Here is a 144,179-nt window from a genome sequence, read left to right as displayed (position 1 = left end):
TTATACCTCGTTATGGTCTCTATTACATGAAGAGTACACATATGGAATTTCTAGCAGAGGTTTCACTTATATACTTACAAATTCAGATTATGGTTTACAAATCTTACTGTTAGTTGTACAGCCACAGGCTGTACCAGTGTCAGCTTACGATTCAAATGGTAACAACTTGCTGTTTCTATCATTTGAATTTAATTTGTGTTTGCAAAATGTCCTGAAGTCTCTCTGATACATGCTATTTTGTATCTTCTTAGTGTTTAGAAAGAGTTTAGGGGAATTAGGAAACCTAAACAGAAATTATGATGTTACAATTATTGAAAGTTTTAAGATAAATGAAATTAAGACAAATAAATAAAAGGCAGGTATATGTTCTAGAATTCTACATGGCTTTGGTCACTTGCATTTGGGCTTTATTTAAAGAATGAGTAGTTTTATGTATATTCCCAGAAATATTTAAATACTAAAAATGTGCCAGCTTGTCATGCTACGCAATTCTTACCATTTATGACAACGCTGCAGCCCATCTTTTGTGTATAGGGATTCTTTCCTGCAGTGGTGGCCCACTCCAGTGTTCTTGCCTGGAGAATCCAGGGATGGAGGAGCCTGGTAGGCTGCCATCTATGGGGTCAGACACGAGCCATCTATGGGGTTGGACATGACTGAGGAGACTTAGCAGCAGCAGCAGCAGCATTCTTTCTTGCACTGTGTTTTCCTTCTTTGCTGGACTAGATTGTTGTAGCTCATCTCAATAATCTTTGTCTCCTGTATTTACACTCTAGTATAGTTCGCTCTCATGTTAAATAGAGATTATTTGTGTAAACTCTAGAATATTGTGGGAATGTTGGAATAATAACTGCTGAAGTTAGGTGATAAAAGACAGGGCTTCCTTTTGCTTTCTTATATGACTTGCTTTGGAGAAAGTCAGCTGCCATGTCATAAGTCCTATGGAAAAACCCTTTTGCCAAAAACTGGAGGCTTCCTGCCAAGAATCAGTGAGAAACTGAGGCCTCTTGCCAGTAAGCATAAGAGTGAGCCATCTTGGAAGCTGATCCTTCAGTCCCAGGTGAGTGTTCAGGTGACCATGGTCCTGGCTGACTTATTAAACTGCAAATTAATGAGAGAACCTGAGCCAAAACCACTCAGTGAAGCCACCCTAATTTCTAACCCACAGAAAGTATAAGAAAATAAATGTCTGTTGTTTTAAGTGCAGCCTAATGGTGACTGCAGCCATGAAATTAAAAGACACTTGCTCCTTGGAAGAAAAGCTATGAAAAACCTAGACAGCATATTAAAAAGCAGAGACATTACCTTGCCAACAAAGGTCTGCCTAGTCAATGCCATGATTTTTCCAGTAGTCATATATGGATGTGAGCATTGGACTATTAAGAAAGCTGAGTGCCAAGAGTTGATGCTTTTGAACTGTGGTGTTGGAGAAGACTCTTGAGAGTTCCTTGGACTGCAAGGAGATCAAACCAGTCAATCCTAAAGGAGATCAGTCCTGAATATTCATTGAAAGGACTGATGCTGAAGCAGAAACTCTAATACTTTGGTCACCTGATGTGAAGAATTGACTCATTGGAAAAGACTCTGATGCTGGGAAAGATTGAAGGTGAGAAGAGAAGGGGCGACAGAGGATGAGATGGTTGGTTGGCGTCACTGATGGACATGAGTTTGAGTAAGCTCTGGGAGTTGGTGATGGACAGGGAAGCCTGGCGTGCTGCAGTCTCTGGGGCTGCAAAGAGTCAGACTTGTCTGAGCGACTGAACTGAATTGAACTGAACTTTAAAGTAATTTGGTAGATTATATTAATAATATATGACTAATGTGTGAATGCTCTGTCATCAATGGAAAGATCACTGATTTGAATATTAAACAAATATAATGCCCAAATCAACTATGCTAAATACATTAGGATTGCTCATGTCTAGTTTATTTATATTTTTATGCATCTCAAACAAATTTTCCATCATTTTATTTTTGAAGATAATGTAAGTTAAAAATAGAGTGACAATATTACAACATTGAATAGAGGAGTAATGTTTAAATCATAAATACAGAGATTTATTTGAAGACTTTAAGTAACAATAGAAGTAGTAATTCTATCTCTAAACTATTAGAAATTAATAATCTGTTTGGATTGGAAATTTTTGAGATATATATAAAGAAACTAGAGTAACATAATTAAATGCCACTTGCCAATATTTTCCAGTTCTGTGTAAAGTTAACTGAACATATAAAACATATTTTCTCCTGCTGCTGACTTTTTATTGTCCTGAGTCTGTAGTAAATGTAAGTCTGCTATGCTTAAGGGTATAATTTTGTGCAGGAAACCACAATAAGGTCTGGGAATAATTGCCACAAAGACTAAGATTAAAAGATAAAGTTAGCAAAAATCTTTTGACATTTCTATCAAAGTCTGTTCTCTAGAAGAAAAATCCTTGTTATTTTTTAAGTGATGAGGTCAATATTAGAGGAAATGCTATAGATTTCATTTTGTTGTGTTGTCAAGCAAACATCTATAGATAGAAAAAGTTTAGAGTATTAAATCTTTTTCTGCTGAACTATTTAATTTTAAAGTGAAGTAGCCATATCTATGAGAGAAAACATTTAAACATTTTAGTTTTCTTAAGTTTTAAATAAGTCTACATGTCCACCAGACCTCCTATAAAATCAATCTCCCTTAATAACCTCATTTCATTCTTAATGATGACATTATAGGAAGTAACAAAAATTTGGATCAAATGGTTTGTTGTTGTTATGGGAAGACTGATAGTTCTTTGGGATGCCACATAGTGGCTATAAGAGCAGCCTTGGGATGGTTTTCATGATCCTAGATCTCTCTATATTGAGGCCTATGGGGGTCAAGAGATGGCATATAAAGTCCAAGAGTTCCTGAATCCTTTTGGATTTTATTTTGAAGTGCTGAAGTTGATGTGAGGATTTTTGTAATGTACCTGTAAAGGGCATGCGGTCATCATTTTTAACTCAACTGTGCTGGATATCTTTGAAGAATTACGCCATGATCTTTCTTCCATCTGCATCTTTAGTCCAGTGTTACCCCCTCGGTCAAAGGTTAGAAAGCTGAAGAACCTGCACCTCTCATCCTACAAAGCCTGTCCTGGGACAGTTCACAAAAACACCACCGTCAGTTTCCTGTGGAGGCCTTACTAGAGAGGCCCCAAGGAAGCAAGGACCAAGGACAAGCTTCTGTGGCCAGTTCCTTATAAGAAAACCGGTCCCCAATATGGCAAACCATGTCGATGTGAGAGAAATAAGAGTGCAGAGAAACTGACTTCACAATAAAAACAAGGCCTCATTCTTTCCCCCTAAGTGCTTATTGGTCAAGTGCAGCTCACGCCACATGCAGAGAAGACATTTTAAGACTTATTTGAAGGAGACGTTTCAACTCCTTGAGCTAATACAGACATTAATGGTAAATAAGAATAAAGACTATGAAGGCAATTTTTTGGGGGTTTACTTTTCCAGAGGAGCCCTCAGCTTTTACTGTGAAATTATTACTAGATAGATGTTATGCTGTTCACATGCAAAGTCAATGAGAAAGCTCCAGATCATTGGGAGGTTTTGATCTCTGCGGTTTTTATTCTAATTTATGAATTTGTAGCTTTTGGAATACGACTGAAATTAAATGATGTCTTGATCAACATCTTGAAAACTCACTTTTGTTTTTCTGAATTTGTACATAAAAATGCTAATTTTGAATAGGATAACAGCAAACAATAACTTCAGCTGGTTGAAATTCAAAGCTCTGTTTTCCACAGACACATAAAATTAGTTGAGAGTAGCCAACATTCTGGCCGGTACTGCAGTCTGGATGTGCTCTGCCGGCTTGTTACTACATCCCGTCTGCAAACCAGGTGCACAAAACATCACAAAGAAGTCTGGTTGCTGGTAATTAATGGAGTTATTTGGTGAATGAAAGTCAAAGCAGTAGCAGTATACTTTGCTAGAGAGTGTTAGAAAAGTTTTCCTGAGCTAGCAGAATGATGGCAAATGGCAGCTTCTAATCTCAGTGAACTAGGATATTCTGACACTCATTAAAATTCAATGTTTAATCATGAACTCTTGCTTAAAGAAGAGAGGAGGGAAAAAAGATTTTTTATGGAGTGGATAAAATGTTCCCTATAAAGCAAATAAGGCAAAGCTACCCATTGTGATGAACTGTGAAAATAATGGCTCACTAAATATTGTACTGTGCTTAAGGGCTAAATTTAAGGCTATTTCACATTTCCCCTCTCAAAAATGTGTGCCCTCTGGATCAGCTTAACTCACTTTTCTATATGGGTACAGTCATGACTTGCAAGATGTTTAATGATGGAAATGTGACTATTTACTCAGAAAAAATGGAAAGAAGTATTGAGAGTCATAGATTATAGATAATTTTATGGTTTATGATGAGTAATCATGAATATATTATTTTTCTTTCATAAAAAGGGAAAAGTGCTCTAAGTTAATGAGAATTTTGGAGGATTTATAGACCATGTGTTTATATAGTTTTTCTATGCCTTTTAATGCGAAGAGTTGACTCATTGGAAAAGACTCTGATGCTGGGAGGGATTGGGGGCAGGAGGAGAAGGGGACGAGAGAGGATGAGATGGCTGGATGGCATCACTGACTCGATGGACGTGAGTCTGAGTGAACTCCAGGAGTTGGTGATGGAAGGGAGGCCTGGCGTGCTGCAATTCATGGGGTCGCAAAGAGTTGGACACGACTGAGCAACTGAACTGAACTGAACTGATGCCTTTTAAAATAATGAATGTCAAAGAAAATTGAGAGATAATAATTCTATTAATGAAATAAAGTTATCCTGTGTATTAGTCGCTCAGTCATGTTCGACTCTTTGTAACCCCATGGACTATATCCCCCTAGACTCCTCTGTCTGTGGAATTCTCCAGGCAAGAATACTGGAGTGGGTTGCCATTGCCTTCTCCTATTTGCATCCAAATTACTGAATAGGAAATAAAAGCCAAAGCAAAATAATAAGAACATTGTCTTCTTTATTAGAAAACTCTAATCCTTTTCTATGTGTTATAGCTGTTTGGAGAAGAATCATTTAATAAATAAGTGCCAATCAGGAACTACTAGGTCTTCAACACTGAACCAGACTAAGCTACTATGCTTTGTAACAGAATCATCTGGGCAGTTTGTAAATGCAGATGGTTCTAAGTCACCATAATCTTTTTGCTAATCCAGTTTGATGTTCATTGTTCTCAGGGAGTTATTCTAGAGAAGACACTCAAGTCTTTCTGCAGAGGTGAAGGAGATCACTATAATATATAGTGTAGGAGACTGGGTATTTGTAAAAAAAAGAAAAACAAGTAATTGGAAATAACTAAGTTATCCTCTAACTATGCATGTTATCTTTTATATTTTTTGCATTGGAGCAGTAAATAGTTAATTAAAATTCAGTCAGTCAGTAAAAAGTGATACATCACTTGCCTAGACAGTGATATTTAGTCTTTTCTTGGTGGCAGGCTCCTTTTGAATCTGATGGTTATTTTAAACTTGTGCAAAAATAACATATTTTAACTTACTGTATAATTAAATAAGAAAGAATCAAGCTATGTATCTTCAAATCATGACACATATAATCAGAATAGTAGAAAAACCTACTAATATATATGTCTTCTTAGAGAAAGTGGAGGAATAGTTCTTTGGTTTCACTGATGGATGATAACTGAAGCCAAAAATATGGATGAAATCATCCATGGGAAGTATAGAGAACACAAAAAGGAACTGAACAAAAGGAATAATGAAATATACAAACAATTAATAAGAAGCAATAGACAAGAGGAATGAGAAATGCCAAGAGAGTATTTTGACAGCAATGGAAGGATATATTGTCAAGGACAGACTGAACAATAAGTATTGTCGGGATCAGGTAAGACAAAGGAGGCAACCCTATATTTTAAAAGGAACAGAAGTAAAGTCCATAGGACTTGAGGTAATGGATCTATGAGAATAGAGCTTGATGTTTTCTTATATGGATGTAGAAGTTCTCTTCGATAGTAACAGAGCTCAGTATGGAAAAGGTGACTGATCCAGAAGCTCTTTATCCCACAGGAATGAGGTTCTGTATGGTATAGATTGGTTTTGATATGCAGGTTCAAGAGTAGGTGTGCCACAACCATGGTCTCAGATTTAAGAATGCTCATTATTTAAAATGTCTACTAAAAGAATGTGTTATGTAAAGTTTGTCATAAAGAAAATTATTAATATTTAGAATCATGTTGTAAGTTATCAGGTGATCTTGAGTAACGACATAATTTAGAAATGTTTCAAGGTCTAAAAATCTAAGTAAGTGGCTGTTAATCCTGGCTGCATATTACAATAACTTCAGGGCAGTAAAAAACAATTCCAGGCAACAACCTAGTCCAGTTGAATTTTTAAAACCCTTTAAAACTTTCAGCCCTGACATGTAAAACATCTTGGAAGTCATAGTTCCTGACATTACAACAAGAGAAAATCTGGACAGGCTAAAAATCAATGATTTTGCTGAACCTATTAGAAGGCTGAATAATTCCAGCTGAGTTATTTCAAATCCTCAAAGATGATGCTGTTAAAGTGCTGAACTCAATATGCCTACAAACTTGGAAAACTCAGCAGTGGCTGGGACTGGAATGGTCAGTTTTCATTCTAATCTCAAAAAAGGTCAATGTCAAAGAACATTCAAACTACTGCACAATTGCACTAATTTCACATATTAGCAAAGTAATGCTCAAAATTTCCAAGTCAGGGTTCAATAGTATATGAACTGAGAACTTTCAGGTATTCAAACTGGATTTAGAAAAAGCAGAGGAACCAGAGATCAAATTGCCAACATCTGTTGGATCATCAAAAAAGCAAGAGAATTCCAGAAAAACATCTGCTTCATTGACTACACTAAAGCCTTTGACTGTGTGGATCACAGCAGACAGTGGAAAATTCTTCAAGAGATGGGAATACCAGCCCACCTTACCTGCCTCCTGAGAAATCTGTATGCAGGTTAAGAAGTAACAGTTAGAACCAGACATGGAACAAGGACTGGTTCCAAATTGAGAAAGGAATACGTCAAGGATGTATATTGTCACCCTGCTTATTTAACTTATATGCAGAGGACATCATGTGAAATGCCAGGCTGGATGAGGCATAAGCTGGAATCAAGATTGCCAGGAGAGATATGAATAACCTCAGATATGCAGATGACACCACCCTTATGACAGAAAGTGAAGAACTAAAGAGCCTCTTGATGAAAGTGAAAGAGGAGAGTGAAAAAGCTGGCTTAAAGCTCAACATTCACAAAACGAAGATCATGGCCTCTGGTCTCATCACTTCATAGCAAATAGATGGGGAAACAATGGAAACAGTGAGACACTTTAATATTTTGGGCTCCAAAATCACAGAGGATGGTGACTGCAGCCACAAAATTAAAAGATGCTTGGTTCTTGGAATAAAAGCTATGACAAACTCAGCAGACATTAAAAAGCAGAGACATTATTTTGCCAACAAAGGTCCATCTTGTCAAAGCTATGGTTTTTTATAGTAGACATGTATGAATGTGAGAGATGGACTATAATGAAAGCTGAGCATCAAAGAACTGATGCTTTTAAACTGTGGTGTTGGAAAAGACTCTTGAGAGTCCCTTGGACTGCAAGGAGATCAAACCAGTCAACCCTAAAGGAAATCAATCCTGAATATTGATTGGATGGACTGATACTGAAGCTGAAGCTCCAATACTTTGGCCACCTGATGTGAAGAACTGACTCATTTGAAAAGACCCTAATGTTGGGAAAAATTGAAGCCAGGAGAAGAAGGGGACGACAGAGGATGAGATTGTTGGATGAGATCACTGACTCAAAGGATATGAGTTTGAGCAAGCTTTAGGAGATGGTGAAGGACAGGGAAGCCTGGCGTGCTGTAGTCTATGGGATCACAAAGAGTCAGACACAGCTGAGCAACTGAACAAAAATTAGAAGATTGGAATTACAGGGAAATTCACTTTCCCTGTATCTGGGGAGAGAAATGGATCCAGAGATTTACAGTCAAACAGAATAACCCAAAAAATATACATGTAGGTGTATGCTATTCAAAATGCAAAACCCCAGAAGCAAAGAGAACATCCTGAGAGATGTCAGAAGTAATAAACCACCTTAAATATAGAGAAGCAGGATAAAAATTATAGAAGACCTCTTATCACAAGCCATGCAAGCAAGAAGAAAGTGGAATAAATATTTAAAATGTTAAAAACTCATCAACCTAGAATTATACAATCAGTAAAATTATCCTTCAGCCATGAAGGAAACATGAAAGCCCTTTCAGTGTCTCAAGTTCACAGCCAAGTTTGAGAGGAATTGATTTAGGTAAATTTGTTTAGATGGCAAGAATATATGTAAGTATTCTTATAAAATATTTTAGTAAAAAATGTTTAACTTAAATTTGTCCGCAGGTTCCCTCTACTACTGGCCTTGTGAACTCAGTTTTTTTTCCATTCCCCTCCCTTTTAGGAGCAACCTATCTAGCAGAAAGAGAGAGAAAGAGGAGGTAGAAAACCAGGCTGATCAAGACTGAAAGAATTTCTCTTTATTTTTTTTACTTTCTCTCACATTTCCTCCCTTCCTTTCTTTTTCCTTTTCTTCCTTCCTTCCTTTCTTAGAAACTAGCATGAAAGTAGTAGCTATATATAAGGAATGCTTATGGGCAGGAAAAGGAGTTTCTAAATCAGTGTCGCTGTAAAGTACTTTGAGTCTCCTACATGCAAACTTTCAAGTTGCAAACTTTCAAAGATGCAAATGTTCATTCACAAGTCCAATCAAGTACGTTAGTTCTATTTGAGGAGTCACTTAACTTTTGAGGCACGGGACCTGAACGTAGAATGGTACACAAAGATTGTAGCAGCCGTTTGGAATGCAATTCAGTGGTACCACGTTATTTATGATGAGAAAAAACGATACCCAGTGATACCCAGGCATCACTGGACTGTCTTTTCAAGGTTAGACAGAATCGAATCCAGCAGGGAACCAGAATCTCTGCCACTAAGATCCGGCATAAGTGAAACTGCAGCTTGCCCCACATCTCATATTGTGTAGTATCCTTCAGCTCCACCATCTCCCACTGCCTCTCTCTCCTCAGGTCAGTAACTCCTCCTGCCAGTTCACTTAATGCCAGCCCTTATATGCCAGCTTTATGTAGTACTGTACTACTGTACTTTCCAAGATAATGTACTGTAAGATTAAAAATGTTTTCTTTATTTTTTATTTTTCATGTATTTGTGAATAGTACTGTAAATCTCTTACAGTAAAGCACTATATAGCTGATTATATTTGTTGGGTACCTAGGCTAACTTTTCTGGACTTACAAATGCACACTCAGAATGGAACTCATTTGTGCTCACTTTGGCAGCAAATGTAATAAAATTGTAATGATGTAGAAAAGATTAGCATGGCCTTTATTCAAGGATGACATGCAAATTTATGAAGCATTCTATATTTTTAAAAAGTTTTACACAGCAAAAAAACTATAAACAATGTGAAAAGACAATCCTCAGAATGGGAGAAAATAATAGCAAATGAAACAATTGACAAAGGATTAATCTCCAAAATATACAAGCAGCTGAATACCAGAAAAATAAACAACCCAATCAAAAAGTGGGCAGAAGATCTAAACAGACATTTCTCCAAAGAAGATATACAGATGGCTAATAAACACATGAAAAATGCTCATCATCGGTCATTATTACAGAAATGCAAATTAAAACTACAATGAGGTATCACCTCACACCAGTCAGTATGGCCATCATCAAAAAATCTACAAACAAATATTGGAGAGGGTGTGGAGAAAAAGGGACCCTCTTGTACTCTTGGTGGGAATGTAAGTTGATACAGCCACTATGGAAGACAGTATGGAGATTCCTTTAAAAACTGTGAATAAAACTACTATATGATGGAAACCATAATTGAAAAAGAGGCGTATACCCGAGTTTTCATTGCAGCACTATTTACAATAGTGAGGACATAGAAGTAATGACATCCATTGACTGATGAATGGATAAAAAAGTTGAGGTACCTATATACAATGGAGTATTATTCAGCTATAAAAAGAAATGTATTTGAGTCAGGTCTAAGGAATAGATGAACCTAGCGCCTATTACACAGAGTGAAGTAAGTCAGAAAGAGAAAAACAAATATTGTATATTAATGCATATATATGGAATCTAGAAAGATAGTACTGATGAGCCTAATTGCAGGGCAACAGAGGAGATTCAGACACAAAGAAGAGACTTGTAGACACAGAGCGGGAGGGAGAGGGTGGAATGAATTGAGAAAATAGCACTGAAGCATATGCTTTACCGTATGTAAAATAGACAGCCAGTGGGAATTTGCTGTATGATGCAGGGAGCTCAAACTCAGCGCTCTGTGACAACCTAGAGAGGTGGAATGTGGTGGGAGGTGGGAGGGAGGTTTAAAACAGATGGACCATATGCATACCTATGATTGATTCATGCTGATGTATGACAGAAACCAACACAATATTGTAAATTAATTATCCTCTAATTAAGAATAAATAAATTTCAAAAAATGGAACTCATTCATATTTAGAGCACTTACTCTATATCCACTTAATGGTATTCAAATAATTTTAGACATAAGTTGAGGTGTTGTTGTTATTTAGTTGTTAAGTCATGTCTGGCTCTTCTGCAACCCCTTGGACTGTAGTCTGCCAGGCTCCTCTGTCCATGGGATTTCCCAGGCAAGAATACTGGAGTGGGTTGCTATTTTCTTCTCCAGGAGATCTTCCTGACCCAGGGATTGAATGTGTATTTCCTGTTTGGCAGGCAGATTCTTTACCACTGAGCCACCCAGGAAGCCCATTAAATTGAGTTACCTTTTACTTACTGCTCTGTGTTCTATTTCTGTTTTAACACTGGACCAGCAGGTTATGGCTCAATAATCTTTTAGTCAAGATATATCCCACAGTAATTCTCACAAGATTTTCTCCTAGTTTGTTGAAACCATCACATGCTTATTAAGATTGCTATAATTGTACAGTTGATATGGATGAACATTTTGAGTGTAGATTGTGATAGGTTCAGGGATGTCTCTACTTATTTTTACAAGGACATGGCCAAAACATTTCTTGGAAGTAGCTGCTTCACATAACTTAATATATCATTTGCACCATGTTTATTGCCATAATTGTTTGACCACAGGAATGTCAACAGATTACTCAAAATGTTTCTAGAAAAATCAGACAGTTTTGAAAAAATTATTTATCTCACAAGATGGATTATACTATCATTTTATCTTTATCCAGTTGTACAAATTTATCAGAAAGCTAAAAATACGCCTTGAACTTCAAAGGACCAAAAAATAGACGAATTTCAGCAACTAGTCAAGCACAGTTTCTTTTTCTCTTTATTCTTTATGATTTAACTTTTTTTCCAGTGGATAGCTTGTAGGATTATAGAATACACTGGGCTTGTTTACCTTCAGAGTTTTAAACTTACATGATGTTCTATTTGCTTCTCTTTTAGTGGGAGGGATTGGAGAAACAAAAAGACTGAGCTCCTTCCTGGTGATAAAGCTTTCTGTTTGGCTTTTTCTTTATCTTAACCATAGAAAACAGAAGCCCTAACCAAGATACCGAGCTAGAGCAGGCTGAAGAACTGGATCTCTTAGCAGGAGTGGTGCAGTGCTAGAATGTCATATTGTCGTCATTGAGCCTTAATCCAGATGGAACTTTTTTCCTCATCACTCAGTATTATCTCAGTACATGATTTATTGAGATAAATTAAGTTGGAGGAATCTGGGAAGTCTGGCCGTATGCTCACTCCCTCTGCATATGTGTGTGCTTAGTTGCTCAGATGGGTCCGACTCTGCAACCCTTTTGGACTGTAGCCCACCAGGCTCTTCTGTCCATGGGATTTTTCAGGAAAGAATACTGGAGCGGTTGCTATTTTCTTTGCCAGGGGATCTTCCTGACTCAGAGATTGAACCTATATCTCCTGTGTCTCCTGCATTGCAGGTGGGTCTTTACCCGTTGAGCCATCTAGGATTAAACCATGTATTAAGAGAACAACTAAATCTTCTAAAGTGCACAGACACACATACACTCATAATCTTATTTAATCTTTAAAAACTGTTAAATTATATCATTAATATAAACTGAAGCGACTTAGCAGCAGCAGCAGCAGCAAAGAATATATGTGTGAAATAGATGAATTACACAGCTTAATAATAAAGTGCCTAAGTATGAAATGAGTCAATGAAGGCTTCTGTATTCTCCTATCACAAAATCTTGCTCCTCCTACAATCACTATCCTGAATATTATCATTACCTTGCCACTAAAAATAGTTTTTCTACTATGTATGAGCTTTATAAAAGCTTTATAAAAGCTCATACACTTGAGCTTTATAAAAAACAATGTTATCATATATTGTCTTCTAGGATTTGTTTATTCTGTCAGGACTGTATTTCTACAATTTTTGTGGCTTTGTGTGTAGCTGTAAATTCATTCTATAGTGTTCTACCGACTGAGTATGGCATAATGTACTCATTCAACTGTTGATGCTGAGGGGCACTTCAGTTTCTGCTGTTTTGCAATTATAATTAATATTGTTTCTCTGGAGATTCTTGTATATATTTTCTGGAATATATATATAAATATATGCATTCTGGTACTTAGGTGCAAACATTTTTTTTCTGGGAGATCACTGTTTTGAGACTAAAAAGTTCCACTTTAGAAGGTAGTGCCTATTATTTTTCAAAAATGTCATAACAGTTTGCTTTCCCATAGGTAATATACATGAGTTCCCATTGATACATCCTCATTACACTCTAATACTTAATAATATTTGACTTCTTAAGTTTTGCCAATTTAGTGGATATAAAAAGATGTCTCACTGTAGTCTTATTTTAAATGTATGTGATTATTACTGAGGATGTGTACTTTCTTTTTTAATATGTATTTATATTCACTATTTTGGGGAATGTCTTATTTTTGATGATTTTTTATTGTCCATTTTATCAATTTATAGTCTTTTGTATATTATGACTATACTATTTCTTTGTTAGTTTTATGCTGCAAGTAACTTGTCTCAGTTTTACTCAGTATTTTTTTTACTGTATTTCTTTTGATTAACAGAAATTATTAATCTTAGTGTGATCTTATTAATCAACCTACTTTCTTTGTTAGAATTTTTTTCCTTGTATCTAATTTAATAAATATTTTCCTACATCAAGGTCATGGGTATTCTACTATGAAAGTGAAGGGAAAGCCACTCAGTCAAGTCCGATTCCTTGCGGCCCTATGGACTATACAGTTTATGGAATTCTCCAGGCCAGAATACTGGAGTGGGTAGCCTTTCCCTTTTCCAGGAGATCTTCCCTACCCAAGAATCGAACCCAGGTCTCCTGCATTGCAGGAGGATTCTTTACCAGCTGAGCCACAAAGGAAGCCCATTCTACTACGGTTTATTTAAATTTTAAAGTTCCTTTCACATTAGTCTTTAACCCGTTAGAAATTAACTTTTATAAAGAGCACAAAGTAAGAATTAAAGTTTGCTTTCTCATATTTTCTCATCTTCAGTGGTCCTAGTTATTAAGTTTTAAGGGCTCAACCTTTTCTCGTGGAGTTATAATCCACTTCTGTCATTTGTCTCATATTTTCATATCCTTATATCTAGGTGTCTGTTTCTGTCCTCTCAATTTATTTATGCTAGTCATTTTGTTTATTTTATGCCAATACCACACTGGCTTAATTATATACAGTTTTGAAATAAACATTGATATTTCAAATACTATATTCTTATTCTTCTTTAGCAATACTTTGATTAGTTTTTGTTCACGTAAACTTTGAATCAGCTTGTCAAATTACTTGTAAAATTCTATTACAAAACAGACAAATCAAAAGTCAATTTAAGAAGTAAAATCTTTAAGTCATTGAGAATTCTTATCCAAAAAAAAAAAAAAAAGGTTGTCACAGCATTTCTGATCCAAAATGTTTGTATTGTTGCTTTACATGAAATTGTTGACTTTAAATTGTGTTTAGTGCAGTGGAATTGATTCAGATATTAAAAGCCTATACTAAAAATACAAGGAAGAAATAATGTCAATTTTACACAAACTCTTCTAGAATACAGAAGAGGTGTGAGAGCACTTCTTGATTCATCTTATGAAGTCAGAATTACTTTTTGAACAAAACAAAGGCATTACAAGGAAAGAAAACTGTAGACTGGTATTTCTCATGAATATAGATGCAAAAATCCTCCACAATGTTTCAAATTAAATTCAATAACTTAAAAATATTACAACACCAAAACTGAGCAGGATTTATCCTGGGAATGCAAGGCTGGTTCAACATTCAAAATCAATGTTATCAATAAATACATTAACAAACTAAAGAAAATCCATATGATTGTATTTATACAGAAAAAGTATTTTACAAAAGTCAACATCTGTTTGTGTTGAAACTCTTAATAAACTGGGAATAATTTATTGTTTTAAACCCAATAGAGAAAGAATCAACCCAGAAAATATGACTAGCATAATACTTAATTGTGAAAGACCGAATTAGTTCCAAGATTGGGAAACAGGAAAGTATGCTTACTCTCACCATAACTCTTATTTAACATCATATTGGAGGTCCTAATTAGTGCAACAAGGCAAATAAAGCAGAAAGTAAATAAAAAATAATTACCATACAAAATGGAGAGAAAGGAATAGAGCAGTTAGCTATTCACAGATGACATTATTGTGTTTGAAGAAGCTACAAAGAATCAACAGTAGGTTGTTAGAAGTAAAATGTGAATTTAGCAAGGCATCAGATACAAAGTCAAAATACAAAAATCAATTGTACCAATACATACTAATAATGAACAATTTGAAATTGAACTGAAAACTTATTTTTCTTTGTAAATGATATTATTAAGAAGTTTGATTGGAATTTGGTGTGAATTTTCATAGACCACCCCCCAAAGAAAATCACTTATTTATCGAGCATGTTTCAATATACCCTTAGTCCTATTTCAAATCTCTGATGATATAGTGACAACTCAACAATTGAGTAACACAGAGTGACAAGAACTATTATTTTCAGCAATAGGTCAGAAACTACTCTGGTTGAATTCAAATAAATTGTGGATAGAAAAAGCTTGCGACCTGTGTTATGGCATCTCAGCACCCCCAAAGCATATGCTTAATAAGTTGTGAGGAAGGGACAGAACACGGAGTATTTCCTGAATGGACTGTTGCTGGTGGCATTGGAGAGGCCTTTATATCTCTTGGAGCCCAACCTGCCACTATGCACTTCACGAAAATGCTCTTTCTGATTTGCTTATAAGGTGAACCTATCATGCAAGGAACACATAGATACGATCTGGATATGGTTCAGTTTTTCATTACTTTTAACTTAACTGTTAAATTTCCTTCAAATCACTGACTTGAAGCATGGTGAGTTCCTGTCTCCATAATATAGATTTTTCAGGCTGTGTTCTGCAAGGTGCATCATACAATATGGCATTGCCATGTTTGTCGCCTGCTAAGCTGGTGTTTCTCTTAAGTTACATTGTTGACACATGTACCATTAAATGTGTTTCCAATAGTCATATGAGGGACTGAAGTTTTCTTCTTGGCCACAGGTCTTCAAGGCCCTCAACAGAAGAAATTTATTATTTTCAGGCCACCACAGTGACCTAAATAAAAAACATCTGGTACTTCTGCATCCACTATTAAAACAGAGAGGTAACAACAGTAAGACCTACCTATTTGCTGATTAAATAGTTATTTTCAAATGCCATTACATATTCTATATTAATATGGTTATGATTTTTCTTAAATATTTCCCTATATACATTTTTTCATTTGTTCATTCATTCTTCACATATGTGAGTAATGAATCAAGATACAGAAATAATTGTGTAGAAAGTACTGTAAAGCAAAACAAAATTTTATGGAATTGTTTATAAGAACTAGTCAATCCAGAGGCAATGAGGTCTTCAAACCCAGAAACAATGAAAACTCAATTAGTTCTTTATAGCTATAAGCAAGGTTACCTTTCCCTTCTGTTGTCTATCTGGGAGAGAATCTATATAAAAGGCTTTTGTCACATAGTCTAAAACCATAACTATTCCAAGATTTTGAATTGGCTAACTTTACTCCCCAGTTCTTGGTTTCAAAGAATAAAAAATTAAATATATAAACCGCTTAAAATATAAAATTTTGCCATAAAGGTAAAAGAATATGTAGCCTCCTGCTGCTCTGTCAAAATAACCTAAAAATGTATTTGAGCTGGAAGAAAGTGACCTTGAAGGTTTGTATCAGATTATTACTTATCCGCTGGAGTGGTAGCATTAGCTCAGAAACAGAAAGAAAGGATTCAGAAAGTAAAGTCTAAGAACTTTATGTCAGCAATAGTTTGTATCCATGTCCTTGAATTCTGTTTACTCAAATGAAAACAAGGTCAAAAAGCCCAGCAAGTTTTTGTGGGCAGCTTTTATAGTTCAAAGCGTTTATTTGCTTTGGTGGCTAACTCTTTGTGAGCAAATTCTCATGTTTTTCTAGCCACAGTAGCCACTGCATTGTTTGGAGAAGTATACTTTCTGTATTGTAATATTAATAACTAAAAGTAAATTGTTACCACAAATGTGGAAAGGAGAAGATGAAAAAAGTTTCATGATTCTTTTATATGAATGATGCCATTGGAAAAAGGATTTTATAAAATCAGAGGCAAGACTTAGTACACATAAATGGCATCTATTAGTTTTTACAAGGTTGTTTTGAACTCACACTTTAAGTTTGGAGGTCTTGTTAGAGGAGTGCATTATTAACAAGCTACAATCCGGTTCTTTTGATTCAGATAAAAATCAATAAAAATATATGTAAATTCTAACAGAATTTTACTGTTTAAGTATTTGAACCATCTTAGCAGATATGAAGGAAAAAGACATCACTTTGACATTATTTCTTCAGACTAAGGGCTCTTACGTGGCCTAATGTACTAAATTTCCAGAAATCTTGTAATGGCTAAGGGAACATATTCTTATTATTAATTTTAGCTTCAATGAAACAGAATTTGAATCAGCTTAAGTTGTGCCTTTAGATCTCCTGTAACACAATGATTCTTAATTCCTCAAAACACAAAATATGAGGTTAATCATATCAAATTATAATGTTTCATTAACCATGAAGCTTCCCAGTTAGCATTAATGATAAAAAACCCACCTGCCAGTATAGGAGACATAAGAGCCACGTGTTCAGTCCCTGAGTTGGGAAGATTCCCTGATGGAGGAAATGGCAATCCACTCCAGTATTCTTGCCTGGAGAATCCCATGAACAAAGGAGCCTGGCAGACTACAGTCCATAGCATCTCAAAGATTTGGACACAACTGAAGTGACTTAGCACTCACACATACATTGATCATGAGAAGAAATTTTAGTAAGTTAAGAACATCAAAGAATATCTAAGCTCAGGTAGTTCTTTTACATTATGCCAGAGGATATGCCAGGAGATAAGAGGAGGAGGGACAGCAAAGAGACTGATGGAAGAGGCAGTACAATATGGGATAATCAGCATGATGGTATTTGGGTTCCATAATTATATGCTGTAGTGTTGGGTTGGCCAAAACGTTGGTTCGAGTTTCTCCATAGTATCTTATGGAAAAATTCCAATGAACATTTTGACAAACCCAAAATAAGTGTTGACCATGAAGTGTGGGTCCCAGGAATACCAGTTCTCGCTTTGGGAAGATATTCTGCCTCTGTAAATACAGAATTGTGTACAGCAAGACCAAGAAGGGAACTGATTCAACCATATTCATTGGAAGGACTGATGCTGAAGCTGAAACTCCAACACTTTGGCCACCTAATATGAATAACCTACTCATTGGAAAAGATCCTGATGCTGGGAAAGATTGAAGGCATGAGGAGAAGGGGACGACAGAGAATGAGATGGTTGGATGGCATCACCGATGCGATGGACATGAGTTTGAGCAAGCTCTGGAAGTTGGTGATGGACAGGGAAGCTTGGCATGCTGCAGTCCGTGGGGTTGCAAAGAGTCAGACATGACTGAGTGAGTGAACTGAACTGAAAGCTGGGTAATGTGAATGCAGCAGGAAGACTATTTTGCCTTTTTTGTTACCTCAGGAGTTGGCTATGGACAGGGAGACCTGGTGTGTTACAGTCCATGGGGTCATGAAGAATAGGACATGACTGAGCAACTGAACTGAACTGAACTGAAGAATCAAAGATGTGCTTAACTGCTTGGATCCTTGCTTCAAAAAACCTTTGTAAGCACTGTATGTCAAACTGACTTTCCTTCTTTCCCATGCTGCCGCATTTGCAAACAAGGTCATCACCAGTGACTCTCCAGAACACAGAGTTTGCTTCCATTATGTACCAGGCAGTCCTAGCCCCCAAGCAGAGAGATGAATAAGACAGCTAAGGCCCCTGTTGCCATGTCACTTACATTTCAATTGGGGTCCTAACATCAGGTGGAGACCTGATTCACCTTTTGATCTCTGTTTGACTTGTGTAAATCTTGTCTCCATTCTTTCTCTTCCCAACAAGACTAACAGTTCCACAAAAATAGAAAATTGTCATATACTTCTTCCATAACTTCTTCCATTAACACGTGCTAGGAACATGACTTGTTGACTGAACAATAGGAACACGTGTAAAAGCAGAAGAAAAACTAGTAGTTGGGTAAAACAGTCTGTTTTAAATTCACTGTTCTCTGTCCCATCACTCTTGTGTCACCTGCATAGATCAATTGCAAGAAATAGAAATGAGTTATTTAGGCATATTCTTAAACAGGGATGGTTGGAGAAATTCTTAAGAGAGAAATCATTAAAAATCAGACAGAATTACTTAGTGCCAAGTACACAGTAGGTGTTCAATTGATACTTCTACCAAAATAATGGGTTGTCTTAATTATTGGTGGACTGTACTGTATTCACCTCATAACACAATGTGAGAGAAGTTACAAGAAAAATGGTATTTTTGAGTTCTAACTAGTGAATGAATTGATCCAGTGAAATTCCAAGATCTAAAGTGGTCCTAACTATTCTACAAGCTATTGAGATACAGCTAAACTCAAATTATGATGGAACGACTCATGGTCTAGAGATTTTTAATTTTATAGGTTACTCATTTATAGTAAGGATGTTATACAATGTGAAAACAAAACCAAAAATGCAAAATTATTTGATAATCACCAAAGTTACTTGGTAATTTTAAATCCTAAAATTCATAAGATTCCTAACAGACTTAAAACACAGAAGCAAGGAGTTCCCTGGTGGTCCCGTGGTTAGGACTCCATGCTTCCACTGCAAGGGGAACAGGTTCTATCCCTGGTGGGGGCACTAAGGTCCCACCTGCCATTGTGCCTATAAATAAGTAAATACCGTTCAGTTTGAAGGATGATTTGGGAGAACGGCATTGAAACATGTATAGTATCATATAAGAAACGAATCGCCAGTCCAGGTTTGATGCAGGATACAGGATGCTTGGGGCTGGTGCACTGGGATGACCCAGAGGGATGGTACGGGGAGGGAGGAGGGAGGGGGGTTCGGGATGGAGAACATCCCATGGGGAACATCCCCTCCTCCTTCTGTCATGGAGGAGGAGCTTTATTTTATCAAATGATTGATTTTTTCATTTTAAAGGAACACTGTAATGTAAGAACTCCTGTGGTCACCACTTCAGAATGGAAACATCTCTTGCCCCTCACCCTCACACTCCAGATCGAGTCCCCCATCGCCCCCCAGCAACAAGAGCACAGGGGTTTCTGCCTGGTGCTCCCCACTCACCTCATGTGGGACAGTAGAGAAAGGCCCCAGCTCAGCCAATGACATTAAAAGGTTGCTTTGGTGTACACCCGTGGTGGATTCATGTTGATGTATGGTAAAACCAATACAAAATTGTAAGGTAATTAGTCTCCAATTAAAATAAATAAATTTATATAAAAAAAATAAGTAATCTTAGAATCATAAAAAAAAACAAAAAGAAAAAAAAACAGAAGTGTAATGTAATCTTAAAAATCCAAGAAATATTTAAGAGTACTTATATTACTTCAGTGGAAATTACACCACCACCATAGATTAGGTTTTGCTCAGCCAATAAGATTTGCTTCCTTGTGGTTTATGTGTGTTTGTGTTTAAATTGCTATAATTCACACAGACAAAAGAATAGCAAATGAAATAATGAAACACTTTCTATAATAATATGATATAATATGTAAAAGTACAAAAGATATTATTACTTCTTTAATATATATGCTCGTATCATCAACTATGAAAGAAAATCAATAACTAATTCCATATCTAGTTTTAACTGGTAATGTTCAATAATTTGGGTTGAAATACAAAATACCAAAATTTTGAAAAAATGACTTCTCTTACAGGATGCTAGAAACAGACTAAAAAGACTGCTTTACTAAATTAAACATAAGACAGATATCAGATGGGTTAGTATTTTGAAAAGAGGTTATGAGGATGGTCAATTTGAAGAAACACATCAGGACCTCACATTAATTACTCAGGGCAAGAGAGAGCTATAGATTTTTTTATTCTGTTTGCTTTCATTGCCCCTTTAATCATGGGATAATACACTGTTTTCAAAATAAATTATTCACCATGGAAGAAACTCTAGAGGTTGAAGCTGAACATTGGAATTCCTGGAACAAAATTGAAACTCTAGTTTTGACTCCTTGTATAAAAGCCTAGCATCTGTGAAGGCAACCAAAATAATTACTAAGTTACAGGAAATGTCATCTGCAAGAGTAGACAGGAGATGAAGTACTAAGAGGTTTTCCAGCTTTTCTTATGGTTTAGGGGAAATTTTGAATTTGAGGAGTAGGAGAATTGAGGTGAAACATATTTCCACTTCCAGTGTACGGAAATGATCCTTCATGTCGAGAAAAATGTGTAGAGGATGAAATTGAAACGATGTATACAAATAACACTTTCAAATTGCATATTTTTAATATTAAATTATATTAATGCAGGTGTATAATAATGCCTCACACTATTTTAAAGGGGAAGCAAGTGAAAACCAAAACAAATGGTAAGCTTTAAGAAGCACTCTTACACTCTGGCTTATGGAAGGGAATGGCTCACCAAATAAATTGCCTTGACTTAATGAGGGCAGCTTTATTTGTACATAAGGAATGATGTGATTATACCTGAAAAATATTTAAATTGGTGGCAGCATTTCTACTGACTCAATTATTTCTTTTCCCCTAGGAATTACTATTTATTTTCACTACTTTCATTGAAATGGTGAGTTAAACACATTTCCTTCTTTATTTAAATCATGTATATTAAATATAATAAAAAAATACAAGTGGGATTTATTCAAATAGTGAATATATAATATCTATTGGCTTCTCGGAATTTGTAGATCTTAAAACATCTGAAGATTATCTTCAAAATGTAAACTTAAAATATCAGCTTTCTACACAATTTTTATGTAATCAAACAATAGTGAGGAAAGGTAATAATAGTATAATATGATTACATGAAAAAGGGAAGGAAGATGTGATTGCAAGGATCTACCACAGGATTTAATGTAAATATTTTAAAAATAATTTTTTGGTATGTAGAGTTTAAATGGACCCAGAACATGAAAAATGGATTGCAGTGGAGGAATTGATAATAGAAAGTACTGCATATTTGAATATTCATAGCTCCTTCAGATTGTTGTTCAGTTGCTCAGATGTATCCAGCTGTTTGCCACTCCACAGACTGCAGGATGCCAGGCTTCCCTGTCCTTCACCATCTCCCAGAGTTTGCTCAAACTCATATCCATTGAGTCGGTGATGCCATCGAATCATCTCATCCTCTGCCATCCTCTTCTCCTCCTGCCTTTAATCTTTCCCAGCACCAGGGTCTTTTCCAATGAGTTAACTATTCATTGGAATAGTTAAGGCATTTGAGCTTCAGCATCAGTCCTTCCAGTGAATATTCAGGACTGATTTCCTTTAGGGTTGACTGGGTTGATTTCCTTGCAGTCCAAGGGACTCTCAAAAGTCTTCTCCAACACCACAGTTTGAAAGCATCAATTCTTTGGTGCTCAGCCTTCTTTATGTTCCAACACTCACATTAATACATGGTGACTGGAAAAACTATAGCTTTGACTAGATGGACGTTTGTCGGCCAAGTAACGTCTCTGGTTTTAATGTGCTGTCTAGGTTTGTCATTGGTTTTTTCTTCCAATTAAAAGAGCAAGCGTCTTTTAATTTCATAGCTGCAGTTACTGTCCACATTGATTTTGGAGGCCAAGAAAATAAAATCTATCACTATTTCCATTGTGTCCCCATCTATTTGCCATGAAGTGATGTAACAAGACACCATGATTTTAGTTTTTTGGATGTTGAGTTTTTTTTTTTTTTGATGTTGAGTTTTAAGCCAGCTTTTTCACTCTTTCACCTCCATCAAGAGGATCTTTAGTTCCTCTTCGCTTTCTGCCATTAAGTGAGTTGCTCAGTCGTGTCCGACTCTTTGAGACCCCATGAATGGTAGCCTACCAGGCTCTTCCGTCCATGGAATTTTCCAGCCAAGAGTACTGGAGTGGGTTGCTCTTTCCTTCTCCATGAGATCTTCCCAACCCAGGGATCAAACCCGGGTCTCCTACATTGCAGGCAGACACTTTACCATCTGAGCCACGAGGGAAGCCCTTCTGCCATCAGGGTAGTGTCATTTGCATATCTGAGATTATTGACATTTCTCCCAGCAATCTTGGCTCCAGCTTGTGCTTCATCCAGCCTGACATTTCACATGATGTACTCTGTGTATAAGTTAAATAAGCAGGGTGACGATATACAGCCCTGACATACTCTTTTCCCAATTTTGAACCTGGTGTAACAGGCAAGTTTGGCCTGCTTCATTTTGTACACCAAGGGGCAGCTTCAGAAACCTGAATAAGTTCATTATGGCTAGGACCTACATTTTATTTAACAGGATATTAAGGATGATTCCATGTGGATAAAGAGCAGAATATTATGACTGATTTATATTATGATTTATAAATATTTGTGTGATTACAAACTACAAATTTCTTAAATAACAATTAATAAATTAATCTTATATTGCTTATCAAAGTTTAAGAAGTTTAAGGGTAAGCTCATGTTACCTGGGCATTTTTCTAGTTAGAAACAAATATTTTTATAGATCCAGTATAAATGATAAGGAAAACTGAAATTAAATAAGAAACATATTCTACTTTGTTTCTACTGAATCATTTATTAATACAACCTTAAAAGAGTCATAGCAACATTTTCCAAGTAACATTAGTTTGGCTTTCAAAATTCTTAGTTCCCTAAGATTTTTTTTTTTTTTAAGAATCTATTTTTCCCTAAGAAAAATAGATTTTGCTCTAACACTATTAACTGTTTGATAGAATTCACATAATGCTGTTTGACTCTTCATTTATTCACTAGCTTAAGAAATAGTTGTTGAGGACAGACCTTATGTCAAGAATGACCTATATACATAGGAAGTGCTGATCTGTATTAATAATTGTGGAAATAATTTAATAAATAATTTTCCATGATTATTAATGGTAGCAATGAGTTACCAAGACATAGATGGGTTGTTAAAGATATTTTTTTAACGTTCTGCAAATACGAAGTATTGGTGAGGGTATGTTGTGATGAGAACACTATGGAAATGTAATTATTACCATAGTGTGAAAACCAATTAAGTAGCAAATGTTCATTTCCCAGCAATTCTGCTCCTAGGTGTGTGTATACTAGAAGATACGTTTACAGGAGCCAAAGACCGAAATAAGTAAACTAATAAAACCAAGTCCTTTACTACTAGAATAAATAAATAAATAGTGATATCTTCATAAAGCTATACAACAATGGATATGAATTAATTGTGGCCAATTTATTAACATGGATGAATCTCAAACTGAAATTTGGGGGAAAAAGTAAAAAAATACATACAATTTGGTTCCTTTCATAGATCAAAAGTAAGCTTAACTACACAATAAGTTGCTTGGAGATACATTTATATGTGGTGAAACTATTGGGAAAAATGGGGCCCTGATTATCCCAACATTCCTTTCTCTTAGTTTTTTTCTCTTCCTTCCTTTGGTGGTACTGTTATTCTTCTTGTGTTTCCTCTTTCTTTTCCTCTAATAATAGCCTGTTCAAATCTTACTTGTTTTTAATATCCTTTCACCATATTCCAGAATCTATCCAGACTTTTCTGTAATAAGTCTTTATACAATTATTTATCACATTATACCTTTTGCAAGATTATCTTGTTGCCTATGGTTTATTTATTTTTATTGCTACTGCCTCAAAGACAGAGATCATAAGGCCTTAATTTTGATTGCCTCAGAGCCTTTAGCAAAGGATAGAGAATATATACAAATGCTGATGCATTTTTATTGAAGTATATTTTGACTGAAAGTCACATATAAAATTATAAAACCCTTAAAGAAAGTCTCATAATGAAATTACAAGTGGGAAGAATTCTTCACTGTGTGTCTTCAAAATTTAAAATATAAAGAGAATTATGTCAGAGGTAAAGGTATGAAAGTTAAAATAGTGAAGATGGAATTAAGAAAAAGCATTCAGAGTGTGTCTATTCATGTGGGCATGACTTGTTAGAACTAAGTACAGAAATTTGACATTTGTTATCTTTATTCTGAAATATTTATAAAAATCATTTAAAACCATGTATCCATCTTAGAGTTAAATTAAAACTAGATAATATAACATGTAATTCTACTTAATTGGCCGCTTGTAAATTCTACAAAATGCTAATATTTTAAAAGCAAATACATTTTCAAGGTTTCACTATCCGTCTTCTTTCTCTGAGGGCTCCTCCCCTTGTAAATGCTCATGCCCAGTGGACAAAATGCCCTGGGGAAGGTTGACAGGGTCTGTTAGATATTAGGAAAGCTTAGTTTCTGTTTTACTTTTTCATTTAAAAGATATACCACACAGATAATTTTGTGGCTTGTATGCCCACTTTTGAGAGCCTTTGAATTAATCTACTGATTGTCAATGGAGGATGGGGAGAGGAGGAATTACCCAAGAAAAATGTTCACAATTGACATGCACATACCCCACCACTACCTTTGGTGAGAATTATGGTAGTAGATTGTAATGGTCTTTTACTCATATACAGAGAAAAAGAAAGCTCCATAAATGTAAAGACAATTATCTATCTAGAACTGAAGATTATAAAATACAATAATTCCCCAAAAGAATATACTTTTTCTGTATTCCTTCAATTCCATTTCTTCTTCTCTCACTTATTAAATTACAGACTTTTGAAAAAATCTTGCAAAATTATATGAAGTCTATAATTCCAATACATAAGAAGAAATATCCATGTGAAAAGACTTGGGAAAAGTAATATCAAAAAATGAAAGTGCTATGTCATAGAATTATGGATTTTGTCTATTATGAACTTTTCATTATAACTGTAAAGCCAGGCTGCCAACATCTGATCCCCTCCATTAATTAATTTCTCAGAGCCTCTGTTTAATTCTGTCTAAAACAAATGAGTTGAACTAGTTGATGTTTAAGTTATTCAAGTGTTAGCATTACAGTAAGTTGTATGTGTCTGAAAAATTTAGGGGCCCAATTTTTCATTTGAAACAAACAGTGGTCAAAAAACCCCACAAAACTTGTAGGTGTTCTCAGAATTCTTTCGATTTTGTATTTATTGAGCTAGGAGTTTGCATGTATTATTTCCAATCTTTATAACAATATTCAAGAACAGAATTACAACCTCTCTTTTATTATAAGTCAATTGATATTCAGTTCAGTTCAGTTCAGTTCAATAACTCAGTCATGTCCAACTCTCTGTGAACCCAAGGACTGCAGCACACCAGGCTTCCCTGTCCATCACCAACTCCTGGAGCTTACTTAAACTCATGTCCATTGATCAATGATGCCATACAACCATCTCATCCTCTGTTGTCTCCTTCTCTTCACACCCTCAATCTTTCCCAGCATCAGGTCTTTTCAAATGAGTCAGTTCTTCACATTATGTGGCCAAAGTATTGGAGTTTCAACTGCAGCATCAGTCCTTCCAATGAATATTCAGGACTGATTTCCTTTAGGATGCACTGGTTGCATTTCCTTGCTGTCCACGGGACTTTAAAGAGTCTTCTCCAACACCACAGTTCAAAAGTATCAATTCTTTGGTGCTCAGTTTTCTTTATAGTCAAACCCTCACATCCATACATGAAAAACCATAGCCTTGACTAGACGAACCTTTGTTGGCAAAGTAATGTCTCTGCTTTTGAATATGCTGTCTAGGTTGGTCATAACTTTCCTTCCAAGGAGTAAGCGTCTTTTAATTTCATGGCTGCAGTCACTATCTACAGTGATTTTGGAGGCCCCTGCCCTTCACAAAGAAGTCTGTTACTGTTTCCATTGTTTCCCAATCTATTTGCCATGAAGTGATGGGACCAGATGCCATTATCTTAGTTTTCTGAATGTTGAGCTTCAAGCCAAATTTTCACTCTCCTCTTTCACTTTCATCAAGAGGCTCTTTAGTTCTTCTTCGCTTTCTGTCATAAAGGTGGTGTCATCTACATATCTGAGGTTATTGACATTTCTCCCAGCAATCTTGATTCCAGCTTGTGCTTCATCCAGCCCAGCGTTTCTCATGATATACTCTGCATATAAGTTAAATAAGCAGGATGACAATATGCAGTCTTGACGTACTCCTTTCCCAATTTGGAACCAGTTTGATGTTTCATGTCCGGCTCTCAGTGTTGCTTCTTGACCTGCATACAGATTTCTCAGGAGGCAGGTAAAGTGATCTGGTATTCCCATCACTTGAAGAATTTTCCACAATTTGTTATGATCCATACAGTCAAAGGCTTTGGCATAGTCAGTAAAGCAGAAGTAGATGTTTTTCATCTTGATATTGAATTCAGCTAATAAATGACTGAGCAGGGATTTGACTATAGGTATGGCAGACTCTAATCTTTATATTCTCTCTACTACTTTGAGATTGTTGAGGCTAGTTCTTTAATTATGTGTATGTGGTCAGTTGTGTCTGACTCTTTGCAACTGCATGGATTATAGCCTACCAGGCTCCTCTATCCATGGAAGTTCCCAGGCAAGAATACTGGAGTGGATTGCCAGTATTCCAAGGGATCTTCCCAATCCATGGATTAAGCCTGAGTCTCACTCATCTCCTGCATTGGTAAGTGGGTTCTTTACCATTGCACCACCTGAAAAGTTCTTTAACAGGACTGTAAAATAGATAATGAAAAACTGTATTCTACTTTATTTTGGATGTGTGTGTTGTTGGGGGAGGGGGATAATGAGAAGATACAAAAAATGGTAATGATTTTCATCACTATGCAGTATACAATTATATTACTGAAAGGAATGAAAGATAGTTCTTTCTCAAATGTGGCTACTAAGTTTGGTTTTAGGCTGACCTGCATAACAAGTAACATGAAAAATATTTCCTACAGGTGTTTTTCTTTTCCTGTATCTTTATAAACTATTGTATATGTGTGTATACTCTCATATGTACTTATTTTTGAATCTGTAATTCTACATAGGTGGCAACAAATCTGTTGCATATTTCATGCTCAATTAAAAAGAAATCTTACATGATTTCCATGTATTATGGAAAGATAGGCATCTGTCCCCTATTTAATTATGTCCATCCTGATTATGTTAAATGTGTTCTGGCCCCTGTTAAGAAAATCTTCTAAATATACATGAAGAAAAACTTTGTTAAAAATGAATTCTGAGCAAGAAACAGAAGGGACTTAAACAAAGGAATTCTAAGGAAAGCTTAACAGAGAAATACCTCAAATCTGAATTCTTAGGCTGAATAAAATAATAACCCTTCCCCTTCACCTCTCATGACTAATCCATACCAAAATGCAAATGTAACTTGAAACCAATTGTTTTGGAGGCTTCAGAAGTTTTGGTTAATTTTTCCTTCCTGTTACTTTTCACTTTGCAACACCTTTTGGCTTCTGGAATCTGACTGGAGCTAGGAGGGGAAATGCCAAAATTCTATGGGGAAGGCTTGTTCTTGGGGTAATTTAGACCTGACTTGAGGAAGTCAACTTTTGTTATAAACTCTATGTTTAAAAAAAACTCTGAAATTTCCCAGGGATTGAAAAAATGCAGAAATTGCAGATAATAAAACAAAATTTCGGTAATAATGCAAAAGTAGGAAATTGTCAGAAGCTCCATGAGGGTGAAGAGTGCCGTTTAAGCTTTAGATCTTAAAGCTTGCGTTCTCCGCTTTGTTTACCATTAATTCTGCTGTTGTTTTCAAACTTTTCCTCTGAATTTCCCCAACTTAAAAATACAAAGCAGTAAGATCTCTTCATGCTCAATCATTAAGGATATACAAGAATTTTAAGGGTGTACAAATACTTTTTTAATTCCATCAGCAAATATTTGCTTGCCATCTACATGTCAGGAGCTAGTCTAAGTTCTGGGTATATAATAGTGAAAAAAAGAAAAGAATCTGTGTTCATGTACCTTAAATTCCAGTGGAGATCAAAGAACTAAATATATGATATGTTAGATTGTATTTAGTGCCATGTAGAAAAATAAATCTACGTACAGAAATATTTTATACAGAGTGGTTAAGATAGACCTTTTTGAAAAGTGACCTTTAAGCAGAAACTTGATGGAAATAAGTGAGTGAGCCACACATATACCCTAGGGATCACATAGGGTCACAACATAGAATCAGAAAGTCCAAAATTCCACCTTGCTAATGGGTTTAATTCAAAACCCAAAATTCAAAAACTCAAAATTCTCCAAGCCAGGCTTCAGCAATATGTGAACCGTGAACTTCCAGACGTTCAAGCTGGTTTTAGGAAAGGCAGAGGAACCAGAGATCAAATTGCCAACATCTGCTGGATCATGGAAAGAGCAAGAGAGTTCCAGAAAAACATCTATTTCTGCTTTATTGACTATGCCAAAGCCTTTGACTGTGTGGATCACAATCAACTGTGGAAAATTCGGAAAGAGATGGGAATACCAGAGCACTTGACCTGCCTCTTGAGAAACCTATATGCAGGTCAGGAAGCAACAGTTAGAACTGGACATGGAACAACAGACTGGTTCCAGATAGGAAAAGGAGTACATCAAGGCTGTATATTGTACCCTGCTTATTTAACTTATATGCAGAGTACGTCATGAGAAACTCTGGGCTGGAAGAAACACAAGCTGGAATCAAGATTGCCGGGAGAAATATCAATAACCTCAGATATGCAGATGACACCACCCTTATGGCAGAAAGTGAAGAGGAACTAAAGAGCCTCTTGATGAAAGTGAAAGAGGAGAGTGAAAAAGTTGGCTTAAAGCTCAATACTCAGAAAACGAAGATCATGGCATCTGGTCCCATCACTTCATGGGAAATAGATGGGAAAACAGTGGAAACAATGTCAGAGTTTATTTTTGGGGGCTCCAAAATCACTGCAGATGGTGATTGCAGCCATGAAATTAAAAGACACTTACTCCTTGGAAGGAAAGTTATGACCATCCTAGGTAGCATATTCAAAAGCAGAGATATTACTTTGCCAACAAAGGTCTGTCTAGTCAAGGCTATGGTTTTTCCAGTGGTCATGTATGGATGTGAGAGTTGGACTGTGAAGAAAGCCGAGCGCTCAAAAACTGATGCTTTTGAACTGTGGTGTTGGAGAAGACTCTTGCAAGTCCCTTGGACTGCAAGGAGATCCAACCAGTCCATCCTAAAGGAGATCAGTCCTGGGTGTTCTTTGGAAGGACTGATGCTGAGGTGGAAACTCCAATACTTTGGCCACGTAATGCAAAGAACTGACTCATTGGAAAAGACTCTGATGCTGGGAGGGATTGAGGGCAGGGGAAGTAGGGGATGACAGAGGATGAGATGGCTGGCTGGCATCACTGACTCGATGTACATGAGTTTGGTGAACTGTGGGAGTTGGTGATGGACATGGAAGCCTGGTGTGCTGCGATTCATGGGGTTCAAAGAGTCAGACATGACTGAGTGACTGAACTGAACTGAATAGGTTTAAGAAGCTGTGAGAACTATGTGCTGGGTAGGAGTGAGCATAAAGCAGAGAGATAAAAGATATGATCAGGGTATGAGCAAGAAAAAGATACTTAGTTTTGAGTCTAGAGTACATATATATACAGGAAAGTAGTAACCAGCACATTCACTGAAATTTTTGGTATTCTACTGTGATTTAGGAGCACAGTTGAAAGGGATCTGCTACTTGAGTTTAGAACTTCAGTCTTCTCTTCATCAAATTTTTCAGGACAATTGGCAGGAATGTAGTTTAAAAGGGAATGGAAACACACAGAAATATGCAGACAACTTGTTTAAACAAGAGGAGAAGACAATTGGGAAAAATTATTTCCACCTTAATTAAGCTATGAATTTTGAACAGTTCGATCAAAATTCCAAAATGATGCTTCTATTCCTCTTCTCTTTCTCTTTCCTTCCCTAACATCCCCTTCCTCTTTACTTCTTCTCACTTTCCATTTCTTCCCCTTCCAAAAGGTACATGCTATATGATTTCATTATACAGCATCCTTGAAATGACAGAATTATAGAAAAGGAAAGGATGTAGATGAGAAAAAGTGAGTGTGGTTCTAAAAGGGCAAGAGGAGGGATGCATGTGGCAATGAGATGTTCTCTCATAGTGACTCTTAATTCCAATATCATAGTTGTTATATTTTGTACTACAGTTTTGCAAGACACCCCATTCAGGAAAATTCAGTTAAGAGATACAGGTTATGTCTGTATTATGTTTTCTACAACATCCAAGTGAATCTACATGAATCTGATAATAAAGTTTAAAAATTTAAAATAATGAGCATTATGATGCTAGGGTGTTTGTTATGACCAGTGCATTTTCTTGGCAAAACTCTATTAGTCTTTGCCCTGCTTCATTCCATATTCCAAGGCTAAATTTGCCTGTTACTCCAGGTGTTTCTTGACTTCCCACTTTTGCATTCCAGTCCCCTATAATGAAAGGACATCTTTTTGGGGTGTTAGTTCTAAAAGGTCTTGTAGGTCGTCATAGAACTGTTCAACTTCAGCTTCTTCAGCATTACTGGTTGGGGCATAGACTTGGATTACTTTGATATTGAATGGTTTGCCTTGGAAACAGAGATCATTCTGTCGTTTTTGAGATTGCATCCAAACACTGCATTTCGGACTCTTTTGTTGACCATGATGGCTACTCCATTTCTTCTGAGGGATTCCTGCCTGCAGTAGTAGATATAATGGTCATCTGAGTTAAATTCACCCATTCCAGTCCATTTGAGTTCGCTGATTCCTAGAATGTCGACATTCACTCTTGCCATCTCTTGTTTGACCACTTCCAATTTGCCTTGATTCATGGACCTAACATTCCAGGTTCCTATGCAATATTGCTCTTTACAGCATCGGACCTTGCTATGCAATATTGCTCTTTACAGCATCGGACCTTGCTTCTGTTACCAGTCACATCCACAGCTGTGTATTGTTTTTGCTTTGGCTCCATCCCTTCATTCTTTCTGGAGTTATTTCTCTACTGATCTCCAGTAGCATATTGGGCACCTACTGACCTGGGGAGTTCCTCTGTCAGTATCCTATCATTTTGCCTTTTCATACTGTTCATGGGGTTCTCAAGGCAAGAATACTGAAGTGGTTTGCCATTCCCTTCTCCAGTGGACCACATTCTGTCAGATCTCGGGAAAGATCAGTTTTCATCCCAATCCCAAAGAAAGGCAATGCCAAAGAATGCTCAAAATACTGCACAATTGCACTCATCTCACATGCTAGTAAAGTAATGCTCAAAATTCTCCAAGCCAGGCTTCAGCAATATGTGAACCGTGAATTTCTTGATGTTCAAGCTGGTTTTAGAAAAGGCAGAGGAACCAGATATCAAATTGCCAGCATCCGCTGGATCATGGAAAAAGCAAGAGAGTTCTAGAAAAACATCTATTTCTGCTTTATTGACTATGCCAAAGCCTTTGACTGTGTGGATCACAATCAACTGTGGAAAATTCTTCAAGAGATGGGAATACCAAACCACCTGATCTGCCTCTTGAGAAATTTGTATGCAGGTAAGGAGGCAACAGTTAGAACTGGACATGGAACAACAGACTGGTTCCAAATAGGAAAAGGAGTACGTCAAGGTTGTATATTGTCACCCTGCTTATTTAACTTATATGCAGAGTACATCATGAGAAACGCTGGACTGGAAGAAGCACAAGCTGGAATCAAGATTGTCGAGAGAAATATCAATAACCTCAGATATGCAGATGACACCACCCTTATGGCAGAAAGTGAAGAGGAACTAAAAAGCCTCTTGATGAAAGTGAAAATAGAGAGTGAAAAAGTTGGCTTAAAGTTCAACATTCAGAAAACGAAGATCATGGCATCTGGTCCCATCATTTCATGGGAAATAGATGGGGAAACAGTGGAAACAGTGTCAGAATTTATTTTTCTGGGTGCCAAAATCACTGCAGATGGTGACTGCAGCCATGAAATTAAAAGACGGTTACTCCTTGGAAGGAAAGTTATGACCAACCTAGTTGGCATATTCAAAAGCAGAGACATTACTTTGCCAACAAAGGTCTGTCTAGTCAAGGCTATGGTTTTTCCAGTGGTCATGTATGGATGTGAGAGTTGGACTGTGAAGAAGGCTGAGCACCAAAGAACTGATGCTTCTGAACTGTGGTGTTGGAGAAGACTCTTGCAAGTCCCTTGGACTGCAAGGAGATCCAACCAGTCCATTCTGAAGGAGATCAGTCCTGGGATTTCTTTGGAAGGAATAATGCTAAAGCTGAAACTCCAGTGCTTTGGCCACCTCATGCGAAGAGTTGACTCATTGGAAAAGCCTCTGATGCTGGGAGGGATTGGGGGCAGGAGGAGAAGGGGACGACAGAGGATGAAATGGCTGGATGGCATCACTGACTCGATGGACGTGAGGCTCAGTGAACTCCGGGAGCTGGTGATGGACAGGGAGGCCTGGCGTGCTGCGATTCATGGGGTCACAAAGAGTTGGACACGACTGAGCGACTGAACGGAACTGAACTGATGATGCTAAGGAACAACTGACACTCTTCCTCTAGCGTCTTTCTGTTAAGGCTGTCCTGACACCAAATATTCTATGGCATGTTTATTCCTAGATGCAATAAAGCAATATTATCCGTGATTTAAATTCACTGGTACTCTCCTAGGTAAGCAAGTTGTGATGTACCTATTTGAGAGTAGAAAAAACATCCAGGAGAACCAAAATAGTTTTTAGAGGAACAAGATAATCTGAAAATTTATGTAGAATAGAAAAGGGCCACAAGGTACCTTGAAACATTTTTGATGAAGAAGAAGTTAAACAGATCTCTGTTTCCCCACTCTGTCTGCCAGGAGACCAGAAGCAAATGAGATTTTCCGTTATACCAACTCTTCTCTAACACTTTGTGTTAGCAGAATTGCTAATTTTTCCTAATTTGATGGGTGTGAAGTGGTCTCTTTTTGCTTTATTTTCTTAGAAAATCTTAGGAGTTTTTGATATATTCTTCATACTAAACCTCTCAATACTATGTGCTGCACATGTTTCTCCATCTGGAAATTTGAGATTATGTGAAATAGTTTCTATGCTACACATTTTACCTTGCTTAAAATTTTGTTAAAACTTGCCTGAAACTTTCGGGCCTTCTAAACTTTTAATCATTACAATTGTGCTGCAGTTGTAGGAATAAACAAAAGTTTTAACAGAGGAAGGTAGTAAAAAAAAAAAAATAGACACACACATATTTAAATTTTATTTATGATTAAAATGAGGGTATGTCCCAGTTTGCCTGGGACTATTCCTGAGACTTATGCCTGCGGCATAACTGTTAATAATATCCTTTTCAATTTCAAACACTTTTTGGTTTAGATTAAAAATATATAAAGTCACCCTATGTAAGTAAGATAGGTGGACCTAGAAGTAAATAGAGATATCATTGGCTATCCATATTAAAAAGAATAAAATTTTATCCATATTTGACACTAGAAATACATTCCATATCAACTGAAAATCTAAATATGAAAGAAATCGTCACAATTATTAGAAATAATTATGAGAAAAGCTTCACAGTATTAAGAGGGGGACGAATTTTTTAAAGTGAAACCACAAACCACATTAAAATTAAAAAAAATTTCTTTTGAAACTTTAGAGAGCAACTTGACAATGTGCGTAGAAGTTCAGAGATGCTCAAACCCACCTCCAGATACACAACGAAGAGGTCTTTGGGCCTTGTGCTCTAAGGGACATGTATGGCCACAGTTTGAGGATGGATAAATATGTTGTGGTATCTTCATAAAATGGAATGCCATATAGCAAATAAAACAAATATACCAAATAAAACTTTGCACAAAATTGTATAGGAGGGGGATATTTGCCTTTTGAAATTGACTTGGTCACTTGTTTCTGTTCATACATCTGCATCCCAAGGCTGCTGAAGACAAATGCACATCTCATCAAACATTATTTTTGTGAAAGTGAGAAAAAAGGGGCTTTGTATACTTTTATATTTTAAGATCTATTAGCAAACTCAGAATTAAGAAAAAAAGTCTGCCTATAGCATGTAGTATTTTAGCCACCCAAGGATATCTTAGATAAAACAAAGAGTGAGGTCTTCAAAAAATTCAACGGCACATATTAGAACTTAAAACATTGCCAAAATTGTTAGCTTATTCTATGTTGAACTCATTAAGCAGTATAAAAATATAGTAGTTCATAAAGTATTTTAGAGGCTCCATAAAAGAAACATTGCACATATAAGGTGAGTTAAATATATACTAAGTTTTCTCGGATCAAACTGTGAGTTGTACCATGTGACTACATCTAAGACTCGTTGTAATCTAAGTTTATTTTTACATCAAAAGGCTTTGTAATCCCTATGTCTATTTCTGGCTTTTGCTTATTGAAATATTTCCTCTAATCCATTAAATGAATAAATCCATTAAACTAATATTTACCCTTGGTCTCATGGAGGGTTGTGTATTTCTACTGGGCTTGAGGAGTCTTTCGATTTTTCATCTTTGGTTTCACTACTGGCCGCTATAACTTTACCTCAGTGTTAAAACTGCCTAAAGGAATTTCAGTCCTGAAGCAAATCATTTGCTTCCTGAAATTGGCAATTTGAATTTGAGGAACCAATCCAAGGACTAAAATTCAAGGATCTGGGTCAGTATCTAAGGTGAAGGGGAGTGGTGGTCTTGTTCTTTGTCAGTTCTCATTTTGCTTCTTCATCTCTGAGCTGAATATCTGTGTCACGTGGCCCCTTATTCCTCCTTTGACCTCTTTTCCTGCCCCACAGATGGTCGAGTGGTAGAGTTAATGGGAGGGCCTTGGGGCAGGGATGATGGTGATGAGGTTTTAGTAGAATAAATAAAGACCTATTTCACTCAATTCTCATTGAAATACTTCATATTTCAATGAGAATTGGATTATATTGCTGATACTATGAATGGTTCTTTTTGAGACCAATTTGAATAATTTCTTTAAACATGTCTTCCATAGCAATAACCATGCTTTGCATGTTCTGTATTTCTTCAGAGGCATGCAGGGTGTGCTCATCAGAATATAAATATAAACTGACAAATACCAACATGCTAAATAACAGCGTGGAGTGCCCTTTGACTTGTGAGAAGTGCTGTACCTCATTTCTTTGACTGGCTTTTGCTGTGTGGTAATTGTTACGGAAACATCTGGTTACTGTCACATATTTTAGTATCCGATCTCATTGCATGACATTTTGTTCTGTGACATTTAGTTCCCACTTGGGACTTGGAACTGGAAACCTAAAATTAAGTTTCATTTCCAACATAATAATAGGGAATTGTCCTGGGTAATGATGTTTGAGGTTACCAGTAATGGAATTTCAACATAGCACATTGGAAAAAATAATAGTAAATTGTTATCAGTGATTTTCTTTACAAAGATACAAATACTTACACAGGTTTCAGAAACTGTTTGGAGGGGCTGCTCTGAAAATTTTCTTAGTCCTGAGGCTATAATCCTTGGCTTTTTGAACTCATAATAAATAGAAATGAACTCTCTTATGGTGAGGTTCATATACCTACATATCTCTCATTTACCCTTTATATGGACTTTTTTTTTTTCTTGTAAGGAAACATTTAGAAATATTCTTTTTGAAGTGTTTGAGTATATTTTTCTAAGCTTTAGGTTTTCCACAACAGAATTGTGTCTATCATCCTTTCTTTCTACTGCTTCTTTCATAAAATAAAAAGACTTTAGACAAATTCCCATTTTGCCTCTTCTCAATTTTGGCAATTAGCTTAGTGCCCATGTGCCTCTAGTTCATATCCTGGGCTTGATGAGAAACCTGTTCTTATGTTTCTATGTTGACTCAAGCTGGTCCTAAACATTGCTGCTTTCCTCCTCAATTTGATCCTTGTAAGTGTTGTGCATCCTTCACTATTGGACTTACTAAACTCACATGTTACTTAAGTTAAACTGATGCAACCATACTTCAGAAGAAGGGGTAGTTGGTTTGTTGATAGTTTTGTCAAATAGTCTACACCTTGAAAACAAACAAAATGCGCTGACAAATGTTTTAGATCTAGTTGCAGAGAAAATAGACTATGTGATGGAGATTTGCATGTAGGGAATTCATTGGGGAGTGTTCATTGGCCATCTTTGAGAGGTGAAGGAAGCAGGGTTAGCCAGAGGGAAAAAACGTTGATCTGAGATGAAGTCACAAGAAATGTTTCAGCTGATGACCTCACTGAATTATTCCAAACTGAGCAAGAGGACAAGATTTTTATACTTGCATTGAGCGGTCATTGAATGTGGCTGCCACAGTGGGGGCATGCAACTTGCTTTCAGCAGCCGGGGAATGAGTGCCTGGGTACTGAGAAAGGGATCATGGCAGTGCACCACTCATTCACTATGCAGGATTCTAAAAGCTGAATTGTCTTGGAAACAAAGATGATAGGCATATTTTCCCTCATTTCCCAATTATTTACAAAAGTGTTAAGAATTTATCAGGAGATAATGAATACACAGTGCGGAATATGTATGATATTCTTATGTTGTGTGTGTGTGTGTGTGTGTGCATGCCCCATTCCCTATACATTCAAGAGCTATCACTTTCACTTTCTATGAAAATGAGGCTTTGATGGCCGGCGGGGGAGGGAAGCTGAAATATTGCTAAGCTATTGCTTTGGCCACCTGATGTGAAGAGCTGACTCATTGGAAAAGACCCTGATGCTGGGAAAGATTGAAGGCAGGAGGAGAAGGGGACGACAGAGGATGAGATGGTTGGATGGTATCCCCGACTCAATGGACATGAGTTTGAGCGAGTTTTGGGAGATGGTGAAGGACAGGGAGGCCTGGCATGCTGCAGTCCATGGGGTTGCAAAGAGTCATACACAAACTAAACAACAGCATTGCTGTACTAAGACATATATAACTCTTCTAGACACTTATGCTCAGTGTGTGTCCTTACTTCCAAATGAATATTTTAATACATCAGTCCCTCTTGATTCTTAAACCAAACTTCCCACAGACAGTGTCATCTCCAAAACCGAAGTAAGACAGCTCTGTCCGTGCTTAAGTTATCTTGGCCTCCTTTGTTCTGATTCCTCAGATAGCCCATCTTTCCAGAGGAGAAAACTGTGGTTTAAAACCAAAGTACCTTCTCATGAGCTTGCCCAGGGCCCAGTAATCCACGGTGCTGAGAGAAGCATGATTTTGGTATACATTGATGGTCTAGTCAATGGTCAGAAAATGGTTTTCTGGGAAGAAAAAAAATAATACTCAAACCGAGCCTGAAGTCCATGTAGTGAAGTAATCTCTTGAGTAAACATAGAGATTTTGAAGGTGACACAGACATTATTTAACACACAAGGAAATTTTTTACAAATGTTCACAATTGACCAACAAGGGGGCAGAAAATCAACATATACCCAGTACTTATGACTTGCCAGTCATTATACAAAACAATTAACTAATATAGTAGCATTAAATTCTTAGTACTGTCCCAAGTGTATGAATAATTACCCACAGTTTTTGTTCATTCATTTTTATCTTAAATGAGATAAATTTTGTACATTTACATTGCTAGAAAGTGGCAGAGCCAGGATTAAAAAATGATCTCTTTGATTCAAAAGTACATGCTATTTCTCTCCAAAAAGTGTCTATAAAGAGAGATGTGTCATTTAAAATAAAACACCTTAGAATTTCATTTCTGAAAATAATTGAAAAATAATATTGGGCTGTAAATGGTGTAGTTCTGATTTTAATTTTTTTTTAAAATTTTGGTAACGTGCCAATGTAATAGTGGGTAGCCCTGGAGTAGGAAATGGCAACCCACTACAGTATCTTTCCTGGAGAATCCCCATGGTCAGAGGAGCCTGGTGGGCTTCAGGCCATGGGGTTGCAGGGTCAGACACGACTGAAGTGACTGAGCACAACAGAGGGAAGAGTAATTTTGGAATCAGGAGACCTGCATTCATTGCCTGGCAGTAAGCTCTGGGAAAGAAAATTAACTTCGACTTTATCACTTATAAAATTAGGATGTAAAAGTAGTATGTAAATGTAGAATTTAAACTAAGTTACTACAGTCAATCCCTTCACAAAGCTTGAGCAAATCAGAACTATGATGTGTCCCAGAACCCATCTGTGATGTTTTGAATGTTAAGTACTTCTGTGGTTACATGAATCATTGGGTTAGCACTGGGTTATCCCAGAGTGATTTTATCTCTGTAGCAGATGTCTATTTTGTTGAAGGCTGTTAGCTCCTTGCTTGTTTATTTACTAGTTGTACAAAAGAAGACGGAAGTTCAGATGGTAAAGAAAGCAGGATAAAATACCGAACTCTGTAGAAATCCTGGATATTATTGGCTTCACTGGTAAGAGAGCAGAGAAGGGAGGATAAACAAATGAAAGAAGGGTTGGCAAATGAGACTGTAGTTACAAAACATCCTTGTTGTTTTTTGGTGCACAACACAAGTAGTCCATTGTTTCATACGTCATTGGTTCTAGAGAGGGATTTACTAAAATCGTTGGAAATGGGACCCTTTATACCCATCAATCTTGTAGTTGCATACAAGTAGGATGACAAGAACAAATTCAGTCATGGATTTGGATTCAAAAGTTGATTCTGCAGTTCTACTGGGAAGATTAAGATTTAAAAATGGAAGCTAAGATTATCAATTAGTATGCATCTAGGTAACAACCTCTGGTGTAAACTGCTAGGATAGAATGAAACGGAAGGTCACTTGGATCAAAAATGCCCTGGAAGGAGGTAGGATCTGGCTAAGAGAACAGCTGATTTCTAAGGTGAAGAATATCATTAATATTAATATAGTCTCCTAATGTTCTATTCGGAAGTAAGCAACATTCCTTTATAAATATAAATTTTGATATATTAGCCAATTCCATTATTTAATAGTCATATCTCCTTTATAGTTTAATTCCAATTTTTTGAAATAAATATAATTATGTAGTTGTTAACTCATAAAATGTGTTATAAATTATCAGGAATTAATGGAGGCTAGCATAAATAGGTTTATATTTGTATACACTAGGTTTTTATTGTCCTTTTAGTTATAAGGTGTCGAGATTTAAATAATAACTCCTGGTAGAATATATATTCATCATTATAGTTTTTGCCTACATCAAACTCATCTAAATTGCATATTGAGACTTAAATCAGATATAGTTACTTGATTTCTGTCATATTTGGGGTCATTGAGCAAACAATAAAATACATTTTTGGAGATAAATGTGACATGATTCTGGGGCTATTACAAAAATCTATGGGTTAAGTAAAGATTTACTAAGAAAAACTGTATGTTGGATTTTGTGGTGATATAACTTAGGAGTTTGTTGTGATTGTGTGATGAGGTTAGAGTCAAACAATTCTGTTGTATTGTTATGATTCCCACATGTGCCTGAGCACCTCCTAAACTTGAGTTCTATGGGTCTTAAGTTCAGACTGTATTAGTTTCCTCTGGCTACCGTAACAAAGTACCACTGTCTTGGTTTATTAAACAACGGAAATTCATTGTTTCACTGTGCTGAAGACTGCTGCTGCTGCTAAGTCGCTTCAGTCATGTCTGACTCTGTGCAACCCCAGAGACAACAGCCCACCAGGCTCCCCCATCCCTGGGATTCTCCAGGTAAGAACACTGGAGTGAGTTGCCATTTCCTTCTCCAATGCATGAAAGTGAAAAGTGAAAGTGAAGTCGCTCAGTCGTGTCCGACTCCTAGTGACCCCGTGGACTGCAGCCTACCAGGCTCTTCCATCCATGGGATTTTCCAGGCAAGAGTACTGGAGTGGGGTGTCATTGCCTTCTCCAATGCTGAAGACTAGAAGTCTGAAATCAGGTACTGGCAGAGTTGATTCCTTCGGAGGACCATGAGAGAGAATAGCTTCTATGGCCTCTTGGTAAAAATTGGTGTTTCTTGACTTGTAAACTTGTCACCCCAGTCTCTGCCTCCATGTTCATATTGTGTTCTCCCTATGTGTGTGTCTGTGTTCAAGTTTCCTGTTTTTATTAGGATATCAGTCATATTGGGTAGGTGTCCACCCTAGTCTAGTTTGACTTCATCTCAACTAATCATATCTGCAAGGACTCTACTTCCTAATAAAGCCACATTCTAAGATACAGGGACTTCAACCCTTCCTAGGGCCTATGTTTAAATTTTATTTTAATTTTTTTCCCAGTGGTAGGAATGAACAATTCAGATTTCTCAGAACTATTAATTTTTCACTAGGAAGAAATGTAACTTAAAAAACATAGAGGAATATAACAATAATTTCAGGTACTCAATATTAATTGCCTCCAATAATCTCTACTAATTTTACTGTAGAGTCTATACTCATTTGATACAGATGAAGTAGGTATTAGTTTAAAGTCCATACTTTGTGAGTCATAAACTGCTGCAGTTGAAATGTTGTGATTTGACGGGTTTTTTAGGAGATCCTGGAGGCTGGAATGTAGAACTTTCCTAGGGTAGGATGAGGAGGAAGGATGGCAGATACTGACTTTAAAATACTAGTATTAAAAAAAAAAAAACAATTTCATTTGTTTTCTTTAAGAGGGTAGGCTTGCATTGTAAAATACATTTTATTTCAAATTTTCAATTTATCAGAAAAGCAAGTAAGATGTTTGCATATTTATTTGCTATACCATTTGTGTTTCTCTTTCATTATTCCCAGTTGGAAATCTCCCCAATAAATACCATTGTCTTACATATTTATTTATCATGTCTCTGAAAAAAAAAAGTAGTTGAAAAGTCTAGTGTTTTGGAGAAGGAAATGGCAAACCACTCCAGTACTTCTTGCCTGGAAAATCCCATGGAGGGAGAAGCCTGGTAGGCTACAGTCCATGGGGTCGCAAAGAGTCGGACACGACTGAGTGACTTCACTTTCACTTAAAGGTAATTTTTACTGCTTTTGTCCTTCACTTTTTAAATTTAAATTTAAAAATAAAGATACTTGACTAAAAAAAAAAGCCTACTGTTTAAATACCAGATGTTAAAATATTTATGATGTTGAGTTGATAAGTGACCCTTCACCTAAATGCCTCCTGTAGCCATAAAAAAATAGTCTTTTTTGATTTATAATATCTCATGAAATATTGATTTTAATTTTCTGCTCCTTGAAAGACCTCTCCATGAATATTTTCATTGTCAGCATCTTAAATTGACCCAGAAATGAAATAATTTCAAAAGTTGTCATCTATGCATTTAAGATGTGTATAAGGTAATTAAAACTAAACTTTAGGAGGGTTAAGACCCTACTGTAGTTGGTTATTCTACAACTAGGGTCACTGCCCAAGTTGTACAAAAGCATATGTTCAATTTACAGTTGTAATGAGGCCCATGGGATGTTTTGATTCTTCATTTGCTGTTCTCCTCTCTAGAGGATGCAGTTGCCTCTATTAAAAAATGAACACAGGCTCTTTTGTGGAGGATAATAAAAATGTGTAAGATAATACAGGCCACATACATAGATGGTTGGCATAAGGCTTTTCTCTTTGTGTATGGAATTGTTGCTCTTATCATAGAACAGCCACGATCATGGAACAGCCACATGGAAATATTCAGTATTAGTCACTTAGGAATGAGACCAGCTCCTCTGATCTCATTAGTTTGATCATGATTATTCCATTTTAATGTGGTGTTTGTAAAGGTGTTTTCAGTAGATTGTGCACTTGCAACTGCATTTTGTGTTTTATTATTTTCTAATCAGCAACAGAAAAGAGAAATTCATGTTATACAGCTTTCTTTTCTCTTATATTGAATATACATAAAGCCTAATGAGAGATATAGAACAGGTTTTCACTTTTATCCTTTTTCATTTTACAATTTTTGAAAATTGAATGACATTTGAGTTTCAGATTTTCCTCTTCCCATTGATATATTTGAAAATACTAGTACATACTCTTGGGATAAATGTAAAGAAATATTTATAATGTCATGCTGTTGTAATATAGACTGATACTTAGTATGAGAACTATATTTTGACTTAGTGCAAACTTGCAAAAGTGAAAGAGGAGAGTGAAAAAGTTGGCTTAAAGCTCAACATTCAGAAAACGAAGATCATGGCATCTGGTCCCATCACTTCATGGCAAATAGATGGGGAAACAGTGGAAACAGTGTCAGACTTTATTTTGGGGGGCTCCAAAATCACTGCAGATGGTGACTGCAGCCATGAAATTAAAAGACGCTTACTCCTTGGAAGGAAAGTTATGACCAACCTAGATAGCATATTCAAAAGCAGAGACATTACTTTGCCAACAAAGGTTAGTCTAGTCAAGGCTATCATTTTTCCAGTAGTCATGTATGGATCTGAGATTTGGGACTGTGAAGAAAGCTGAGTGCTAAAGAATTGATGGTTTTGAACTGTGGTGTTGGAGAAGACTCTTGAGAGTCCCTTGGACTGCAAGGAGATCCAACCAGTCCATTCTAAGGGAGATCAGCCCTCAGTGTTCTTTGAAAGGAATGTTGCTAACACTGAAACTCCAGTACTTTGGCCACCTCATGCGAAGAGTTGACTCATTGGAAAAGACCTTGATGCTGGGAGGGATTGGGGGCAGGAGGAGAAGGGGACGACAGAGGATGAGATGGCTGGATGGCATCACTGACTCGATGGACGTGAGGCTGAGTGAACTCCGGGAGTTGGTGATGGACAGGGAGGCCTAGCCTGCTGCGATTCATGAGGTTGCAAAGTCGGACACGACTGAGCGACTGAACTGAACTGAACTGAAACTTGCATTCATCTCACTCAATGACCAGTTGCAGAATTATAGTGAGCATGCCTGTATTCAGGATCCTATTATTGGCTTTGATACAGAAACAAAAAAAAAAGAATGCTATTTCTCCCTTTAAAAAAATGCCTTTAAAAATCTTGAGCTCTCTCTGATTTGAAGGAAAGGATGAAGCCTAGTTAGCATTAGCAAATATGCAAGATTAAGTCAGTAGTCTCATTTAGATAGATGTAGCTAAGAATTGTTTTTGATTTTGTATGTGCCCAGCACCACCTTTTTTTGGTACACCGTTTTTCACCAGTTCCAGTAGTGTGGACTGCCAAAATCCACACCATGGAACTCTGGGACATGTGACTAAAGCTTGACCAATCATAGTGCCCATATGCCTTGTCCTACTGATTGCTTTAAAGGTTAGTACCTCACCCAAACTTGGCATACCTTGGATGCTTCCATTTTGGAATCTTGAGAAAAAGAGATTTGAGATTTGGGGCCTTTACAATTAGAAAGAAATAAAATGGAGACAGGCAGCAGTCAAGCAAATAAAGCCAATCAGAGGTAAGAGGAAATGCGTGCCTAGGAGGAAGAGGACTTTAGTTGCTTCATCTCTCAGTTCTGGTGGAACAAAATTGCCCTTTTGTTTCCAGTATCTTTTCAAAATATCTTCTTTCCCCCCTTAAATCTTACTTTAAGTTAAAAACAGTCTTGTCTAGTGAAACTGACAAGAATCCTTAATCAACAGGATACTTGTTTTCATGTAAATGTTTTACTATTCTAATACTCTAGGTATCTCCTCAAATATTTCATGACTTCTACAAATAACTTTTTTTAAACAAAGCTTAGATAAGCTAAAATCTTCTTAGATAAGGCAAAGGCAATTTCAATTTTTGCTGAATGATCATAAAACCTGAATAAAGAAACATCCAAATTATAAACTGTGTATATTAGTGATGATATATTTAAATGGTGTCCATAACCTTGCTTGGAGCTTCCCTGGTGGCTCAAATGGTAAAGAATCTGTGGGCAATGTGGGAGATCAGGGTTCCATTCCTGGATCAGAAGGATATCCTGAAAAAGGGAATGGCAATCCACTCCACTTGCCTGGAGAATTCCATGGACAGAGGAGCCTGGTGAGCTACAGTCCATGGAGTCACAAAAAGTCAGACACAATTGAGAGACTAACACGCGTGTGCGTGCGCGCACACACACACACACACACACCCTTGCTTGGATCCTGGCCCCAACTTGCAATATTATGTATTTTTCTCTCTCTAGTTTTCAAATCAAACTCATTGGCTTATTCCATCCCCTTGAAATCAGATTTTGCAGGCTCCTGGCTTTCCTCCAAAAGTCTTTCATTGTTTCACAAGCCATCCTTGTTTTCAATTCATCCTTCTTTATCCACTGTGTAAACTAGGTGGACCTGAATACTTAGAAAAAATCAAAAAGCATTTGGTTGTTATTAGAGTAAGGATAGCTGACTCACACGTGTAAAGCATTAAAGAAACCTTACAAATGTTTAAGTGACTTTTTTTCTGTTGTTGTTTGGGGCTGTGGGGCATTTAACCACATCCTGCCTAGCACACAACACGTGAGCGTCTCTCTTAATTACCAGGTATAGTCTTAGGCTAATAAAACAAACAAGGACAATATTTTTATTTTCTTTACCCAGTATTTTTATTGATTTATTCAAATGTAACATACTATACACTGTTCAGCCTTTTGGGAGGTAGGAGGAGGGAGGGAATCTATATCTTTATGAGGAGTCTCCTTGAAATCAACATTCAGATGGATACACATTTGTGGCTGATGCACCCTGACATTGTAGCCAGGGCTCACACTTCCTACAGAGGCAGAGCTACCAAAATCATGATTTAAAAACAAAAAACAAAAAACAAAAAACCATTCAGGACCGGAGCTGCTTTTCCTTCAGTAGCACAATCCAGCTGCAAGGGGGGGACCAGATTTCTATCTCAATATCAAGCAAAGATGCCATTTTAAATGCAGGAGAATCTAATTACTCTTTACTAAACTGTTTCTATCTTTTTTTCTGTCCATGTGTTTATTCTGGGGGTGAGACAGGGGAGAGGTAAAGGAGATGTTTTCTATTTTTGGCTTCTGCAAGCTTTGATACATTTTGCTAGAAGCTGTTTCAGTGTTTTGAGTACTAGGATGATGACTGTTTACACACAGTCTCTTGGTAATCTGAATGGCTATGTGAAATACGAATCCAGTGTGCACCCTATGTGCTGTTACCATGGTCATCTAATACTGTATTTGTCTCACCAAACATTTAATTTTGGTTGCGGGTGGTCCATGTTCATGTGTCAGGTGCAATTATTATTTTAAAATAAAACAACAAAGATAATCTAGTTCTCATAGGAATGCATTACAGTATAGCGTTCAGACTCAGTTACCAATGAAATTTCAACATACAGATTCCAACCACAAAATTAAACATTTTTAGAATCCCATTTGTCAAAAAGCAACTTGGAAGCCAAGTACCATAAAATGCAAGTTTATCATAAGCCAAAACATTCTGCCTCAAATGCATTTCCTTTGAAATCCCAACTTTTTTAAGGAATGAGAAAAATATGATCTTTAATGGAATTACTTTATGGGAAAATTTCTCAATAAAGCTAATTTTTCAATAACAGATTAACTGGAAGTGCTGGTTAAGCATCGACACAATTAAGTTATTAGAGAAGATGATAAAACACCAGACTTTCTAGAGCTTAAACTTTAGTAAAAAGACACATTTAGTAAGTCTTTCCTTTGTACCAAAATACTGTGTCAAATAATAAAAATAAACAGACCTTTTCAAAACAAGAAATATTAAGATAAAACTGCAGTATCAGTATAATTTTATAGTTATCACTTAAAGTATTTAGAACAAATAGTATTTTTCTACACTTTTAAAAATCACTACAGACACTGCAAATAAGGTTTAAGTATTTATTTAGTGGAATACAATGTGATGATGACTGGTATGCTTTTCTGTACTGTTTTCTATACCTGCTCTAACAAAATGAATTTCAATAAGGTTACATTATGGAACCTTCCAAAGCTCTTAAAATTTACAGAAAATAAGTTTTATTTGGTTTTGCAAAGACTAGATCATACCATTTGAACAAATTTCAGCATATAGTTACACATATACCAGGATATATTTGCTCAGTTTAAGCCCCTGTGGGGGAGGAGGGTTGCACTTCATACCAAATTCCTTGACAGTTCCTGTGGGGAGATACACTATGTGAGACTTGTAAAGTGTTCTTACATAGGCAGACAGCCTCGTCATCATTTACCACTGTGACATACGGCAGAAATCATTAGTAAATAATGAGCCTATGCTACTAAAATGCACTTGACAATTAATTTTCTTTCTTTTACTGTACTTTTGGAGGCTCACTGATTGATTAAGAGAAGAATTTGGTTTTTGGGTCTATTGCTTAGGAAAGGAAGCCTTAGGAGTGATGTATGTTTGTAAATGATGGCGGATATCTCTCACTCAGGCCATGTCGTAGTATTGTCATGTTTCTTGTTGATGGTTCTTATGGCAGAAGTGCAGGTGAAGTCAACAGACAGCACGTGGGGCACTCACACTCTTTCCCCAATTTTATCTCCTATTCTTGAAGTGTTTGCCAAGTTTTAAAAACACTTTGTCATGAATATGCATGTGGTGTGCTAAAGAAAAAGAAAAGGTAAAACAGAGAGCAGCTGCTGAGGATACTCTTTAAAACCCCAAAAGATATTTAACATCCTATTAAATAAATAACTTAGAAGGAAATAGAAAAGGATGAAGGCAGAATGCACAAGCATACCATTACTATTTGTTTGGTTAGAACAGTTTTACACTACCATGTTTATATTTGTTAATCCTATCCGATTCTTCCATGATATCACGCGCAAAGCTCCTTTGGTTGTGCATATGATATGACCCAAGTGCTTTCCAGTAAATGCTTGCATGTCTTACTGCTCATTGAATCATTAGGCTTGAATGAGCAATGAATGTCTTTGATATGAGTTCGTATTCCATAAATAACTTTCCCGAAATTCATTCAACAGATCGTTCCTTGTCCTTTAAGTTCTATCTCAGAGGATAAAAACAAAAACATAAACAAAAACTTGACCCCAAAACTCAGCCACAATATTGTTCACTTGGGAATAAATTCCATCCATTTGATCTGCTTATATTGTGATCACAAGGCAGGACACAGAACTAACTAAGAGAACATCATATGTCAGCAGAGAGTACAAAAACCTTCAAAGGCTTCCTTTCTTTCAAGCAAGCAGACATTTGCAATGTGTCTTTGCCTTGTGAAGTACTGTCTTCATAAAGAATACCAACTGTGCCTCATAAAGAGCCTTTGGTTATACTGCATCTGCAATCATTGCCTTCTTCTATGAGTGTACCACCATCGGAAGAAAATGAGCTGAGGTGTTTTTCCTTCGTGTTTTCTGTCCTCTTCTAGGAGCTCCTTTTCCATTCAATGCCACATACATCTGCCTCCCATTGTGCTGCCAGTTAAAAGATGCATAGGTATTGTATCCGTTTTCCTCTATCCTCTCCTTCAGCTTACAGTCATTATTAAATTCTTTCTGCAAGGGAAGAAGAAAATCCTTTATTCCTGTGGTGATGACACTTGGTTCCATTTTACACAAACCATCCAGAGAACTCCACTTGCTGGGTTTTATTTGCTTTTGTCATCTGGACATAAGTCGTGTGCTTATACAAATCATCACCAACAGAAGAGTGAACCAAAAGGACAAAACATTCTACATTAGAAGGCACATGATTTACTTTTATCGATCATCATAACCACATTTGGGGCCCTTTTAAGGAGCTGATGTGCTTTGAGTATGACATGTTTAAGTGCCTAGAATGATTATTAAGAAACAAGCATTCTAGTAACAATGTTTATGATGAACGAATAATAAAGAATGTTATTATCATCCTTTTTTTTTTTCAGAGTAATAATTGAGGTTCCATAGGAAAAACAGAATTACAGGGAAAAGGTGGGCTTATCAAGTTTGCAAATTTTATTTACCTATAAATCCACAATAAATATACATACATTGTTAAGAAAGCAGATCTTAAAACCATAATAGCTCTAGATAAACAAGAGACCCTGGGAGTGAGGGATATCCTTCTCTTTTCCAAATACCAGATTTCTCAATTTTGTAAATTATTGACAATTTTCCATAACTTGGAATTTTGACCAATTTTACTCTGAGGTTTAGGAATAGTTGAACAGTAGGACATGAGACAACCTTGCTTTGTGAATTCCTGTGTCAAAGAAACTATAAGTCTGTGACTAGCACAGCTTATCGGAGAAGGGGATGGCACCCCACTCCAGTACTCTTGCCTGGAAAATCCCATGGATGGAGGAGCCTGGTAGGCTGCAGTCCATGGGATCACGAAGAGTCAGACACGACTGAGTGACTTCACTTTCACTTTTCACTTTCATGCATTGGAGAAGGAAATGGCAACCCACTCCAGTGTTCTTGCCTGGAGAATCCCAGGGACCGGGGAGCCTGGTGGGCTGCCGTCTATGGGGTCACCCAGAGTCGGACACGACTGAAGCGACTTAACAACAACAACAACAGCACAGCTTATATAGTATAAATCTGAAGACTTGAACCCTGAGAAATTCCACTTTATAGCCATAGTCCTTTGGCTTCATTTCAAATGGCACAGTTTTTTTAAGGGGATCTTTAGTGACAAAGATTGATATCTCATTCATTTTAGAAATCTAGATTGTAGAAATCCAGATTTTCTCTCAGGAGGGAATAGCAAAAAGGAGATTCCTTACTAATTTCAAAACTCTGACTTTAGAAATATTCCTTTTCCTTTATACCCAAACTAAAGCAGTTAAAAAGGAACTGGGGCTTTCTTCCTTCTGTATCTATCTTCTCTATGGAAACCAAGGGCATCTATATCTATATACATATGGAGACTACAGGCATCTTTCAGTTGAAACCTCTACTGTGCAGTTCAGTATTTCTCACTTCAGGACTTTTAGAAATTTTGACTATGTGTATATTTAAATAATTCAAGTTTTCTGCAGAGTAGATCCTAATTTTGAACATTATCAGAACCATAATGAGCAGGTATAGTTTAATGTTATCAGTTTAAGCTTTGTTTTCTGGAATCTATCCTCTATGCTTCTCCTCTATAAAGAATATTTAAATGTAATGTTCAAGTGATGACTTATTTGGCTGAAAGTAAGAAGAAAAGGTAAATTATTAAAGGTAATGATTTTAACATCCCCAAAATTTATGCATTAGAGATGATCTGAATTCTTAATTTATTTTTTCTCTTAATTGATCCTAGTCTGTCTGAAACTATATGGATTTAAAAGCAAAGAGGATTTTTTTACATGAGCAATTATATTTTTTCAATAAAGAAGGTATAGTTTAGAGACTATGGAAGAATTTATATTTGAAATGGAGCTATATATAAAAAAGTATGAATGGATGCTAAATTTATTTTTCCTTAAAATTAATTTATTGAGAAATGTTTCTGAAAGTGAATTACACTTGTATCAGACTCCTCATCTCTGGTGTTTAGATTGTTGAATAGACTATTGGTCAAATTTTTCTATCAGAATCTCTGGAGGAGACCTAGGAATCTATAGTTGTTTACAGCATTTAGGTGAATAATAAATATTAAAGGTTTTTAAAAAATCTAGGCTAGAGCAAGATCTCAAAAGTAGAGTTTTGATAGTTTAAAAAAGATTTTTAGATTTTCTTGGGATTACCTGGGAAATTTCTTCAGTTTTTAAACCATGCCCTATAAGCACTTATTCTATATAATTCAGTTTTATAAACTATCAGTTTTATTTAAGTCCATCAGTCAGGAGAAAACTTGATATACAATATAATACAATTGACACATGGATCAGAAGGCAAATAATGAAAATATAAGGGAGATATATGTTTCCCAAAAGGGAATCAAGGAAAGTATTTAAGAGAATAGAATTTATAGAGTTGGTTTAATCAGTCACTTTGGGCTTTTACCTAATTGCTATTTTCAAGAAGGCGATGGAATCAGTGGAAATTATCTGGAAAAAATATAGAGGGATTACAAGAGTTGTTACCTGATGAAAAGTGAAAATGAAAGTTAGTTGCTCAGTCATGTCTGACTCTTTGCAACCTTAGGGACTGTTGCCTGCCAGGCTCTTCTGTCCATACAGAATTATATAGAACGTGTACTCAGGAATAATTCTGGTAGCTCCTAGTCCTATTCTGCCCTGAATAAGACATTGAATTTTAGTAGATTTTTAATTTAGTTTTGAACAAGCCATACTTTTTTTACTCTTCCTGGTGGTAATGCAAAATAGAAAAAACAGTGCACAATGGTTAGAGAAAGAGCTCATTTCTGAGACAGGCTAGAAGTGGAGTGTGTTAGCTGTGATGAGTTGAACTACTTGGAGAGGTAGTTAAGTTTACGCATTGTACTATCTGTTTATTGTACGGTTCCAAGTGCTAAAGAAATCATGTGGGACAAGGCAAACCTTGTCCTCTCAAATTTCACAATCTACTCTGAGAAGACAGTCAACAACAAGCACATTATTGAGAGAAATATCTGATAAATGCCATTGGAGATCATTAAAATGGTATGATGTGATAGAAAGCAACTGGGCATCTATGTTAGAAATAGAGAATGAAACAAGTCACAGGCCTTAGAGCTCAAGAAGAGGCATAGACTCAGGGCATGAACTGTGTTGGAACAGAAGAAAAAGTGGGGGAATGGAAGGAAAAGTATTAAATATTTTTATGACATTTGAGAGTTATCCATTTTTCCTTGATGTCACTTTTTAAAAGTATGCTGCTGCTGCTAAGTCACTTCAGTCATGTCCGACTCTGTGCGACCCCATAGACGGCAGCCCACCAGGCTCCCCCGCCCCTGGGATTCTCCAGGCAAGAACACTGGAGTGGGTTGCCATTTCCTTCTCCAATGCATGAAAGTGAAAAGTGAAAGGGAAGTCGCTCAGTTGTGTCCGACTCTTAGCGACCCCATGGATTGCAGCCTACCAGGCTCCTCCGTCCATGAGATTTTCCAGGCAAGAGTACTGGAGTGGGGTGCCATTGCCTTCTCCGTTTAAAAGTATACTTTATCAATTAAAAATCATTTCAATCTTTTATTGCAATTAAAAATTTTACATGTCTCTCTCAATCTAAATTTTTATTAGGTTTTACTTTAAAGCATTGGTTTTGACTGTGTATTAGTATGTCTTCAAAGAATATATACCTGGACCTCTTGCTCAGTAATTCTGATATAGTAGATTAAGGAGGAAAGGGACCTCTGCATGTTTATTGAAAAGAAAAACAAGAATATCTTCAAAGTGGTTATGCTATGAACCCCCAAATGGAGCCTTATGGACTTAAGCCTTATAGCCTTAAGACTAATGGACTAAATGGTCCATTAGACTTCTAGGTTCAGTAGTAGAGCTACATACAATGGAAAAAAATAACTAAAATTTTTCTGACCCATTCACCCAAAAAGCATTTACTCTATCAAAGAAATTGACCCAAAGTATGCCTGATTCTCCAATTATAAATGGGTTTTACAGGAATGAAATACAAAGCTATTGTATATCCAGACCAATGACAGGACCAATTTCCAATGATTCTCAAATTGGGGGTACCAATTGGTAAAACATGGAAACTCGTTAGAAATGCAAAGTCTTACAGACTTAACTGAATCAGAAAATCTGGGAAAGTGTTTTAACAAATCCACCAGGTGATTCTGACACTCAAGTTTGAGAGCTGCTGGCCCTAGGCAGGCACTGCAGTAATCCTAATACTAATCAACAAAATAAGTTTATTTACACATTTTAAAGTGATATTCCCTGATACTTGCTATGGACCACAGAGGGTGTATGTACCCAAAGCACTGGCTGGGTAATAGCTCCATCAGTGAATTAATAATTATTGTTCAGATAAATAAAATTCTGAAGTTGATTAACAGCACAGAAAATTATGAATTTCTTGACGTGTCTTTCCATTTCAGATTTTAACAGAATACAAAACACTTATGCTGCTATTTTATCTCTTGCTATAATACACAAACATACATAGCATGTGGGTTTCTGCTCAGTCCAAGATCTTTATTTTCAATGATTCTTCAAGTTGTCTGCAGCAACCACAGCAATTTGGCCAAATGCTTCCGTGAGAGTCTGACTGGTTAGCTCAGAACATTCAGAATATTAGCATTCAAATCTTTGACTGATATGAGTGCCAGCCTGTGTGGTAGACTAATGAGTGAACCACAGAGGAGATTATAGAGTTGAAAGAGCTGCCTTGCCCGCCCTTGAAACTCTTGGTGACTAGCCCTTTGTGCTTCTATTTACTAGCAACAGAATGATAACAAAGCTATTTAATGGCTGGGGAAACATTGCAAAACTATGGTAATAATTTACTGAACTGGATTTTTCAATTAAAAGCAGAATACTTACCGAGCCATAGAGTTTCCCCTTCTTGTTCATGGCTAAATAATAGTTGCTGTTAATGGCTTTCACAGCAACAACTCCGATTTCCACTGAAGTTATCTCCAGGATACCTAAAACATACAATTTAAAAAGGCTGAACTTAAAGAGTCACATATACTTAATTGAAAGAAATAAAGGTCAGAAGAAGCTATTGTTCATTTTTAATGGTTGCAAAATCAAAAAGATGGGGGTGGGGTGGGGTGGGAAACACACCTTTTTCACTGTGCCTAAAACACAGTCACTATATGAGGAAAAAAATAGTCTTTAAATGAATTCCCCTGCATTTTACTCTGAGCATAGAGGGGAAATATTGTTTTAATTAAAATACTTCCTTTGCTAACTCTGCATTTTCAACCCTATAAATATTGAAACAACTCTACTCATCTTAGCCTAGATTTTACAAAAAAATTATCAGAGCACACATCTGTACTATGGTATTAAACTAAATCTATAGCATATGTCAATAATATGTCAGATTTACTTCAATCTGTAAAAACACTGGTAAGCTATTTCTTCTTTGTAGGACTCAGATAAACTAAATCTCTTGGCTGCATTTAACTGATAAATTTATTTTTGGCAAATGTACTGACATTCTAAAATACAGAGAGACTAATCCCAATGTCCACATTGTCTTTAAAATAACAGAATTGCTAGTCTAGGTTGGGAGAGAATCCATCAATACTTTTGAAAGCTTTAGTTTCTTTTTTTCTTAGAAAGAATGAAAAACTAAAGGAACTGGGAACTGACAGATAAGAGATCTTTTCTCCTAATACACAAATTTTGGTTAGTGCATCTAAAGATAATTTCCTCTGAAAAGTTGGTAGGTAAACTATCTACTTAAAATGCCACCCTAGCTTAGGTAAAGAGACCCCAGGTACTATACCTGCTTCTTCTTTTTGAACTCTTGGGAAAGCTGTCTCAGGGAAGAGAAGTACACTGTGATTAGCAAAGGCCTCTGAGTCCAGACTGCATTTGAACCCTGGCTTTGCACTCATCAGTGAATGGCCACAGGAGAAGTCACTCAACTGCCTATGTCTCAATTCCATTTGTAAAATGAGCAGCATATTAGTACCTCCTTTCTAGTTTTATGAGGATTAAATGAGAGTACATATAAAACAATTAGAAATTGCCTAGAGCTCAGTGCTTTCTTAATTATTATGAGAGGAAAGTTTTCCTCTAACAGTCACAGAGTTTGAAACTTCTTCTTCAACAGGCTATGTAAATTCTGAATAAGACACACAAATTCCCACTGGCTTAGCCTATAAAATCAGAAAGCTGATATAAGTTAGCATTTATCCTGTACTTCCTATCATTAGAAACACCATCCTAAATGTGGTCAGCATATTGTGTGCTTATACTTTTCCCAAAAAGAGAGAGTGTCCTTTAGACACAGACACCTTTTTTTCTTTCTTCACATGCTGACAAGCCATGTTATGGCCAGTAGAAGGGCTTTCATGCCCCAGAGCAAAGCTGACATCACTAGAGAGACTTGGGCCAGACTACATGCCGTAGACCATTCTGTTCTTATATCCTATAGGAAGCCTGTGACCTAACACAGCACACCTCCTCATTAATAGAGTAAGACAGATCTCTTTTGGCAAGCTCAAACAAGGAAAGAGTGTGAAGAGTGAGGGAGACAGTATCTGTACTTTTGTTCTGTTTTGCTTTATTGAAGTGTAGTTGATTTACAATGTCATGTTATGTTCAAGTATTCAGCAAAGCAATTCATATACATATGGTGTTGCAAAGAGTCAGATCCAACTTAGCAACTGAACAACAACAACATATATGCATATATGGGTGTGTATGTGTTTCAGATTCTTTTCCATTATAGGTTATTTTGGGCTTCCCTGGTAGCTCAGACAGTAAAGAATCTGCCTGCAATGCAGCAAACCCAGGTTTGGGAAGATCCCCTGGAGAAGAAAATACATGTGTAGACATGTACATGTGTGTCTTTCAGTTTCTTTTCCATTAGAGGTTATTACAAGATATTAAATCAGTATCTGTATTTTTGATATCCCATTCCTTATGCTAGTAGTTGTCTTCAAGGGACAAACACATTTATTTGCACATGTTAAAAAGTACTTTTTTTTTTTTACTTTATTTCTTTAATTTTCACAATGGTCATCTAAGGAGGTTGGATTATTCTCAATTACAGATGAAAAACTGGATGATGATACTGAGGTTTTATAACTTACATACAAGGTGAGTAAGTGACATAGGTCAATTATGAGGGACCCAGTACCTATCTCCTCTCACTTTCAGATTGTTTTCGTCTCTGTCTCTGACTGTGTTGCCTCTCCATCATATTTCTTGCTTCTTTCCTGTTTCCACAAGGGAATTCTGCTGGAAAACCAACTAACAAAATGACTCATCAAGATAATAGTCTTTAACAACTTAATAATGTGCTTTTCCTCCCAAGGATTTGGCATGCCATGGACGATGATGTCTGAGTCTCAGGGAAGGAAATCTAATGTGCTTTATTTATGTCATAAGCAGAGGGTATAAAACAAGGCAATGATAGGAATCTGGGGCAAATATTTAGGCTGATATTTGTTTTACCTGCCAAAAAAGGCAAGTAAATACTATCAGTAAATTATATGATAAGCCCTATGTATGCTTTTTAACTGGAAATTGTTAGAATGAAAAAGGTTGATTTCAGCAAAGAATTACAGATTTTTAAATGAGAACAAGTAGAATTACTGCAGATGGTGACTCCAGCCATGAAATCAAAAGACGCTTACGCCTTGGAAGAAAAGTTATGACCAACCTAGATAGCATATTCAAAAGCAGAGACGTTACTTTGACAACAAAGGTCCATCTAGTCAAGGCTATGGTTTTTCCAGTGGTCATGTATAGATGTGAGAGTTGGACTGTGAAGAAGGCTGAGCACCGAAGAATTGATGCTTTTGAACTGTGGTGTTGGACAAGACGCTTGAGAGTCTCTTGGACTGCAAGGAGATCCAACCAGTCCATTCTAAAGGAGATCAGCCCTGGGATTTCTTTGGAAGGAATGATGCTAAAGCTGAAACTCCAGTACTTAGGCCACCTCACGCGAAGAGTTGACTGACTGGAAAAGACTCTGATGCTGGGAGGGATTGGGGGCAGGAGGAGAAGGGGATGACAGAGGATGAGATGGCTGGATGGCATCACTCACTTGATGGACTGGGTCTGGGTGAACTCTGGGAATCGGTGATGGACAGGGAGGCCTGGTGTGCTGCGACTCATGGGGTTGCAAAGAGTCGGACACGACTGAGTGACTGAACTGAACTGAACTGACTGAATGGACTGAGTTGGCAGAAGCAAAAATGTTTTGGTGAAATAAATATTGGCAAATCCTCGATTGATTATTTCTGAGAGTGCACTGCACATGGTAGATTGTATTTATGCTCAGAAACTCTTGGGTTTCTTTCTGTTTTGCACAAAATAGGAACACAATATTCAAAGAATTCATCAATCAGTTAACCATTTTTCTTACTCTATAATCAGTTAGGGCAAGCTTGAAAAGCTTCAGTATGCTTCAAAATACAAAGAGGAAGACCTGGATGATTTAAGTTCTTTTGAGTTCTGAAAATAAACTTTTATATACATCATATATCAGTAAGTCAGAATTCAATAATTTTGTGGGTAAAGGACAGTTCAGTTCAGTTCACTGCTCAGTCATGTTCAACTCTTTGTGACCCCATGGACTGCAGCATGCCAAGCTTCCCTGTCTATCACCAATTCCTGGAGTTTACTCAAACTCATGTCCATTGAGTTGGTGATGCCATCCAACCATCTCATCCTCTGTCATCCCCTTCTACTCCCACCTTCAATCTTTCCCAGCATCAGGGTCTTTTCAAATGTGCCAGTTCTTCGCATCAGGTGGCCAAAGTATTGGAGCTTCAGCTTCAGCATCAGTTCTTCCAATGAATATTCAGGACTGATCTCCTTTAGGATGGACTGGTTGGATCTTCTTGAAGGCCAAGGGACTCTCAAGAGTCTTCTCCAACACCACAGTTCAAAAGCTTCAATTCTTCGGTGCTCAGCTTCCTTTTATAGTCCAACTCTCACATCCATACATGACTACTGGAAAAACCATAGTCTTGACTAGCGGACCTTTGTTGGCAAAGTAATGTCTCTGCTTTTCAATATGCTATCTAGGTTGGTCATAACTTTCCTTCCAAGGAGTAAGTGTCTTAATTTCATGGCTGCAATCACCATCTGCAGTGATTTTGGAGTCCTCGAAAATAAATTCTGTCACTGTTATCATTGCTTCCCCATCTATTTGCTGTGAAGTGATGGGACCAGATACCATGATCTTAGTTTTCTGAATGTTGAGCTTTAAGTCAATTTTTTCACTCTCTTTCACTTTCATCAAGAGGCTCTTTAGTTCTTCTTCACTTTCTGCCATCAGGGTGGTGTCATCTGCATATCTGAGGTTATTGATATTTCTCCTGGAAATCTTGATTCCAGTTTGTGCTTAAAGGACAATGACTTGTTACAAATTTCTTTGAATGTGCGAGTGACTTTCTAAACTTTCAAGTCTAAAGGACTTGTCTATTTTTTAAGAGAGAATCTCTCCCATGTTCTCTGTTCTTTGTTAAGGATGATCAAGTTTGCCTACAAAATACTTTTGGAAAGTATGTTTCAGAGTTGTTGCATTAATAACTTATAGTTCTACAGGTGTATGCTTTAATGCAAAATTGAATGCCAATTGGACAGCCTCCTAGGGGAAAGTGAGAAACAAGGCAGGAAGTTGTAAGAAGTAAGGGTGGGGAGTTGTCAGAGTCAAGGTATCAACCATCTTCTACTGACACTAAGGATTCTGGCAAATAGGAAATATTTTATCTAAAATGTGTAACAGTTTAAAGAATATATTAGAAGAAGCTAATTTTAAAGCAAATTCCTTTAATAATAGCAACATATGATTTATTTTGAGTGATATGTGAAATCTTAATAAAGTTTGATAATCTAATAAGAGTTATTGTGACAAAAAAATTAACTCCTATTAATTGGTAAATTCTACCTAATGAAGCAGCATCACTGTAGTAATGGGGAGGATTTTGAAAACTGATGAACTCCAAATGGAAATAATCTGGAATCATAATTTTCATGTAAATCAGTGTTTTTTTTAACTGTTCAGTTCAGTTCAGTTCAGTCGCTCAGTCGTGTCCGACTCTTTGAGACCCCCTGAATCGCAGCACGCCAGGCCCTCCCTGTCCATCACCAACTCCCGCAGTTCACCCAGACTCACATCCATTGAGTCAGTGATGCCATCCAGCCATCTCATCCTCTGTCATCCTCTTCTCCTCCTGCCCCCAATCCCTCCCAGCATCAGAGTCTTTTCCAATGAGTCAACTCTTTGCATGAGGTGGCCAAAGTACTGGAGTTTCAGCTTTAGCATCATTCCTTCTAAAGAACTCCCAGGGCTGATCTCCTTCAGAATGGACTGGTTGGATCTCCTTGCAGTCCAAGGGACTCTCAAGAGTCTTCTCCAACACCACAGTTTAAAAGCATCAATTCTTCGGTGCTCAGCCTTCTTCACAGTCCAACTCTCACATCTATACATGACCACTGGAAAAACCATAGCCTTGACTAGATGGACCTTTGTTGTCAAAGTAACGTCTCTGCTTTTGAATATGCTATCTAGGCTGGTCATAACTTTCCTTCCAAGGAGTAAGCGTCTTTTAATTTCATGGCTGCAGTCACCATCTACAGTGATTTTGGAGCCCAAGAAAATAAAGTCTGACACTGTTTCCACTGTTTGTTCACCTATTTCCCATGAAGTGATGGGGCCGGATAGCACGATCTTTGTTTTCTGAATGTTGAGCTTTAAGCCAACTTTTTCACTCTCCACTTTCACTTTCATCAAGAGGCTTTTTAGTTCCTCTTCACTTTCTGCCATAAGGATGGTGTCATCTTCGTAGGGCAAGAATTATGCTTTGATGAGTCACTGAGTTGTCAATCTCAGGATGCAGCCATTCAGAAACATTATTCCCAGTTTCTGTCTCTCATCCATCTCCAGAAATGAAGCATCTAACCTGTTTTTTCCTGCAGCAATTACACTGGACCAAGACTACTCTTTTTGGTCCATGATAATAAACAAGCTATTGGCGTAGATGGTAACTTTCTCTTTAAATAACTTTTCATGGATATAACAGGAAAAGGAATGTAAAAGTGATTTATTAATAACAGAATGGATATATACAAGGGGGCAGTGAAATGCAAAAAATGGATGCAAAATCTGATTATCCTCTCCTGGACAGACAGAACTTGCATATTTAAATCACTCCTGGAGATTATTTGAGTAAATTAATTCCGATAGAATGTTCAGTTCTGTTCAGCCTCTCAGTCCTGTCCGAGTCTTTGCAACCCCATAGACTGTAATATGCCAGGCTTCTGAGTCCATCACTAACTCCTGGAGCTTGCTCAAACTCATGTCCATTGAGTTGGTGATGCCATCCAACCATCTTATCCTCTGCTAGCATGTACTAAGTAACCATCCATGTTCAGGGCTTGTGATAGCTGTCACTATGGAGGATGAAAAGACAGATGAGACACAATCTTTACCTGCAAGGAGTTTAAAAACTGGTTAGGATAAAGACAGGAAAAATTTAAGTAATTACAACACAAAGTAAATATGTTAAGTGATCTATTAGAGATAAAATACGCTGCCATGGTTTTTTAATAAAGAAGTCATCCTGAAGAAGATGGTTGGTATTTGAGATGAACCTTTCAGTGGGTAGGATTTTAATAGGTGGGAACTGAGAAGTTGAGGGGAACATTTTAGGGGGAGAAAAGTGAATGAGTGATGAAAGGCATGGAGGAACGGAAAGAGCTCAGTGTGTGCCAGAGCCTCTGTGGGCTCTCCCCACTGATTGCACTTTGTGGGGGACACTCAGTACATGTAAGGGTTCTGCTTGAGTAGAAGTGATGCTCTCCTAGATGAGGAAGGACTTTTCAAAAAATGATTTGTGAAACGTGGAAGCAGCTCAATAAATGTCAGAGACTTATGAATTCAGAATTAGTCATGTATAATTTTTTTCTAAACATTTTAACACAAAATAGATCATAATGCTGTATATGTACTTTGACAGCTTTAGTCAGTGTGCTGAAACATGTCATGATTAGTATGTTACACAAATCCCATCCTCTCTAAACTGTCTCTTTCTTTCCCATGAATTGTTCAGTGGCCCAGACAGATCTATTATATCCTACTACAGAAAGACTTACAGACCTCTTTGGCTTGGTATCACATTTATACTGTATATATCTGAGATTATGGGCCATACCCAATAGCATGGGCCTAACTGGCTAAAAATATGGTATTCAGTTTAGGGATCACTCTGGGTCTATCTCCTTAATTGTGTATCTTACTCAAAGAATTATAGCAGTCATAGTGATCTTTTTTAAAAAAATATTAGAAAAGTATATAGTTCATAATATATGTTCAATATGTATTTATTGAATGAACAAATAAATCATAAGTGGTTAGTCCAGTACTGGCTGAGTAGAGAAAAACTGGGTATTTATTAAATATATTTTTTCTTTGACAGTAATCTTTGTAAAATCTTGAGATGAATTAGTAATTCCATATCCAAATAAAATGAAAATAAAAGTTAGAGGATGTGCCAAAATGTATGCTTCAAAGGAAAAGTTGGCAAATTATAAAATATAAATGTTTAATATTACTTTTAAGCAAATTATAACAAAGTCAACAATAAAGGTTGTTTTATCTATTTAGATACTTTTCTCCATATTCTAGCAAACACTTGATTATTAGATTTCAAAAGTATTTTAGACAAGCATACCATTTAGTCTGCACAAAGGGATTCACTTCCATATAGAATAATTTTCTTGATAACTTTATTAGAAAAAAAACTTGGCCCCTGTATCTTCATGTTCTTTCATTTCCTTCATATATGGAGATTGTGTGTATGTGCGTATGCATGCGTGCTCAGTCCTGTCTGATTCTTTGAGACCCTGTGGACTGTAGCCTGCCAGCCTCCTCTTCCATGGGATTCTCCACGCAAGAATATTGGAGTGGGTTGCTATGCCCTTCTCCAGGCGATCTTTCTGACCCAGGGATTGAACCCGTGTCTCTGATGTCTCCTGCATTGGCAGGCAGGTTCTTTATCACTAGTGCCACGCCAGGCAGTGAACACTGGATAGATATTTACTGTCTGCTGAGTCAGAATGGTGCCAAGGCAACTAGTTTTCTACACCTGTAGTTCTAAAACTTGAGGATATGCACCAGAATCATTTGCAAGTCTTGTTTAAACACAGATGTTTTGGATTTTTGATTTGGTAGATCTGGGGTAGGACCAGAAAAGTTAAATTTCTAGCAATTTCTCAGGCAGTGTTGATTTTGCTGGTCCCAGGACCACACCGTGTTCTATATACGACATTCAGAGACAGAGCAGGACTCTGGTATTAAAAAAAAAAGCATTGATAGAGACACATGCAGAGAAACAAAATTGTAAAATAATGGTAACAACTTAACATCAAAGCAAATTGTTAAAGAATGTGGAAAGAAGTACTGAGTTTTTCTTTTGCTTGTTTTTATAGGTGTGGGATTCAATGTCTGCATAAGTGAGATAATGTGGATTCAGAGTTTACAAACAAATATAGTATACTGTTGTCTGTGGTCAGTTTTTTTACTTATAATAACGTTATTAGCAGAATCTTTGTTTTCTTCTTCTCAATAAGGGTATGGAATGCTGGTGGAAACTTAAGTGCCTTCAACTATTCCTAAAGAAGTATTTTATAGGCATTTTCATAGGGTAATTGTGTTGACATTGGACACTTTAAGAATTAAATGATTGTATTGTTCCCTTAAAATTATGCTGATGGCCATGAAATTGTTACAGATCTGTAGGGATCCCCTTGATCTCCCACCCTCTAGAATAATCTCACTACCTTTAAAGGGATGATACCAGAGTGGGCTGCTCATTGATCTAAAGCTGGTCCACCTTGTACTATTATAGACTGTGGCTGCCTTGTCAGCATAATGCAATAAAGATATTTAGTTTCTCTATCAGCCACAGTTCTTTCAGATACCCTTGACATTCTTTTAGAACTGCAGACAGAAACAGGACCTACATTAGCAGAAAATCCTTACCATCCCTATATAATACAATGAGATATACCTTTGCCAATTTACTGCAACACCCAATGACCTTTTACATTCTCACCTGGTACTTCAAGTCAGAGGCTAAACTCAGTGAATAGCTTGGTCTGATTGATGAGTATGGTGGCAAATTCTAAAACATCTGTCAATTTAAAGCTATATTTTAATTGACATATGCTGTAATTTAACCACTGTCACTGACCTAACATTAAAAGTATCAGAAATAATACAATCTAGAGACTTTATTCCCTAGTTATAAATAAATGTTAAAGTGTGTTAAAGATTCATTTCATTATGGTATTTGTATTACAAATGAAACATGACTCTGAAGTTTTCCATATTGATCATAAGTCAATAAATATTTGCAGATGACCATCTAATGTGGCTCTTCGTGACACTGTGCTAGATCAATAGACTTAGTAAACTTAAAATTTTTTACGTTTTTGCCTCACTAGCAGAGTGTTTTTGGCTGTTCTTTTAACTTTATTGAATTGTATCAGGACATAGATAATTATTAATATTTTGTGTTTTCAGATATTACCTTCTGTGTTCTTAGGGCAGATCTATAACGAGATAAATTACATGTTTCTAAGGATAAGAATTTATTTGAAATTCCTGAGTGTTGTCCATAGTAAGTACTGATATAAATTAAACTAATTTGCAATATGAGAAAAAATAGTAAGCCTAATTTTGCATGAAATAAAGACCTAGAAAACTTTGTGTGCCCCTTGCTCTACTTCCAACTGCCGGTAATCCTGGAAAAAGAACACTGGAGATATATGTTTGAATCATTTGCTGTGACCCAAGATAATTGACATTGGATCCCATTTTACAATGGAATAAACGGTGGGAAATGGCATAAAACAGAAAGAGTTTAGAAAGGGAGGCTGAAGATACTCTCAGGAAAATCTAGCACAATTCATTTGATTGGTAGGTAATAAGGCCATAATAAGGCAAAGAGTAAATATGGAAAATATTTCTTTTTGAAAGGTAAACTTTATTTCTCTGTCAGAAAATATATATGAAGTTTTATAAAGCTATATATTTATTTTTTTCTTTTTTCCCCATTTCCTTTCGTAAACTAATTCTTCAAATGTCTAAAGTGTCAGAATTCCTGATTTCTTGCCTGGGCATCCAATCACATCCTACTTTGGCCCTACTCTATCATGTCTCCTACATTTCACATTTTGGGGAAAAGCCTGAGGGAAACCTCATGTGGTTTATGTCTCTTCACTGAGCATAGAGAGAAGGAAAGTCTTTCATTCTGTGCATAAATGTTGGCCTAAATACCAACCATATGAAAATAAAGGACAATCACTGCAATCTTACTGCTGCTGGATAAATCTACAGACAATGCAAAATAATACTAGAAACATGTTATGTACTAGAAAAGGCCATCCAACTCCCTAAATCAGATCTATTACAATAAGGAGGCTTTGGTAAACATATCAAATGTGATATTCCCTTCTCCTACCTCCCAGATGAATCATCATAGATTATTTTGAGAAATATTTTTGGTTCAAACAAAACTTCTGATTAAAGATTTTAAAGCCTCAAAATTGGCTAAAATTACTAAATAAGAAAGCTTCATGTCATTTATTTTTGTGAGGAAAGTTCAGGTCATTTAAGGCTTAAGAAAAAGCTAGGTCTTAGTAAATTGTAGAGTCAGAGAAGAGTTTGATGAAATCTAGAGATTGTCTGGTTTATCTCTTTCCCTTCTGTAATAGATGACACCGGGGGACCTAGGGATATCCAAGGACTTATCCAAGCATCTCTAAAAGATTACTTAGAGCCTGAAATAAATAGTTAGTACATGTTCTTTCTACTACAACATGAGGCTCCTATAAACATTTAAAAACTGTTGGCAGGCAGGCAAAAGTTTTCTATCTACTTAATGTTTTATAGACTAATTTATCTTGGTCATTACACAGAAACAATTCATTCTAGTTGAGCTTGACCACTGCATTTTATTTATAAAGTAAGAAAAAATTTTAAAGCTAACATAAATGATTAGAGGAATTGTTCCATGATATATTTTGCTAAATGATCACCATGTCAATATAGATAATTACTCTAAAGTTATTCCTATAAAATGTCTATCACATTTACTAAATTTAATACTTTTCTTTAATACAACTAAATGTAATATCTAAATATCTTTTTTCGTCAATTTAACAAAAAGAATAAAATGGTTAGTAGAGCACATCTTAATGTTGGATTTCTAGTAAGAAATAGTCTTACTTGATGCATTGAAGTGTTCACAAATTAGCTAAGAATAAATAGCCCTGAGTAGCTTAAGCTACTTACTGTACAACAAGTTTTAGAGTTCAAGCTCATGGCTCACTTTGAACATGTATTTTGTAAACTAATAAAGCTTTTGCATGATATGGAATAGCATATAATGTTTCTTTATTCTTTCAAAGATTCCTCCCATAGTTACTTAGATAGTGGATAGTTATAATACTAAGAAATACAAACATGACTATTTAGTATATACATTTTTATTTGAGTATGCAAAAAACATTTTAGCTATTTATATATACTTGTCAAATTAAAACATTGATTCATTTGTCATATATAAAATTATGCATATCTGTAACTCATCATATTGCAATAAAGAATTCTGGCTTCTGCTTAAAAGGGAAAGTTTAATCAAGATACTCAGGAAAGGTCATGGTTCTCTGGACTTTAACCAAAAGGACTGACTTATTTTGGTCATACACTAAGGTGGTGGCGGTGGTGGTTTAGTCGTCAAGTCGTGTGTGACTCTTGCGACCCCATGGACTGTAGCCTGCCAGGCTCCTCTGTCCATGGGGTTCTCCAGGCAAGAATACTGGAGTGGGTTGCTAATTCCTTCTCCATGTACTAAGGTAGAAGTGATTTTATCTCCAAAGTTCATGAAAATGCCCTGTTATTTTCCACACAACTGGCAATGAAAACAGGTTTCTCTCAGGTTGGAAATAGAGGAAGACAGCGTCACACATTCATTTCCAGTCACTAGTAATGCACACAGCCAGTATTTTGCAGACTGCATTGGAAGGAATACTTTCATAGAAATCAATATAAGGGATTTCCTTGGTACTTAAAAAGAGTATTTGGAGACAGTATAAAAATAAAAATGAGCATAAAAGTCAGACAGAACATGGGAAAAGCAACATTGGACTAGGAAGAGATGTTTTAAGAACAGATATACCTTAACCATGTTGAGGAGTAGATTATTACTCCTTTAGTGAGATGCATTTGATAATTGATATTAGAACCCAACATATATCCTTTCTTATTCTTTGTATTTATACATGGAAAATGAAATATTATGTAAGGTTTTTTAAACTCTACTTTTATTGTTTCACTGTCTTAAGTGAACAGACTATCTATACAGGTATCACTAGACAGGATAAATTTTACCTGACACATGATTTATGTTTCCCCATGGTTGACAAAGACCAGGGATTATCTTAATATCCATCTTATTTTAAAACCAACGCTTAAATTGGTTTAAAATAGTATACTTTTGAGAAGGAACACACACCCTTTAAATGAAAACACTATCTGATCCAAGTTTGAAAGTGAAAATTGTCAGATAAGAGAACATTAAATGTAGGTGCTGGTCCCAAATAATCAGCAGGACCTTGTAAGAGAGTTTTAAAAAATGTCGAGAGGCAAATAAGTGAACTAATATATAATGTGTGTATGTATAATATATATGCATTTCAGACAAGTGTTCTTTCATAATCATCTTGATGCACATAAACTGTTCTGAATGAAGCACACTGAATGTTTAGTATTTAAGCGCAGATGATAGCTTATAAGTACTTAAGTTTTCATGCATATAAGATATGCTTTCTTGTATCCAGATTACAGGAGACAAAAAAAAGAGAAAATCAAAACCAAAAGTTAATAGAGAAAAACCACTGAATTAAAATTATTGCACTGACTTGATTTTGTATATCTTGCATTAAAATACATATCCAAACCATGCTAATTGCAAGTAGCTCATTTTATTCAATTAAATTTTATCCCAAATTGTTAAAATCTTTAAAAAATTGGAAAAAATATTCAAATAAAAGTTAACTTAAATTTCTTTGTAGGGACTTCCCTGGTGGTCCAATGGTTAAGACTCTGCATTGCCAATGCAGGGGAGATGCGTTCTATCTTTGGTCAGGGAACTAAGATTCCACATGCTGCAAGGTGTGGCCAAAACTTGAAAAAAATAAATTAGGGGTACATTTTTTTTAAAAAAAAAACCTTCTTTGTAGTATCTTTCAGTTCAGCTAGATAAAATTCAATATATTGTAGTTTGAAGAACTGTTTCTACTTGATGTTTATTTGTTGAAATCTGAAAGCATTTCCCCCAAAATAAAGACTCATGATGTTATTTAATTCATATACTCAATTGCAAAGAAGCATTTGAATGGATTTGCTCAATTCTGACTAACTTGTTTTGTCAAATAATTATTAAATTCAACAGAAATAAAATAATTTATAAAATTTGTGGTGAGTAAAATTTTAGTGCATGGATATAGGTAGAGAGAAACAGAAGCTCAAAAAGACAATACATATTTTAAAATAATGAGTCAAATTGTCATCAGATTGGCAAAACACATTTAGATAAAGTGGTTGACTTATTTAAGCAAGACAGGATAATAAATTACTGGAAACATCTATAAAGAATGATCAACATTCAACATTTTCATACCATTTAAATTCTATTGTAAATGTTTCTTCTCCCACTAATTTAAGAAGGTCAGAAAAATAACATAATTGTAATATAATTTGATTTAGTACAAACACTGAAATATTTCACTGCATATTATTCTTGGGAAAAATTCAAAGTAAACCTTGTTTATTTGTTTTCATATAAGAATTTTTATAAATCATGTCCAAATAGATGTCAAATTTAGAGTCGTGATTTATGAGGGCATATATTTGATGCTTCTATATTTTACCAAAACAGACTCAGAAATTCAAGTGCCATGAGATGATATATATTTCATAGTAACTGTTATTTAGCAGATAAATGAATAGAAATGTATATCTATCTTATATAAATAAACCAGTTAGAAAAACAATTTTTTAAATTTCAAAAAGCTAAAAGCTAGCCATGCCCTTAAATCTTGAAAATTTTGATTAAACTATGACAGAACATGGAAATGGAACTCAGGATTAGAACTCTCTTGGGAAATTTTCACGTATGGATAGGTTACAGTCACCATGGAACTGAACTTATTTCTTTATGCATTTTGATACAAGGACTGGGCATGTCAAGAAGTTCAGTATGCAGATGAGAACTATGGTGAAGAAAGAGAAGAGTGCCTTTGGCTGGATTTTTTGAAAGCATGACTCTTCTATTTCTCCAAATGGGCCACATCTGTACTGCCAGCACCTATCCCATAACAAGGATCCAACATATAATCATAGAACAAATTAGGAATTTATCTGAAGGAACTCACGTGCAAAGTACCAATTTCAACTTTGGCAAACGTATTTTTCTCTGGAAAGAGGAAAAGAAAGCTCTTCTCCATTGGCAGGTATTCTCTCTTTGAGCATGCCAACTCTCCATAGGTTACACAGTGGGGTAAAATCACAAGCCAGTTCATCTTCACCTCCCATGGCAGGTATATAGAGGAACATACCATCCTCTGCACCCCAACATCCTGCCCGAATTTGTCTTCTAACCTCAGCATGGTCTCTATCCTGGAGACTGATTCCTCACATTATTTTTGGATGTACAATCAACAAAGTAAGGTACAGGTACCTTGAGGGACTAATTACCAATTGTAATCCTATGAAAATCACATCGACAAGTATTTGATGTTTTCTGTGTATGAAAGCCATCTACTGAACATACAGAACCACTGTCAAGAGTAAAGTGGAATCCGAAGCCTAAACTGTTCTGCTCAATCTTCTCTTACTAAATTTTATTTGCTTCAATCACAGCAAAGCCAAAGATTTCTCTGTTTTCTTTCCCTTCATAGGTGTACAATTATGGGAACCTATTTAAAAGTTAAAAAAAAAAAAAAAAAAAAAAGAAGTCGCTTTACCACAAAGTCCAATATCTCAGTCCATAACCTGGATGTTTTTTTACCTCAAAAACTTGGTCAAGGATGTTAAGGTAATGAGGTCTGCTGCAAATGTCCAAGGTAAACAATTGCTTGCTGACTCTAAAACCCTGAGTGTTTTCATCTTGAGTGCTTAACAGCCTTCTGGCTGGCGTGATAGGAGATCCTATCTTTATTCTTCCAGCCAACAAAAAGCTGTCTCATCCCTCTTTGCTTCTCAGTCAACACTTGAAGTCTGGAGAGTTTGACAAAATCTTTATGTTGAGAGTTAAAAGCTACTGAGAAGAGTACAACCATTTCATGCCCTTCCTCTTTCATCATCATCAGCTCCTCTTTTTATTGTTTCTGTAACCTGCCAGTTGACAAAAACAGCCGCTAATAATTATGTTTGTGGTACTAGGCTATGTGATCTAATTTCATAGACTTGTGCCACATGTCTTTTCCTGTTACACAAACTTGATTTTCAAAATGAGAGTTTCAGAGACATTTGCTTAGCTGTCTTCCCACTCACAAACTTCAAGCAATATACACACTGTGATGTTAAATGGCTATGCTTGAAAATTATTTTCATGGTTTTTTTCTTTCACCTTCATTCAACCCCTCCAAAAATACTGGCAACCCTGTAGAGTGAGCAGTGTACTATTCTTTGGAATCTGATAGTTTTCTTTTTTTCAATTGCCCTTGCTAGCTAACTATTATGTAAGGTAATCACATGAAGAGTCAGAAATATTTTTGACCTTTACATTGAAGCAAAATATCAACACACTAACTTTTTTGGTAGACAAGATTTTCTGGCAAATTTATTACAGGCAGAAAAAATATATAATATATATATATATCAGTTACTTGCTTTGCAAGGTATTTTATCAGACAGATTCTTTACATTTCATTTATTTCTTACTACAACCTGAAAATTTCACCTATGCTAATAAATAATTTTTTAAAGTCTAAAAAGGAAAAAAAAACACATAAGGAAAATTATTTCCAGTAGATTTTTATCCAGAATAACTTGACATATTTGAGGAACTGATATTATTGATGAAGATTTTGTTCTTGTTGGCAAATAAGTACACCGGATTGATTTCTTATATGATTTGGACCATATCTAATTTTCATTGTTCGTTGAAGCAGGTCTCTTCTCATGACTGACACATTTTGATCATTGGCTTTTAGCTTGATATCACTGTCTTCTACTTTGACACTACCAATCTAAACCAATACCCATAACTAATGATAATTCAAATGAAAAATATCACAAAATGAGCATGTACCCAACATCAGAAACATTTGCTTTGACATTTATGGCTCAGACCTTCTAAGCAGTTCTGGCAAACTTACCATCTAGTAGTCTCCAACACAAAACAGCTGTTTTAGGTGGCAAAATCTTGTCAAGTTAAAGCACCCAACCCCTAAGAATGAATAACTGGCAAGATCTCGTTCCAATTCATCGTTAGTTTCCACTGAATCTGGACAAACAACTGTAAATTTGTGCCAAATTCCTCTTCCTAAACTGGGCAGCCTGGCTTCCCACGGAGACATAGAGTTTCAGAGCATTAGTGTCCCCAGGGTAACTGTCAGTACAAAGCCAGTCCAGGATAAGCCACATTAATAGCAGTTTCCTCTTGTCATTCTTAAGTTGTTTTTTTATATTTATGAGCTCATCCATAGGAGTTAAATGTTTCACATTTTTTTGCTCCTTCAATATTTATCTGATACTTATTCAAAAATGTAAGGTGCTTCACCCTTTAGTAAACAACTTTTCAACATTTCCCAGAATATTAGATTTTCAAAAGAAAGTTGGCTAAAAAAGCATTATAAACAAGGTGAAAGCAGACACTGGTAGTTGATACTTCTCTTTCTCAACATATGGCTTATGTTACAACTGAGCATGTTCCCAGCTTTTATCTCTGGGAGCTGTGAAGTTGACTGCTTATAAGGTCTCACTGTCTAATTAATCCTTACTTAAAACTCACCTAAGTAAGTCTAACGTGGATAGGAAGTTGGTTTCTGTTAGTTGTTCCACCTTTCACCCTACCACACATCTGGGAAATATTCAGTTAAAGATCAGGTCCAAGCCTTTTGGCATTAAGTACCTCAAAACATTAAGATATCACCAGCAATTTGCCTCTGCTTCAGAAAATTAAAAGCATATTTGAGATATAAACATGACTATGCCATTAATATTACTGGCAATAATTGAAGGCTATTATTTTATTATAATGTGAAAAAGGATATTCTCAGATAAAACAGGTAAAGTAAGTGCAAAGGGTAATATTAACCTCCTAAAATAACTGCATATATATTTTAATATGAATACTAAAATATAGTCTATTAAATGCTACTGATTTTATTTATGGTTTTTGTACTATTAATGGTAGAGAAAATACATATCCTATACAAATAGTATATAATTTGTTTATCCCTTAGGGGAATCAATATTACAATTTAAGTTGTTTAAATTACAGATTATGGATACTAGCTCACTTGATCAGACATCGTCATTCTTTTGCTAAGATTATTTCCTTTTGAGTTTAAAATAGGAAGAACAAAACCTACTTAGGCCATTTACTTCAGAATCTGCTCCAATCTTAGCAGCTATATTTTGGAGTCATATTCTGGATAATTTAAGTAAGGTTGTGGGTAACTCTCATTATAAACAATTATGACAAAATTATAACAGTTGATTATGACATCATTTATATACAGTTGCTAAAAGTAAGAGAAGAGATGAGTAAGTCAGGATTCTTAAACATTTATTTGGGAGCTAGATTTAAATTTCTTTGACAAGGTTGAAATTGAATAAGATTGGACATTCCTTAAAAAATGTATGCTGTTATTTTTGGAGCACTTTTATTGCTAAGGTCACTCCACTGAAACTTTGCTTCACCACGTTTTCTATCCTGGAACTTTGCTCAAAAACTTAACCTCTGTCTAAGAAACTGCTTGTATTATATCCATCAACATTCAACTGCTTATGCCTAATTATTTTAATGTGATGTTGGTTTTTATTAAATAATTGCATTGACAAGTTAGAGAAAGAAAAAAAGAAGAGGAAATTGAAAATGTGGCTCTTTGTGCCTTTAATTGGAGATTCAGAAATTCTTCTCATGCAATTTCCATGTTTGGCTCAATGTTTTCTAAAAAAGCTATGACATTTAAAGCATTCTTTTAAAGGTCATTTTGAAGACATGTGAGACTGAGGGTGTTGTATGTGCAATTAGGGTTCCTCTTTCTGTAAAGCCTTTCCAGCTTATTAGATGAATGAGGATCCACCAGCTCAGTTTTCATCACCTTCTGTATCTTTGGGTCTGACATAATGTTGTTGATACTATTTTGCATGCAAAAAAACATATGGGATTGAGAATTAAAAACAGTTACCAGCTAAGCTATAATAACATACATAACTAAAGACCACCAAGAGTAGAAATGATGCTAGCACCACACTAAAAAGAATGTGAAACTGTGCCATGAATATTATAGTTACTCAGTACGTAGTGAGTGGTTGATATTTACATGTGGACACTTATGGAACTGGAGCTGGAGACACCTATGCTGTGTTTTGATGGTAGTACAACTGAATATAAATACCTGAAGAAGAAAAAGACAAGTACTCCACTGCTATCCCCTCCCTCTAAGAAAACAACAGCAATATTAAACCCATCATCTGTGTAAAGTACAAGTATGAACTTCATTTTGCCATGGAATACTACAGAGATATGTTTTGCATCTCGTTAAAATCTTGTTTTACTCTTGGTAGGGGAGTCTGTTGGTAGTAGTTCCAGATTTGGCTTGGCAAATTGCGAGCTGTATGAATTTGAAAGAAGCAGTTAACCTCTTGGAGTATCCTTCCTCATCTGTAAAGTAAAGAGGTTGCCCCAGAGGTGATTATCAAAGCCTTTTCCAGCTTTATAGTCCTATAATCTATGAAAGAGAGCCAACATTACAATTTCGGATTTGGCACCTGATTTTATACTATGCTAGTGTCATGGAACTGCTTATTTCATTGATCTCACATGTTGAACTTCTCTATGTAACCTGGTTTGACTTGGTTGCTTTTCCTTTAAAGGAACTAGGCATACTACCCCTTTGGCAACTGCAGGTAGTTAAACTGTTAATCATACTTGGGGAGATACATGCAGTGCCTAGTGGTGTGCATGTCTTACTGCCCTCTAGTGGGTGAAACCATATCTTCCCTAGGCTACCCACAAGATAGGCTAAAGAAAGAGCAGTTCAAGCTTTATGTAAATCACCTGAGGCTGGGTACCAACTTCTGCATTACAAACTCCCAAGTGATTTCAATGCTGCCAGTCCTAGAACTACACTCTGAGTAGCAAGAGTTTAAGTGATTAGTGTTCTTTGACACATACTTGGTTGAAGTAAGGAAGGAAGTATGTTTCTAGTTAGAAGAGAAAGAAGGACGAGGAAAAGGAGGAAGAAAGAGAAGGGCAGGAGGATAAGAAAAAAGGATGAAATCAGTCCACCAGACTGAAAGGTCTCATGTGGCAAAGCCACACTGCTCTTGATCTGGCCATCTCTAGAAAGTTTCTAAGTCTCAATATGATATTATATGCATTTGGGTTTACATAGTCTCCCTCCTAATATTTTATTGTATTTAGGTTAATTAGCAGAAAGTGAAGTCAGCAGATAGGCCTATTAAAAAAACTAGAACTAGTGGAACTTAAGTCAGAATTTTCAATTCTATAATTATGTGAAAACACATATTAAAGTCAGTCTAGACAGAAAATAGTCACCATATTTATGTAATTTATTACAGAAGTAAGCTGTATTAATGGAACAATGAATACATATGGTCAGATGAACTAAACTCTTGCATAGTGGGATTTCTTTCCAGAAAGCAGAGTGGTCTAAGTTTAGCAGCAAAAAACTACTTATGTTCAAACCACAGTGCTAGGTTCTAAGAGTACAGACCTGAATAAGAGAGACAACAGTGGTGTTTCGTCCAAAAGTTCATTTCATAGAGAGGAAGAAAGAAAATGAATATGTAACTATGATAAAGTTAAAACTCACAGCTCCAACTTATAGGGTATCCCCTTGTACTGGACCCTACGTTTAGAACACTGCGGTCATAAACATTTATGGCTCCATTATATATCCTGTTATACACAAGAGGAAGCTAACATTGAAATAGCTTAGCATTAAGGTGCAAACTCTTATATGCCATCAAATATGCAGGCTCTTAAGCACTAAGTGATGTTGCGTTTCATTGGTTTTCAAAATGTTAACTAGCAGACTCCCTCTGTGTGATTTGATTTCCATATTGTCAACAGCTGCCTCCTTACTCTTTTAGCAATGGAAGAAGATAATACTGAGGCTGCCAGTTTGAATAATAAAAGATGTGTGTTGGATTCCACTATCTCTATGTTTGTGTTCTATGTGTGGGGCGTGTTATGGTTGGAAGAGGGAGGAGCTGGCAGGAGGAGGGAAGGCACAGCCTGACACTCTCATCTGTGTTTCAGCTCTGGTTTCCCACTCCATCAGAGCTTTCCTTCTCTTACACTAATTCTTCTGGGTCTCACTTTTTTTCAGAAACTAATGGTCAGCTGGTACAAAAGGTGGTTCTCATCTCTCTTGCTCTTTCAACTAGGGAATGCAGCCCAAAGCAGATGGTAAACTCCATTAAAGCTAAATACCAAAAGGGCACTATTTCCTTTCAATAATAGTAAATGTTACTTCAAGTTTTTTTTTTTTTTACCAGTATTTGCTTTCAGTAAACTTCAGCTGCTCGAAACTTTGTGATGCTCTAAATCATTTTTCTGAATGAAGACATAAATGCCTTATTGTTATGTCTACAACTTCAGTCTTTCCATCTTCGCCCATTTTAACTTGTTATCCTTGCATTCTAGAGTGAGACTCCATTTGAAAGATACAGCTTCCACTGGCCTTTCTTCAAGTGTGTTTGGAATATTCCTAGGCCACCTCTATAAACATTTCTTGAAACTCAGCAAGAAGAGAAGTTTTCTCCCAATTCATTAAAAAGGAATGCTTGTCACTGCCTCACCCCAACTACAAAGGGGAATGTGGTCATTTCATACAAAATGAACTGAATTCAGTAATGTGCTTATCAATAGACATGTTATTAGAGGTCATATTAAAGAATGTTAATAATTTGGATTACACAGAATGACATAATAGTTAAAGGAATTATCTGACTTTACACAACTGATGGTTAGCACAACTGAAATTCCAATGCAGATTTTTTTTTTCAATCCCAGCTAAAATTCTTTCCATCAGCTTTAGAAAACAAAGGTGCTCTGCAGGGTAGCTACCATCTGAAGTGCAATGCCAGGCAAACAGAAGTGCTAATGCCTGGTATTGCTTAGTTGATTAGAAAATAAAGATATGGTCATAAACACACCAGAGAAAGCTCAGTGGAAATTGATCATAAATACTGTAGGTAAATAACTGTCTGTGAGAAAAATCACTATAGCAAAGAGGACCTTTCCTCACTTGAATCATTCTCACTTCAACATTCCTCCCTGTTAACAGTAGATTTTTAATCATATATTGTATTGGGTTTAATTTAATCTCTTCCACAGAGTTCCAGACTCAGAATTTAACTTCAACATAAAGACTAATGAATAGCAAAGGGATAAGTTAAAGATCGAAATAGCTTGTATTTTTCTTACCATAAATTATAAGAATATACCTATAGGTGGGACTATGTAGATCACAGCATGATAAGAATTATTCACAACAATGGTCACTCACCAGAGATACTTATGCATCTTAATGATGTAAGGAAATGACCTACTCTATTTTCTCTTTAAGTAAGTGCTATCGCACTCAAAGAGTTTCCAGATTTCTTTTTGGATCAAGAAGTGTTAAAAATGTTAATAACTGTAAAGCCTCCATTTGGCTGCATCTCCAGTCCTATTCATAGCTAGTGTTCTCCTTAGTATATATCTTCAGTTCAGTTCAGTTCAGTTCAGTCGCTCGGTCATGTCCGACTCTTTGCGACCCCATGAATCGCAGCACGCCAGGACTCCCTGTCCATCACCAACTCCCGGAGTTCACTAAGACTCACGTCCATCGAGTCAGTGATGCCATCCAGCCATCTCATCCTCTGTCGTCCCCTTCTCCTCCTGCCCCCAATCCCTCCCAGCATCAGAGTCTTTTCCAATGAGTCAACTCTTCACATGAGGTGGCCAAAGTACTGGAGTTTCAGCTTTAGCATCATTCCTTCCAAAGAAATCCCAGGACTGATTTTCAGAATGGACTGGCTGGATCTCCCTGCAGTCTTAGCACATAATAAAAACCCTCTTTTTATATTAAGGATACTTTATCAAAATAAAATTTAAACAAAGTTCTTGGAAATTTTACTGTGAAGAAACATTCAGATTTTATGATCCCAGAGCTACAGGCTAAATATAACTTTTGGCATACTAAATTTATTCAGTGATCTACATCTTGAACATCATTAATAGAAATCAATGAAGTTCTATTTAGATCACTATTTTAATTCATTGCATAACACAAGCTAAGCATGCAAAACAAATCCTCTATACAAATTTACGTTGCAGTTAAGTTATATGTTTATATTTTGCCTGTATGTTTAGCTTTAATTTACTGTTTTCTTCCCTATTTGCATATTGGAAGAGCACATATTATGAAAATGCAAAAAATTCTATAAATAAACACTATAGAATATTCTATATTACTTAGGCATACCAACTTAAGAACTCATATAACTGTTCATACTCTTGAATACTGTCAGAATATAATGAATGTAAATAGTGATGAATGACTTCAACACTAAAAATGACCCTCAAACGTCCTTGCTGCTGCTGCTGCTGCTAAGTCGCTTCAGTTGTGTCCGAATCTGTGCGACCCCAGAGACGGTAGCCTACCAGCCTCCCCCGTCCCTGGGATTCTCCAGGCAAGAACACTGGAGTGGGTTGTCATTTCCTTCTCCAATTCATGAAAGTGAAAAGTCAAAGTGAAGTCGCTCAGTCGTGTCCCACTCCTAGCGACCCCATGGACTGCAGTCCTTAGGACCTATATCATTCATCACCTGATTCAAACTGAGGAAAGGGTCTATTTTTAATAAAATATTACCACTATTACCACTACTACTGTAAAACAATTTCTCCAATCCTAAAAACGGCTTTAATTTCTGACCGTTATACTTGTGAAAGTTATTAAATATTCTAAAATATGTTAACCAATTTTGTATTAATAATTCAAATTTATTTTGCAAAAAAAAACATATCTCTGATGCTGAAATATGATGAAGAAACATAAAACTACAACTGAATCGTAAATAAACTACTAATTAGCTGATTTCAATAGTATAGTACAAGAAGATGCCATTATGATCAAGTGAGAGTTATTTAGCAATTCAAATACAGTTTGATACTGGTAAACTAAACCTGCCTGGAGTAACAGGCACATTTGGCCTTGGAGTACAGAATGAAGCAGGGCAAAGGCTAATAGTTTTGCCAAGAGAACACATTGGTCATATCAAACACCCTCTTCCAACAACACAAGAAGACTCTACACATGGACATCACCAGATGGCCAACACCGAAATCAGACTGATTATATTCTTTGCAGCCAAAGATGGAGAAGCTCTGTACAGTCAGCAAAAACAAGACCGGAAGCTGACTGTGGCTCAGATCATGAACTGCTTATTGCCAAATTCAGACTTATATTGGAGAAATATCAATAACCTCAGGTATGCAGATGATACCCTTATGCAGAAAGTGAAGAAGAACTAAAGAGCCTCTTGATGAAAGTAAAAGAGGAGAGTGAAAAAGTTGGCTTAAAGATCAACATTCAGAAAACTTAGATCATGGCATCTGGTTCCATCACTTCGTGGTAAATAGATGGGGAAACAGTGGAAATAGTGGCTGGATTTATTTTTGGGGGCTCCAAAATCACTGGAGATGGTGCCTGAAGCCATGAAATTAAAAGACGCTTGCTCCTTGGAAGAAAAGTTATGACCGACCTAGACAGGATATTAAAAAGCAGAGACATTACTTTGCCAACAAAGGTCCATCTAGTCAAGGCTATGTTTTTTCCAGTAGTCAAGTATGGATGTGAGAGTTGGACTGTAAAGAAAGGTGAGTGCTGAAGAATTGATGCTTTTGAACTGTGGTGTTGGAGAAGACTCTTGAGAGTCCCTAGGACTGCAAGGAGATCCAACCAGTCCATCCTAAAGAAGATCAGTCCTGGGTGTTCTTTGGAAGGACTGATGTTGAAGCTGAAACTCGGATACGTTGGCCACCTGATGCGAAATGCTGACTCATTTGAAGAGACCCTGATGCTAGGAAAGACTGAGGGCAGGAGGAGAAGGGGACAACAGAGGATGAGATGCTTGGATGGCATCACCGACTCAATGGACATGAATTTGGGTAAACTCCGGGAGCTGATGATGGACAGGGAGGCCTGGCGTGCTGTGGTTCATGGGGTTGCAAAGAGTTGGACATGACTGAGTGACCGAACTGAACTGAAACTAAACCTGTTGACAGAACTAGTATTTACCATTAACTGAGAAGTTCAGGGCAATGCAACACAGAAAAATTAAACAAAGATTAGAAGGATATGTATTGAAAAGAGTAAGCAACATCATCGCTACCTTTGAATGATAGGATTAGCTAACTTAATAAAACCTACTGAAAATCTTCATAGTTCTTTAATTTAGATCATTATAAAATATTTAAAATTAATAGTTTTTAAATATTCCAGCCACTATTCAAAAAGAAAATGAAAATAATCCCTTTGTAAAATCATAAGAAATAAAAAACAAGAAATAATCATAAGAGACATATACAGAAGCTATAAGAAAAAACAAAATTTTGAGAGGTATAAAAGAAAGATGAGTATTAAAGATAGAAATATTGTAAACATTTCAGTTTTTCATTTATTATGTTTTTAAATTTTATACAATTTAACCACAATTTCAATGTTTTAATTTAGCAAAGTGGTCTTATACTTCATTAGGAAAAATAAATAATTAAAAATAGTAAAATTTTACCTTTATAAAATTTTGAGGAGAAAATTTTATTTTCAAATAAAATATATTTTATAGATATAATAATTTTCAAAATGTAAGTAGTAAATGAAATTGATGGATGGAATAAATGGCTCAGACACTAACTACTGTATGTATTAAAATTTCCTCTGAGAAGAGGAGACATGGACTTCCATTCAGAAACTTGGCAAGACCCTTTAACACTCTTCTATTTCCCCAAGAAGATGTCAGTTTTCTTAACTCTTCAAATTGTTAATTCTAGTTCTTCCCTCAACTAGCTGGATTCACTAATGCCCACCCCCCAACTCCGAGGCTGAATACTCTTGAATTATGGCAACTCAATATCTGTCAAAAGCTTGTATAAGAGTATCAATGATTATGAGGGATATGGAATACATTCTTAGAAACATTTTAAAAACTATACTTGAATTAAACAAAAGCCATTAGCTTGAAAATAGCAAGTTAATACACCAAATTTCTTTTTGAGTATTGTTCTGTTTGTTATAAAGATATAGTAAAAATGTATTTCAGCATAGTACACAATATTCTTCTTATTTGTTTCATTGGGCAGATAATTTGTTATTTTTTTAAAATTTGTGATGTTTAAGGTAATTAGTTTTTTTAATATCTGTGAATTCTGAATTCTGTAATACACTAAGCTTGTCTCACTAACTTGAAAATCTAAGGGGCACTATTTATGGTCTACTCTTTGCATAGGTAAAACATCTGAAGGCAGAAAATTTGTGTTAACTCATTCTTGAATCCTAAAGGAGATCAGTCCTGAGTGTTCATTGGAAGGACTGATGTTGAAGCTGAAACTTCATTAAGTTAGCCACCTGATGCGAAGAGATGACTCATTTGAAAAGACCCTGCTGCTGGGAAAGATTGAAGATGGGAGGAGAAGGGACCACAGAGGATGAGATGGTTGGATGGTATCACCAACTCAATGGAGATGAGTTTGAGTAAACTCTGGGAGTTGGTGATGGACAGGGAGGCCTGGTATGCTGCAGTCCATGGGGTCTCAAAGAGTTGGACACGACTGAGCACTGAACTGAACTGATTCTTGACTCTATCTATGATTTCATTTTTTTTCTTTGCTTCATTTTACTTATTCTTTTTGACATTTTTTTAATCCTTTATATTTCTTCGTAAATAATTTGAAAGGACACAGTATAAAGAAAAATAACAGTATATCAAATATAGTTTGCAATTAAGATAGTATATAAATTAGAAATGGACTCATTACATTTCTAATGGATAATTAGATAATTGCCAATTTGGTAATTACTGATTTGGGCAAAAAGCAGAGTAATTGGATCTCTTTATCTTAAATCAATAATAAACTCCAAGTTAATGAAATATTACCTATGAAAAACAATATCATAATATAATCAGAAGTAAAATTACAGGAAAATAGTCTAATCTCAGGTTATGAGAAACATAAAACACACGGACAAACTCTCAAATTGAAAATTCTGAATTTGAATATTAAAAATTAATGATACTCTACATCAAAATACATAATAAAAATAAAAGATTTTTTAAAATAGAACATTTTCTACCACAGATTTGACAAGGGAACTAACCTAAGTCTTTTAAGCACTCACAAAAATTGGTGAAAAAATAATAAACTAAAACAACAGAAAACTGAGCAAAAGACATAAAAATACAACTTGAAGAAAAATACAGGTTTTAGGCAGTGGGCTTCCCAGGAGGTTTGCTGGTAAAGAAGCCACCTGCAAAGCAGGAAATGTGAGTTCAATCCCTGGGTTGGAAAGATCCCCTGGAAAAGGAAATGGCAACCCAGTCCAGTATTCTTGCCTGGAAAATCCCATGGACACAGGAGCCTGGTTGGCTACAGTCTATGGGGTCGCAAAAGAGTCAGACACAACTTAAAGACTAAACAACAACACCAGTTAGTGAAATAAATCCAAATTAAAACAAGATAAAATACTTCGCTTATCAAATGGGCTAAGATGAACAAAGTATTGCTGATAGGCCTGTGTGTGTGTGTGTGTGTGTGTGTGCTCAGTGGTTCAGTCGTGTCCAACTCTGAGACCCCACGGACTGTAGCGTGCCAGGCTCCTCTGTCCATGGGGATTCTCCAGGCAAGAATACTGGAGTGGTTGCCATGCCTGTAAACTGGAACATTTTTAAAACAAGCAGCTTACTAGAATAACCTTCAACCTTTGCCTTTAATCAAATAATTTTAGTTTTAGAAATCTATGCTGAAGTAATCGTTACAGTTGCCAAAATCAGATTTATATGTTAAATATACATTGAAATTATTATATAACACTGACAAACTGAAAACAATCTAAATGTCCAACTAAAAGTGTTCATTAAGTCATTCTTCTAATTTAAAAGGATGTGTTTTATTTCCACTGGCAATCATAGCAAATGTCAGAGAAATGTTAGAGATACCATTACTTATTGATTTGAGGAATTGCTAATAACACACTCTTTAAATATGGTACTGTATGATCCCAGTTCTATAAAAATGGTAATTTGACATATAACATATAGTTATACATCAGAAAGGAGGAAGATAATCTAAAATAACTGATTACTTCAGAGTGATGGCCTTATTGGTGATTTTTATTTTTCTTTATAATCTGTATTTTCTACAACCAGTATTTAAAACTTTTTTCCCCAAGCATAAAATCAATTTTCAGAAAAGATGACTTAATAAAGTAGAGGGATACTAAAAGAAACAGAAATCATGAAGTTCCATGTAGACCTTGTAGAGTTCCTACAGTGACGGGAGCTCCTGTCTGCCTTTAGAGGAGATACGGATCTTCATAGGAAGACAAGGCACAGATACTGTACAGGCTGGCAAAAGCTTCGGTCCAGTATGCTTAGCTCCCTAAGGCTTTGACATGTTTAAAAGATCAGCAGAGCTTCCCCTTCGCTTTCCCTCACTACAGCACAAGTTCAAAGAAACATTTGTTATGAAGAAGCTAAATTGCAACAAAACCTCTCTCTAGCTCTGAATTACAATGTAAAGTTTATCTATAACTTTATTTATCAGAAATGCCCCAACAGCTGAGTTAGAGCACTTTATTAATTTTCATTAGCCACTTGTAATTTATGTGTTCTGTTTCAAGTATCAAAGACAAATAATAGAGACATTTTATTGTTCTTCAGTGAGGAATGCAAGAAGATAACATAGAGAATTAATGTAGAAATGAAAGCTATATTTAGGTTGAGATTATCTAACCAGCTACTTAATAATAAAGCATGTTAAAAACGTCAATTAGAATTTGGATAGATGCTCATGTAAAGCCAAATTAATGAATCTAATTTCCTGTTTTTTAGGACCAAGTATATTTAACTTTAAAAAGCCTCTTTCTGTTTACTATTTTTCTTTCAAAAAGTGACCAAAGAAAACAATAAATATGATTTATTAGGGTATTTTTGAAAATTTCCAAAGTATCTAAAGTCACAAAACTGAGATTAAAATACAAGCACATAGAACATTTAAAAAAATTAATTATTTTTATTTGAAGCCTGTACATCTAAGAGTCTACATGTTGCAAACTGATGATCAGAATAGATAAATCATTTTAGAATTTAGTAATACAAGTAAATGTAGATTGGCCCACCCTTCAAATATATCACACATAATTTGAGTAGTGTTTAACTTAAATGTACAAATCATTCTGTCCTTAAAATATATTAAATAAATGTGACGTTGGGGAAAATAGAAAAAAAAAAACACAAAATAAAAGTTTAGTATAAGGCATTCTATTGGGAAAAGTATCTCTTTTTTATATGAATGGCTCGTGTTATGCTCTAGCAAGAGGATTTTCCATGTTGTGTATTTGCAAATGATCTAAAATGCAGTGATAACCTACTATCAACACTCTATATGTGAAACTGTAACTTATTAGGCCCATGCTGAGAAATTCCACTTATATCTTCCTTTTACACTTTGAAATTCATTGAAAGGTGGCCTCTCTTATCTGAAAGATCTTCTCTGATCATTGACCCCTATCTTTAACACCTTTTTTTCTGCTCTTTGCTCTTCAGCATCCCACTTTCTCACTTTGACCGCATTCTCCCCCTCTTACATACTATACTTATTATTTTGAACAAAAGACTTCACTTCAAGCCATCTGCTGCTCCTATTCTTTTCACTCTCCTATCAACACCTATCTTTGCCTGTGAAGACTCAGGTCTCCATTCTTACACACTCTTTGAAATAAGGTAAAACTTTTTCATTGCCCTTAACTTTGCATGTCTTTCTCCACTGTTTGGTTGATAGGACAGAAAATGGTCAAGAAATCAGAATTCATGGGAAACTGGGAGTAAGAAGTTTTAGACTGTAGTCAGGCCTTTGCCCCAGTTCACCAATTGCTGGTCTTGTCAAAGTAACCATAAAATTTTCCACTTCACACACATACCTTGTGGCTCAGCTGGTGAAGAATTCACCTGCAATCCAGGAGACTTAGGTTCAGCCCCTGGGTTGGGAAGATCCCCTGGAGAAGGGAAAGGCTACCCACTCCAGTATTCTGGCCTGGAGAATTCCACGGACTATATAGTCTATGGTGTCACAAACAGTTGGACACGACTGAGCAACTTTCACTTTCACCACTTCATACAATTAAGGAAGAGTGGCAATAAAAATGAGAAGGATATCTTATAAACGACAGTAGCAGTTTGAGACCAAAGTAGTAGGTGGCAGGAAAAAGCAGAGTATGCATGAACACAGAATTGGAAGGTGACATGAGAGTGATCCAAAGAACAGGAAAGACATTCCTTAGATTTTTTTCTTTTCCAATTTCATCAAGGATTACCTGAGGGTTATAAACTTGAGTAAGAGTTATTAATCTTTGAGGTGTACTCTCTATTCATACAGTGCTCATCTTTTAGGTGGTAATCTCCTTTAACTCTTTAAAAAAAAAACATGCCTCATTCACCTAATATCAAAATATTATGAAACAATAAAATTTTGAAAGTTTAAGAATATATCATATACAGGCATTAAGACAAGGAGTGTTAACCCCAGGACACTGTCTCTATCACACTGGCTATAGGTATTAACTTTTGTCAATGTGATAGTTTTTCTTTTCATTATTCTAACAATACTAACATATTGACTGCTAGCCTATAGAATTTACTTTCTGACTGGAGAGTATCATAAACATGAAATTCATTTAGGCTCCAATTTCTAGGATTTAGGATCTACCATCTTGAGTAAATTCAAAAGTACAGAAAAGAAAACGGAACTAGAATACTAAACAAATTTAGTATTCTTCCTTACTGAAAAGGGTAAAGAAGATTTAGAAGTCAAAGGCAGAATCAGCCCAGGAAGAAGAAAATGTACTTCTGTATATAAATTCTAGAAGTTAATATGAGAATCATCCAAATGGGTTTATACGATGATCTGAAATATATTGTCCATCTAACATGGAAAAATTTATTCTAAACAATTCTTCCTTTGCTCTTATTTTTCAGCGTCTCTGGATTCTGTATGATCTCTAAGGTTCCCGAGCAAAAGTTTGTACCTAAGTTCTAGGTGAAATTAATGGCAATAAATGTTTATTAATACGATTGTTTTTGTTGTTTAGTTGCTAAGTTGTGTTTGACTCTTTTGCAACCCCATGGACTGCCAGGCTCCTAGGTCCATGGGATTTCCTAGGCAAGAATACTGGAGTGGGTTGCCATTTCCTACTCCAGGGATCTTCCTGACCCAGGGATCAAACCTGTTTCTTCTGCATTGGCAGGTGGACTGTTTACCACTGAGCTACCGGGAAGCCCTTATTAACATCATAACTATTATGTAATGTTTTATAATGGAAGGTATCAATACTTTTTTCTATTTATATTATACAGATTCATTGAACATGTGTTCTTAGAAATTTAATATATGTAATATTAGGATAGATTAAAATTGATTGGATTTAGCTTTTAAGGAATTCTTAAAAAGAAGCAAGAATTAAAAAAAAAAAAAAACTATGTCACTCAATTCTACTTCATTAAGTTATGGATCTGATTTACCAAATAAATGAAAGATCAACAACATAGTTCATTATTTTACATATCCAGGCAGGTATATGAATTAATAACACAACATTTAGCAGAGTTTATAACTAAGTGAATTATTTTAAAACTCAAGATTTTGGACAAAACAATGAGAGCTCTATGATGTCCACATTACAGACCAACCCTACTATAGGAGAATAATCTTGGAAGAGATTTCCTACCATTATTAGAAGACCTAAATCGATGAGGGAACTGTTAGTATTGCTCAGTACAGTCTGTATTATGGAGGACTAGTTATAGGAACCATTGTGGATGTTGAAATCTGCAGATGCTGAAGTCCCATAGTTGGCCCTGACAATTGGAGCTGATTGTCCCGCCATTGCTGCTGCTGCTAAGTCACTTCAGTCGTGTCTGACTCTGTGCGACCCCATACATGGCAGCCCACCAGGCTCCCCCATCCCTGGGATTCTCCAGGCAAGAACACTGGAGTGGGTTGCCATTTCCTTCTCCGAGGCATGAAAGTGAAAAGTGAAAGTGAAGTCGCTTAGTTGTGTCTGACTCTTCGTGACCCCATGGACCACAGCCCACCAAGCTCCTCCATCCATGAGATTTTCCAGGCAAGAGTACTGGAGTGGGGTGCCATTGCCTTCTCCAGTCCTGCCATTATAGGACCCCAAAAGAAGAACAGAAACAAGTGTGCATATGCCCTGTAGTGACTGGGGGGAAATCATGGGATAGGGGATTGAACACAGAAATTAAAATCAGACAGACATCTCTGCTTTTTATTATTTTGGGTGATATTAAACAACCCCTGGACTGCAGGGAGATCCAACCAGTCCATTCTGAAGGAGATCAGCCCTGGGTGTTCTTTGGAGGGAATGATGCTACAGCTGAAACCAGTACTTTGGCCACCTCATGCAAAGAGCTGACTCATTGGAAAAGACTCTGATGCTGGGACGGATTGGGAGCAGGAGGAGAAGAGGATGACAGAGGATGAGATGGATGGATGGCATCACTGACTTGATGGACATGAGTCTGAGTGAACTCCGGGAGTTGGTGATGGACAGGGAGGCCTGGCGTGCTGCGATTCACAGGGTCGCAAAGAGTGGGACACGACTGAGTGACTGAACTGAACTGAACTGAACTGAAACAACCCTACTTCACAGGGCGTACAGAAGAGAATAAATTATTTAATGTATTCAAAGTGTTCAACAAATAATGGATATTCTTATTTCAATATTCTAACTGATCCGGTGAAGGTGAAAGTGAAAGTGTTAGTCGCTCAGTTGTGTCCCACTCTTTGCAACCCCATGGACTGTAGCCCACCAGGTTCCTCTGTCCATGGGATTCTTCAGGCAGGAATACTGGAGTGGGTAGACGTCCTCTTCTCCAGGGGATCTTCCCAACCTAGGGATCGGATCCAGGTCTCCTGAATTGCAGGCAGATTATTTACCATCTGAGCCACCAGGGAAACTGATTCAGTAGGTTTTGCAAAACTACCATTTGTTGATGACAAAGGCAGATCTGGGAAGGCAGCATGGTCTAACACAGACTTTAAAAGCTAGGTATGTATTTCCTGAAAGTGAAAGTTGCTCAGTCATGTCTGACTCTCTGTGATCCCATGGACTGTATAGACCAGACCAGAATACTGGAGTGGGCAGCTGTTCTCTTCTCCAGGGGATCTTCCCAACCCAAGAAATGAACACAGGTCTCCTACACTGTAGGTGGATTCTTTATGAACAAAGCTAGTGGAGGTGATAGAATTCCAGATGGTGCTGTGAAAGTGCTACACCCAACATGTCAGCAAATCTGGAAAACTCAGCAGTGGCTACAGGACTGGAAAAGGTCAGTTTTCATTCCAGTCCCAAAGAAAGGCAATACCAAAGAATGTTCAAACTACCACACAGTTGCACTCATCTCACATGCTAGCAAAGTAATGCCCCAAATTCTCCAAGCTAGGCTTCAACAGTACCTGAACCAAGAACTTCCAGATGTTCAAGCTGGATTTAGAAAAGACAGAGGAACCAAAAATCAAATTGTCAACATCCATCAGATTATCGAAAAAGCAAGAGAATTCCAGATAAACATTTGCTTCTGCTTCACTGACTACGCTAAAGCCTTTGACTGTGTGGATCACAACACACTGTGGAAACTTCTGAAAGAGATGGAAATATTACACCACCTTACCTGCCTCCTGAGAAAACTGTAGGCAGGTCAAGAAGCAACAGTTAGAACCAGACATGGAACAAGGACTGGTTCCAAATTGGGAAAGGAGTACTTCAAGGCTGTATATTGTCACTCTCGTTATTTAGCTTATATGCAGAGTATATCATGTGAAATGCCAGGCTGGATGAAGCACAAGCTGGAATCAAGACTGATGGGAGAAATATCAATAACCTCAGATATGCAGATGACACCATCCTTATGGCAGAAAACAAAGAGGAACTAAAGAGTCTCTTGATGAAAGTAAAAGAGGATAGTGAAAAAGTTGGCTTAAAAAACTCAACATTCAAAAAACGAAGATTGTGGCATCCAGTCCCATCACTTCATGGCAAACAGATGGGGAACCAATGGAAACAGTGACAGATTTTATTTTCTTGGGTTCCAAAATCACTGCAGATGGTGACTACAGCCATGAAATTAAAAGACGCTTGCTCTATGAAGAAAAACTATGACCAACCTAGACAGCACATTCAAAAGCAGAGACATTACTTTTCTGACAAAGGTCCACATAGTCAAAAATAATGGTTTTTCTAGTAGTCATGTATGGATGTGAGAGTTGGACCATGAAGAAAGCTGAGTACAGCCACTATGGAGAACAGTGTGGAGATTCCTTAAAAAACTGGAAATAGAACTGCCTTATGATCCAGCAATCCTACTGCTGGGCATACACACTGAGGAAACCAGAAGGGAAAGACACGTGTACCCCAATGTTCTTCGCAGCACTGTTTATAATAGCCAGGACATGGAAGCAACCTAGATGTCCATCAGCAGATGAATGGATAAGAAAGCAGTGGTACATATACACAATGGAGTATTACTCAGCCATTAAAAATAATACATTTGAATCAGTTCTAATGAGCTGGATGAAACTGGAGCCTATTATACAGAGTGAAGTAAGCCAGAAGGAAAAACACCAATACAGTATACTAACGCATATATATGGAATTTAGAAAGATGGTAACAATAACCTTGTGTACGAGACAGCAAAAGAGACACTGATGTAGAACAGTCTTATGGACTCTGTGGGAGAGGGAGAGGGTGGGAAGATTTGGGAGAATGGCATTGAAACATGTAAAATATCATGTATGAAATGAGATGCCAGTCCAGGTTCAATGCACGATACTGGATGCTTGGGGCTAGAGCACTGGGACGACCCAGAGGGATGGTATGGGGAGGGAGGAGGGAGGTGGGTTCAGGATGGGGAACACATGTATACCTGTGGTGGATTCATTTTGATATTTGGCAAAACTAATACAATTATGTAAAGTTTAAAAATAAAATAAAATTTAAAAAAAAAAAGAAAGAAAGCTGAGTGCTGACGAATTGATGCTTTTGAACTGTGGTGTTGGAGAAGACTCTTGAGAGTCCCTTGGACTATAGGAAGATCAAACTAGTCCATTCTAAAGGAAATCAGTCTTGAATATCCGTTGGAAGGACTGATACTGAAGCCGAAGCTCCAATACTTTTGCCACCTGATGGCAAGTGCTGACTCATTAGAAAAGACCCTGATGCTGGGGAAGATTGAAGGCAGCAGGAGAAGGGGATAACAAAGGATGAGATGGTTGGATAGCATTACTGACTCGATGGACATGAGTTTCAGCAAGCTGCAGAAGTTGGTGATGGACAGGGAAGCCTGAAGTGCTGCAAGTCCACTGGGGAGCAAAGACTCAGAATGATTGTGTGACTGAATTGATGTATTCCTTAATAATCCTATTATACCTTTATATTTGTGAATTGCATTCTATTTCAAAGTTAGTGAACTTATACCTTCAGTTGATACTACCTTTTGTTATTCTTTAATTGTCTCCTCTATAAAGTTATATTATTTTAGACTTAAAATTTATATTCATAAGCATCACAGACAAATCAGTGACCACCTGTGAAGTAACACATAGGTATTATTTGCTACAGGATACAAAGAAATGGAAGTCATATTCTAGCATATAGATCTTTTAACTCACCACTCTAATTCACTGAACACTGTATTGGGCACATTCTGGCAAAGGGCAAAAGAATTTGTGAGAAGTTCATAAATATTAGATATAGATGTCCATCTGTTATGTACAGTGAAAGTCATGCAGTCATGTCCAACTTTTTGTGACCTCATGGACTATAGAGCCCATGGAATTCTCCAGGCCAGAATACTGGAGTGGGTAGCCTTTCCCTTCTCCAGGGGATCTTCCCAACCCAGGGATCAACCCAGGTTTCCCACATTGCAGGCAGAGTCTTTACCAGCTGAGTTATCAGGAAGTAATATATAGGATGCCAAGTAAATTGCATAAGCAAAAACTTCACTAACAGTTCAAGAGAAAGAGGATTTTGGATTGCAGAAGCTTATGGAATGTTTTATGGGGAAAACAGAATCCATTATTCAGAGTATTTACTGACTGCCAGCTTTAGGTCAAACATTCTTGCAAAACACAGGCAGAAGAAGGGAGGCAAGGGACCCCTATGGTAAAGGAAATGAAATATTATGAAATTCTTTACCACTTCACACAGGTTAAAGTTCATCTACATTTTTTTCAAATATCAATGATATACTTTGAGATATTTCAAGGATTTTAGGTTAGGGAATGTTTCTTCTTAGAGGAGTTCAATGATGTCTGCAAACTTAATGACATCACTTTTTATTTTCTAAGAATATAATTGCTGCTATGTGCAGATAAATCAAGGCAAGACTATGATCAAGGAACCAGAGGTGGAAAGATACAAATCCAGACATAGGGACAAACAGGACGAGCTAAGCTGGGTGGTCAGAAATCTGGACAGAGAGCAAAGGGACAGCCAAAGAAAACAATGAGAGAGGTGAGCATCAAAACACAGGAAAGTTCTGAGGCTCAGGCAAGTGGCTTTCTCAGCCTAAGTACGTCAATACATTCCATTGTCATAGTCCAGCTTTGAGCCTTAACCAAACTTCACCCCTGCATGGTGATAAATTCAGACAGAAAAGACAACATGTCCAATTTAAGACAAACCATTAACAGAACAGCATTTGAAACAATTGTACTTCACACTAGATTTGCTATAAAACTACAGGATATATGATTGGAAAAATTTAAAAATACTACATGAATGGTTTTTGTTTCTTAATAAAATACAGTAAAAATGACAGGTTTAAGTTGAGTGATAATTTGGGTAAAAGTTCATTTCTTTTTAACAAAATTAGAGTTTTACAGGTTTTCTTTTCTTTTTTTTTAAAGTGACTCCCATCCCTGACTGACTTCTGCTTCTAGGGACAAATATTTTGTATTTTCAATACTTAGGATTGAGAGATTACAAGTTTTCCTCTAAGCTTTTCTTTGAAACATTTGCTAATAATAACAGTAAGTTTCAGCATTGTTCTGATTTTATGGTATGTGCTGGGTCAGTGGTTTCTAGGGGTCAGTAAAGGAAAGGAAGTTTTTGGACTTTCAAAGGATTTCATTTGAAAAATAATTTTTTGAATTTGGATAAAAGCATTCACATATTCCTAGCAATTTCCCTGATTCAGGCTAAAGCAGTATATATAATCATTTATTGACCTCTTTTCATACTGTATATGGTTTTGTCTGTTTAGTTGCTAAGTCATGTCCAAATCTTTTGCGACCCCATGGACTGTAGCCCACCAGGTTCCTCTGAACATGGGATTTTCCAAGCAAGAATACTGGAGTGAGTTGTTTCCTTCTCCAGGGGATCTTCACCCAGGGATAGAACCCACATCTCCTGTGTGGCAGGCAGATTCTTTACCACTAAGCCACCTGGGAAGTCCTGACTTCCCTCCAATCTGTGTGCCTGAAGGATTTCAGTTTTTATGGTCAATGATCACATTACACATTGTCTATAACTTGAAAAAGCCTCATATCTAATGGATATACACTACTTTTCAAATACTTGTGGGTATTTTGCACTGGTAAAAATTTATTTTAAAGCATACCTACTAGCTTTCCATCATAAGGTAGTTATAAGATTTTATGTGGGAGTCTAAAAATATATTACCCTTAAACATAGTCTGCAAATGATAAAAGGTTGTGAATTACAATATACTATTTGATTATTGAAAAATAATGATAAAATGAAAAAATTTGATTTGAAGATATTTTGGAGAAAATAAGCAAAGTTAAAATGAACTAAGATTATATTGTCTGAGAACGTTAGATTTCAACCAGCTTTTTTTGTTTGTTTGTTTGCTGTTGTTTAGTCACTAAGTCACGCCCAACTGTTTGCAACCCCATGGACTGTATGTAGCCTGCCAAGCTTCTCTGTCCACGGATTCTCCAGGCAAGAATACTGGAGTGGGTTGCCATTTCCTTCTCCAGGGGATCTTCCTGACCCAGGGATGGAACCCACGTCTCCTGCATTGCTGGCAGATTCTTTACTGCTTAGCCACCAGGGAAGCCTTCTGTTTAAAAGAATATTAATACATTAAAATTTTGCCATATCACTGAACTTCTATTCATGATAACTAAAGTGAATAACCATTACCATCATCAATTTCTGCCTCAGTACAGGATCACTGTCTATAGTGTGTTTGGGAATTTCTAATCTTCAAATAGTCCTTTGACTTCAAGCTTTTCTCCAATTTCTTTCCATTTTTTTTCTTTCTCAGCAAAACATAATATGTCTCTATATATCCATTTTTCCACTTTTCATTCTCTTTCTCAGCTCAGTAAAACTGGGTTTCTACTTGACATGCTTTCATCAGGTACCAACAGATTGAAAGTGAAAGTGAAAGTGAAGTCGCTCAGTCGTGTTGGACTCTTTGTGACCCCATGGACTGTATCCTACCAGGCTCCTCCCTCCATGGGATTCTCCAGGCAAGAATACTGGAGTGGGTTGCCATTTCCTTCTTCAGGGGATCTTCCCAACCCAGGGATCAAATGCGGGTCACCTCTGAGCCACCAGGGAAGCCCTAGAGTCCATGTTGCTAAATCCCAGTGGTTTCTTCTAGGCTCACCCCTCATTTGCATTTGAAATAACTGTTCTTCCACACTTTCACACTTGTCTTCCAAGAATTCACTCCTGGATTTTTCTTCTATCTTTTTGGCACTCTTTCTAAGTCATTCTTGTAGCTTCTCCCCTTGCTTTACTGAATATGGAGATAACTGGGTTGACTTTGGACTCAGACCCAGCCAGGTATCCTATGCCATCTCCTTGGGGATCTCTCAGCTTCATGACTTTAAGTTCCATACATGTGATGATGATGCCCAAACATACTTCTCCAGTGCTGACTTCTTTCCTAAGCTCATAAACCTCTAACTACTTGCCAGCTGCTCTTAAATTTTAATAGTGATCTTAATATCTCCAAAATTAAACAAACAAGTTTTCCACCCAAAGCTGTTCCTTGCCCCCACAGATTTCTTCATCTCAGTACAAAGCAATACCAATCACTCTCTCTCATCTCTTCACCTTCCACCCCCATTTACTGTCAAGCACAAAGAATTGTTTGTTCTTCTTCCAAATTGTGTCTGGATCCTACTACTTCTCCACAGCTCTGTTGTTAGTGCGATCCAAGGCACTAACATTTTTTTCCATCAACATAATGCTTCCATATTCCCTCCAACTATTTCTTGTCCCCAAAATAAAGTGATTAAAATAACCATAAATCCCATGATGTCATAATGTATATTAATTCTTTCATGGGCTTCCTCCTAAGTTAGAATAATTGTCAGACTTCCTATATGGTCCTTGGGAACCACAGTCTACTTTTTAAACTTCTCCCACCACTCTCTCCTCCACACACCATCCTCCAGTCCTACTGGCTCTTTCTTGAAAATATTGATTTAAATCTTCAGGACTGTTGTACTTGCATCCTCTGCCTGAGCTTTATTTCCCCTGATTTTGACATAGCTGACTTGATCCCATCATTCATGTTTCTGTACAAATCATAGATAAATACTTTTATATAAAGAAACTGCCTTAAGGTAGCTCCATCCTGAACTTTCTGCAGTGACAGAAACGTTTGATAATCTATATTGTCCAACATATTAATATAAGTGAGCACTTAACATGAGGCTAGTGATATTCAGAAACTGAATAATACAATTTTCATTAATTAATCTAAATTAAGATAGCTACTTGTGGCTAGCAGCTATTGTATTGAATAGTGCAGTTCTAGCACAGAACTTCACTCTATTTTTTAAAATACAATTTCATATCATAGTATTATTTTTAAATTTATTGATATACTTTTGAAAAAAAAATTTTCTTCTATGCAGTGTAAGCTTCACAGAACAGGAACAATTGAGTCTGTTTGCTTTTCTGTACTCAAAGCCCAGAAGAGGGCCTAGCACATAGTTAAGTACTCAATAAGTATTTGTAGAAAACATAAATGAATGAATGGATGAACCCATCCCCTCTGTTTCTGGCTGAAGTTAGGCCTGTGGTATAGTATCTTTAGTTCAGACTACTGGTAATAGTGTCCTCCCTGGAACCCTCATTCTACTTCTGCCCCAACTTGAATCTCTCCTTCACGTCACTGAGTGATCATTTTGAACTACTTCTGTGATCAAGTGATGCACTCCTGGAAGTACTTTCTGGTGTGGGTCACTATCATGAGCATCCCTGAATGATATGGTGACTTCTACACACATGGCTCTCCCTGCCTCTCCTCTAACACTCAAGAAATACCGAAACTAGCAGTTTTCACACATCTTAGGCTGCTATAAACAACCATTCCTTTTCATGTTTGGCAAATCCTTATGTATCCTTCAAAAACCCAAAGAAATGTTTCGATTTGGGTGATGATTTGCCCACGGCACATGTTGATTTACCCATGGCAAATCTTCCTTCTCTTGCTGAGAACAGCTCTTTTGTGTGTGTGTGTGTGTGTGTGTCCATGTGTGTATCTATACTTAATACCTTATTGGTGGCTCAGGCTGTAAAAGCGTCTGCCTACAATGCAGGAGACCTGGGTTCAATCCCTGGGTTGGGAAGATCCCCTGGAGAAGGAAATGGCAATGCACTCCAGTATTCTTGCCTGGAAAATCCCATGGATGGAGGATCCTGGTAGGCTACAGTCCATGGGGTCTCAAAGAGTTGGACACGACTGAGCGACTTCACTCATGCTTTTATGCCTACATGAATATATGGTACTTTGTTAGGGACTGTGGTTTACTTTTATAGCCTTAGCACAGAGCAAAATTCTAGCTGTAGCACTTAGTAAGTGCTCCACTGATGGTTGTTAATTAAATTCAGCTGATGTCTTTATAGTAGGATTCCATTGTACAAGATGGGTGGGACTCAGTGGCTTTGACTCTAGGATTTTGTTTTTCCCACAGAAAAGTAATTTCTTTCCTTCCATTTATATTTTATAGACCAATTATTTTTACTGTCTGAGTAACATGATTTTATGTATGTTAGGGCTGTATTATATTTTTATTGAATGTAGAAGGTAAATATAGGAGTCTTCCATATAACCACACTGCAATATGTCATTTTTTCTCAAGACTGTCAGATTTTGGTATAAAATGCATATAGAACCTGTCAAAGTGAAAATATTTTACAAATATGAGGATAGTTAACAGAAGATCTCAAGAATTCTACCTGCCTTGTAGCTGTACCTTGGATGAAGTGGTTAGTAAGGCACGGATAGTCTTGCAACATTTCTTTAAGAAAATGTGTGAACTATTCCAAAGGTGGGTCAGCAGTTAGCTATTAAAAATGTAATTTTCTTACATGCAATCACTGGTGATAGTAGGATGAAATATTCTGTATTAAACAAAACTAATGCTAATAAAATGTACCATTGGAATAATCCTGCCACAGTGAAAGAAGATTTAAAGACAGAAAAAAGGACACTGTCTTACTCTGGTCAGGCTGCTAACAAAACATTACAGCCTGGATGGCATATAAACAAGAAATTTGTTGCTCCCAGTATTAGCAGCTGGAAATCTGAGATCAGGGTGATGCTAGTGTGGTTGGATGAGGGCCCTCTTTCCAGGTTACAAACGTCTCATGTCCTAACATAAGCTAGGGAATTTCTTATGATCCTTTTATAAGAGCACTAATCACATTTATGAGGGTACCACCCTGATGACCCAATCACCTCCCAAAGGCCCTGCCCACTAATGCCATCACCTTAGGGGCTTAGGGTTTCAATATATGAATTTTGAGGGCATACATTCAGATCATAGTAAGCACTTAACATGGGATCTGTACTTCACAATAGTTTTGACACTAACTATGCATATTTGTGTTTGACCTATCTTCTGAATTGTAGAGAAAATTCAGCACAAATTTCTATCACTCCTGTCCCAGATAAGGTGGAACCTGTTATCCTTGCTTTTATCTCTGGAGGTTATTAGCAGTAGGTTGTGGATTTAGTTAATAAAAACATGGAATACTCAATTAAATCTGAATTTCAGATAAACAATGAATGACATTTTTTTAGTGTATACACATCCTGTGCAATATTTAAGGCACATTTATACTGAAAAAAATCACTCACTGTCTGTCTAAAATCCATATTTAACTGGGAGCTTTTATTTTATCTGACAGCCTTGCCTGGGGAGGAGGCTGGGTGGTGGTGACTTGTATTCTTCATGACCGATGGCTCTAAATTCTTGTTTGCACTCAACTCTCAATCGTACGTGCCCACTAAAAGTTAAACCACACCTTCCATGAGTCTTCTCTTCTTTATGCTCACATCACTTGTGTAAGCTGTTTCGCACTGTGAAACAGAACTTCATTTCTATAATGTTCCTCTAAACTCTTTCAAGGCATTTGTGTATATTGCAGGCTTCGCAATATACATTTGCATTTGCAGCTAGGGAGAGGATACAGATCTTAGTTTAAATACTTGAAGATTAAATAAAAGATGTATTTATTCTTCAGAATATTTTAATCACACTCTCTATCGGTCTCCTACGTTCTACTATGACTGGCTGCTCACTAACCACTTGTCTCTCCAGTCTTTTGTTTCCTTTTGTTTCCCCTCCTCTTTAATTTCTTAAACCCTCTCTCCTGTCTTGCTACTCAGCCCAGTAGTGATTTCTATTAAGTTCACATGCAATGTGACTTCACCATCTTATCTTTTCCACAATCACTTTACAGATTACTTTTTTGTGGCTATGGTATAGGTATAAGTCAGAATCTTCTAGGAGTCTTAAATTAATATTCATGAATGTTTGTAATGATATGAAAAAGTATCCATAAAAAGACAAAGTTATAACCAGGATAAATATACTATGTACAGTATGATATCCATTAAGGATATCACATAATATAGAATTATGTAATCATAGATACAGAGAAAGGAATGAAAAGAAGCTAACCAAAACCAAACAGCAGTCACCTCTGGATGGTGAAATTATAAGTGATTACTATTTTAATACCTTCTTCAATATTTCTAAAAATGTACATGAAATAACATTAGCAATAAGAAAATCATATATGTGTATATATAAACATATGAATAACATACATATATGTAATTCAAAAGTGAGGATACATAATATATACATGCTCCTAAATTATATGTAAGAAATACATTCAGTTTAAAATCATTAATAGAGATTTTTGAAAGAAGATTATTTTTAATTTTTCCATGGTTCATTACATGAAAAAAGTCATATATTTGTTTAGATACAGTAAGAGCTTATTAAATAACTATAGTGATTTCTGAATTTGATTCATGCTTTAGATGGGAGTGAAGTTTTTTGTCTTTTTTTTTTTCCAAGAATGTTTTTAATACCTTATATGCTAAGAAAACTTGTTTACATTTGCACCTTAGGTAGCTTAGAAAATAATACTAAATGAAAACTGTTGTATGTACTATATAACTCCAAGAATTTAAAAGTATTTAAGTACATATCCATTTGTTGAAATTAATCTTCTCAGGTCAAATTGCTTATTCCTGTTGTTACATTAATAAAAAAATATAAGCTACTTCAATTTAGCCCATGCTGAAACTTGAATTTTCTTTGATTTTAAATATCTTTTTCTCTTTATCTTAAGATAATAACCTATCATTCAGTTCAGTTCAGTCACTCAGTCGTGTCTGACTCTTTGTGACCCCATGAACCACAGCACGCCAGGCCTCCCTGTCCATCAACAACTCCTGGACTTCACCCAAACCCATGTCCATTGAGTCGGTGATGCCATTCAACCATCTCATCCTCTGTCATCCCCTTCTCCTCCTGCCCTCAATCTTTCCCAGCCTCAGGGTCTTTTCAAATGAGTCAGCTCTTCACATCAGGTGGCCAACATATCCGAGTTTCAGCTTCAACATCAGTCCTTCCAATGAACACCCAGGACTGATCTCCTTTAGGATGAACTGGGTGGACTCCTTGAAGTCCAAGGGACTCTCTTCTTCAAAACCACAGTTCAAAAGCATAAATTCTTCAGTGCTCAGCTATCTTTATAGTCCGACTCTCACATTCATACATGACCACTGGAAAAAACATAGCCTTGACTCGACGGACCTTTGTTGGCAAAGTAATGTCTCTGCTTTTGAATATCCTGTCTAGGTTGGTCATAACTATCCTTCCAGGGAGTAAGCATCTTTTAGTTTCATGGCTGCAATCACCATCTGCAGTGATTTTGGAGCCCAGAAAAATAAAGTCAGCCACTATTTCCACTGTTTCTCCATCTATTTGCCATGAAATGATGGGACTGGATGCCACGATCTTAGTTTTCGGAATGTTGATCTTTAAGCCAACTTTTTCACTCTCCTCTTTCACTTTCATCAAGAAGCTCTTTAGTTCTTCTTCACTTTCTACTATAAGGGTGGTGTCATCTGCATATCTTTATTGATATTTCTCCCGGCAATCTTGATTCCAGCTTGTGTTTCATCCAGCCCAGCGTTTCTCATGATGTACTCTGCATATAAGTTAAATAAGCAGGGTGACAATATTCAGCCTTGATGTACTCCTTTTCCTATTTGGAACAAGTCTGTTGTTCCATGTCCAGTTCTAACTGTTGCTTCCTGACCTGCATACAGGTTTCTCAAGAGGCAGGTTAGGTGGTCTGGTATTCCTAACTCTTTCAGAATTTTCCACAGTTGATTGTGATCCACACGGTCAAAGACTTTGGCAGAGTCAATAAAGCAGAAATAGATGTTTTCCTGGAACTCTGTTGCTTTTTCGATGATCCAGCGGATATTGACAATTTGATCTCTGGTTCCTCTGCCTTTTCTAAAACCAGCTTGAAAATCTGGAAGTTCATGGTTCATGTATTGCTGAAGCCTGGCTTGGAGAATTTTAAGCATCATTTTACTAGCGTGTGAGATGAATGCAATTGTTCAGTAGTTTGAGCATTCTTTGGCATTGGCTTTGTTTGGGATTGGAATGAAAACTGACCTTTTCCAGTCCTGTGGCCACTGCTGAGTTTTCCAAATTTGCTGACATATTGAGTACAGCACTTTCATAGCATCATCTTTCAGGATTTGAAATAGCTCAGCTGGAATTCCATCACCTCTACTAGCTTTGTTCATAGTGATGCTTCCTAAGGCCCACTTGACTTCACCGTCCAGGATGTCTGGCTCTAGGTGAGTGATCATATCATCATGATGATCTGGGTTGTGAAGATCTTTTTTGTATAGTTCTTATATGTATTCTTGCCACCTCTTCTTAATATTTTCTGCTTCTGTTAGGTCCCTAATATTTCTGTCCTTTATTGAGCCCACCTTTGCATGAAATGTTTCTTTGGTATCTCTAATTTTCTTGAAGTGATCTCTAATCTTTCCCATTCCTTTTTCTCCCCCTATTTCTTTGCACTGATCACTGAGGAAGGCTTTCTTATCTCTCCTTGCTATTCTTTGGAACTCTGCATTCAAATGAGTATATCTTTCCTTTTCTCCTTTGGTTTTTGCTTCTCTTTATTTCACAGCTATTTGTAAGGCCTCCTCAGACAGCCATTTTGCTTTTTTTGTATTTCTTTTTTATTGGGGACTGTACAATGTCTGACACCTATACAATGATCCCTTACTCCCATACAATGTCACAAACCTCCATCCATAATTCATCAGACACTCTGTCTATCAGATCTAATCTCATGAATCTACTTCTCACTTTCACTATATAATCATAAAGGATTTGATTTAGTTCATAACTGTAGTTTTCCCTACTTTCTTCCATTTCAGTCTGAATTTGGCAATAAGGAGTTCATGATCTGAGCCACAGTCAGCTCCTGGTCTTGTTTTGCTGACTGTATAGCGCTTTTCCATCTTTGACTGCAAAGAATATAATCAATCTGATATCAGTGTTGACCATCTGGTGACGTCCATGTGTAGAGTCTTCTCTTGTGTTGTTGGAAGAGGGTGTTTGCTATGACCAGTGCATTCTCTTGGCAAAACTGTTAGCCTTTGCCCTGCTTCATTCTGTACTCCTAGGCCAAATTTGCCTTTTACTCAAGGTGTTTCTTGACTTCCTACTTTTGCATTCCAGTCCCCTATAATGAAAAGGACATCTTTTTTGGGTGCTAGTTCTAGGTTTTGTAGGTCTTCATAGAACCATTCAACTTCAGCTTCTTCAGCATTACTGATCGGGAATAGACTTGGATTACTGGGATACTGAATGGTTTGCCTTAGAAATGAACGAAGATCATTCTGTCGTTTTTGAGATTGCATCCAAGTACTGCTTTCAGAATCTTTTGTTGTGATGGCTACTCCATTTCTTCTAAGGGTTCCTTGCCTACAGTAGTAGATATAATGGTCATCTGAGTTAAATTCACTTATTCCAGTCCATTTTAGTTCACTGATTCCTAAAATGTTGACATTCATTCTTGCAATCTCCTGTTTGACCACTTCCAATTTGTCTTGATTCATGGACCTACCATTCCAGGTTTCTATGCAATATTTCTCTTTATGGCATCGGACTTTGCTTCTATCACCAGTCACATCCACAACTGGGTGTTGTTTTTCCTTTGGCTCCATCTCTTCATTCTTTATTTTTTTCTGGAGTTATTTCTCCAGTAGCATATTTCTACACTATTTCTCCAGTAGTATACTGGGCACCTACTGGCCTGGGGAATTTATCATTCAGTGTCCTATCTTTTAACCCCATAAACAGTATGAAAAGGCAAAAAGATAGCTGAACAAGGCATGCTTTAAAGATGTGACAATTTCTAACAATATTCTTACATAAAAGAGTGGCTTAGTTTATCATCCAATAATAGATTAGAGTGTGATACAGAGATGGATAACAGATGAGTAAGTTTGTTCTTATATTTGAATGCTTAGAGACTATGTCCAATGAGATATAGTCTCTGATTTATTTCAATTGATATGATCTAAACTTGTTTTTAAAGCTAGATGGTTTCTGAAGTATTTAAAAACAAAAATATTTGAAGAATTGAGAACTATAATTAAAACTTGAATTAGAGAATCACAAATACTGTATGCACTTAATTAAACAGAGTTACATGCTGAAATGAGTGCTTCCCCTCTGAACACAAATATGTAAAGTCTAGGCTAGGTTAACCTGGAATCTTGTCTTCTCTAAGAAGGAAGCCTTCCAGGTTACCAATGGCTAAATTTCTATGCCATTTCTATTTATATTTTGCTATTACTAATAGTTTGGTATTTTGGAGGTACAACAGTGGAAACATTGTCAGACTTTACTTTTTTGGGGCTCCAAAATCACTGCAGATGGTTAGTGCAGCCATGAAATTAAAAGACGCTTGCTCCTTGGAAGGAAAGCTATGACAAACATATATAGCACATTGAAAAGCAGAGACATTACTTTGCCAACAAAGGTCCGTCAAGTCCAGGCTACGGTTTTTCCAGTGGTCATGTATGGATGTGAGAGTTGGACTGTGAAGAAAGCTGAGTGCTGAAGAATTGATGCTTTTGAGCTGTGGTGTTGGAGAAGACTCTTGAGAGTTCCTTGGACTGCAAGGAGATCCAAACAGTCCATTCTGAAGGCGATCAGCCCTGGGATTTCTTTGAAAGGAATGATGCTAAAGCTGAAACTCCAGTACTTTGGGCACCTCATGCAAAGAGTTGACCCATTGGAAAAGACTCTGATGCTGGGCGGGATCAGGGGCAGGAGGAGAAGGGGACGACAGAGGATGAGATGGCTGGATGGCATCACTGACTCGATGGATGTGATTCTGAGTGAACTCCAGGAGTTGGTGATGGACAGGGAGGCCTGGTGTGCTGCGATTCATGGGGTCGCAAAGAGTTGGACACGACTGAGCGACTGAACTGAACTGAACTGAGGCTAAATGAAGGCTTCCCTGGTGGCTCAGACAGTAAAGACTTTGCCTGCAATGCAGGAAAGCCAGGTTCAATCCCTGGGCTGGGAAGATCCCCTGGAGAAGGGAACAGCTACCCACTCCAGTATTCTTGCCTGGAGAATTCCATGGAGAGAAGAGACTGGTGGGCTACAGTCCACGAGGTTGCCAAGAGTCAGACATGGCTTAGCAACTAACACTCAGACTGAATAATGTAAATTTCCATTTTTGTGCATAAGATTTCGGGAGATAAAGTCAGTAATCTATTATTCAACCAAATCAGTTCAGTTCAGTCACTCAGTCATGTCCAACTCTTTGTGATCCCATGAACTGCAGCACACCAGGCTTCCCTGTCCATCACCAACTCCCAGAGCTTTTTCAAACTCAAGTCCTTGAGTCAGTGATGCCTTCCAACCATCTCATCCTCTGTCATATCCTTCTCCTCCTGTCTTCAATCTTTCCCATCATTAGGATCTTTTCTTCACATCAGGTGGCCAAAATATTGAAGCTTCAACTTTAGCATCAGTCCTTCCAATGAATATTCAGGACAGATTTCCTTTAGGATTGACTGGTTTGATTTTCTTGCAGTCCGAGGGACTCTCAAGAGTCTTCTATAACACCACAGCTCAAAAGCATCAATTCTTCAGTGCTCAGCTTTCTTTATGGCTCAACTCTCACATCCATGCGTGACTACTGGAAAAACCATAGCTTTGACTAGACAGACCTTTGTCAGCAAAGTAATGTCTCTGGTTTTTAATATGCTGTCTAGGTTGGTCATAGCTTTTTTTCCAAAGAGCAAGCATCTTTTAGTTTCATGATTGCAGTCACCATCTGCAGTGATTTTGGAGCCCAAGCAAATAAAGTCTGTCACTGTTTCCATTGTTTCCCCATCTGTTTGCCAAGAAGATTTAACCTAATAACATGTACCAAAAGATGCACAACGGGTATATTCCTTCCTTCAGCACACATCATTCATGTAGATACATAATCTAGAGCTAAATATTTATTGATTTGCCTTTTTTTTTTTAACTCTAGGGTGTATGATTTAATCTTTTCTTTTTACTTTAAATGTGAATTTTCCAAACCATGCTTTAGTACTAATTCCGTAGTAAAAATTTAGAAGCTAGTGAGTGTTTGTAGAATCAATTCTCAGTCTAAGCAGGGCCAAAATTTTTATGGTCCACGTAAGAAGAGTGCACTGTGATGCACTGACGTGTGTTACATAGGTGTTATTCCACAGTGGTTACAACACTGGGCTTGATAACAAAGAGGACACCATGCTAGTGACCCATTTAGCAGGATGACGGCTTTGGCTTTAAGTAGATTTTCTGAAGTTTCTGATGCAGAAGTTCTGGGTGTGCTGGATTCTATTGTCAGAACTCACAGGTTCAATAAAAGAACTACTTGTTTACAATGTAAAAGTTGTCACAGAGGAAACTCATGACTGACACTCCATACCTCCATTCAACACCCACACGAAGGTGGCATAACTCTTTCCTGGGCTGAGGTACAAGCTAGGTTTTTCAGTTTTGGAAACAAAATATCAACTGTGCATTTCAGGAACTCTACCAGCCTCTTACTGAGCTCCTAACTGAACTTCAAGTGAGATAACTGATTTTTGAAATCAGTAGTCTGAAGTCCCAAAGACCCGCTACTGCAATAATCCAGATCAACAGGAGTATACAATTTGGACATAGCCCAGGAAATTTTTAGGTTCTGCAATTATGGGAACCCAGGCCAGGTGATCTCTCTGTGACTCCTTTTAGGGATATTGATAGTATTTAATGTAAAGATTTTTCTAAGGTTTAATTGAGTTAACATATATAGTATGTGCTCAAGAAATGCAAGTTATTTTCTTACTATTAAAAATAAAACTTTCAGACTTCTTATTTAGGCTTTTCACAAAACTGGATAATAGAGACTTTCTTAGAAAAAAATGTTTTGGATTTAAGAAAAAAATTTCTAATATGACATAGTGCCATGTGTAGGTAGGATGAAACCACATAACCTTAGTGATTTCATTGAAGGAAATGGCAACCCACTCCAGTGTTTTTGCCTGGAGAATCCCAGAGACAAGGGAGCCCGGTGGGCTGCCGTCTATGGGTCACACAGAATCGGACATGACTGAAGTGACTTAGCAGCAGCAGCAGTACTAACTCACCTCATAGAGATCTTGTGATGATTATAAATTAGATTATTCAGCTAAAGTATCTAGGTCTAGTCAATGCTCTCTTATCACGTATCAACAGTTTCCATACCTGTAATCTATCCTCTCTCTTCAGTATTCACAAAAGAATCCAAAACCAAGATGTATACTTACTGTCCAGATGACCTCTCTGTTATTGATGTTCGGTGGTGGTGGTTAGTTTTTGTTCTGCTTGTTTCACTTTGTTTTTTCATTGAGAGCTATATGCTTTATACTGTTTTTTTTCTTTTTTCTTTATATTTTAATAGGCTTAGAGTGAAACATTACATTCAATAGCAAGCCCAAGGATAGTTTCTAATAAAACAATAGCAACTAAGCCCTTATTATATAATTCCTATATATTTTATTTCCTTATTTTAGTGGTTTTGTTTTGCATTTGTATTTTATTTTAAATTACCTCAAATCCTTTGGTAATTAGGTAAAAAAAAAAAATCCTGAGGGTACTTTCCAAATATCATAATGAGAGCTTCTCAGATGCCTTCTAAATTGGAAGATTCTGTTCATAAAATTGGATGTATCTGGAAATTTTTTCTCTAGCAGAAGAAGTTGGGGAGTGGGGACTTTGTGGAAGCTCTACAATCTCTTCCTATATCAGCTTTAGGATTAAGTGAACTGTCTACTAACCCATCACTGGGGGAGAAAACAGTAATTTATCATGAAGAAAAAGGCTCTTATTTTCCTTGTTAGAATGCAGGTGAATTTGAAAGGGGTACTTCTAGTTTGCCCAGCTAGCTCATATGTTTCCATTTATGAAATAAAATGAAATTGTAACAAATGCACTTATTCCATAAATAATTTGAGAATTTCCCCCTCTATCTTTGTCTCTCATACTGGAGCAATAAGATCAAGTAATAAAATAAAGAACAGGATAAAATGGTGAATAACAAGCTATAGCTCTCTGGGATTCTTTTCTTAGTTTAGATGGATTAGAGTATGTTGAATTTCCTTTCTTATTTAATGTTAGAGTTTCCTTTTTCTTAGAAGAATAAAAAAAAAAAAAAGAAAAGAAAAACAGACTGCTTAACAAAAAACATACAAGATTCTTAAACTGCATCTCCAGTAACATTTAAATCTTTTCAAGTAAAACTCTTAGTAGGTGACGTGTTAAATGTCTATATTCTCAGGTGGTGTATATTTTTGTTTAGCACACATATTACCTAAATATTGTAATGAATGGCATTTCTCAGAATGGCTGAGGAAGGTACATTCTTAATTAGAAGTGCTTATTAAATATAAATTAAATATAATCTCTACTCTATTATGCTTAAAATATCTTCCCTGACTCCAACTACCTCATACTAAAGGAAGTTACAATTAATTTGTTCTTAAGTCTTAATTGTATCTGAAGACCTTAGGAGCTCTCAAATTTTGTTCATTGTCATTGCAGAGCTGTAAACGTCACCTAATGGACGCATCTAAACTCTTCATCCAGTTCAGAAGGTGTCCAAACAGACTCTGGTCTTCATATCATATTAAAATCTCTAATAGTGGTAGTATGTTTGGTTGTAGCACCAGATTCTGTATAGGAATTTGTTGTATTAGAAAAGTTGCAATGCAGCTGGCATTGTAATACTAAATCTGTGATGGATAAAACCCAGGGCTACTGGTTCGGCTACTGCCTGCCCTGAGTCACACTATCTCCTCTCCAAAACACATGTAAGACATTAACAATCCGATAATTAGTGCACATTCCTGACTGCTCCTTAAAACCTCACTCCCAGATGCAGCTTTGGTCAGATCTTGGTTTTATTGGCTTTCATGATTCACTACTGTTGTAAGACTAGTTCCCTTTTCCATTCATTAGGCTTTCTATCTGGCTAGGCAGTGTTGATGTAAACTCAAAGCTTAAAAAGCAATGACTTCATCCTCTTTGCATGTACCCAGTCTCCAAATTATGTGTCCATATAGTGCAGAACTATTGTCTCAATGACATGAACAGGAAGACAGGACTTATAAGAACATTTACTTCACTTGTATTTAGAGTTAGAACCATGGCAGGTAGGAGACAATTGATTCAAGAAGCATAGCTATTGCCTCTTAGACTCCTCAGGATGTGCAAAGCCTCATACTACCAAATGTGGCCCCAATCTAACATCACAAATGATCTAAAAGGGATATATTTATAGGAAAATCAAAGTATATTCCTTTTCTACATGGGATAAAAATGTCTTTGTTGTAGACATAATAAAAGATTGAACAGAAAGAGAAAACAGCTTACAAGGATCTGATACAAACAGAACCAAGTAGAATAGAAAATTTGCTCAGGACTCAAAAACGTGGGATATTCTGGTATATAGTTACAATCTAGTGATACATTAAAATGGTACCATTTACCAAGAAAGTAGAGAATTAACAAGCATCTCAGATTCCTGGATTCAAAAACGAAGAATGACTTATCAGGTATTAGTGCACAAAGGTAGCAGAAAAGCAAGGAGAGCCCAATGGCCCATATTTTTCTGTAATTTGTTAACAACACGAACATGGAAACAGTAAGTACAACATAGCATAAGAGAAATCTCATATATGAATCAACATGCCTATTTTGAGATTAGAGTGTGTTTATACTTAAAACATCATGATTCCATTCTCCTAATCTGAATTTTATAGTAGGATAAATTGAGATAAATTATCTTATGTGGTACTTTGAGCCAAATATTCAATGTACATCACCGCTTTTCCCAAGAGGCTTGCAGCACTAATGCTTTAACAAGGGAATGCTAATCATACAACTCTCAGTGTCACAAAAGGGTTGGAGGTAAAACCACTACAATCTCCCCCAGGAAATCAATGATTGGAATCCAAAGATTTAATTTCATCTCCATTCCTAAACTTTCACCAACTCCATTGTGGCTCAGAGTCCAGAGGTCAGCCAACAGGAACAATAAAGAATATTCTTTGCCAACTTCATTTTAACAAATTTGAGAATCAAAATCAATTAGATAGATGACCATCAGCAATTCAGTTGAGCTTGGCCAACTACTCCCATTGAAAAGGAGTTTTTCTCATGGGCAACATCCAGATAAGAGATCTCACCCTCTATTATCAAGAAAAGTTGGGTATGTTTCAGCTTATCGAAAAATCAACTCTCTTTGGCCCCTTTCGGGGAGAGAATTAGACCTAAATTCAACTTAGATTTAAGTCTAAAGTAATTTTATTAGCTGATCTACCTAACACTTTATTACACAATACATTCAATGTTGTAAACATGATTTTTGGCAATCTCTTACTTTAGCTCAAGAACTGAGTTGGAAAACACTGGACAACATTTGGATAATGACAATCTCAACTTGTCTTCCTTGGAGAGTAATAATGTAAACAAAATGAGCTCTTTACTAGCAGCCAAGTTCAGTGGAGTTTGTGTCTGTTCCTTTTCTAATATCAATGTCTCAGAGATATTTTCTGCGCATGTTTCTGGAGATAGAAACGTTCCATGTCTTTATTCACTAAGGAGATCTTATATGGCATTATCAACTGTTTCTCAGTCAGACTTTTCTAGTGAAAAGAGTTTCTCAAGAAAATCATTAATTTATCTGCTATTTTTAAAAGCAGTTCTAAAGTTCTCTGATACTTTAATGGAGGGAGTGTCCATGAAAAGGTGTCCAGGATGGTTTTAGTTGTTAGGAAGGGCAAGTGAGCCTTATCAAACTCATGCAATATTACTCAACTGCTACTCTGAAGAAGCAAGAATGAGGTGAGAGAGAAAAGAATTACACACTTCAGACTAACCGGGTGACCTTATAACCCTTTCCCTGCAATATACTTTGCTTTCACAAATCTAATGTTTCACTTCTTCCTGCTTCAACTGCCAAAAACTTGAAAAAAAAAGATTGTTACAAAGCAAAATAAAACATTATGTGTGGGTAGGTGAGGGGTGCCATTTAGATCACTAACACTTACCTGTAATTTCCTAAGATTTTATGGAAAAAAAACAAACATTCTAATGTAACTTGGAAATGAGTTATTTTGGCTGGACAACAACAAATCTCTCAAGTTGGAGTAACTGGACATTAGACCTGAAAGGGGCCATAGACATAATCTATTTCAACCTCCTCATTTTACAGCTGAGGAAACCTGAATCCCCAAAGATCAAGTAATTGCATCTTCACACAGCTCGCAAGTACTGGGATAGGGCAGAAACTGTAATATCTTGTCATCTGTGTCTGTTTCTTTTCTCACTAGTTTACAGACATAAAGTATTGATATATATGTGAACTGAAACAGGGAACGTGATAGCAAAGAAGTAGGTGAAATTGAAAATTTCCAGTTGCAATTATGCTTAAAACTATATAACATAGTTTTATTAAGCATAATCAAGTCATTTAACCATCTAACAGCCCACTTAGTATCCTACTTTACTGAGTTAACAGGCACCTGAGGTTCAATAACAGCGCAGTGGTAAAGAATCCACCTGCTAATGCAGGAAATGCAAGAGATGTGGGTTTGATTCCTGGGTTGGGAAGATTTCCTGGAGTAGGAAATGGCAACCTATTTGAGTATTCCTATCTGGTAATCCCATGGACAGAGGAGCTGGCAGGCTACAGTCCATGGCATCACAAAGAGTCAGACAGGACAGAGCAACAGAGCACTGCACTGCACTGCACTGAGGTTCAGTGATATGCCCAAGGTCACATATCTCATTAAGGTGAATCCAGGAGTCAAGCTCATCATCAAAGCCAGTGTCCTTGCTCTTAATCATATGGTATTTCACCTCTCTTATAAGGTTCTTAAGTAGCTCAATGACAAAGATGTCAACTGAGGGCAAAATTTTCCTGCTTTCTCAGCATCTTGTGGATATAGGTTTCTCTTTATAGCTAAGTGCAGCACCCTTTTCCTTATAAAGTTATCAGGACCCTAAAGCCTCCCAAATTTTTTCTGCCATGGAAGTTCCTAGGAAGACCTGTAGTAATTATATATTTCCCTCCATTGACTTCAGAACTTATCATACCCACCAAATTATAAGATAATGAAATGGAGACCATGTGAGGAAAAATGGAACTGGTGTATGCCAGAGGCTGAATGACTTCAAAAATAGGAGGCTTGGTGGAAGACAAAGGTATTTCCAGGTCAGCTTAGACTACTGGGCCCTCACTGATGGGTTTTTTTTTTTCTTACCCTTCCTTTGTTTAAGACCTCAAAGAGTGTTACAGATAAGCGGATTGTGACTCACAGAGAATTAGGAGGCTTTTATATGGCAGACGTTCCAATAGATAAGGCAGAACATACTCAAGGGAGACAATCTTTAACCTATGCTTGTTGGCTAATTTCTTTATAAAACTTCTGCGATTTAGAAAGGCTCTAAGCACTATACTATAAACTTTCAAGTTTTGGTAATCACTGGGATGCTTTCCCTGTGTGCAGTGTCCTGGGGCACATAATCTTAAATTAAGAACTGTTCCTTGAGATGGAGACTTTCTATTCAAGATTTTGATCCCCTTGGCTCTTCATTATTTGGCTCAATAAAGCACACATTAAGCAAACAGGAAGGCTATTTGAGTCAGAAGCTCTAAAAAACAAAAGGACATTATTGAACACAGACAGCTAGCTGCCTTCTTGCTCTGCTAATAAAGGATCCCTCCAGATTGTTTATTTAGTGAGCACGGAGTGTCAACTGATGTAAATTGTCCTGGAAACTTTCAGATGTAATTAACCTCAGTAGCCTCATAAGGCAGTTTCACCTATAATCCACAGCCCAGTCTGTACCCCCAGAAGAATCTCACAGTTAACTCACCCCAGGATTGCAACATTTCATGAAGACTTTGTGATTAAAGCCAGACATATAGACAGTAAGAAACCATGTGGTGTATATTATCTCCACACATCAATTTTAATGGTGCATGCTCTCCCCATGACAACACTAAAAGTTAGTACATTTTATCTTAAATTGATATATCTATTTTTAAAGCCATGAAAAATGGAAGTTATATAATTAATAGGAGTAGCTCTCAAAAATACAAAATTTCAGGCTGATGTTCTTCAAGAAAGACTGCTTTTGCATACATTTGTTTTCCATGTGATGCAATGCACACAGCCCAAACCTCCAAACCTCAGTATGCACAAAGGCTCAAGGTTTCCACTGGTTGATTATGTGCAATTTTATTATACCCCAATGAGAGCCTCCTACTAAGATTTGAAATCTTGTAAAGGTCAGGGTACTATCTTACACTGCTTTTGAACCATCCGCAGTAACTTGCAAAGTGTTTATGTATATTTTATGTGCTAGTAGAATCTTAAGATCTTCTTCCTGCTATTGCTCCTGCTCAGTCTCTCAGTCATGTCCAACTGTTTGAGACTCCATGGACTGTAGCCCGCCAGACTCCTCTGTCCTTGGAATTTTTCAGGCAAGAATACTGGAGTGGGTTGCCATTTCTTTCTCTAGGGGATCTTCCTGATCCAGGGATCAAACCTGTGTCTCTTGTGTCTCCTGCATTGACAGGTAGATTCTTTAATACTTGCCACCTGCAAAGTCCAAGTATGCTCTGAACATGCACATTTTTACATAAAGGATCTTGTGATGAAAAATTATATTGAAACACACTGGTAAGATAGTATTGCAAAGATTAGATGCATATTCAAAGACACTGACATGATATTCTGGCTCTCCTAAGGAAAATAATCCTTAATTATTCTATGTGCCATTGTATAGCTTCCCAAGGAAATCACAAAATCTTCCACATTACCTGGGAGAGGGGAAGTCTGTATTAGATAAGGCCCTTTTGGGCCAGTCCTACACACTGAATCAGAGGGAGGGTGTTGTTCACTGGACTTTTAAGTAGAGACCTATCCAATGGCACACATAATCATTTGCATATGGACACAGATACTCCTTAATGGTTGGTTACTTTACCCCTTATTTCCCAAGGTACCTTGTGTTCTATAAGCAATGGTGGTCTAATTTGATTGGACTGGAAAATCTAATTCCATCTTGAAAATTTGTGATCTATATTTAAGCCTGTGATTGTTTAGAGAGTGCCACCTTCCTGGACTGAATCCCCTTCTTGGAATACCTGGATGCTTTTATGAACCCTAGGAGTTTCCCTCTTCAAATTATCCCCATCCTCACAATCCTGAAAACAATAAAAAGGCTTACGATGACCAGCATTCATTTGGTGCTTTGGATTATAGTGACATATTGTGACTTCATGGGACGTTGTTTCTCAAGACACATGTGGAGAATTTTGAAATCCTAATATTATAACTCATTGTTTCACTATCAGTTCAGTTCAGTCACTCAGTTGTGTCCCATTCTTTGTGATGCCATGGACTGCAGCATGCCAGGCCTCCCTGTCCATTGTCAACTCTCGGAGTTTACTCAAACTCATGTCCATTGAGTCAGTGATGCCAGTCTCATCCTCTGTCATCGCCTTCTCCTCCTGTCTTCAATCTTTCCCAGCATCGGGGTCTTTTCCAATGAGTCAGTTCTTCGCAGCGGGTGGCCAAAGTATTGGAATTTCAGCTTCAGCATCAGTCCTTCCAACGAATATTCAGGACTGATTTCCTTTAGGATTCACTGGTTGGATGACCTTGCAGTCCAAGGGACTCTCAAGAGTCTTCTCCAACACCAGGGTTCAAAAGCATCAATTCTTTGGTGCTCAGCTTTCTTTATAGTCCAACTCTCACATCCATACCTGACTACTGAAAAAACCATAGCTTTGACTAGACAGACCTTTGTAATGCTGTCTAGGTTGGTCAAAGCTTTTTAATATGCTGTCTAGGTTGGTCATAACTTTTCTTCCAAGGAGCAAGTGTCTTTTAATTTTATGGCTGTAGTCACCATCTGCAGTGATTGTGGATCTCAAGAAAATAAAGTCTGTCACTGTTTCCACTGTTTCCCATCTATTTCATCCCCATGAAGTGATGGGACCAGATGCTATGATCTTAGTTTTCTGAATGTTGAGTTTTAAGCCAACTTTTTCACTCTCCTCTTTCACTTTCATCAACAGGTTCTTTAGTTCTTAATTTTCTGCCACTATATAAAATGACATTATCTTCATCCTATGAAGATCATTTTTAATGAAAACAGATTCCATTTAATTGTTTAAAATACTCCATCAAGAAAAGTGGTTTTGAAGGGTAAGACATTTAGTGTGTTGATTGAACTTTCCTACATAGCTTTATATTTGAGTTTTCCTGATGCCTGTTGATATGCTCATCTAGCTTTTCCTGCCAACCTCCCACACTCCTTTCCCCATGCCAACTGCTCATTCTCCAATAAACATCCATCCTTGATCCCTAATTGTCCTGGCCACATTTCTTCTTGAGGCCACAGCCAATACCTTAAGGCCCTTGCCATCTCAGACACTTGTCTAGATTGGATATTTCCTTCAAAGAAAGAGCACCTTTTGAGTGTCTGCCTCTATGGCTCCTTCATGCCTGCCTCTCTGTTGATTTTATATACCATTCCATTTGCACTTAGTAATTAGGAATTTTTATAGGTACTTACTGCATTACAAACTTTGTCTTCTAAACTAGATAGAAGACTCTTTAGCATGGGGGCTGGAATATTATGCCTCTTTACATTACACCTGCAATCATTTTTATCACTGCCCCTAAAAGTAGCAAGACACCTCTAGCAACTCCACTACCAATTGACAGATTGTCAAAGAATATTAAAGCTATGACTTTCTTTAGAAAATATTCTGTCTTAATGATTTAGATCTTCTAGAGATCTGCTGCTGATGAAAAGATAGGTGCATTCCTAATTCTTCTTCCAACTTTTTCTGAATAAATGACCTCTTAGTTATTTCATTGGTCCAATACAGAATGCCCTGAAATGTCTATATTAAAAGGTGCTTCATGGACTTACAAGCAATAATAAAAATTTTAAATGGAAAGGACTGCCTTGCAGAGGCAACTCTGTGTCAAGATTATTCTTCAGTGTTGAAATCTTGACTGGAATGATGACAATCAGAGTTTGCTAGTTCAGCTAAAAACGGCTTCTGCTGTCCCACAGAAGCTCTATGGGCCTTTTTAGCTTGTAGTTTATTGCTTTCTGAGTTCAATTTTTTTTTTTAAGTTGGAGAAATAACAGCTGAGATTTTTCAGACACTCACGAGAGACTTCTATTTTAATACTGAGGCATTTGAAGGCCACTCAAAGGGTCCACCCATCCCTCTCCTCCCCAGGGGGAGTGTCATAGATCTGAGAATCTGACAGTCTCCAAGAACTACTGGGTGCATGGAGATGACCCATAGTGTTAATTAGGAGAGTAAAGCTTGGTGCATCACCCTGAAAACCCAATGGAGAGTAAGAGTTCCACTTCAGATGACTGTTCATCAAATAAGAATTTGGAAAGGGTCAAAGCATCTGGAATTATCTCTCCAGATAATAGCTCTGTTTAGGAGCTGAGCCAGGGAGGAGAGAGAAGTCTGTCTTACATAGTCTGGCAAGCCTTAGAAATGTTGGGCTTCTACAGATTCTTTGTGCCTTACAAACTCATTATTATGTTGCACTTAATAAATCTTCATTTGATATTTTCTGTAAGTTTACTTGAAATTTCACTAATTTTGATTTGTCTGCTCAGCATTTTTGTAATTTCCATTTCCTAAGCACCTAGATACTATTTCTCATTCCCTTCATCTGAATTTTCAAGATCACTCTCTCAGTTGCTCCCTTTACTAGGAAGGCGATCTGTATTTATTTTGTTCAAACAAATCCCAGGCTTTTATGCCTTCTGCTTCCATTCCCTTCAGGTCCCTTGAGAAGACTACAATCTCTAAAATACCTTAGTAACTCCGGTAATACACATAGAGAAAGGATAATTTTCCATAATGGCTAGATTTGTGCAGATCAAGTTTGACATCATGGCTCTGCTACTCACTGCCCTCATCTCACCAGTGATCCTTTAATTCTTCTGAAAAATGGGAAAATATCAACTCTTCAATGTATTTTTGATAGAATTAACCTAGATACACGTAAAGGTCCTGTAAACCCAGAATACAGCATAGTAGCTATTCTTATATTGCCTCATATTTGATAATACTGATACTATTTAGCAGCCAATCTTGGAAACGTTTTGTCATATCCTCTATTGTAGGTAGAGATATCAGCATATCAACGAATACTATGTGCTAGAGGATAAATACTAAGGCATTTTTAATTTTCCTAGATATGACAAATTGTTTCAATGCTGTCTTCCCTTATGTGAGCTATTCTCCCTTTATTTATAATGCCTCTAAAATGTTGGAGATATTCTACATAAGCTTTGTGCTTGTGTGCTCAGTCGCTTCAATCGTATTTGCCTCTCTGCGATCTTATGGACTGTAGCCCACCATGCTCCTCTGTCCATGGGATTCTCCAGGCAAGATTACTGGAGTGGGTTGCCATTTCCTCCTTCAGGGAATCTTCCTGACCCAGGGATCGAACCTGCATCTCTTATGTCTCCTGCATTGGCAGGTAGGTACTTTACCACTAATGCTATCATCCTCTGCTAAAGAGATACCCCCTCAAGAAAATGGAATTAACATTACTCATTTTCAAATGTTCCCACCCAAAATGCTCTCAGGCTGTATTAACTATTGCCTCTTTTTTTTTTCGCCTCCATTGCACTGTTCTTTTCACTGACTGTATTATATGATTATGTGTTTATGTGTCTGTTTCTGGTTCTAGACTGTGAGTTCCATGAGGGAGAGAGAATAATGCCTAACTTTTTTGTCCCCAAAATATTTCACAGGGTTTGGAATAATAGGTACTCACTAAATGTTTGTTGAATAATGAATGTACTCCCGAATAAGTGTGCTCTGTGACTCTTCCAATTTTCCATGACAATATCAATTTTTCTGGACTTCATTTTGGGGAAAATCAATAGATAAATATAATGTGCCTAAAAATTACATGTTGTAAAAATTTTTGTTTCACTTGCCTCAGATCTCTAAATTCCCATTATTTAATGCACTATTAATACAGTTTTCAACTTGTAATACAAAAGATAATGGCTCTTCAGGTGAAAACACTATTTCCACTGTTTCCCCATCTATTTCTCATGAAGTGATGGGACTGGATGCCATGATCTTCGTTTTCTGAATGTTGAGCTTTAAGCCAACTTTTTCACTCTCCTCTTTCACCTTCATCAAGAGGCTTTTTAGTTCCTCTTCACTTTCTGCCATAAGCGTGGTGTCATCTGCGTATCTGAGGTTATTGATATTTCTCCTGGCAATCTTGATTCCAGGACACTTAGATAAGTAGAAGTAATGAAATGGGTATTCAGCCTATCTCGTTGTTCAGTCACTCAGTCATGTCTGACTCTTTGAGACTCTATGGACTGCAGCCTGCCAGGCTTCCCTGTCTTTTACTATCTCAATGATATAAAATTAGTACTTTCAGTGAGCCAGCAAGATTTAGCCAGTAGCCATTCTCTAAATCAATAGCAAAATTTAAAATATAGATTGGAAGCTTTTAAAGACATCTCAAATAAAGCTTGACTGCTCTAAATTTTGTGTGAGGACTTGGGGCAAAGCAAGTTTCACAGAGTTTGGAATTTCACACCAATTATCTTATACACTCAAGCAGCACCAAAAAAGATGTGTGTTGAAAAGTGAAAAATGAATGTAAAAGGTTTGTCCACTTTAAATGTGATTTTCCAATGAGGTCATTGACACTATATTTCTTCACTAATTCATCAGACCTCTTTACAATGTGAAGGAAGTAATTTTTGGCAATCTAATATTTGTCTATGTTATTAGAAAATTTATTATTAACTTAGAAGATAGAGCGTCACTGACTACATATTTACTTGAAATCACTCAAATGTATCTACACTTGCAGTCTATAGGAAATCTTTATTCTTTGCGCTTTTGTTAGTTATTTTCTGCTGCTGCTAAGTCGCTTCAGTCGTGTCCGACTCTGTGGGATCCCATAGACGGCAGCCCACCAGGCTCCTCTGTCCCTGGGATTCTCCAGGCAAGAACACTGGAGTGGGTTGCCATTTCCCTCTCCAATGCGTGAAAGTGAAGTCGCTCAGTCGTGTCTGACCCTCAGCGACCCCATGGACTGCAGCCTTCCAGGCTCATCCATCCATAGGATTTTCCAGGCAAGAGTACTGGAGTGGGATGCCATTGCCTTCTCCGAGTTATTTTCTAGGTCACCCTAGATAAATTTTTCCTTCACAGTTTGTCTCTTCAGCTCTTTCATATACCCCTACTTACACAAGTAAGATAGCCCTGGATCACACAGAAATGAGGCAAAAATTAGCAACTGGTAATAAACACAACTTATTTTGTTTGAATTGAATTGTAGAATTCACTGTATATTAATTAGAATTCACTGTATATTAATATGGAGAAGGCAATGGCACCCCACTCCAGCACTCTTGCCTGGAAAATCCCATGGATGGAGGAGCCTGCTGGGCCACAGTCCACGGGTTCGCTAAGAGTCGGACAGGACTGAGCGACTTCACTTTCACTTTTCACTTTCATGCATTGGAGAAGGAAATGGCAACCCACTCCAGTGTTCTTGCCTGGAGAATCTCAGGGACGGGGGAGCTTCGTGGGCTGCCGTCTATGGGGTCGCACAGAGTCGGACATGACTGAAGCAACTTAGCAGCAGCATATTAATATGTCAACAACTGATAGCCTCAGTGCCTTTATGCGTGCTAAGTCACTTCAGCCACGTCTTACTCTGCGACCCTTTGGACTGTAGCTCACCAGTCTCCTCTGTCCATGGGATTCTCTTCTTCAACCCACTGGAATGGGTTGCCATGCCTTTCTCCAGGGATCTTCCTGAACCAGGGATCAAACCCATGTCTCTTGTGTCTCCTGTATTGGCTGATAGGTTCTTTACGACTAGTGCCAGCGGGGAAGCCAATAGTTTCAGAAAGTACTGCAAAATGTAAAGAACACTTCAGGGCTCAGATCTTGGCTCAAATCTTGGCTTTGGAGACTTTCTAAGTTCATCTGAGTTACATCTTCTTTTTTTGTTGTTTAAACTTTTAAGAAAAACCGTTTGAAGAAAAAAAAAAGTTTACTGTGACTCTTTCTAAAGTAAAAGATGGAAAAATACTTTCAGATGGGAAGCTAAAGCCTTTAGAAATAGTAAGGGAAGCTACAGGATTATATCCTCTGTGAGTGGATAGGTACTCATCATCAAAAGATGACAACTCAACAATCCTATCAATAGTAATAGAAAGATACGCATCTCACATTTAAGGAATTTCATGATACCTAACAGTACTCTTGCCTGGAAAATCCCATGGACGGAGGAGCCTGGTGGGCTGCAGTCCATGGGGTCGCTAGGAGTCGGACACAACTGAGCGACTTCACTTTATTTTTTCACTTTCATGCACTGGAGAAGGAAATGGCAACCCACTCCAGTGTTCTTGCCTGGAGAATCCCAGGGACAGGGAGCCTGGTGGGCTGCCGTCTCTGGGGTCGCATAGAGTTGGACACGACTGAAGTGACTTAGCAGCAGCAGCAGCAGCAACAGTAATTAAATGCAGTTATTCTCAAGATAGGATCAGGCTGTCAATCTCCTAGCCCATGGACTATGACAATGACAATTTTTGATTGTCACAACTGGGAGAGGAGTATTACTGGAATCTAGTAGGAAGAGCTCACGGATGCTACTGAGCATCCTACATCTCATTGGGCTGCCTCCCACAGCAAAGATTTAACCCAACCCAAAATGTCAGTAGTGCTGTGGCTAGGAAACTCTATTCCAGCAGAATATAATAATGCAGTGGAAAGATTATTAATTAATAACCACAGGAAGAGAATTCTAGCTTAAGTACAATATGGTTAGTTTTTTCACATATATAACAAAGATTATCACCTACCCTGCCTAATTCCAAAAACTCTTCTGAAAACCAAATAAGATCATATATATATATATATATATATATATATATATATATACACACATACACACACACACACATAATATATCCTATAAATAAATAAAGTATTTGAATGAATTCAGCCACAATATGAGTGAGTCCTTTTGATTCAAGGAAATCAAGATAGAAATCTGGCAAAATAATCTTCATGAAAGGCTTTCAAATTGAAAATGTAAAGTTGCAGGATACGAAACCAACATACAAAAATCAGTTGTGGGAGGGGACAAATGTATACCTATGGCTGATTCATGTTGATGCTTGGCAGAAACCAAAACAACACTGCAAAGCAATTTTCCTTCAATTAAAAATAAATAAATTTTTAAAAATTAGATGAATTTCTATATACTATCAACTGACTATCTGAAAAATAAAATGCTTCTAATAAAAATAGTACCAGAAACAATAAAACATTTAAGAATAAATTTAACCAAGGAGAGGACTGAAAATGATAGAACATTAATGAAAGAGTTCAAGACACAAATAAATGGCAAATGTAAGGATTTTAAGTAGGTCATTGTAAGGATATTAAGTAGGTTACTCAGTTATCTCTCATGATCAATGAGAAACCAAGACAAAGTGAGCTAAAGTTAAAGAACCAGAACTTTAAGATAAAACGTTAATATACATTCAGATATTATGTCCAAACACTAGAATTGGCTATTAATGAGTATTGTAGATTCTCTAATTATGGTGATTATTGTTAAATACCAGTGTGGGTGTGAGGTGTCTAAAATGACATAGAATGTGTTTTGTAGAGCGAGACTGGAGGTGACATAAATGACCTCAGAAAGCTTCTTCCATACCTCCAGCCTCCACTCAGACTTTATAACCCAAGATAAGCTGTCAACAGGCTCTGGCTGATTGTTCTGTAGGATTCCAGACACTGCCACATTAGGAAGCTCTTCAATCAACTGACTCCCTTTTGCCTCTTGTGCTCCTTTCCTGGTGGTCAATCTAATTCTCAAATAATTGGCCAAAATAAAAAGCTTTCTTTTTGTTACTTTCTTCCTTTCTTCATAAATCCTGATTCAGTAATGCTCTGTTAAAAATACATTTGGGAGGAAACTCAAAACCTTCTTCTTGCACCTCCCCCTTCTTGCTCCATAAAATTCCTACTGCACTGAGCCATGACTAACATGTACAGTATGCTTGCAATGAAAACTGTTTTTTTCCCCCAAATGTCCTAACTCTGGATTTTTATTTTATGACTCTAAGCCTTGATTAAGACATATGCTAAAAGTAAAAATCCATTTCATCCTAGGAAGTTTTCATCCCATTCCTAGGTTCCTTCCTTTGTCATTAAGGCACTTGATAGGAATATCTAACTTTACTAAATATTGCAGATAGTTTCAGCATGGAGAACCACAAAAAGATAATGCTATTAAAAGGGGAAAATACACAAGATGAGAAGGGGGAAACTAACTACAGATATAATTAGCCAAAATTGTGTGGGCTGAATATATCTGCACAATAAGAGATAACATTTTGACTCTCCCTCAAAATTACAGAAATAAATGAGAAATGTTAAAAGTAATATAGCTTGGGCATAACTGCCCACAGTTGGACAATTTCTGGAAGCACAGAATCAATATAGAGTCTTCCCCTTCCTCCTATTACTATTATAGCAATCATCTTTGATTTGATCCTTTTGAAAACTGCTCTTCTATCACTCTGACCATAATATTTCCAGATTTTTGCTAACTGTAAAAGTTCACTCTCACACCTCTGTAACAATTATTTCCAATTTTGTCCTGCTTTAGTTTTTCCTTCCTCCCATAATGGAAACCAATTAGGACAATGAGGGCAAAAGGTTATATATACATCTGTGCCCCCTCAATTAACATCTTGGTTTATCTTTTATGCTTTGTTGAGAACAATGGACAGAGGTGGGCAGAAATACCTCCTTGCACATATTTTCAGTGTCAAAAAAAAGGATTCTACATTTTGTATATATGCGACATCTGAAATGACTCAGACATGGCAACATTAAGGAAATCACTGCTTCTTAGTTTCACGTTTAATTATCAGAGCCGGGAAAGAAGGAGGTGAAGAAAGAAGGCAGGACTTGCATGAGCTGACACTCTTTGAGGGACTGGCCTAGAGCAGGCATGGCTTTCATTATATTTAAGTGAATTAGTCTGTTTCCTTTAAACAGGAGAGATTAACAAGCCACCAAGGGCTTGCTGTGGGATTCTGACACTTTTAGTGGCTTGCGACATATGATTTGTGAGTATCAATTCGTCTTCAAAAGCAGCAAGCAAATCTACCATTAGCATGAAGTATGTCAAAAGCTGACTCTAGGTTGGTTTGGTTGAAATTCATTAAGAAAGACATTTTATAAGATGAGAAAATAAATATTTTATTTGATTCAATATTTGGATCATTTTAAAGTTCTCCTTTGAGCTTTAAAATAGCTACATGTAGATGGAGGAGTTTAATATGGATGACTTTCTTTAACAAAGAGAATACATGAAGTCTTGTTTCTTTAATAAAGAGAATACTTCAAGTCTTGAACTTGGGAACTGTTGCAACATTAAGTAAAAGGGACAAGATCAGCAATTCTAAATAAACCTCTCTTAATATTTTGATTTCTCAGTGAAAGAGAATGTCTTCAGGCAGTTTGGCATTGAGACAAATATTTCTGAAACTGCAAAAAAACAGAATAAATATTTTATTTTCATATGTGATGGATCAAAAGTATCATCTTTGATATTAAATGAATGATATAAAGAATTTTAAGCTGAGAGAATTGATAGAAAAAAATATGAACTCATAGTACAAATTCAAAACTTTATTATTGAAACATTTCCAGTTTATCATTCTTTAAAAATATTACTCCTAGAAAAGTTCATATATTTTTTGACTTGTTTCTTATTTTAGTCATTGTAAAGACAAAAGTGATCACAGGCCAGATTTTTGCAGCTGCAGGTACAAATTTGGCCAGAAGAGATATTTTTTTGGTCTTAATGCAGACAAAGTTGTCAAGGAGCATAAAATACTATATAAGGCTTTTCCAGCTATAAAATTTAATTTGCTGATGTCACACAATGTTGTTCACCTCTGCTTGATTAAAGGATTTCAAACGGGACTAGTTATAGTTTATATCTTATTTAAGAGTACAATGTTATAATGATTGAATATATGTGCATGACAGCCACTCTACTAGGGTTCAAAGCCTAGTCCCACCACTTATTAACCATAATACTTCAGTGATGTTACTCAGTCTCTTCCTGGCTTCAGATTTTTTCACCTGTAAATTGGGATAACACTAGTATCCACACCTTACGATTGTTTGAAGGTTAAATGAGTACACATGTGGCGTACTTAAGACTAGGTATTCAGTATCATCACCTGCTATTATGATTTTATCTCATTCTAATAACAAAGCTGAAATGATATCTAAAACCATGAAGCTTGATATCAATAGTTGAGGATATTCACCCAGTTTGCATCAGTCATTCAACCTAATAAAATTCCTTTTACATTAAAAAAAAAAACCTTTACCTGTTTATTCAATGGATTCTGCTGATGTCCAATATGATTTGTAAAAAAGCACGATGATGTCATATGAAGAATCCATACGTTAGTCAAAACTGAACTGCCTCACAACATTTTCCATGGTCAAATAGAAAAATATAGATTTTTATGTAGTCAGATTTTTAGAATATTACTGAATGCTTTATTTTAATGAAAAATAAGAAATTAATGAAATTTAAGTTCTAATTTTTCTCTTTCTAGTATTCAACTCTGCTCCATCAAAAAAATTCACTGTTACTAGTTAAAAACATTGTTAGTTCAATTAAAATGTTAGTCACTGAATAAAGACATGAAATGCTAAAGAGCTCTAGAATAATGTGCCTTTATTCTATAATCACTGTCACCATAAAAGAAAATAATATGACAATTGATGGTGAGTAAAATCAACAGTGCTCAATTTCAGATTCTTTAATAGTTTAAATAATTTGATGCCTTCTTTTGAGCACAAAACATCAGGGCAAAAATGCCTTGGGCCAATTGCTTCATATAGCACAACAGGATATAACAAATAATTTCAAACCCCAGGAAGTCTTTTTGGATTGTGAAAAGCCCAACCACACTAGTTTAGGCTGCTCAGAACAATAGCCGTCTCAAACCAATAAATTATGGTCAGTATCAGTAGTTAAACACTGCTAAGCTCGGCTGAACATATTCTGATTAATCTTACTAAATGACATTGAAGCCTTCAGTACAAATTAAAAATACAAAAAATTATGGAGGAAAAAAAAGATGTGTTGATGGGTGTGCTAGGTATTCTCACTCTTTATTGACCATTCCAGATTCATATTCTCTGTGACTTAGCGGAAGACATTCAATTTACATTCCATATGGACTGGAAATTTGGTCCAAGGTGTCTTTTATGATATAAAGAAGTGTCACGAACGCCTGGAGGAAACCTAAAGTTTGGATACTCTGGAACATCCCAAGTGGGCATAGTCTCTTTTACTGTAGTGCCAGTCCTAGATATATGAAGAGAGGGTCATATACAGGAACTGATATAAATGTACTTTGCACAGCTGAAAGAAAAATTTCCTCTCAATATGAGAAAAATTCCTCTCAGTAACAGAGAAGACTTTAAGGAGCTATGTACATGTGAATGATCATTCCTGAGGAGACTACAGAATCTCATCAATATTCCCTTTTAACGTTTCAGCTTTGGAAGTTGTGCTACAAATTCAAATGATTATTTTGAGGGCTAGTTTTCTGCCAAGACTCTTAGGATTAAAGGTGCTTGTGAACAAATTCCTGTGGCTTTAAAAAAAACAAAAAACAAGTGAGAAGGAGCCCTGAATCTCTAAAAGTTTGTTTACTCAATTGTCATTTGGTGTACCCTCTCCCGGCAGAGCATTCTGCATGGTGAGAACACAGACAGCTTTACATGGGTATGGTGTCTTCTCTTCCCTCACCCAACATGTAGCATACACATAGCTCATACACTTCTTGTAGTGAACTGAAAACTGACTAACTTCAGATCTTTCAGAAAATCTTCTACCAACCAAGGGGGATTTAACATTAGCATACGTCTTAACTTTGAAAATACTTTCTCTTTACCGAATACATTATCGCTTTCTTCTTTCTGACAAGATGTGCAAAAGTGGGAAACATGCAGACATAGAATATGCCCATGAAATTCATTCTGGCAAAATTTTCAGATTATCCAAAACTCAAAACACCTTGACCTTTCATTCCTCACCTCTACACTAGGCATAACGTCACACTTAATTTTTTTGTTTCTTAGCGATTCACTGACATTAAGAATTGCTTGGGGATGTTTAATAAAGTTCAAATTCCTGGGTATCTTCTCTTATCCATCCCCTCTTCCCTGTGCAGTATTTCTGGAATAAGACTCATAATTTGCCTTTTGAGCAAACATCTGGTTCATTCTCATCATGCGGTCCATAGGCCCAGCTTTGAAAAATACCTAGCATTGTCTATTGTTATTAGCTGTTTGAAACTGGGCCTCACCTTCTGCTTCAAACTTCTTTTCTAAGGATTTATTAAAAGGTATCTTATTTTCATTAAGAGAATTGGGTAGAGGCTGGATTTCAAATCATAACTCTCAACTGTCTCTGTGGACATTTTATTGCTACCAAAGTTTAAGAAGACTGTTGTTGATTTATACGGATCTGTATTATTTGCCTGGTCTCAGAGACTACAAGTAAAAATCTTTGCTGCCAAGGCTAATGGGATTGATCCTTCCCTTTAGGGTACTCACTGTGCTCAAGAAAATCCTGGGTCAGATCTTATCCCCAGTTTTCATGCACTAGTACCCTATTCCTAATTGTACGCACCATTTCCATTTCACCATTATTACCCTTCTTCTCAAATTACCGTAAACCCAGTTAACAATGCTTCCCTGGTGGCTCAGATGGTAAAGAATCTGCCTGCAATGCAGGAGACTCACATTCACTCCCTGGATCAGGAAGATCCTCTGGAGCAGAGAATAGCTACTCACTCCAATATTCTTGCCTGGGAAATCCTGTAGACAGAGGAGCTTGGCTGACTACAGTCCATGGAGTCACAAAGACTCAGACACAACTGAGCGACCAACACTTATTCATGAATTCAGTTAGCAATGCGTATTAAGGATAAAAAGGAGTAAGCTCCATAACCTCTAAATTAGGAGATGCCACTGTCAGCTTCCACTTGGAAAAAGTCCCATTATCCTAATCAATCAATTTGATTCAGTTGCTCAGTCATGTCTGACTCTTTGTGACCCCATGGACTGCAGCACAACAGGTTTCCTTGTCCATCACCAAATCCCACAGCTTGCTCACACTCAGTCTATCAAGTCAGAATTACCCTCAAACCATCTCATCCCCTGTCATCCCCTTCTCCTCCTGCCTTCAATCTTTCCCGGCATCAGAGTGTTTTCAAATGAGTCAGTTATTCGCATCAGGTGGCCAAAGTATTGGAGCTTCAGCATCAGTCCTTGCAATGAACATTCAGGACTGATTTCCTTTATGATTGACTGGTTTGATCTTCTTGCAGTCCAAGGGACTTTCAAGAGTCTTCTCCAACACCACAGCTCAAAAGCATCAATTCTTCAGTGCTCAGCTTTCTTTATAGTCCATCTCTCACATCCATACATGACTACTGGAAAAACCATAGCTTTGACTAGACAGACATTTGTTGGCAAAGTAATGTCTCTGCTTTTTAATATGCTGTCTAGGTTGGTCATAACTTTTCTTCCAAGGAGCAAGCACCTTTAAATTTCATGGCTACAGATGCCATTTGCAGTGATTTCGGAGCCCAATAAAATAAAGTCTTGTCACTGTTTCCATTTGTTTCCCCATCTATTTGCCATGAAGTGATGAGACTGGATGCCATGATCTTCGTGTTTTGAATGTTGACAATAAAACATGTATCTATTGTCTACGGCTTCATAGGGCTTCCCTTGTGGCTCAGCTGGTAAAGAATCCACCCACAGTGCAGGAGATCTGGGTTTGATCCCTGGGTTGGGAAGATCCCCTGGAAAGGGAAAGGCTAACCACTCCAGTATTCTGGCCTGCAGAATTCCTTGGACTGTATAATCATGGGGTCCAAAGAGCTGGACAAAACTGAGTGACTAAATATCATTTCATAGCTTCTATTATTGTGACAGAAATTAATTTTCTGGAAGAAGAAATGCCAGTTTTAGCATCATATGTTCCCAGGCCTTAAATTTCAAGATACAGAAACAATCATGATAATAAATTTAGAGTTATACTATTATGGAAACATTTTGAGATGTGAGAGGCTTACACGTGGGCTGTTATCTGAATTCTATCCACAGTGAAAGAGGATAGATGAGGCAGGGTATAGTTTCAAGGGGAACACAGTTTAGTACATTCAACATATTGAGACATTGAAATATTTCATAAAGTACCACTTGATTACATGTTAATTACAGAGATGGTTGGATGGCATCACTGACTCAATGGACAGGAGTTTGAGTAAACTCCGGGAGTTGGTGATGGACAGGGAGGCCTGGTGTGCTGCAGTCCATGGGGTCGCAAAGAGTCGGACACAACTGAGCTACTGAACTGAACTGATTCATTTATAAAATAGATCTTCTATTATCCTTAACTATAACATGGCAAGGTTCTCATGGGTTTAGCAAGCATCTTCAGGACACTGGCTCTTGGACCAGTGAGGAGGAGGAAAACAAACATTCTTTAATCCAGACTGAATTTATAACCCAATGGAAAAACAGGCCACCATTATAGCCTAGGTCGGCATCAAACATTCAAAGCTCTTCTTTGCCTTTGGTAGTACCCAGCAGTCAAAGTACTAGATGCAAATAAACTATATTTTTAAAACAATGTTTTACAAATATACACTCATTTAAACTTGTCATCAATTTAGATTCAAGTAAAATTTGGCGTTCCATTATAAACCTAATACTTTGCTTGATACTTTTACATAAATTATTTTAATCTTCATTGAATCAGTTGAATCAGGAGAATCTCGGAGACGTATTTCAGTCACACAACTAGTAAGTGGTGGATGAAGTGTTATACTTTACATCTATTTGAGTCAATGCTTAGTGCTTTCTATTATAAGATACTCTTTTTGTCAAATCACCATTAGTTTGGGCCACATAAATCCGTTAGAGTTTACTATATGATTTTCCCAGGGCTTCTCGAATAAGTTAGCACAAAGTTGGTGACTTAAAACAACAAAAATTATTCTCTCACAGTTCTGGGAGCCAGAAGTCCATTATCAGTTTCACTAGACTGAAATCAAGATGTTAGTGGAATCATATTCCCTCCGAAGGCTCTCCAGACAGAAAGGATCGTTACCTGTTCAAGCTTCTTGAGGCATATTTCTTGGCTCATGGCTTTTCCTCTATCTTAAAGACAACAGTATAGTATCTTCAGATATCTCTCTGCTTCCATCATCAAATCACCCTCTACATTCTGTGTGTATGTAATCTCCCTATAAGTCTATCTTATAAAGACATTTGTGATGGTATTTAGGACCTACATGGATAATCTAGGATAATTTCAGTCTCCTCATCTCAAGATTTTTCATCTAATCACATTTTTAAAAATTTATAACATTCACAGGTTTCAGTGATTAGGTCCTGATATTTGTGTTGGTCATTATTCAGAATACTATAATATCTTTTAGACAGCCCAAATTTATATCCATTTCACATGTGAAGTATACTCACTCTACCCCAATACCTCCCCAACTTCCACGTATCACAGCATGAATTTCAGGCCAAAATCTCAGTTAAATATGATGAGCTTAAAAATCCCACATGTCATCACTAATCTAAATTAAGTATCTGTGAGACTCTAGGTATGATCCTGAAACCTAGAACATAAAATATCTATGCCCAAAATCCAATAGTGGGACAGGCATAGCACTAGTTATAGCCATTCTGATTACGAAAAAAGGGAAAGATAAAAATGGAAGGAAGAAAAGGGTCAAGAGTCCCACCTAATTTCAAAATTCAGCAGGGCAAATTCCATTAGGTTTCAAGACTTGAGATTAGTCCTTTCTGGCTTGAAGGGTCTGCTTTTGTACTTGTGATTCTGCCTTCTACGCCCAAGGCTCTGCCCTCACCATGATCCCTCCTTTCTTGAAAGCTAATATGTTTTTGTAGCTGAATGGTTTTATCAGCCTGCTTGTAGAATCTGAGGAGTCTGACAGCTTCCATTCATTTGGTCTTATTTCAGTTTCTTTCAGTCCAAGCAGGCAGTGTTTCTGCTGACATAATATTCTCAAAAACTTTGGGGGTCTCCTGTGTATTTGTCACAGGTATTCATATAAATAAACAAAAGGGTCCTCCCCAGATCTTTGAAATCCTCTATTCCTGGCTTCTGTTATAATGGCTAAGGGAACTCACGTCACATGCACTAGCATAAGGCTGTTCAGTCACACCGTTAGCCTTTTCTTTAGAAACTACTTTTCAAATACTGAATCCTTTAATCTGGATAGACTGAGAAGTTCCAAATCAAGTACTGGTTCCATTTCACTTAATAGTTCTTTCTTCACTTTATCTCTGTCCTCTCACATTTTACTGTAAGCCACAAGAAGAAACCAGATGGCACCTTCAACACTTCTGTTAGAAACGTTCTCATTTGTATTTCCAAGTTGACCACTTACTGCTTTCCACACAACTATAAAACACAGCTTCTGTTAAGTATCTGCCACTATATGGCATGAACTGCCTTTCCTCTGGTTCCCAATAACATGCTCCCTATTTCCTCTATCTCTCACCAGAAGCAGTTTTAATATTTCTATTTCTACCAACATTCTGTGAAGATACATATATTCTCTAAGATGATACAGGCTTTCTCTACTGTGCTCTTCACTTGCTTTGGAGTCTCACCAAAGGGCTTTTAATATTTATAGTTCTACCAATGCTACATTTAAGGCAATCAAGGCTTTTTCTATCACACGACTCAAAATTCTTCCAGTCCATACTCATTACCCAATTTCAAAGTCTTTTGCACAATTTTAGGTTTTTGTTACAGCAGCACCCCACTCTGCAATATCAAAATTTGTGTTGGTTTCTTGTAGCTGCTGTAACAAGCAGCTGCTGTAAATTTGGCGTCTTAATAGAAATTTAATCTTTCATAGTTCTGGAGGCTAAATATTAGTTTCACTGGAGCTAAGTCAAAGTATTAGTGGGGTCAAGCTCCTTCTATGCGCTTTAGAGAAGTCTGTTTTTCTCCTCTTCCAGCTTCTATAGCCACATCCCTTGGCTCTTGGCTCCTTCATCTGTCTTCACAGCCAGAGCACTGTATCTTTAAATCTCTTTTTCTGTGTTTCCATCATCAAAGTGCCTTCTGCTGTCTATGTGTGTCTAATCTCCCTGTCTCTCTTTTATAATAACAAGTGATAGCATTTAGGACCAACTTTGATAATGCAGGATAATTTCCTCGTCTCAAGATCCTTAACTTTATTACATCCGCAAAATTTTATCATATAAATGTAACATTCACATACTCCATGGATTAGGACCTGATATCTTTGGGTGGCTGTTCTTCAGCATACTGTATTTATTATCTCTCCTAAAATAAATATGCTTTTAGCATCTGGTCCTTAATCTAGGAAATGGTCAGACAAAAATATTTTAATAATTGTAGTTAGTTTAATACCCTCATTTCACAGATTAAGTTTCTGAGGCCAAGATAAAGTAAATGATGTGCCTAAGATTGCATAGCAAATGTTTTGACATAACCAAGACTATGAACCATATCCCTTTACTCCCATTCTTTTGCAGTACATTCTTCTTCTCTAAATGAATTACCAAGAATTGCTCATTTCTTGTCACCAAATTACCCCAGAACACAAATACAACTCTGAAGCCATTAATAACTATCCCACAGTCAGCATCAGTTTTAAAAGAGAAAATTTATCATATATATCCACTGAACATAGTCAATAGTAAACTTAGGCAAATTGGAAAAATATGGGAAACAACCTATTTCAAGGATTACACAAACTTGCATTCAGAAGTTTGTATGAATGTACGTACTTAACACTTAGTTAAGTAATGATGCCTCATTTAATGTCTAAGTTCTCAGAATTGCAGAACTTAGAACCCTATGGAATTTAGAAGATAATTTACTTCAACTATGTTTTTCAAGTAGGTAATATGTTAATCACACTTTCCAGGCCAGGTGATGAAACCAAAGAAAGGCTTAAGTATATTGACTCAAGGACATGCAGTTAGAAAAAAATTTGATCTAATAAATATTAACGAGAAGACCCATTATATTCTAGACAGTATATTAAGGGTTTGTATACAAAGGTCAGTGTGAGGCATATAGTGCTCATCCTCAACAAGTTTTCTGTGTATAAGGAAACTAGATGGGTAAATTAATCAAGTATGAGATTGTGTTAAAATACTAAATACAGGGTGTGTGGGAGTGCAGGTTTTGTGGAAACAACAGAGTGGTCAGAAAGGTTTCCTAGCGCTGACATCTAACTGGGACCTGAAAGAAAGGGGACTAGGGCAGGAACACCACTCCAATCAGACCTAGAAGTGTGCAAAGGCTCCATGTGAGGAACAAGGCATGTTCTGGAGCTAAAATCAACTCAGTATGTCTATAATGGGGCATGTATTAAGAAATGAGGTGGGGCTGGGGGGTCCATAGGCAACAATCTTGAGGGCCTAAAATGCCATGCGAAGAAATTAGGATATGACTCTGAGAACACTGCGAACAAATGGAAGGATTTGAGAGGGAAACGGCTCGTGTAGATTTGTGCTTTACACAAACCAGAATGGCTAAGACTAGGGTGACTTTGTAATGAAGTACTTTGAGAGTGAACAAGAGTGGTGTTAATAACATGCCAGATAAGAAGCACATACTGAGACTGGTCCAGGCCAATCAGGAGGATAGAAGGTCACTTCCAAGACTGTCCTAAGTTTAAACCCTGACTCACTTCTAACAATATAACTTCGGTCTGGCACCATAACTTTTAGACTCAAGTCTGTCATTTAAAGACAGTAAGGTGGCTCAGTTGGTTAAGAGTCTGCCCGCAATGAGGAAGACCCAGGTTTGATCTCTGGGGTGGGAAGATCCCCTGGAGAAGAAAATGGCAACCCGCTCTAGTATTCTTGCCTGGAGAATTCCATGGACAGAGGAGCCTGGTGGGCTACAGTCCATGGGGTCCCAAAGATTCAGACACGGCTGAGTGACTAACACTAAAAATAAATAAATATTTATTTATCTATTGGACTATGACTTTTATGTTATCTTTGCTTTGTCTTTTGGGTGGCCTAACCTACATTAACGTGAAGGTTGAAGATTTTACAGTTTTTTCCCCCAAATCATAATGATGATATACTTTATTAATAAACAACTAAAGTCCTGTATTTGAAAAAAAAAAAAGATGAGCTTCCCAGGTGGTTCAGTGGTAAAGAATCCTCCTGCCAATACAGGAGACACAGGTTCGATCCCTGGGTCAGAAGATCCCCTGGAGAAGGAAATGGCAACCCACTCCAGTATTCTTGCCTAGGAAATCCCATGGACAGAGGATCCTGGTGGGCTATTTAATCCATGGGTTCATGAAAGAGTCAGACACAACTCAGCAACTAAACAATAACAAAAAGGATAGTAGGGGGTAACAGTGACCCATTACACAGAATTTTTCTGAGAATCAATTAATGAAAACATTAAAATTCTGTATAAACTATAAAGCGAAGTAAAGTGGTGAAAAGTGAATGTGAAACTGAAGTCACTCAATCATGTCCAACTCTTTTCAACCCTGTGGATTATAGCCTGCTAGGCCCTTCTGTCCATAGAATTCTCCAGGCAAGAATACTGGAGTGGGTTGCCATTTCCTTCTCCAGGGGATCTTCCTGACCCAGGGATAGAACCCAGGTCTCCCTCATTGCAGGCAGATGCTTTACTGTCTGAGCCACCAGGGAAGTAAGGTGGTATGATACAGCTTTTCTGTTTAATTTTTTATTATCCTATGACTTAGAGATCTTTCCAGAAAATGGGATAATTAAAAGCAACACAGTAGTCATAGCATAAAATAGTAATAGGAGCTAACATTTTTGAGCTCTTAAAATATACTGATCCTATGTCGAGTTTACATTTATAGTCTCACATATAAATTTACAGACTTATCCTTCCAACAATGATGAGGTAGGTGATATGATTATTCTCACTTAACAGTTGCACAGATCAAGTCCCTCCTTGGAGTCCTTTGTCAAGGCCATGGGTGAAGCTTCACAGTTTCAGAACCCAGATTCTGCATCAATAAGTTTGTCTGCAAAGCTCGTCATCTTAATACTGGGTGCAGTTGCATATATGCTGTCAGCATCCTACTCCCTTAGACACACTTGTTTACTCTTTTGCAAGAAAAAGAGCTGTAGTCAATTTTATTTTTCTTCCTAATCGCCCAAACCAAGTAACTCTAAGACAATTTAGAATAGCAATGAGAAAAAATACACAGGTAGAGCAAGTAACATTGAGGGTTCAGTAGTTCCCTTTGGACTAAGGATTAAGGACTTCCCTGGTGGCTCAGACGGTAAAGCGTCTGCCTACAATGCAGGAGACCTGGGTTCGAACCCTGGGTCAGGAAGATCCTCTAGAGAAGGAAATGGCAACCCACTCCAGTACTCTCGCCTGGAAAATCCCATGGACGGAGGAGCCTGGTAGGCTCGCAAAGAGTCCATGGGGTCGCAAAGAGTCGGACACGACTGTGTGACTTCACCTTACCTTACCTTAGAGCAAGTAAAATTGAGGGTTTAGTAGTTCCCTTTGGGAATCTGCTGTGAAAGTGCAAACATCTCTTCCCATGGGTGGGTATAAGTCAAGAAGTTCTGCAGGAGAAGCTATTTTAAATTTTTAAGTAGCGATCATTTAGCAAATCAGGAATGCTAAACATGATGCCATTTAGTGTAGATCAGAACTGCTTCTTCCTGTGCTTGAGTGCATGCTAAGTCGCTTCAGTGTCCAGCTCTTTGCGAACCCATGGACTGCAGCCCACCTGGCTCTTCTGTCCATGGGATTCTCCAGGCAAGATTACTGGAGTGGGTTGCCATGCCCTCCTCCAGGGACTTTTTCCTGTACCTAGTACAAAAGTAGTTCAGAGCTTTCTTTTTTTTGGCAGATTAACTTACTGTTTTAATATTTTTAGGTTGTGTCAATTGTACTATAATTCATACTCTTTTCAAATATCTCTGCTTTCTCTGTTTTTTTCTTTACCTCAAAAAATAAAACAAATATAAAATAGAGAAGGCCAATTTTAAATGCAAACTATGTAAATGTAATATTTTAGCAGAAAACCTAGTCCTCAAATCTAAGGATATTTACATATTTTCCTCTCCCATGATGGTACATTCTGGCATATTTTGTTTGTATATCATAAGATACCCACTGATTTGCAAATTCTGCTCTACCCCATTGACCTGCCTGTTATTTTCTAAAAGTCTCATGTCAGGTTCTGTGACCACATGGTTCCGGGCCTCTTTTAGGATATTTCTTACTCCGGTTTTCTTATCTATCTGGAGTTCCTTTTCCTCAGTGTGACACTCCCCTTGTCATTCATCCCTGCCGAGTCACAGGCTACTGTTTACTTAAGTTCCACCCTGCTTCTTTGGAATTTAGTGTAAGCTGCCTTGCGTTACCTTCCAACTGTCTGGGAAGATCTCCTGTTTCCCCCTCTAGATTGTAAACCCTTTGAGGGTATAGGTCAAAAAGGTCACAGGCATGGGATAAGAGATAGAAGCTTAACTACAGAATTTCCTGAGAGCTGAGCATCTCGGATTATCCTGATTCAAAACCACATCATAATTTAAAATATAAGATTTATTGTGAAATATTTAAGAACTGAGTCACTTACTTTTCCATTTAATACAATCATCTGTCTTCTTCTAATCTTTATGGTTACCTGTTTTGTCCCTACTTTCTTTGCTGTTGATTTCCTTCTGTTTGTTCTCTTTTATTGCTGTATCCTTGAACACAATTGTTACCTTCTTTACTCTTTATTTTTAGCTCTTCACTCTCTTCTCAAGTTATCTTCAATTTTATTTTTAAATGTTATTTATTTATTTTATTTTTGTCTGCACTGGGTCTTATTTCTCAAGTTGCAGAGAGTAGGCTCAGTAGTTGCGGCTCACAGGCTCTAGAACTTGGACTCACAGACTTAGTAGCGCTGGGGCATGTGGAATCTCCCTGGGCCAGGGACAGAACCCATGTTCTTGCACTGGCAGGTGGATTCTTAATCACTCAACCGCTAGAGTCCTCTTCAATTTTCAAATGTCTGCTGGTCTCTCAAAGTGCCTAGTCTCTTAATGAACCAGACTTCTAGGCTTTTCCCCAACCTTCAGAACATTATGGATACTGCAATTCCAAATCTTACATTACTTCAGATGTTCTAACATTGCTGCCTTTAAAAAATTCCAAGTGCATCCCTCATTCCTTCTTCTTTCTTCTATTCTATTATTTATCTCTCATTTCATCAAATAATCTGCTTGTTGCTTTCCTGATACTTACCCTTGCAATAAGAGGATGCATCATACTTTTTCTTTGTATAGTACTCATTTGATGAGGGCGCCATTAAGCTCTTACGAATACCAGCTTCTCCAATCTTCTCACTAAACCCTGGGCTCAGTGTGCATTTTCTGTACTTCTTGGAGGAGGCACCAAACTCTCTCCATGCTTTACCCATCTTCCTACCTCTCACCTTCAACAGGCTTTGGCTTCTCTAGCCTGAAACAGTTACCAACTGTTTTCTGTTAGGGTAGCATGCTTTCCATACAATTACCCCAATTATTCATCATATGTCTGTTTTTTTTTTTGATACTGTCTGTAAAGTGAAGCTCTGCAAGAGCAAAACTATCTTTGTTCAGCATGTATTTAAGTGTCCGATAGTATCTGACACAATGCAGGCACTTAAGACATTTCTGTTGAATGAATGAGTCATCTCATTTCATCTTTACCATGGAGAAAAGAGGTAGGTATTGTTACTACCCTTGTTCTACTGATAACAACTTGCCCAAGCGATACACTATTGTCCGGCAGTTTGGAGCCTCAAATGCACCCACTTCTGTGTCTACACAGCTTACTTTTGATCCAGGCCCATAGCTGTAATCATTTTTAATCAAAGCCCACACTTTTAACCCCTCTGTCCTTTTGCCTCTTTAACAGGAACTCAGATTTAGCCTTCCTTACTCTGATACCATGGCTGCGATTACTTCTGTGGGATTCCTTTTAGATCGCAGGTTCTCATTTCAGTTCATTTAACATCCAGTCGAATGCCGGGGATTGGGTTATATTTCCCTCACACCTTTCTTGTCATGTCAGCCCTTTTGCAGTGCTACTCATTAGCTTGATCTCCTTCCTGAGAGTTCAAAACCCTTGTCTTCATCACTCCAGCAAACCATCTCCTCTTCCTTTCACAGTCTGTGTCTAAATGCTCTATGGACTCTCTGCTTTTCCTCTGGCTTCTAACATTCTAATTATGTTCTTTACCATCCCTCTAGATTCAGCTTTAAAGCATTTATGTAGTTTCATTTGCCAACTTCTTATGTAATTTCATTCGTCAACTTCTTAATCTTAGGGATTAATATCCCTAGCACTTTTTCTTTTCATATTTCATATTTGAGGAATCACATCCTTCTACAGAGATGTTCCAAAAAGTGCCCTAGAAATCTGGTAATTTGGCATGCTGCAGTTGATGGGGACCCAAAGAGTTGGACACGACTTAGCGACTGAACAACAACCTTGTTAATTACTGTTATTAATCACACTGTAAATAAAACAGTCCATTCTGAAGGAGATCAGCCCTGGGATTTCTTTGGAGGGAATGATGCTAAAGCTGAAACTCCAGTACTTTGGCCACCTCATGCGAAGAGTTGACTCATTGGAAAAGACTCTGATGCTGGGAGGGATTGGGGGCAGGAGGAGAAGGGGATGACAGAGGATGAGATGGCTGGATGGCATCACTGACTCAATGGACGTGAGTCTGAGTGAACTCCGGGAGTTGGTGATGGACAGGGAGGCCTGGCATGCTGCGATTCATGGGGTCACAGAGAGTCGGACACGACTGAGCGACTGAACTGAACTGAACTGAAATATACTTCACTTCAAAACATAAATAGTATATAAATTAGTGTCATGTTTCTTCATGTTGCAGAATATTAATTTGTCTTTTAATAATTCTATCAGTAAATCAAAGCTATTTAGGCTTTGGGAATCCATCTATCAATATCTGCCTATCTATATGATTTGAAACTAATTGTAAAAAGAAGCTTGGCTTTTAATTATTATTATAGTAACAAATCAATCTAACATATGTTAACAGTCAGATTCTGCATATAATAAAAATAAATCTAATTCAGAAATCAGTGCCAAAAGTTCTTTCTTGAGAGAAGTATGTGAATACACATATGCTATGAATTTAAATTTTAGCTCCTATCAGTTTCTCAGTATCTTTCTAATAAAGCTATGTGCATTTCTATATTTGGTCAACCTGAAATACAAATGCACATACATTTTACATTTTTCTTCTTTGATAACCAGTATTAAAATGAGAACATGGGTTTCATTTTAGAGAGCTACAATTGGCAGGGTTATACAGAGGAGCTTATAATTTAAGTAAAATTCTGGAATTTGGAAATATTAAAGACATCCCCAAGGGGCTTTCCAGATGATGCTAATGATAACGAACTGATTTGTCAATGCAGGAGGTGTAAGAGATGCAGGTTCAATCCCTGGGTCGCAAAGATCTCCTGGAGGGAGAGCATGGCAACCCATTACAGTATTCTTGCCTGGAGAATCTGTAGAAAAGAGGAGCCTGGCAGGCTACGGTTAATAGGGTCACAGAGTCAGACACTACTGAAGCGATTTAGCACACATGCATACGCACAAAGACCTCCAAAATAGCATTCAACTTTTTGAAGTAAATGATGATTAAAATATAAGTAATATTTGATTTCCTAAATCATCTTTACTCTTATAGGAGTCCAGACAAAAGGAAAAAGTTCACAAAATTGACAAAGTATTTAGTAAATGTTGTTGCTGCTGCTGCTGCTGCTGCTAAGTCGCTTCAGTCGTGTCTGACTCTGTGCGACCCCATAGATGGCAGCCCACCAGGTTCCCCCGTCCCTGGGATTCTCCAGGCAAGAACACTGGAGTGGGTTGCCTGCATATACTAAAACAATTTTTAGAAGACAGGTAAAATGAACATGTAGGGAGAGTTACTGGAACAGAATATTTAACCTGAAGGGAAAATGCAGATTGATGACTTAGTAACCAGACAATTACCATCCATTCTCAGAAGTGGTTTGCTCACTTCACTAATGGCAAAGCTATAAGAAACTGGCCTGAGTGCTGGGATAATGGAGAATTTACTGGAGATTCAGTGAGGAGAGGCACCTGCTAGAGTATGTGGAATCTGCATTGCTGAAGACTTTTATGCATGGAATAGAAACTACATGTTTTGGATGCTATACATCCCAAAATGACTAGGCTACTGGCTCTAAACATAACCAGGATGCTAAGGAATGACAATGGATGACTTTCCCTTGCTTCAGTGAAATATAAGAGGTTTAGAAACCAGGGAAAGGGGGAAAAAAAAAGAAAGCAAAAGAAGGAGAAGAAAATAGTGAAGTAGTAAAAGGGTGATAATGTATCAAGGATTCACAATACTGACATTTCAGATATATAACTGCCTCAATATAGAAACATTAGAAAGCAGTTGATGGGCCTTGAATTGTAGACTCTATGAAAATGTCAAGTTATCCTCAAATAAGGGCAGTTGCCTGAAAAAAAAGTTAAGGATGAACTAACATACATTTATTAACATATTAATATATGTTGATTAGAAAACATGTTAACATAAGGTTATTGAAAGAAAATAATAATGAGTATAGAAAAATACCTGTTAAAAAATTCTTAAGTTTGCCATTACAATTATTTAATTAGAATTTCTTTTTAAAGTTCATAAATTTTGCTATTTAGAATTAAGTTCCAGTTAGCCCACACTATTCACAATTAAGATGTAGCGAAATTATTAGGTTATATTTAGTTGACAGTTACTTGAAGTTGGGGATATACTGACTTAATCAATACTTTACCTCATCTATTATGGTTAGTTAAATAATTCATTAATATCTTAATGTCATCCTTCATTGTAGGAAGCATGCTAAACATTTGAAAATTCCTCATTAATGATAACACACATAGTGACAGATTAGATATAGGTAAAGGTAGACAGGTCTAGGTTGAAGAATTATTAGGTGAATTATAAAATGAGGCAATGCTTTACTGCCAGCACCATGAATCTATCAAATGGTAATTGGATGCACGTGTTGGCAGCAGTAAAAAGTCACTGTCCAGTTGTCCACCTTACATGGGAATCTACTCTGAGTGTCGTCTTTGATTTATTGTTCCAATTAGAACTTAGCGTTCAAAGAAAAGAACACCACTGACCTGATTTAAAAGGAAGGGGACCTTTAAAGCCATTATTTTGTGGGTGACTTGGCTCCCTTTTAGATATCCTAGAACATTCTATTTGTGCAAAATCTGACTAAATCAATACTTGGTTTTAAACTAATTCTGTAAAACATCGACACTTTTTGTTTATTAATTGGGTATCAGAGTGTCACTGGTGGCTTCCCAAGATGCTGATATATTCTTACACTGATTTTAAAGGCACATTTCTAGGTTACCATTTGTTATAACTGACTGACTAGCACAGGTAGAAGTAATAAGCACTGACAAAAAAAAGAGTGCGGATTAAGAAAAGCAAGTGCTTTTGGTATGCAAAACCAAGCAACAAATACCATTTTTAAAATGGCAAATGTAAATGATCTTAATACTTTGCAATATACATGAAAAATTAAGATACTTCTGCATAAAACAACTTAAGACAAAATGAGGTTCATTACTTTTCTAGATTGTAATAAAACTGTGTTAAAATTACAGTAACATAAATTGTATGCCCAATTTTACTGGAAAATTAAAAGAGAACTTTAATTTCTGTGAGGGAAATGCTACTATTTTACTTACATTAAGCAAACATCAAGTATTAATTCTGACAAATGTTGGAACAGTAATACTAAAAATGTCATCTGAATTACTCTTCATTGCAAAGTTCACAGAATTAATGTTAAGATAGATTAAAATCACTTTGAACTAATACACATGTATGACTCTTCCTTCTGAAGCATAATAAAGAAATATCATTTGTACTCAATTTTGGATAAGCATACAGACATTTAAGGCTTAGGAGAGATGGATATATTCATACACAGCTCATAAACGTGAGGAATATTCGCTCCATTTCAAATGAGCCGTCAACTTTTTTCCAACATTTTGGCTTGCGGAAAGTCAGACATTTGAATAATAAATGGGGTTTGCCTCGGAACATTAAGGTAATTGTATAGGAATTTAAAATGCCCATTCAGGTTCTACCATAAATTTATTAAAAAATGAAGAAATTACCTGGATTGAGGCTTTTCTCTCTAAATTGAGTAGTAAAAAATGTAGAAGAAAAATGCATGCAGTGGGGTTTCCTTCATTGTATAAAACACAATTCTTCTTTTAAGTTCTGTGCTTAAACAATACATTGAAAAGACTTATTTTTAAAGAATGATACATACTTTTTGGTACTAGATTACTAAACTACCCAAAAACCTAGAGATTGAGGTCTCTAAATTCTCATACTCCATGATTAGCATGTGATTTCTGCCAACTGTTCTCTTGAGTTTCTTCTAGTAGATGGTTATAAATCAGGTTTATAAAGGGGAAACTCTCTGTAATTGTGCATTTTTAATGGGCTTATGATAAATCCATCAAAGTGGAGGGTCCATATGGTAGGAATGCAGTAAAGGTAACAGGACAGTGTCATGTAAACATTAAATAGTGCCTTCCACCTTCATAAATCCTCAATCCTCATGATTAAATGCCGCCAGTTGTAAATTACGCAACCAAATTCTAGAAAAAAACTACAACTTAAACAAGTTATCAGTGGAAATCATAAACTGTGTACATTTTCTTCCCAGAAAACTGCTACATATTTATTAGGAGATAATAGTCAAGTCCTTATTTTCCTCAAAAATGATATCCTTAGCTTATTTAACTTCTTCCTAAAATAAGCAAGAACACTGGAGTGGGTTGCCATGCCCTTCTCCAGGGGATCTTTCCAAGCCAGAGATCGAACCCAGGTCTCCCGCATTGCAGGCGGATTCTTAACTGTTTGAGCCACCAGGGAAGCCTACAAAATAAGCTCTAATCCTGATTAAAAAGTCATAACATAAACCTTGACTGAGTACAGGGCAATAATCTATCATTCCTATGCAATTAAGTACCTTTTGATTTGCAGAGTCATTTTAAAACTTTAGGTCTCTAAGATTTGCTCCTTTTAGAGTCATACATCAGAAGTTTCTTCAACAGCCCAATTTCACACTTGTATTTACAATCAAATTGTTTTATTACATGTGGAAACCATGAAACATTTGGTCCTCAGCTGTATTTAATGATATTCATGGATTTTTCTTAGTCAAGTATTTCTAATGCCTTCTGTGAGATGGATGTATGTGTATACTGTGTGCCCTAAGCAATTATATTCTCAAACACAATATCAAAAGCGGTATTTCACACAGAGAGTGCACTAACATTGTCTGATACCATGTTGCCACCTGCAATGATAACTTTAACATAATTCATTCTGCTCCACTGTCATTTACTTCTCTTTCCATTTCCTTCTGATGAAAAACTGGTGTACACAGTAAGAAGCAATGAAGGATTTGGATAATTTGTTTTTTAGAGTTTCCTATGGCGTCTGAAATATTGACATCAAAGTTGCCAGTAGTAGAGAGGTAGAAGGAATGTCATGATAAAACCAAATCAACTTTGGCTTGAATCTGGCTCTGTCAATTTCCAGTTGAATGGCCTTGGGCAATTTACTTTTCTTGAGGGTTAGTTTTCATATTTGAAAGATGTGGATTTATCTAAATCATAGAATGATTATGAGTGTCAAATGATGTATATATTTAAGAAACAGGGCACAGTCTGCATACTCAGTGCACACTGATTTCTCTAATATTTCCCATACTCCTTTCCTGAAAATACTAATTAGCGGTACGGCTTTCCATTTTGAAAATATCTATCTTCGACTCTCTCAAGTTTAGGGATGCATTTTCTTTTCACTAGAATCCCCTTGTCTATAAGTGACAATCATGGGAGTAGCCCACAGCTGTTTTACTGACATTCAGAAATAAGACCGCCAGTCCCAGTTGCAAGGGCACTTAACAGCTGTATCCAGCCTTTCTAGTAGGCCAGAACTGGAGCTGAGTGGTAATGTTTCAAGGGCAAAGCTCTAGATGTAAAGAATGATAAAACAAACCTAAATGAGCCTGAGCATATCTAGTGACAGATACACCACAGCTATTCTAAATTATTCAGGCTTTCTCAGACTTCTAGCAGGAGAAACATAATTCATCACTGCTCCCTTTATTCTACTCTCACATAATGGCAAAGGAGCAAACAAAAATTACCCCACCACTAAAAAATTATAATAGTCACTTGAAACGGAGAAGAGTTTCTCTAGCATACGTAATATTTTTAGAACCATCCAATTTCTGGGAGCCAACTTTGGAAGTAGAAGCTAAAAATGATTTTGCAGTGCTAATGGGTGATTTCCTTACTTCTCTTTTGTTAGCATTTTGCTGGCAGAAAGCCAGTGAAACAGTCATTTAATTACTCAGGACATCACAAACATGTAGCCTCTGAGATAAGCTGTTACTGTATTTTAGCAGCAATAATACTAGGGTCAAAAGTAACAAAGAAAATTAAGCTTCAAATAATAATAAGCTTCAAATAAGCAAACCTTAAAAGAACAGCTTTGTACATTGAGAATAATTAATAACTTGTTTAGGAAAATGTTACTGAAATGCGGTTTTGGACAAGGAACATCAGAGGTTAGATACCCTAATATTTAACAGGCTACCATTTGGTGGGCTGGCTGGCTGATTACCCTGTAGGCATGGCAAAGTTTGTTCTCATGTAATTATGCAACATTTAGACAATATCTTAATGATACCATGTAGTTCAGCTGAATCAGTCCAGCTGGAAATTGTAGCAGCATTCTGATTACCCAGCCACATGTGAAATTAAAGCTTTTTCAACCTTTACTATTCACTTGTTATGTCTTGATACAGATGTTTTTGGAAAGCCTAAATTATTTATGGCTTGCTATTAACAGAGCAGGCTCCACCTCCTTTCATTTCAACCATTGATTAGGATTGCATTACTATATAAGATATTAGAATTTTAACAAGGACTATCAGTTATAATTTGTCATATGGAAGACGTATTAGTGTACTTTAGACAGGGTGAAAAATTTCCACTTGTTTTTATGTGATAAAAATCATATACTTTTCTCTTTGCAGATAATTCTTACTGTAAAAATATATTTTAATGTGTACCCTGGAAACCATCTTACTAAACGGTTAATTACACAGTGTACATTATTTTAGAAAATAGTAATTTAAGACACATAAATAAACTACTATAATGAGTCTTTACATGACATTATAAATACACTTAAAATACAGCAATAACATTGTCATTTGTAAAAAAAATTTGCTCAAGGATAACACTTTGAAATTATATTATATTTCTTTTGAGTTATTTCCATGAAGTAAAAATATAAAGAAAAATTTCAGTCCCTGTCCCGGCTCACTCATCAGTAAGTGTTGGACCACTTCTTCCCCATCATACTACCTGGATGGTACCATAACTATTTTGTTTTAGAAGTGAATAAAAATATTAAAAATTTAAATCAATAACCTAACAACTATATATCATATCTAATAAATTCATATACTAAATTATAGCAAAAACAGTCATCATAACTGACTTTATTTCAGTTATTTCTAATTAATAAGAGCAGGAAAAATATAGATAGGTAGAGGAATACAGGTTCATTTCTGGTGATAAACATAAGATGGAATACTTTAAAACACTTATACAAATATTTTTATTACTTGTAAACATATTGCTAATTTTAGTACATGGAAGTAGCAGCTGAGGAGGAACACAAGTTAGTTTTGAATGTGAGTCCCCAAATAAGAAAAATAAATCTTAATTCTTATAAATCTTTATTTTAAAAAGATAATGCTAAGTTCTGGTTAACTGTCTTTCCCATTAATACCAGATACTTTCTGGGCTAAGGAATCTGAAATCTATGACTCTCTTTTTAAGTTAGCTAGCAAATATTAATATATGCTTGGAATTCCCAAACAATTGACACAAAAAAGTCCCTTGAAAAGGTGACTTGGAAGCACCATGGAGATAATGCTAAATGGTCATTAAAGATGTTTAAAGTCATTGTCTACTGTCTTCAGTGTGCCATTACACAGCCTCCCGATCCTTTCAAATTGCAATCAATAGAGGATGAATAAGTCTCACCACTTGAAAGTAAGCAGGAAAGGAAGCCAACAGTGTAATCTGGCTTTGCTGGACTGATTCAAGAAGAGACACAATGTCCACCCCTCCTCTTCTAGTTCTCTCTCCCCCTACCCAGCCCACATCCCTGCAAGAAAGAAAGAGGAGAAACAGCTAAGGAAGGAAAGAAAGAGGGAAGGAGAAAGGAAAAAGGCAAGAAATCAAAGGATGGGGGCATACTTCGTACTGAGGAGGAAACCTCATCCCGTGGGATAAACTATAACCATGGAAACAGACTTATGACTTTTACTTTGAAAATAAAAGAATGACAATGAAATTTGTGTGAGGTCTGTGTGACTCCAGTCCCAGATGTTTATAGCACTGTAGTACTATGCCTCTGCAATATGAGAGGTTTCAGAAGAAACGAGTACAACAGGACACCACAAAGCAGCGCATATGCTATTGACAATGCAGACATGAGCATCATGTTACCAAGAGAGAAGGCAGGCAGAAGACAAATAGCAGCGGTGGTGCCTGAAAAGCTAACTTCATGGACTGCAATCACTCAAACCAACAAGAGGGACCAACGACAACAACAAAAAATCAAAACCAGAAAAATGTTTTCCTCCTATCTACAGTGGTGGTGGGATAAAGAGATGGGGGTGGGGAGACAGTGAATTTGACTTTTCTCTCTTAAAGTTCCCATAAAGTCCCTACAATTGACAGCGGATAATTATTTTCAGCTTGAGGAAACTGTCCTGAAACTCTTAATAAGATTGCCAGCGAAAAGAACAAAATGTGTTTCTTGAGCCATTTCCAGAAGGGAGGGAAAGGAGACCTTGGGGTGAGGTGGGGAAGGACGATGGAGACAGAGAGGGGCATCTATGCACTGAGGGAACTCTTGGGCGCCCTGCGTGGTCCCGCGAGGGGCAAGCCAAGGAGACAGGGCAGATGGGGTGGCAAACGGAGTGGGGGGTGTTGAGGGAGCGCGCCGCGGGGAGGGGGTGCGGCAGCACAATGTATACACGGGGCGGGCGGGGGGGTGATTTAGTGTGAAAGTATTCCACTTAATCATTTTACAGGAGTTGGGGACGTAAATATTTAGCTGGCCACATCTGGAACAGATTTTACCCCCCTTGTGGGGTGGGGGTGGATAACTGGAAGGAGGGGAACGCGCATTTGTTACTTACTGTACGGGCAGTTCTCCTTCTTGGTACCGCTGACCTTCCCGTTCTCAATCTTGAGAAAGTACTTGGTGAAAGAGAATAGCTTTCTCCAGCGGACATCTCCTTGGAGGTGATTGTAGCTCCGCACATGCCTCCCCGCACTGGAAGGCAAGGAGACGGACGAGGAGGACGAGGACGAGGAAGAAGAAGAGGAGTTGGTGGCCCCTGGTGACACCATGTCCTGATCGAGGGCTTGGCAGGTGACAGGGACGGAAGACACCAAGAACAGCAACAAGAAGCAGCAGCAGCAGCCGGACAGGTGGGGAAAGGCTGAGGCACAATGTGTCAGAATCCATTTCCACATTGTACTGAAACTCTCGGCACTGGAAATTGTCTCATCAGAAGGAACATACTGGAAGGGTAAGACCTGGTGCGAGGCAAGGAGACAGCTGGAGGTGGCGGCCACTGGTTAGCTCCCTCTGGGCTCGGATCTGGCCAGAAGTGAAAGCACCAACATCCATAACTCCGCGGAAGGGCCGGCTGCCTCTCCTCGCTCCTTTCTCGGATCCGCTGCCGCGCGCGCCCCTGGGTCTCCTGGTGAATGTGGACGTGGGTGGCCGCAGTAGCAGGAGCTGGTGGTGGCGGTGGTGGTGTGGGTCACCCTCGCTCCCCCTCGCTCCTCACTCCCCCAGGAGTTTACTTTGTTCTCTTCTTCACTCCTTTCTTCACCATGTTAAATTCAGGGGAAAAAAAAAAAAAAAGTCTGAAAAACAGATGACAGCACGGTGAACAAAACCCAAAAGGGTTGGGGTGGGAGGCTGGGGGAGCTATCTGCGCCCCGGTGCGGTTGGCAGCGTCTAGTCCCTCTCCGCACCAGCCCTCGTTCTCTAGCCAGCTCTGAAAGTGCTTCCCTCGGAGTTGTCAGAACCGGAGGCGGCTGCCCGGGTAGCCGTTGTTTTCTTCCCCCTGTTGCTTTCTCTTTTTGGTGGTGCCTGTTGATTTGAAGCCTCCAGAAAGTCACTTCTTGTTTGGGGTGGCGGGGGGGATGGCGGTTGGTGTTTTGTTTGGCCCTCTTTCCCTCCCCCCCGCACCCCCCTTCCTTTGGAAAGCCCGCTTGTAAACAGGTTGAAGCCTGGAGTCTAAATGTCAGTGATTCTAAGCCAGAGGTGGGCTCTGCCTCCGCTGGTCAAACCTCATTTGCAGGGGTGGAGAAGCGGAGGTGGGGGGGTGGCGGGGGGGTAGGAGGGAGGGGGTCAAACGGCGGTGGGACATCTGAAACCCTCGGCTGCTGGGAACGCCAAGAAGAGGGAGGGGGAAGGGGCTGGGAGAGCGGGGGAGAGCAGGGGAGCCGGGAGAAGGGAGCGTGATGCCTTTGCCCGGAGCTCGGGGGCTGCGGGACCCTGCCCGGCCCCCGGGGCCGCTGCAGCCTGCAGCCTCCGCCAGCGCCTCCAGCTCGGGCTAATTGCAGCGAAAGCGTCCCTGTGCTCGGCGCGCGGGAGACCGGTGCGAGCTGTATCCTCGCGCTTTCCGAATGTTGCTGCCTTCCAGTCTGAACCAGTCCCCTCTGGGGAGCCCCTTTCTCACTTGTTTTCCAGCGTAAGATTTTTTTTTTTTTTTTTTCTTTTGGCAGTGAAGTACTTGAGAGCCACCTGGAGCCTGGTGCTTGGCTGACTTTTTTTTTTTTTCCCCTCGCTCCCAGGAGGGGAGGGTTGAGGGAGAAAGCAGAAGATGCTGAGGATAAACCTTTTAAAGCAGCAGATTATAAACTGGTGGGACAAGCAGAGAAAAGGAAGACATAATTAGCTTCCTTTCCTCCTCTTCTGCCAGCTTCCAAGGAGGTCTCTTGCTTTAATGAAACTCTGATTTCTCGCTTCCGTTGCTGAAGTAAAAAGTTCACACTTTGGCCCTCTCTGCCTTTTAAGCTCAGGGAGATTTATCACCACCCTTAAAAGTCTCCCCTCTCAGCGCAAATGAAATCAGGAACCGAAATGACCGATTTCTAATTGCTCACAAGGGTCATTTACAGAATAACGCGTGCACTTCAAAGCGAATTCGCCTTTATTGAGATTGCGAAGATTTAACCTTACGATTTGGCAGAATATTCTGTTTTGGTAGGCAATTTCCTTTGCACTTTGCCATGAAGGGGTATTTTTTTTTTTTTTTTTTCTGGCTTCAATTTTAATGTTTAAAAGGCTCTATTTTACAATATAACTGCACCGCCAGTCACCCTCTTTTTTTTCACACTCACCACCGCAACTCCTTCATCGCTGACAGACTTGCTCATGTCTCAGGTACAGACGGAATCAAGTCCCAGACTAGGAAGCCTTTGCCAAGGATTAAGAGGCACAAAGAAGGAG

The 144,179-nt window shown here is 37.2% G+C and overlaps 1 protein-coding gene and 1 non-coding gene across 2 annotated transcripts; one reads left to right on the top strand and one right to left on the bottom strand.

The window, feature by feature from the left end:
• The first annotated feature begins 9,377 nt into the window (after positions 1 to 9,377).
• On the top strand, positions 9,378 to 9,484 carry LOC112443068 (U6 spliceosomal RNA). The gene has a single exon (XR_003031342.1). It is a non-coding gene; the product is annotated as a U6 spliceosomal RNA (small nuclear RNA).
• Positions 9,485 to 44,874: 35,390 nt separating this feature from the next.
• Positions 44,875 to 142,186, bottom strand: FGF10 (fibroblast growth factor 10). Its single transcript, NM_001206326.1, has 3 exons — positions 141,847 to 142,186; positions 52,677 to 52,780; positions 44,875 to 47,814 (listed from the first exon to the last, which is right to left on the bottom strand). The coding sequence occupies exons 1-3, from the start codon at positions 142,184 to 142,186 to the stop codon at positions 47,617 to 47,619; spliced, it is 642 nt and encodes a 213-aa protein (NP_001193255.1). The 3' UTR covers positions 44,875 to 47,616.
• Positions 142,187 to 144,179: the final 1,993 nt, after the last annotated feature.

Source organism: Bos taurus, chromosome 20 (genome assembly GCF_002263795.3).
Source record: "Bos taurus isolate L1 Dominette 01449 registration number 42190680 breed Hereford chromosome 20, ARS-UCD2.0, whole genome shotgun sequence".
Classification (NCBI taxonomy): Eukaryota; Metazoa; Chordata; class Mammalia; order Artiodactyla; family Bovidae; genus Bos; species Bos taurus.
The sequence above is the reverse complement of the archived record's forward strand: the minus strand, read 5'-3'. Positions and strand labels throughout refer to the sequence as shown.

Bases quoted from the DNA above. Each gene is read 5' to 3' on its own strand.
- FGF10 (NM_001206326.1), bottom strand. From the start codon at position 142,186: ATGTGGAAATGGATTCTGACACATTGTGCCTCAGCCTTTCCCCACCTG. The intron at 52,781-141,846 runs GTAAGTAACAAA...TGTATGTTTTAG, and splicing joins GAAGGAGAACTGCCCGTACA to GTATCCTGGAGATAACTTCA. The intron at 47,815-52,676 runs GTAAGTATTCTG...CTTCCCTTGCAG, and splicing joins AGGGGAAACTCTATGGCTCG to AAAGAATTTAATAATGACTG.